The 141,193-nt window shown below is 50.9% G+C and overlaps 3 protein-coding genes, 1 long non-coding RNA gene and 1 other non-coding gene across 14 annotated transcripts; 3 read left to right on the top strand and 2 right to left on the bottom strand.

Moving 5' to 3' along the window:
- Positions 1-36,309: 36,309 nt before the first annotated feature.
- MLPH (melanophilin) lies at positions 36,310-104,850 on the top strand. Of its 4 annotated transcripts, none has more exons than XM_050751657.1 (16): positions 36,310-37,838; positions 43,802-43,935; positions 61,307-61,528; positions 61,722-61,834; positions 69,316-69,419; positions 70,632-70,751; positions 75,701-75,905; positions 77,824-77,963; positions 86,127-86,210; positions 91,930-92,115; positions 92,371-92,526; positions 94,133-94,225; positions 97,995-98,072; positions 100,104-100,161; positions 103,218-103,318; positions 104,422-104,850. In XM_050751657.1, exons 2-16 carry the CDS (start codon positions 43,826-43,828, stop codon positions 104,446-104,448), a joined length of 1,797 nt encoding a protein of 598 aa, XP_050607614.1. In that variant the 5' UTR covers positions 36,310-37,838; positions 43,802-43,825; the 3' UTR covers positions 104,449-104,850. The 4 variants fall into 4 exon arrangements, with proteins under 4 accessions (XP_050607614.1, XP_050607615.1, XP_050607616.1 ...); XM_050751658.1 differs by having other exon boundaries at positions 36,693-37,838; positions 70,638-70,751; XM_050751659.1 differs by lacking the exon at positions 86,127-86,210 and having other exon boundaries at positions 36,693-37,838.
- Positions 81,752-82,484, bottom strand: LOC126932632 (uncharacterized). 4 transcript variants are annotated; one of them, XR_007718255.1, is made up of 5 exons: positions 82,440-82,484; positions 82,181-82,309; positions 81,999-82,076; positions 81,870-81,946; positions 81,752-81,818 (listed from the first exon to the last, which is right to left on the bottom strand). It is a non-coding gene; the product is annotated as an uncharacterized LOC126932632 (long non-coding RNA). The 4 variants fall into 4 exon arrangements; XR_007718256.1 differs by lacking the exon at positions 82,440-82,484 and adding an exon at positions 82,362-82,429 and having other exon boundaries at positions 82,181-82,257; XR_007718253.1 differs by lacking the exon at positions 82,440-82,484 and adding an exon at positions 82,362-82,419 and having other exon boundaries at positions 81,999-82,283.
- Positions 104,851-110,264: 5,414 nt separating the features above from the next.
- On the top strand, positions 110,265-110,370 carry LOC126933243 (U6 spliceosomal RNA). Its single transcript, XR_007718485.1, has one exon. It is a non-coding gene; the product is annotated as a U6 spliceosomal RNA (small nuclear RNA).
- Positions 110,371-112,952: 2,582 nt separating this feature from the next.
- PRLH (prolactin releasing hormone) lies at positions 112,953-113,591 on the top strand. Its single transcript, XM_050751686.1, has 2 exons — positions 112,953-113,046; positions 113,387-113,591. Exons 1-2 carry the CDS (start codon positions 112,953-112,955, stop codon positions 113,548-113,550), a joined length of 258 nt encoding a protein of 85 aa, XP_050607643.1. The 3' UTR covers positions 113,551-113,591.
- A 7,023-nt stretch (positions 113,592-120,614) lies between these two features.
- Positions 120,615-137,803, bottom strand: RAB17 (RAB17, member RAS oncogene family). Of its 4 annotated transcripts, none has more exons than XM_050751678.1 (6): positions 137,139-137,456; positions 132,529-132,688; positions 124,313-124,464; positions 123,553-123,678; positions 121,669-121,762; positions 120,615-121,416 (listed from the first exon to the last, which is right to left on the bottom strand). In XM_050751678.1, exons 2-6 carry the CDS (start codon positions 132,683-132,685, stop codon positions 121,307-121,309), a joined length of 639 nt encoding a protein of 212 aa, XP_050607635.1. In that variant the 5' UTR covers positions 132,686-132,688; positions 137,139-137,456; the 3' UTR covers positions 120,615-121,306. The 4 variants fall into 4 exon arrangements, with proteins under 4 accessions (XP_050607635.1, XP_050607636.1, XP_050607633.1 ...); XM_050751679.1 differs by having other exon boundaries at positions 132,595-132,688; XM_050751676.1 differs by lacking the exons at positions 120,615-121,416; positions 121,669-121,762 and having other exon boundaries at positions 123,139-123,678; positions 137,139-137,803.
- Positions 137,804-141,193: the final 3,390 nt, after the last annotated feature.

Here is a 141,193-nt window from a genome sequence, read left to right as displayed (position 1 = left end):
CCATCCTGTGTCCAAGTGTTCTCATTGTTCAATTCCCACCTATGAGTGAGAACATGCAGTGTTTGGCTTTTTGTCCCTGCGATAGTCTGCTGAGAATGGTGGTTTCCAACTGCATCCATGTCCCTACAAAGGACATGAACTCACCCTTTTTTATGGTTGCATAGTATTCCATGGTATATACGTGCCACATTTTCTTAATCCAGTCTATCATTGATGGACATTTGGGTTGGTTCCAAGTCTTTGTTACTGTGAATAGTGCTGCAATAAACATACATGTGCATGTGTCTTTATAGCAGCATGATTTATAATCCTTTGGGTATATACCCAGTAATGGGATGGCTGGGTCCAATGGCATTTCTAGTTCTAGATCCTTGAGGAATTGCCACACTATCTTCCACAATGGTTGAACTAGTTTACAGTCCCACCAACAGTGTAAAAGTATTCCTATTTCTCCACATCCTCTCCAGCACCTGTTGTTTCCTGATTTTTTTAATGATCGCCATTCTAACTGGTGTGAGATGGTATCTCATTGCGATTTTGATTTGCATTTCTCTGATGGCCAGTGATGACGAGCATTTTTTCATGTGTCTCTTGGCTGCATATGTCTTCTTTTGAGAAATGTCTGTTCATATCCTTCGCCCACTCTTTAATGGGGTTGTTTTTTTCTTGTAAATTTGTTTGAGTTCTTTGTAGAGGGAGTTAGAATTTCAACACAAGAATTTGGGGTAACACAAACATTCTGACCATAGCAGCCCTCTTCGCTCTAGAGCAAAATACAAAGACAAATATTTGGAACAAATTAGGAAAAACCGAAACCATTGTCATCAGAAACAACCCCTGAGAAGGCTTACTATGAAGACAGCATTACATTATGGTTTTGATGAACAGCTAATGTTAGTTGATGAACAACTAAGAAAAAAATTCAAATGCACGTGCTAGTAACTATAACAAAGTTCAAAGACCTTTTCATGACACTTCAGTGTATTCATTATTCCAGAGGGGAGACAGCCCATTTCTGGAAATGAAATGAAAATGAAAGAACCAGGTTACCAATCAATGAGAACAAGAGGATGCTCCCATGCTGGTGGCCACCGACTCGCTCGTGTGGCTGGTTTAATTTTCAGCGTTTGGTAGAGCAGAGTGCGGCAGTGGCTGGGGTTCCCCTTGACCTTGTCTGCGATGCTCCAAGGCCTCTCTGGTCCTTCACGGCTCTTGCCTCTCTTGCTTCAGGTGGGTTTTGTGGACCTCCCAGATTTTTCCTAGAGACACTGCTTCCTGGGCTCTCCTGGCAGAGGTGTGTGTATACCATCTTTCTCACCAAGAAACAAGTGTCTTTCGAAGAAGGAGAAATGGCAGTGGCCTGGGAAATTTGAGCATGATGTGTGGGGAACCTGCTCTTGTAATAAATGCCTCAGCTGGGGCTTCCCCAGGGAAAAGCAACCCACCCAACTCATCAGGTTGCTTTCCATGCTCTCCCACAGCCACCCCTTCCATAGTGTTTGCTCCATCGCCTGTTCCCAGGTTTTCCAATAAAGCAGTTGAGGCTGGAAAAGTCAAGAGATTGGCCTGTAATCCAGCGACTCAGTAGAAAGTATTGCCCAAGTCCAAGCCACATCTGGAGATTCCAAAGGCGTTTTCTTTAATCCACACAGCTTTCTTTTAGTCGAGACTTTGGAACTAGAGGTGCTGGGACTTTCTTTCTTTGCCTGTTCATTCCTTGAGTCCTGAGCTGTTCTCAGCCCTGAGGACACAGCCTGAGACAAAATAGGGCAGATCCCTGCCCTTCAAAAGCGACAAGAATCAGACCCCAAGCCCTCGACCTCTCCTGTACTCTCACAGGCATGGCAGAGGTGGACGCCTCAGTCCTCCCCCGCACCACGGCTCCAGAAGACGTTCACTCTCCCTGCCCTCTAGGGGCCCACGCCTCCCCTGAGGACAGCCAGCCGTCCTGTTACCTGGAACTTCTGCCCGTCGCTGTCCCTAGTACATTTGCCTGGGCAGGGAATGAAGCTGAGTGAGGGGTTCAAGACTAGGCAGGACCAGAGGACAGTACACTGGGCTTGTGAGGCAACATCACCAAAGGCGGCAGCTCCCCAAGCTGCTCCTTGCCAGGCTGTGTCCCAGTTCCTCGGGGGGCCGGAGACGTAAGGCTGTGACCTTCAGGTGTCCTTCCTCAAGGAGGGCACTGAGACAAGGGGCTTAAGACCCACATCTAATCCAGACAGTATTTCCAAGACAGGGTGCAAACGTCTTCCCTGGGCAGGGCTTGAGAAAATGGGAAGGGGAGCTGAGCCCAGGTGCTCAGGGCCCCCATCACACCTTCGTCCGTCACCAGCAACCCCCGACTCTCCGACGCGTTAGAATTCAGGTGAAGAGGAAGGGCAGAAACCCAGCATCTGGGCCACAGTGACTCCAGCCCATCTCTCTACAAAGGCCCAGGCCCAGGTAGCCCTTCCCTCACATCTGGAAGGTTCTGAGCACAAGCAGACCCACCAGTTCCTAATATTTCCTGATCTGAGCAGGTTTTTTACCAAGCTGGAAGAGGTCACTCAGAAAAGAAGGAAAATAAAATTCCCCTTCAGAATGTGCAGATGGGAAGATTTCTCTTCATTCTTAAAAAAAAAAAAAAAAAAAAAAAAGTGGAAAAACATATGTCTGTGGCCCATTTTGAGTGGAAAGCTTTATTTATTCAACTGTTTCTTGTTATTTCCCTGCCCACCACAGCAGGGTGAGGGCAAGTCTGATCTGTGGCCTCGCCTTCTCCAAGTGCCTCCCCCGACCGTGCTCTTTTCCCCTCCCCACTCCCCGGAGGGCCGTGTTGGTTCCATCCTCCCTCAGACCCAGCCAGGGAGCATGCTGTGCCCTCTCCTTTCTCCAGCACCTGAGCCTGGAGAGATGCCCCGTGTGCTGGGGACCTCCGTGGAATTCTTGACAGCTCCCCCAACTGCCCAATGTCCACATCAAGATCTTCTAAGTTAGCACTTTGGTCAAAGATAAGAAAAGCATTTTCAGGAAGCCCAAGTGTTTCCTGTTTGGCAGAAGCCAGGCTGAAACGCCCCCACTGGGAGCAGGGAATTGGGCTTGACCCGTGTGTGTTTACAGAAGTCAGCTCAGAAGGAAGTGCGGTCCAAGGGTCTTCTTGTTCGTTTATTGAAAAGGCCGTTAACGGTTTTTGTCCATCTCCTGCTGCTGCTGATGCTGTTTGCATAAATGACACCAACTCCTGCAAACCCTGCCAGTCTGGTGTGTCACTCACTAGAGCACTGGCTACTCTCGAGCTCTCCAGCCAAGGGAACACACCGTCCTGCCTGCTTTCTGATACGGATCCAACTGGTTCTTCTTGTGCCAAAAATGACTACATGGTGTCATGTGCATGGCACTCCATTTGATCGTTTATCCACCAAGCATGTGTTGAGAAGCTTCCCCGTGTTGGATGCTGCTCTCTGATGCCCTGTGAGACAGGAGACAGGCTAAGGCTCCTGCCCTCAGGGAGGTTCCACTCTAAAGAGGGATTCAGATACATAAGAGAGAGCCTGTTGTGTTAAAGTGAGAAGAGCTAGGACAAAATCAAGTGGGAGGGGCAGAGGAAGTGTGAAGGGAGGGCTGGGATTTTAGAGGGAGAGGCTGAGTCCATGGAGGACTGACTAGAGAAATGACACAGAAAGTTCTAGAAGATGAGGCGGGAAAGTGGAACTAGCTTGCAGCTATCATTCCGAGTGTGAGAAGAGGCCTCAGGGCTCATGGGCAGTAAGGACAAGGTCCGACCCTGGTCCAGGGGGACAGCTCCAACTCCCATGTTGAGGCACCAGCAAGGGAAAGGCAGGCCCAGGGAGGCAGGAGCTCCCCAGCCAGGCCCACGGTGCATGATGGTTGTGTACCACGTGACAATGTGATGTGGTGGTGGCCATCTGAGTTCTGATCTCCAGCGGATAACAGGGTAACTTTCCAAATCCCCAAGTCCAACAAATTCAGGCAATTTTTCATACGGCCCATATACTCAATACATTTTTGCCAAAAACATTTTCTTAAAGCAGGCATCATGGTGTTAAGAAAAAGCATAAACGACCATTGAACAGGCCCTAGTGGGTATCCAGGGTCTGGCTCTAATCACAGGTCAGGGGTCGACTGACTGGCCAGCAAGCCCGTTCCTCATCCTACAGAGGGAGTGATGAAGCCCACATCTGATAGACAAGGAGCCAAACACCTTTTCAACACCCACACACGCCTCACCCTTTCCTCAGTTCAGCTTCGTCTACCCCAACTGCGCACAACAGCACAGCAGTGAGGCCAACGGTGTGAGGCACCGGGCTGCCCGGCCTGACACACAAGCTACACAGGAGGTGGTGATGCCCAGCCAGGTGGGCACTGACCTCCCCCACCCTGGGTCTCAGGCCAAGGCCACAGGGCAGCAAAAGGAGGTGCTGTGAGGGGCCAGTCTGCACCGCATGCCCACCCTTAGACGAATCCCAGTGACCAGGGAGGAGAGGCACGTGTGGCTGGTGGCCACCATAGTGAACAGGGCCAGCAAATATTTCCTTCACTGAAGAAAGTTCTAGAGGAAGGGGCAGTGCCTGGCATCCCAGCCCTCTGGGGAGGTCACTCCACTGACATTCTGCATGGAGAGTTCTTTCCATGTTCTGGATACCAGTCCTCTGTTGGATCTGCCGTCTGCAAATGTTTTCTCCTTCTCTGAAGCTGTTCATTATTTTTAAACAGCGTCTTTCCAGAGCAAAAGCTGTTGATTCTGATGACGCCCACTTTATCACTTTTTCACCTTATGGGTTGTGCTTTCGATTCCAAGTCCAAGAACTCTTCACCTCCTCCTGGTTCCCAAAGATTCTCTCCCGTGCTTTTCCTAAGCGCTTCATGGTTTTATGCCTGGCATTCGAGTTCATGATCCCGGTTGAGTTAATATGTAAGATTGCCCATTTATTCTTTTGCCGGCAGATGGTCGTGAGCTCCGTTGCCATTTGTTGACAAGATGACTTTTACACCTTTGTCAAAAATCAGTTGGGCAAATTTGCGTCCAAGTTGGTGTGCAGCACACAGAGCTGCGGAGAATGACACGAGGAACCTGCGGGGCACTGAGCTCCCCCCACTATGCGGGGATGCACGCAGTTCTATAGCACACATTGCAGAGGAAAACCTGAGCTCCCCTGGGCCCCGATGAACCCTTAGCAAGTCGACAGCTGTTTCTTCTGGCGTCATCCAGTCCCACTGTGGCCGCTGCAGCTCCTTGGAGGCACACACAAGCCCTCCATAACAAAAAAAGGAATCGGCCAAACCTCTGCCCAAACAAGCACGTCCTGCTATCACCACCCCCTCACCACGCAGGCCCTCTCTGCTGGTCCAGTCGGGGAGGCATGTGGGGAGGAAGAGGGAGCTGACTTTCCTTCACTCGCGCAGGAGGATAAGGCACCATGCTCCTCCCGGCACCCCTGGGGCTCCTGACCCCTCTCTCCAGAGCCCACATCATATGGCCCTAAAGATGCATGTCTGCATTTTGGGCCCCATCCAGGGTCTGTCTCTGGAGTGACAGCATCTCCCTCACTTTTTAAATGCAAGACCCTCCTGCTGCAGCTGAGACCCATTTCCTCTTCAGTCCCCTGCGAAAATGAAAACCAGCTGGGAACCATCACTGCAAACAGTGCACTCAAGGCTGTTGGACTGCACCACCCCCACCTCTTCCCGAGAGTTAATGGTGAGTTCATGTGGCTGGTTCCATCTCCCCCTGAGCACCCCAGTTCCTGCTGGCCATGCTCGGGGAGGTTCACTCCCCTACAGCCTTTTCAAACCACTTCCTCTCAGATCACACAGGAAAACCAGTCCCACACAGAGAAAGCGGAGAGGGAGGTGGCCTGCAGGGAGTGGCGCTCAGCCTCACTTAGTGAGCACCTACTATGTATTTGCCAGGCAGGCTGCTCTGTGCTGCAGGGACAGAGGTGCATTCAACACCTTGCATCCTTCCTTTCCCCAGGAACTTGGGCCCCAAAGATGGCCAGGCCACAGCTCAATGCCCATGACAGCAGCGGAGGGAACGTAGGTAAGGGCTCCTTAGGAAAACCAGGATATCCTGAGGGAGATGCTGGTGCCCGAGGCGGCCCCAGGGGGAGTGTGTCCTCCGAGAGGAGAGGGAAGGAAGGCACATCAGATGGCAGCGGGAGACGAGAAAGGAAAGGCACGGGCAGGGAGTGGGAGGCAGGACACACCGTCCAGGGCACGGGGACCCCACCCTAGCTTAGCCCTTTCACATGGGCCCTGCTTGTGGCACTAGGGTCCTCGTACTCCAGCAGAACTAGGAAGGGTGAGAGACCACAGGCTCAATCTTCACCCGTTGCTCTGGAATGTTGCTAAACTCCAAGCTGAGGGTGGCAGACTAAAGTCATTCAAAACATTATTTGATGGTAAGTAAAATGGTGATAGATTATGTCATAGAAAGCAAATTTCACTTGCTTGTTAAGGATGAATGTGAAGACAGTGGAGACATTTCACCCAGCCCACCAAGCCTGACCCCTGGTGTCTGGGCTGCTCATTCACTGTCCTCCCCAGCTGGAGTTACTTGGGGAGGAAAATGTGAGAATACCAGATTCTACGACAAAGCTGCGAATGCATCCCCAGAGACAGGCTGCCTCTTAAGTCATCAGCGGGCACTAGTTCTTCCCCAGAACTGGGAGTGAATCACAGACACCAGCAAGCCTGAGTAACCTTAATTCCCTGCAGGGAAAGTAGAAGGGCCTTAAGGAACCTGCCCACTGGTAGGTCAGGGGCCAAGGAGATATGGCCCCTCAGGGATGGGGTAGGAGGGCAGAATCCTGGTCAACAAGTTGCAAAGGCAACCCCACTGTGCCTGGGGCAAATGTGGTCAATGTGGGACCCCTTGCTATTCCACACCTGATGCAGGCCAGGCAGTACCTGCCTCGAGATCCCTCAGTAGCAGCAAATATAACCCAGCACCTGCGCAGCAGGCTCCCCATCACTTCCAAATGCCTCTATCCTCAGTTAACAGGGTTCTCGCCACCAATCCCAGAAACCCCAGCTCCAATGGATGAAAGCAAAAAGACTCACCCAGCAGGACAGTTCGAGAATGGTGCCAGATTTGGTGACAGCTGGGTCCAGGGACCCAGTGAAGGTTGTGCCAGGGTTCTCTCTCTTCCTCCCTCTCTCTCTGTCTTACTCTCTCTCTCTCTCTCCCTCTTTCTCTGTCTTTCTCTCTGCCAGTCATCCCTGCATGGCTCTCCTTGATTTATTCTCCAGGGAAGCCTCCCCAGTGTGACACAGTGACCACCAGCAACCCCACACTTACAGCCTCCTTTGGCAAGAACAGAGGTCTTCTGTCTCCCAGGACCCACATATCAATCCCAGGGGAGACCCTGGTTGGCCCTGCATGGGTCACGTGCTCCTGTTGAGCCAACCACTGCAGTCGGGAAGAGAGAACACTCCATTGGGCCAGGCTGGGCCATGTGCCACCTGTGTGGCAGGTGGGAAGTGAGAGATCACAATTAGCATTTCCCTGGAGTTAAACAGGCAGTCAAAATTTATCTTCACACGGACGTTTACAGAGATCTCTAAAATTAACAAAGCATTTTCATAGACATTACCTCATTTCATTCTTGAGACAGAGCAGGGACCCCTCTTAGGGGTCTGCCAGGTGTCTCCAAGCATGGAAATAAAAGAAAATCTTGAGTTCCTTCAAGGAAATTTGCAGGCACCTAGCTGGTCCTCAGAAGTAAATAAGCAACCTGATGAGCAAGAAGGTAACAACAACTTAAAACAATAACCAAGGAAGTTAGAGCCACAAGGTGTGTGATTCCTATCAAGACAGCACCTTAACATAGGTCTCTGAGTTGTTTTTCAGAAACCCAAATCCCCACGGAGTCCATCTGCTGGCATGCAGCCTCAGATAAGGGGGGAGCTGAGGACTGAACGCTGTCCACAGAGACTTGGAGAAAATCATGACCACGGGCCAGATCTTAATGTTCCCTTCTGCTGACCCCAAGGTTTTAGGCAAAGCTTCACTTCCTTAACCAATTGCAAATAAGGGAGTTTTTGAATGCACCTATAGGAACTGTAAGCCCGCAGGTTTCAAGATATTCATCATTTTCGGTTAAACCAATGTATAACCTCTGTATTAGTCCATTCTCACACTACTGTTAAACACATACCTGAGACTGAGTAATTTATAAAGGAGAGAGGTTTAATGAACTCACAGTTCCACATGGTTGGGAGGCCTCACAATCATGGTGGAAGGCAAGGAAGAGCAAAGCCACATCTTACATGGATGGTGGCAGGCAAAAAGAGAACTTGTGCGGGGAAACTCTCCTTTATAAAACCATCAGATATCATGAGACTTATTCACTATCATGAGAATAACACAGGAAAGACCTACCCCCATGATTAAATTACATCCCACCAGGTCCCTCCCACAACACGTGGGAATTGTGGGATCTACATTTCAAGATGAGATTTGGGTGGGGACACAGCCAAACCATATCAACCTCCATGTATTGATTTACAATTTTGCCTGTAACTTCTGCTTTCCTGAAATTTACCCCTGCCTTTAAAAGCCCTTGCTTGTAAGCCATTGAGGACCTAGGGTCTTAAGTGTAAGCATCTGATTCTCCTTGCTTGGTGTCCTGCAAATAAACGCCCTCTGTTCTCCCACTGCAAAACCTCAGTGTGGATATTTGTCCTTACTGCCCTGGGCAAGCAGACCCCAAGTTTGGTTTGGTAACATTTTCGCAGCAGCCCCTTGAGGTCACAGAGCAGGGATTACAGCTGCCAGAGAGGTTGAGTGGCTTGTCCACCATGGTACAGCGAGGCAGGGGTATGAACCAGTTCTTGCAGTCCAGAGTGGGTGCTCTCTCCACTTCATGACACTGTCATGAATGGCCTTCCATAGCAGACACTCTTGTATCCCACCCAGAACCCAGAACTCCTCTCCCTGCTTCCCACCAGCTCCCCTGCAGCTCAGTCTGAGAGCTCTCTTTGGACACAGAAGCAGGCATGGCCCCCAGGCAGACAGGACAAAAGCACCAGGGTGCTACTCAGCCATGATAGCCTCACTCAGTGACAGGCAGAGATGGGGACTCCCACTTCCTCAGCCCTAGGGAGGGACAACTCTCGGCCATGCTCTACTCAGTCCCCCCAAGGTCCACAATGAGACTGAGCCCTAGCAGGCCACAGCGGCCACCTGCCTGTTTGCACACCCTGTCTCACTGGCCCACTTTCAGGTCCTCCTGGGATCACCGCCCAAGTAAACTTGAGCTCAAATTCTTATCTTGGTCTGCTTCTAAGGAGCCCCAAATTAAGATATTCTGTCCACACTAACAAACTGCTGCCAAGAAGGTAGAGATAAGTAAATTCTATACAATAAGTAAGTCATGTCTCAACACCCATCAAACCAGGATGGCACATTAGCAGTGCATGGCCATGGGGATTTCCTCACCACCCCTAGAGACAGACATGTCTAATTGACCATGGCACTTTCCGAAGCTGTGTTCACGCACAGAGGAGAAAGAGCATCGTAACCAGTCAGTCACCTCTGTCCCTGTAGAAGAGTTGGGGTGGTGGCAAGTGCACAGCTACTTCTCATCCCTACTCCAGCCCCTGGCTTACTGAGCCCTGACAGCCATAAAACAAATGTCACTCTCATAATGTCACCAGTTCCCAACATGGCTAATTTTCCTTCTTTCCATTGCCAGCCCTGCTAAGAGTCACACGTACAGAAGGATTGGCCGGAAAATGCCACCAAATCCCTGACTGGTCTAGCCATCCGACTCTGGAAATAGAGACAGAATCTGGAGAGCAGTTGGGTGGCGCCGGGCCCACCTGGGTGAGTGGCATGCTAAAAATAGGCATGACTCACATCTGGCTGGGAGGGCCCCACCACTGCTCCAGCGAGAGCAAGCCCTCCCCCGCCTACAACACCATCTCAGGCCTCCACAGAGAAGAACCATGTGGACCATGTGGACAGCTCCGTCTACACTGGCCCTCGCTGCACATCATGTGGCTCAGGGAGGGCCTTCGGGCTCAACTCCTCGGGTTACACTGAGGACATCTGGAGCCATCTGGCCCCACCACCCGAGCCCACTTGGAGTCCCTGGATAAACACATCCCATCACTTAGGAAAACAGAATTACATTTTCCATCACGATGAAACGAACCTCTAGGGGGTATTTACAAAAATGTATACTCAGCTAGGGGACAATGTGGTTAGTGCCAATTAGCTAGAAGAGGAAGTCTGGGGATATTTGCACAGCATAATGAAAAGAAAAAAAGTAAGAGAAAGAACAAGAGTGAGGAAAGGAAAGCCCAGTTAGGTCCACTTTCAAAATAAACAATTTTTACAGTTACAGACAGACCCTGATTTATATGCAGGCTGAGTTCCAGGACTGTGTTTCCAAGTCAGTTGTTTGGAGTTTGAAACTCGTTTTCCCATAGAAACTATGTGCATTGGTCACAAAGTTAACCCATAGATGTCTCCTTCTTGAATAAAGTATCTGAAATGCACTACCATTTTCACCTTCCCAGTTCCCCTCAACATCATCTATAGCTTTGCTTCCATGAGAAGTTAAATTCTGAGGTCCAGATCTCCTGTCAGTGAATGGCAGTGAGGAGGGCCTGGTGATGGCATAAGGCACTCACAAGAACATGGGTCAGTGGCCATCAGCTTTGGAGACCCACAATATGAGTGTGACTCCCAAGGCCACCTCATGCTTTGATCAGATGCTCACCCTGTCTTGGCCTCAGTTGAGACCTCTCAACTCTCAATCACCTCACCTCCAAATAGTCTCCGTCTTATGTTGCTGTTGTTGGGGGGATTAAGTAGTACAACGTACATAACACACAAGGAATGGCAGTTGGCCCCAAACAAGCGCTCTACAAATGGTGGTTATTATCTTTACTGTTGCCTTTCATATGCAGGAGAGAACTTATCAGGAAATCTGGGCATCTTAGGGTTTGAGGGGAACCATTAAATGCTCTCAATAAAGGACAGAACCTCATCTGCTTTGCATCCTAATACGATACCCCTTCCTGGCCCATGGCAGGCTCTGACAAGGATTTGTTAGATGGATGGGTGGACAGATGGGCAGATGGGTTGATGGGTGGGTGGGTGTGTGGGTGGATGGGTGGGTGGATGGATGGATGGATGGATGGATGGATGGATGGATGGATGGATATATGAATGGATGGATGGGTAGATGGATGGATGAGTGGGTGAATGGGTGGATGGGTTGGATGGGTGGATGGATGGGTGGATGAGTGAATGGGTGAATGAGTGGGTGGGTGAATGGGTGGATGAGTGGCTGGGTAGATGAGTGAATGGGTGAATGAGTGGGTGGGTGAATGGGTGGATGGATGGGTGCATGGGTGAATGGGTAAATGGGTGAATCGGTGAATGAATGGACAAATGAAGGGATAGACAGATGGATAGATGAAGATCAAATACTTTTTGCTCACCATTGCCTCTGGCTTCAGTCTGGGGTTCTGCTGCCAGTGCCCGTCTTAGCACTACCACAGGCTTTGATACCACTGACTCCCGATCACTAAGTGAAATTCTCTGACCCCAGGCTCTGAGGAATTATCTCTTTGTCTCAGCTCTTCTTTGGTCTCCCTCCCTGATTGCTAGCTCCCCAGATGCCAATTCCATGAAGGCATTCTCCATGACTATACCTCTGCCTTCTCCCTTTCCCTCCACCCTCTCCACGGGTGTCATTCTCTCATGGATTCAGCTCTCACTTCCCCTCTTATGTCCAGCCTTGACCTCTCGTCTGAGCAGCAAAGTTAAATGCCCTCTACCTGATGGTTACTTTCCTATTGAGAGCCCATCAGCACCTTAGATCCAAAACTCAAATGCCCTCTTTTTCTAGTTTCTTACCTCAAGCAGACTCACTCCTGTTCCTGGGTCCCTTGCCCTCATTAAAACCATGAACCCTCTCATGGTCACAGGCTGGGATTCTCAAAGTCACTGTCACTTCTCTGCTCTCAGTCTCCTTTTCTACTCAATCAGGCAATGAGGAGAGCAACTGCTGTGTCTGCACATTCTTCCAGTCTTTACATCTTTGCCTGAGCTCAAGGCTATCTCTTGATCGGTATAATGCACTAGTCATCTGCTACCTCAAGGAAACAGACACTAACTGTTCCAACAAACCGCCAAGTCATAGTAGCCAAAATGTCACCAGCTACTCTCTTACTGCATTGGTTGTCTATTGCTATAGGCAAAACATTCTAAGATTTACTGGTACAAAACAACCACCATTCTATTATCTCTCATGATTCTGTGGGTTAGGCGGGTTCTGCTCTGTGGTTCTTCTGCTCCACAGAATGTTGGCTGGTGATGCAGTCCCTTAAGACCTCAACTGGGCTGGAAAATCCAAGATGGTTCACTCACACACTTGGTACCTTGACAGGGATGGCGAGAACACTAAGATAGCTGAGCATCTTCTGTCTCCGTGTCCTCTCAGGTCTTCTCTCTTCCAACTTGGTAAGGTCAGCCACACTTCATATAAGGCAGATTAAGGCTCCCAAAAGTGAAAAAGCTACCAGGACTTCTTAAGGCTTGGATCCATCTTGGATCCATAACTGGCACAGCATCTGTTTTGCCATATTCTATTGGTTCAAGGGTATCAGAGGGCCAGCTCAGATTCAACACAAAAGGGCATGACACAAGGGTGTGAATATCAGGAGACGTGGTTCAGCGAGGCCCTCTTTGAAGACCAGCTGCCATACTCATTCAAGTTAGTCCTGGGCAGGCCAGTGGCCTCCTCCATCTTACAGCTAGTATCATTTGGAGCCTGTGGTCTCCAAAGGCATCATGGCAGAGGAAAAGAGAGAGAGAGAGCTGGAGGAAGTACAATGCCTTTCAAATGCCTCTGCCCAGAAGTGACATATCACTTCCACTCACATTCCATTGACCAGAATAACCATGTGATCCCCACTTGACTATGAGGAAAGCTTGGAAGTTAGAGGAGTGTGTGACTATTTGGTTGGCCTTAACTGTCTCTGCTCCCTCATCTATTTCCTTTGCGGAACGAACCCAGCATATGCAGAGATTCCCATACTCTGTTGGTGGGAGTGTAAACTGGGACAGCCTCCCGTGGAGGACAGCATAACCAACCCACCTTCTTGCTTGCTCTAGGATGGGTTTGGAGAATACATCATGTACAGAGCCCTTCCGGTTGTAAAAGTCAGTGGGCGTTACTGAGCCAGAAAATGAGGGCTTAGTAACATCAGAACACCAACCTCTCATCTTCTTTCCAGAGTATTCTGTGGTATTGGCCGGAATGGAGAGGAATTCATTCCTCTGAAGGGTGGAGGCTGCTTGCGTAACTGCTGGTTCCCACCTAGTGAAGGAGAACACACAGCATCATTATGGGAGCCAAAATTGGCCACATTGGGCAAGTCAGTTTGTATGCTCTTTTCACAACACTGTGCCCAATTCAGGATGCTATATTAGAGCAAAGGTGGAGAACCCAGAGGGAAATCCAAGAATAACAAAGCCACTTGACCTATCAGTGAAGATGGAAGGGACTGGGATTAATTCACCAAAAGACAGGAAATGACTCAGCATCAAAAGCCTGCAAACAGCAAGTCATGAAGTGTGTGGACATGGGCGTCAAACGGACCTGGGACTGGGCACTGACTCCATCACTTGCAGCTGTGGGGCATTACTTGTGTAGCTCAACTTCTCTGAATATCATTTTTCTCACCCGTGAAATAGCAGAGTCAGTGTAGCTTCCTCAGGGTGTTCTTATGACCATTAAATGAGATGATATGCGTGCCGGACTCATGGTACATGCTTGCTAAATGTGGGTGTTGTTATTGTTGCTGCTGTTGTTCTGATTCCTATTTCCATCGTTGGCATAACACGATGATTCCTACAAGTTGTTGGTTTCTTGAGAGAGGAAATTATTAATATTAAGTGTGACACAGAAGACCCTCTCATCCCTAGCCTCTGTCTACCCCCCAGCCGTGTCCCTACCTCCCACCACACACCCTATCCATGATGAATGACTTATACCTTGAACTGGTTAAAGGTTTCTATGTACAAGCAACAGAAATGAACTTGAGCAAACTTAAGCAAACTGAGGATGTCCTGAATCCAAGGAGGCATGGAAGGACCAGGACTCAGAATGGGCAAGAACCAGGTAGCTCTTGGAGTGGTGGGGACTTCAGAGGCCACTCCACATGCTCTGAGGCTCAGAGATTTACAAGAAAGGCAGCCTAGCACAGCAGAAGCATAGATGGCCTAGGATCGGTGAAGTGTAACTCAGCAAGGCCATCTGGGGAGAGGATGGCCACACTAATAAGACAGGGTCAGTCTTCCTGGGCACACAAATCGTGTTGCCTGGGAGGAGGTGCAGGTGTCACCAGAGTGCAAGAGATGATCTCTGAGGGTTTAGCTGCAAGCAGGTTTTGTTTTGCGTTAGGGGAAAAAAACCTATTAAGCACACCAAACTCTTGGTCTTCTGGGAATTACTACTGAGGAAACCGGAAAAACAGGCTTTGACTCTAAGAGAATCTGTTTTTAAAGTTTTAACCAAGTAGTGTTGGCACATGGATATGGCAAGCCACAAAAGAGGGCTCATGGATGAACTCGTGAAGCATGGCCTTGAAGGGATAGTTAGGAATACTAAGATACTTAGGAAGCAGCGCCTTGAAGGGATAGTTGTAGTGCTCATTATAAATGGAAGTGGTCTCATGAATCCAGGGTTCTAAATTCAAATGTTTTCGGGGACCACGTAGGAAATCTAAATGAGGAAAGTGGGCCAGGTGTGATACAATAGATACAGGGAGCGGTGGAGGCGGTGGTGAACTGGAAAGGGTGTGCTCAGCTCGCTCAGCTGCACACAGCTGTCACGACGAAGACATGCAGGCCTGATGCTGTCCAATCTTTTGTTTTCAAAGAAAAGCTGGATATCTGTGTTCGTATGAGAAGTTTTCAGATTTTGACATGCGAGTATCTATCTCAAAAGTTGTGAAACAATAGGTGAGCCACACATAGCGCATCCTGGACTGAAGCCTGCCCGTGGGCACACAACCTCTGGTCCCACCAGGATGGAAGGCAGATCACCGATACTGCAGACCCTGGGAGTTCCACTGCCCCTCACTGTTTTCTTGGCAAGGAGAAAGAAAAGGCTGTGCAACTGTGCTCCCTTGAGAAGTGGCTGTGCCAGAGGCTTGCCTGCCTCTTTCCATGGAAAGATAAAAATTCTACTTAAAGACGTTTATTTTAAACAATAGTTTATTATGAAAATGCCCAACCATACAGCAAAATTGCAGGAATCTCACCATCAGGATTCTGCCATTAACATTTCACGACACATTTTCTTTATCACGTTTCAATCCATCTCTCCATCTATCCACCCAGCCACCTAGCTGGAATCCTAATGATGTTTTTAGTGAATTCGCAGAAAAGAAGTTTTGGAAAAAGCACCTGGGTCATTTCCCTGTTTTCTTTCAGATTCACATCCTGACCTGTCCTTCCTCTGCTCTGCATTGAAGGAAAATATGGTTCCCAGGCCTCACTGTCTCCTGGCTTCTCGGTAAGTTTAGACAGGGCAGGCACTGGTGGAAGACTGGAGGGCGACAGGCAAGGAGAAGGTTGGGGTGTTTCTCTCTCCTCTCTCTCTCTCTCTTTCTGTGTGTGTGTGTGGGGTGTGTGTGTGTGTGTGTGTGTGTGTGTGTGTGTGTGTGTGTGTCTGCCTCTCTGCTTAGGTAGCACCTGAGGCAGTGGCTGCATCTCCCCCATAGCTCCATCTCCCCTGATGCATCCCTCTGGGGTTCTACCTGCCCCCAGACATGCCTGCAATGACTCCAGCTTCCTCCAGACAGCCCCAGGTCCTGGATTCTACCGCATCTTCTCCAGCTTTATCCCTCCAGGCCTGAGAAGAGAGGAACTTCCTGTTCTTACTATTGTCTTCATTGCCTGTTCTGTCTGCATTTAGCTTCTTATCTCTTTCCACCACCTGTATAAATACTTCTCTGTATCATGTCCTCTATTTGAAATAAAGTAGACCTCTTTATCCAAGGGGGGTACATTCCAAGACCCCAGTGGATGTCTGAAATAGCAGATAGTACCAAACCTTATACATACTGTTTTTTTCCTATATATACATACCTATGATAAAGTGTAATTTATAAATTAGGAACAATACGAGATTAACAGCAATAACTAATAATAAAACAGAACAATTACAAAAACAGGCCACCATCACTACTCTTGCTTTGGAGCCATTATTAAGTAAAACGGGGTTTACAAGCACTGCGACACAGCAATAGTTGATCTGATAACGCAGATGGCTACTAACTGAGTGACGGGTCGGGGGTTGCATACACAGGGTGGATGTGCTGGACAAGGAGATGATTCACATCCACAGTGGGATGGAACTGGATGGCACAAGATTTAATCATGCTACTCACAATGGCAAGCAATTATTCAGGAGGTCATAGGATATGCAACTTCTGCAATTACTCCTGCAGATTGTATTGTAGATTGGCCTTTGGAGATACCTGTTCAGGGTTTGTTTGTTTGTTTCATGTCAGACACCCCTAGCTCCACCTGGACCCCCGAACCCCACTCCCGTGGCCCCACCCAGAAGCAATGCAGCACACAGGAGGACAGCTTCAACCCCTCTGATTTCATCTCCACTTCAACCTATCAGCAGCAACCCTGGTCGCCCCCACCGCTTCCCCCAAAACTGCCTTTGAACACCCCCAACCTAGGAGCTTTGGAGAAGAGTGATTTGAGTACTAACTCTGTCTCCCACATGGTGTGGCCAGCCTCACGTCTATTAAACTCCCTCTTTACTACAGTGCCATCGTCTTTCTTTGTGCAGGGAACAGGAGGAATCCCTCCGGCGGTTACACTGGCTAACATACTCCTCCAGCTTTCAGCAAGTTCTTTCTTGGAGGGAGATCCAAGTGGTGCACGCCATAGCCGCCACAGCAAGCTACTCTTTAGTAAAACATCATCTAAATTACATCTTGATTTCATCCTAAAGGAACTCCGCTTGAGTTGAGACATAAACAAGAATTGGGCCTAACCTCAAAAAACTGATGTATATAATTCCAGTGCCAAAAGTCTCTTCCCCGTGGACACTTTTAAATAGATCATTAACCATATGAGTCACAGTGGATGGGCTTGTTAAGGCCCAGCTGGGATGAGTTAACTTATCTACAAAATACAGAGAAATCTTTGAAGAGATAAATCTCATCCAGTCATCAATGGAACATGGGAAACTATGTTCTAACAGTGACATTTGTAACCAGGGCTAGCAACGCGGCCAAAAACTTCCTGCTTGAATTTTGGATAACCTATTCTTTTTAATCAGATATAATTTGTATCAAAAACTGCACTCATTTTAAGCGTACATTTCAATGAATTTTGACAAATATGTACACCTATGTACATGAAGTATACATTTTGATGAGTTTCAACAAATGCATACCTGGCTGAGCGCGGTGGCTCACGCCTGTAATCCCAGCACTTTGGGAGGCCGAGGTGGGTGGATCACGAGGTCAGGAGTTCGAGACCAGCCTGACCAACATGGTGAAACCCTGTCTCTACTAAAAATACAAAAATTAGCCGGGTGTGGTGGTGTGCACCTGTAATCCCAGCTACTCAGGAGGCTGAGGCAGGAGAATCGTTTGAACCTGGGAGGTAGAGGTTGAAGTGAGCCAAGATGGTGCCACTGCACTCCAGCCTGGTAAACAGAGCAAGAGTTTGTCTCAAAAAATATATATATATAGGTAAAATAAAAAAATAAAACAACAACCCAAAAAAAAAAAAAAATGTACCCACCACCTCCATGAAGATAGAGAACATTTCCATCACCCCAAAAGGGCCCCTCTTGCCCTTTCTTTGTCAACCTCCCACCTCCAGCTGCAGACAACTACCTATCTAAACTGTAAATTAGGCTGGTCTCCTCTAGAGTTTCATATAAATGGAACCAGATTCTATGTACTTTTCTGTGTCTGGTTTCTTTCACTCAGGATAGTCTCTGTGAGATCCACCCAAGGTGCTCTGCGAATCTTCAGTTTATGCTTTTTATTGCAGCGTAGTATCCCATTGTCTGAATATACCATACTTTGTTTACCTAGTCACCTATTCACAGATATTTGCATGGTTTCCATCTGTGGGACTACACACTACCACTACTACCCCCAACCACTACCATACTACCACCTACACCACCCACCCCACTACACGACAATTATGCTATGAACATTTGTGTACAAGGCTTCATTTCTCTTACAACCCATTTTTAAACTTTTTACTTTGAGATACTTGTAGACGCACATGCAGTTGTAAGAAATAATACAGAGAGACCTTATATACCCTTTACTTGGTTTCCTCAGTGGCAACATCTTGCATAACTATAGCACAATGTCACAATCAAAAAATTGATCTTGATATGGACCATGGACCTTGTTTGGATTTCACCAGTTTTACGTGTGCTCGTGGTATGTTTGTGTGTGTGTGTTTAGTTCTATGTAATTTTATCACATGTACATTCTTGTGACACCACCACAGTCAAGATACAGAATGGTCTGTCACAAGGATCCCTCACGCTACTCTCATAGCCACAGTTACTCCTTCTTTCCCTGTCCCTAACCCTTGGCAACTGCTAGCCTGTTATTCTGCATCTCTATAAATTTTTCACTACAAGAATGCTGCATAAATGGAATCATGCAACAGATGACCTTTTGAGACTGCCTTTTTTCACTCAGCGTAACTCCCCTGAGATCATCCAACCTGTTGAATGCATCCATGGCCTTTTCCTTTTCATTGCTGAGTAGTACTTTGAAATACAGATGTACCAAAGTTTGTTCAGCCTTTCACCTGCTAAAGGACATTTGAGTTGTTTCCACTGGGGGCTAGTATTAATACAAATAAAGCTTCTATGAACATTTATATACAAGTTTCTGTGTGAACACTTAGTTTTCGAATTTTTGGAATATATACCCAATAGTACGATTGCTGGGCCATATGGTGAGGGCTTGTAAGAAACTGCCGTACTCTTTTCCAGAGGAGCTGTACCATCCTACATTTCTATCAGCAATGTATAAGTGATCCAGGTTCTCTACATCCTCGCCAACATTTGGTGTTAACACTATTTTTTATTTTAGCCATTTTTATGGGTACATAGTGATAGCTCATTGTGGTTTTAGTTTGCTTCTGCCTAATAGCTAATGGTGTTGAATATTTTTTCATGAGCTTATTTGCAAGCTGTGTATTATCTTCGGTGAAATACCTGTTCATGTCCTTAGCCTGTTTTCTAATGAAACTGTTTGGATTTTTTACTGTTGAATTTTAAGAGTTCTTTATATATTCCAGATACTAATCCTTTGTTGCATATGTGGTTTGCAAATATATTCTCCCAAGGTGTGGTTTTGCTTTTCATCCTCATAACAGAGTCTTTCACAGAGCAAGACCTGTGAGTTTTGATGTCCAATTCATCCACTTTTAGATAGTGCCTTTTTAATTGTGCCTGTGGTATCAAGTCAGACAACTACCTCTTCACCTAGCCCTCGGTCCAAAATATTTTCTCCTATTTTTTTTTCCCTAAAAGTTTAGTGTTTTCACGGTTTAAATGCAAGTCTGTAATCCATTTGGGGTTAATTTTCTATAATGTGTAAGGTTGAAGTTGAGGTTTATATTTTTGCCCCTCACCAACACCATTTGTTTAAAAGGCAGCCTTTCCTCCATCAGATTGCCCTTGTACCTTTGTTAAGTATTAGTTGGGTATATTTGTGTAGGTCTGTTTCTGGGTCTTCTATTTTATTCCATGGAACTACATGTCTATCCCTCTACCAGTACCTCACAGTTTTGATTATTGTGCCCTTAATGTCATAAACCATTCATTTTTAAGAAAACAAAATAATCTGAACTAAAATTTTAACTTATCTCCCATCCTATTAGTCTGCTAGTAAAGACATACTGGAGACTGGGTACTCTATATAGGAAAGAGGTTTAATTGACTCACAGTTCAGCATGGCTGGGGAGGCCTCAGGAAACTTACAATCATGGCAGAAGGGGAAGCAAACATGTCCTTCTCCACATGGCAGCAGCAAGGAAAAGTGCCGAGCGAAGGAGGAAGCCCCTTATGAAACCATCAGCTCTCGTGAGAACTAACTTACTATCACGAGAACGGGATGGGGGAAACCGCCCACATGATTCAATTATCTCCACCTGGTTCCTCCCACAACATGTGAGGATTATGGGAACTACAATTCAAGATGAGGTTTGGATGGGGACACAGCCAAACCGTATTACCCATCTTTGAAGATCCTGTGAGAGCTCCAGTACAAGTCAGAGTCAAGAAATTTGCAACAGGTGGTCCTGAATCCAACCACTGCTAGAGAGAGGACAAAGGGTGGGGCTCGATCCTTGCGCAGCAGGGAAGGGAATAGAAAAAGCTCAGCAGGTTCTTGCCTTTCACAGGTCAGTGGTATCGGGGTAGGGCTCTCATCATAAGGAGCAGGGCATCTGGCACATAGGGCAAGACATTCCAGGAGAGGCCCTGGCCAGGGGGCTGGAGCAGCCCCAGGGACACGAGGCACACGGAGGAGCTGCAGCAAACAGATGTTGTTGGCACTGCATTTCTCCTACACGTCCTACAGGTGACCCAGGCTACTGAGTGGTAACACTCAGACTCTGTCTCAGGCATCTTTCCCAACTGCAGGAGCTCACCCAGCCTCAATCAATGACAGACAGGGTATAGGTGAATAAAATCCCAGTTTCTTCAACCCAGTTGGACCTCACCTCCCTGCTTCCTAGCAGGATAGAGAGAGTTCCAGCCCAGGAGAAACTGGCTTGATGACGCTGATACAACCTTGATTCAGATGGAAGAAGAATGGGCCACAAGCCACAGGCACAGGTGGCCCTTGACTTCCACCTGGGTGACCTTTGCCTGGTTCTGCACTGTTGTCCATACTGCCTTCACTGCAGGAGGCTGGACCCTTGCTACCAGCTGTTCCCCTGGCAATGCAGGCTCTTATGGGAAATGACCCCACTCAGCCAACAGCAGCTGCAGCTTTGGCTGTCCAGATAGTTGAGGAAGGGGCAATGACTTGAATACTGTTTGATTCTTGTCATAAAAATGGGTAGGGGAAAAGAGGGAAGGGAAGGGAAGGGAAGGGAAGGGAAGGGAAGGGAAGGGAAGGGAAGGGAAGGGATGGGAAGGGAAGGGAAGGGGAAAGGGAAGGGGAAGGGAGGGGAGGGGAGGGGATGGGAGGAGAGGGGAGGGGAGGAAAAGAGGAGAGGAAGAAAGGTCACACTAGCAATTAGTCTCCTTAGCAATACAACTGCGACAATGATGGAAATCCTTAGAAAGGCCAGAAGGCGAGAATTTTCCACTTTGATCAATATTCAGAGAACCAAAGGAAAAGAAACAAATTAAACAACACACTCATAACACTACAAATGCTTCACTCAGGATGGTACCTTAAAGAAGACATGTAGCTACGGGATTTTATCATCTTCTCTAGGTTTCCTAGAATGAACTCCTCTTAGCAGGTAAGCTACTGTTCAGTTTCTAAACAATCTCAGATCTTTGTTTCCAACTGTGTCTGAGAATGAGTGCAAGGTGAGTGCCTGCAGCTGAGCCTCCTCCCGGACAGAGCTCACGCACCAGGCTGCCCTATCAGGGCTCTGCACTGAGCATGGGGGCACCTGGTGGGCTAATGCCCCCAACTTGGGAAGCCCATGCAGGAGGAGGGCTCCCCAGACCAGCGAACTTCCATCCGGATTTTACACTCAGATGTTTTGGCAGAATCATTGCTGACTCCAGCATCCAGACGTCTGAAATCATTCTTCCTGAGAAATCAAGCGGAGACGTTGATTTCTTCCAAAGACCATTGGCTTGAAACCATATACCCAAAGACATGGCAAGCCGTTTAGCAAAACAATGTAAACATTAGAGCATTAAGTTATGCCACGTAAGTCTGTTCGGAAGAAATCTGTGATTATGTGCGTCTCAGACACTATGGGAAGTCAGATGGGGCCACCGGGCAGTCACTCAAGCTGAGCAAGGTAGAAACAGGGAGGGCTCAGAGCAGAGCTGGCTAGATGGACACATTCAAAACAGGGACAGTCCCCTGCTGCAAAGCCAGCGTGCAGGCCTGGCCCCGATGGCTCTTGTCTTGCGTGTGTGTATGACTCTGGGTCCCTCAGCTTGCACGGTCATCCCCAGTAACCTGCTCTGGCCAGTAGAGGGAATCAGAAAGCCGAGGGACCAAGCAGGTAGCACAAGCAGTCCCCACCCCAGCTGGCTTGGGGAGACCTGCCTTTAAAGGCCTCCTGGGTGAATGCCCCCAGGCTTAGAGGGAAGCAGCTAAGAGCCCAGTGAAGCAGCTGGAGCCACAGAGGCCTGCAGGGTCATCGGCTCCTGAAACATTGGCCCTTTGGGACGATGCTTTTTCTCTCCCTTCCCGAATGAGCCCCCTGAGAAAGCACTGAATGCGGGGTCAGACCTGTCACCATTGCCCTGAAGCCAGCTCCTGAGGATGGCCTGGTATACTGCAAGGCCAAAGGAGCCACCCGAGGAATGAGAGGGAGACCCGGCACTGAGGGCTCAGCGCAGCAGAGCTAGGGCTGGAGGGATGTCCGCAGGGTGAGGTGGACGTTTGGCCAGAGGGGAGAGAAGAGAAGCACACAACTATTTACGGGTGCATTACAGACATGGGACTGTTTATGGGTATATTACAGGCACAGCACTGTTCAGGAGTTGATTGCAGGCACAGGACTGCTCAGGCGTGTGTTCCAGGCACAGGACTGTTTATGGGTGCATTCCAGGGACAGCACCACTCAGGGGTTCATTGTAGGCACAGGACTGTTCAGGGGCCCATTCCAGACACCTGAACAGCAGACTGTTAGGACTGCTTAGAGGTGCATTTTAGGCAGGGGTGTGGGGGCCTGGGGCAGGTCTATGGTGGCAGTTAGAAGACGGTCTCGAAGGGAAGGGTATTCGAGAGGGACCTGTCCCGATGCATGAAGCAGCCAAGGTGGCTCTGCCCAAGGGCCTGGTGCATCATCAAACTGGGACTCAGCCATGTCTTCCCCAGGGCCACTGCAGGGACCTCAGTTGCCTGACCTTCTAGGAGAAGCAGAGAGGCACAGAGGCCAACGTCTGCTCTCAGAGGCCTGAGCAGGAGCCGCGGCTCCACCGGCATTGTCCAGTGACCTTTGTAAAGTCGCTTAACTCACATTCAGCCTCCCTTGCGGTCTTTTTTTCTATAAGATGGGATGTTAATAACAGCGCCTGTCCCCCAGGGTTGTCATGGGGTGCAGGGCTGCACACAGCGGAAGGGCTCAACATCAGGGAGCCGTATAGCATCACGTGGTTGTCTCTCAGTGTGCAGAGAGGGCAAGAGATTGTTGTCGGGGCCTGGGACAGAGGCTGATCTTCACCTGAGGCCAGGGCAGGGCCCCCCACTTGCAGGGCCTTGGGTGCTGCACCCCATCCCCTGAGGAGTCCCAGGCCTGCCCCGCTCTCCCACACCTGAAGATGGGCCTTTCTCTTAGCATTAGCAGGGAGGTCCAGGCCATCGCTTACACAACAGCGTTTGCTGAGGCAACCACATGCAGACGTGGTCCTGGGCACTGGGGCTACCACTGGAACACCACCGGGCTGGGCACCCAGGGTGTGGAAGGCAAAGGGGTCAAGCACTTCTTCCTCCTTGGAGGCTCCCCAGACTCCCTTTGCCTCCCAGATGGCCAGCCCAGAAGCTCACGTGGCCCGGGTGGTCAGATGGCCTGGGGTGCGGTAGAGTCTCACACCACTGGCTGCTACTCCTTAAGATGCACTTACGATGCCACAAAAGCCCAGCAGCCCAGGCTACAGAGGGTTCCTGCACACTCAGAAACCCACCCGGGCAGTGTGGTGGCAGCCCCCAGCAGGAAACTTGTCTGCCCCTCCCGATGCTCTACCCGCCTTCACCGCCCTGTTCTATCCTGAACACCAGCCACTAGGGCCTGCACCAACTGCCCTCTTGGCACCAGCTTCCAAGTGGGCTCAGCCAAGAGGGGCCCAGCAGGAGCCTGGGGAGCAGGAAGAGAGAAGCCTGGCATTGACCCCGTCTCCCTCCCTGCCTGCAGTGGCTGCTGCTGCCTGGACCCCACAGCTCTGGGGGAACCTCTCAAGGCTCCACACTCCACATTCCAGACACCAAGCCCTCATGTGCGTCCTTCAGGCCCGAGGCGGCAACAGCTCTTACTGCAGCCCCTCCCCAGGCATGTCACCTGCCTATTTCCTAAGTCTGCCCACACCTTTGTCAGAGGTCCCCGTGGCAGCAACTCTGCCACCTCTCTCCTGCCCAGATCCTGGCTGGCAAGAGAAGGACATGCAGGGGAACCACTGGAAACCAGGAGGAGAGAGCTTAGGCTTAGCCCTCGGGCCGGAGCCCTTCAGCTACCAAGTCTCGCAGCCCAGTGCCCTCGCTTCAGTGTCCCGTTGGGTGGAGCCAGGGCACCAGGCAGACCAGATGGGGCAAAACCCAGGCCATCAGGGCTGAGCGTCTAGACCTCAGACCTCAGACCCAGGTAAAGCAGCAGCACCAGGGAAGTCCTCGGATAGGAGGTGCTGGGTGAGAAGGGTTGGTGAGAAGAAGCACCTCCCAACCTCTCTGCAGCTTCCTCACTCAATGGCTTGGGACTCAGGATACATGTTCCCGCAGCCACAGCGGCCCCAAGTTGGTCAGGCTGATAGGCGGCTCCAGAAACCACACACCCCATGACATGAAGAAGCCGCAGAGACACCCACAGTTTCCCACTGTTTCCTTGGAAATGGCAGGCCCAGGTCCAGCTCATCTACGCCCCTACCCTCAGTTAGAAACAAAGCCTGGCAACTTTCCCTGGCACACCCAGCCCACCTGGCCCACCCACTGACTGCCCCCAGCCTCTGCCCTGCAACTGTGGCCAGAAATGATGCCCTTCAGCTTGGCCCCAGAGCGGGGCAGGGGCCAGGCCTCCAGGGGTAGCTCAGGCCAGAAAGGGACAAGCTGGGAGCTTGGCCTTCCCAAGCAGTAGTGCTTGCTGGGGTTGGGGTTGGGGTTGGGGTTGGGAAGGGGGCGCAGCCCTGGCTGGAGAGCCCCAGGCGGCTGTGGGTGGGTCCCTGGAGGCCTCTGCAGGCCTGAAGTTCCTGGGGCTTGGATGGGCAATGGTCCAGGGATCTTGACCTTGTGTTTGGGGATGTGGGAAATCCCAGCACTTCCAGCTCCCCGACCCCAGGGACTCCCCTAGCAGAACTTAGGGAGCAGAAAGCCCAACGGTGCAATGCGATGCAGGCCTTCCTGCAAAGCCATTCCCCAGGGGCTGACCACGAAGCAGCCTGGGCCACCAACACGCCAGGCAGGGCATTAAGAGTGGAGAATTTTTTTTAATTTGATACTAAACACGCAAAAAGGCATTCAAGTAATTTGTGGATAAAGTCTGTTGGATGCAGGGGCCCAGCGCTGGATTCCCACAACCACTTATTTATGGCTTAGTGCGGTTTGACTTTGAATCCCACAGAAGGGCGGGGCGGAGAGCTGCCCCACGGGTGCGCAGCGTTCAGGGTAAAGGTCCTAGTGGCCACTGATTCCCGGCAGCCGCTTGCTGTAACGAGGGGCTCCCGGCAACATGACGTGGGGCTGGGGGGCTCCAGTTCCAAGGAGACAGTGCCTGGGCGCGGGGCTCAGAGGCCCCGGGGTCCCCGGGAAGGGGTGGAGAGCCGGGGGCGCCCATCTCCGGTCTCGGGGTCCGGGGACCGCAGACGCGGGGGCGCGCGGAACTGCGGCCGGGGCTGTAACCACCCCAGGGCCGCCCAGGCCGCGCCCAGAAAAGCTCCGAGGCGGGGCCGGGCCGCGGGGGGCGGAGGGAAGGGCCGGGGCGGCGCGGGGAGGACGGGGCTCCGGGAAGGCGGCGCGGGGCCCTCCCGAAGCCCGGCCGGGGCCCTGAGCTCAGAAGCCTGGGAAACGGAGGCCACGCCGGGCAGAAGCCGCGCTCGGTGTCGCCGCCCCCTGCAGACGAACCGCCCCGGACCCCGGCCCGCCCTGCAGGCAGGAGTTTTGGCGGCGCGCGCGGCTGCAGCCGTCGGCCTCTGTCGCCCCCTCCCGGAGCGGAGGAGTCACGGCGGGAAACAGCCCGAAGCCGGCGGGGCCCCGAGTGGGGGTGGGCGCTGCCCGCCCGGGGACCCCCTTTCTTGGCAGAGAGGATCCTGACATTGGTCTGGAGGCCGTACGTCAGTCCTGGGGATGTCGGGATCAGCCTTGGAGGATGCCCTCGATCTTTATCTTTTCATATGGCCCCAGCCCCTGGCAAAAGGTAGTAGACCCAGGGGAAGGATGCAGGAAGCGAGGAAGGGAATTCCCTCGCCATAAGCACCATCTTAGAGGTGTTGACACACAAACACACGCGCGCACACACAAATCCTCTAAGGTAACCACAACAACAGAACCTGTGAGCCATTTGTGAATACGCCGGGCACTCGGAAGTGCTGTGGACACACTCCTACTCCACCGCTGACTCACTGTGCCTACCTCTCAGACAAGGACCCATGCCTCCCTTCAGTCCTCTCTGAAGTGGGGACCACACTGGCATCTGCCTCATTTGGTAGCTGTGAGGATGAAGTGTGGTCGAACCCGTAAACTCGCTAGAACAGCACCTGGCATTGAAAGGCTTGCAGCTGGCACCCTCCTCCTCATCTTCCTCATTCGATCAGTTAGGAATGCATTCAGCTGCAAGCTCAGGAAACGCAACTGGCAGTGGCCTAGATGTGCGGGTGTCTTTTTCTCCCACAACAAGGAGTTCAGAAGTCGCCTGTCAGCTTGGGAGCACAGCTCAACAATGTGTCAGGACACTGGGCTTTCTTTCCATCCCCGATCCTTACCATCCTATTGCTGGTCTCCTTCTGGTTGCCAGATACTTGCTGTAGCTGCAGACCTCAGACTCAAGATCCAGGCAGGAAGAAGGGGGAAAGGACAGGAGGTAAAGGGCCTCCTCCTACAAGGGTTTCCTGTTTATTCTGGAAGGGTCAGGAACCTCTTGCACTTCGTTTGTCCAGAAGTGTCCATGCAGGCTATCTTCACTGCAAGGGAGGCTGGAAAATGCCTATTTTTAGGGGAAGTCCTTGCTCCTCTACCTGGAGTCAGGGTTCTGTTAGCACACAAGGGACATGGTTATTGGGTGGACAACCAACGGGACCTGCCAGTATGCTGTTGCATAGTCTATGTAACCTCCACTCTGGAGAAAGAGAAATCAGTGCCCAGTAATGCTGGAAATCTTGCCCAAGGTCACACAGCTAGTGGGTGTGACATCCCAGTCTCCTGATTCTAAGTATTGATGTTCTGTATATCAGTGACTTGACATTGATGTTGAGGCATTTTTATGGCATTGGTTTTGAAGCACTGATGTTAATTTATGAAGCATATTTATAATAACTGCTTTAAAATTCTTACCAGATAATTCCACCATCTGATGCATCGAAGTATCAGCATCTATTTATTGTCTTTTCTCACTCGGGTGGTTTTTTTCTGGTTCTTGGTATGACAGGTGGGTCTGTATTGTATCCTGGTCATTTGGTTATTATGTTTAAACATAATAAAAGATTATTACAAAACATTAAAGAATATCTCCTGTTGGAGATACTGGTTGCAGACATCTCTGACACCCAGTCCAGGCTACATGGGAGATAAAAAGAAAAGCCTAAGGAACTCACCATATTATCTTTCCTCCAGTCCTGAGGTCTCTGGCCAGTCCACCTTCTTCTACCCAACTTTCAGAGTCCTTTTATTGTTGTCTGTTAAATAATTTCCATGGTACTTAGTTTTTAGAAGGGAGGAGTAGGGAAAAGTGAGTCTACCCATTTTGTTTCAGAACCAAAATCCTAAGTGCTTTTCAATAGCACATTCCAACCTACCTCTCACCGACTCCCACTAAATACCCCAAATCTACACCAGCTCCAAAGGATTCATTGGTCTTCTCAGGGGATGGTGCCATGTAAAGAGCTCAGCATCAGTCAAATATTCAGCAACAGAAGTAGCTAGGTCAGCCTTGGTGAGATAGAGCCCACATAGTCAGACCATATGGCCTCCCTCATGGACCCCTGGCATGAACATTGAGGTGACCAAGGACAGAGTCTGACTCCACAGGGTAAATCACCTAGTATGGGTGAAATCATTCATTCAGTGTCCTTTTTGTCCTGGGTGGCCTCTGGTGAGCACTGACATGAGATAGAAGATCCACACATGGTGCCTATTGCCAAGATCCCTGCACATACGTCTCTGTCTCCAGTCTTTCAACCTTATTCTCTTCCAGTTCCCTGAACAACAAGAGAAGCTTGCATTAATACCTGGACCTGCTACAGAATTTTCTCATGCTCTAATCGTCCTCAAACCTGCCAGCCTTCCAAATCACTTCCCAAATGGATTGGAGTAGTATTCCCAAGTGAGCCGTGTGCTGCCTCCAAAATCCAAAGTTCCACCTAGTGCTATGTCTGTCTTTGTCACAGCGCCTACAAAGAGAATAATTTGCCCTATACTTTCGAAGGTATGTCCCAGTACACTCTACAACTTTAGTCCCCTAAAAACCTAACCAAAGTTTTATATCCCTGGAACATCATAAGACTGGCCTCCCAATACACATATGTCTTACCAGGGTATTCAGCAACCTTCTACTCTCCTTTTTACCGGGTCTAATCTGGAAAATATCATCATATGTTGCACCAATGTGCTCAAGGTTCCTGAGGATTATATTGTGACAGCAATCAGAGATTTGATATAGCCCTGGGACAGACAATAGAGAGAAGGTGTACTGTTGTCCTTCCCACATAAAAGCTGTTTCAGATCTTTTCTGATGATGCTGTAATGGTTTCCCTGACTAATGTCAGCTCAGAATCTGTGTCCAATCACCCTCCAAGGTTTGAGTGTTTTCCTTTCCCCTGTGTACATTTATCCTGGTAAATAACTGTGGGCCCTTTGGGGAAAACAACGTATAATATTTATGGTATATATTGTACTGACATTGTAAAGTCCTTTCTCAAAAGGACCATGCTTCTCCTTTAGTCGATGGGGTCTAGGTCTATAAAAACTGGTTTAGATATGGAAACTGAGTGAGGGATTGTGATTTTTCACTGCAGCATCTGATATCAGCCTTCCGTTCACCAGTCCTTGAATTATCTGTGTGCACAATCAACCAGTACCTTAGTCGTCTGCTAATTTTTTGAGCCCCAAGGAATACCACAGTCTACTAGCCATCCCGTAGATACTGGGTTGGTTGCTTTTCTGGATTTTCTGCCATTACAGAAATTCTGTCCACCTTGCCTCTGATAGTTGAGGATCTCTCTCTGAACTCTTCTATTTCAGAATCCCAGCATCCTCCGTGACACGACAGAGTGTAGTTCCACGGAGTAACTTCCTACTGTCAATACCAGCTTCAGAGAACAGCCAGTACTGAGTTGCCAAAAGATGGAGACACTCCCCACACTGGTACATTTCTTATTGCTTTGGTGAAGAAAGTGTCCTCTGGGTCCTCCCAGGAAACACAGTCAAATGGTAGAGTCTTTGATCTTACATAATAAATCCATTCTCACATTCCTACCTCCCTAAGCCTTCTAAGCTCTTACTCAATACTCTGCCAAGGCGAGCACAGCATCTACACCTCATTTACAACACGCCCAAGCTTCGCAGAGCCATCTCAGCAATGTATTTGAATGATTTCCAAGTATCCTCGCCAGGAAGCCAAATTCTAAGACATAGACAAGTTCCCCCAAATCAACAAACTGAATTCAGTATCTTCATGGCTTATTCAGACACATTTCTGTCTGTTGCTTGGTGACCTATGTTAGCCAAGACTTGCAGTTATGTTCACTAGATGCTGTTTATTCCCAGAAAAGAAACTTTATTTTCCCACTTGGGCTATCCTGGGACCTGGCCCTAGTTATTGATGTAGAGGAAATAAGAAGAGATGGAGACAGATCTTGAGAAGGACAAGCATCACATTGGAAGGCAACCATCTCAGGTGAAGACGCTGCACAGTGTCCAGGTATCAGCATCCTTGGGAAAAGGGAAAGGGCTATTCCCAAGAGGATTGTTGGGAATCTAGGTGTTCAAGCTTATACTCATCTATCCAAATGTCCTCCTCCCAGGTCACAGGATTCTACCACCCTATCAATGCCCTGACTTAAGCACAGAAAATGTATTCAGGGTGTTCCCTTTGTATTTCTGGTATAGATTTGAACGATGTCAATAAAAAATGCTTAGTTAAATTTGAATTTGAGATAAGCAAAAAATAATATTTTAGGATAAGCAAGTATGCTCCATGCAATATTTAGAACATACTTATACTAAAAATTATTCAGTGTTTATCTGAAATTCAAATTTAACTGGAAAGCCTACATTTCATCTGGAAACCGTACTCTTGGCACCCTTACAATCAAATCCTGGGTCTGATTTTCAGCACAGTCTGCACTAAGTTGGCAGGAGATGCAGATTTCTTTAAACACTGCCACAGAGGCCTTCTGGCTCTCACAGTATGCCCTGAGGAGATAGACCTGAGCCTGTCATTCCATTTCCAAAGTATGTGTGAAGTTGTTATGATAGTTTTTAAATAATTTTAAGTACCTGAAAATTCTAACCAAGTATTTTCAGAACCTGAAATATGTTTACAAAGCCAACTTCAAAACCAGTGACCTAGCCCAGCCACCTGAGCAGGTAGGATTTAAGCCTGTCTTGAGGGTTAACCTTGGATGACTGTAGGAGAAAACGGGAAGGCACAAAACACAGCCTGATGTTGCATTTCCACCCAGAACTGAAGGCACATGTGCTCCTGGGAATAGGTGGATTCATTTGGATTTGTGCGGCCAGAAAGCCACTGGAAATTAATTGGGTTTGGAGTTCAGGTGGTGGCAAGCTTGGAAAACTGTGTAGTTCGCAGAACGGCAAGACTGGGGTGAGTATGGGGAATGGGAAGGTGAAAGTGGGGAATTCATGGGTTAGGAATTGGCTCTAGGTACATTATTAGTTGGTAATGGGCTTTGAATCTGGCCATGAGTGAGGGGGAGTCCTAGAGGCAGGGATACTGCTGGATTCCTGCTGCTGGCTCTGGGGTGGTTTCAGCCAAGCCCTGTGCTGACATCAGACCAACCTGAGAGGTGCAGGCAGTAGCAGCTCAAGCAAGAGATCTTGTAACAGCTTTCACCATGGGGAGGGCATTAGCAACACTGCAAATATTCTGGAACATTCACACAAGAGTTTAACGTGAGATATGAAGTGCGGCTTATGTGTTGAAACTGAAATTAGGCCATGAATTATGGAAGTGGAGAAGCAGCAAAAAGAATTGTTCCTGTAACGCCTGATTCAACCATTGTGATTTGGGAATGGGGTGATGCCCACCACCTGATGTGGGGCACGATGCACTCAGGGCCTAATGGGGCTGCTCGCCACTGTTTTCTCCAGCAGGGGCCCACGAGAGGTGCTCTGGTTTTGAATTTCTAGATCTGCTCTTCCTGCTTCTGGCTGTGCTTCCTGCTTCTGGCTGTGCCAGGCCCCATGAACCAGTCATCCCTGCTGTGGCTGTTGGAAGTCCAGGCTCAGAGGCCCTTAGACCTGGGTTTGCCTCTGGTATATCCCCTCTCTGACTGTGTGACCTTGCGCTAGTGCCTCAGCTTCCTTATCTGCACAACACAGTTGACACTGGGGAACTCAGATGCCCAACCCAATTGCTAATGTGCAGGCCAGGCACATTAGCAATTTTCTGAATGACCCCGCCACCCAACCTCCCTTCATCTGACCACACTTGCTCGGCACACAGTAGCCTTCATTGAGGACCGGTGCCCCTCCTGCTATCTTTCTTCATAACCACATGACCAAGATTTACAGAAGTAGGTCTGGAAATTTTATTGCCTGAACTCATTCCCTTCAATGTAGACCATTTCTGCCTAATTCCTGAATCCTTCATGGTTAAAGCTCCTAATTAAGGTAATTTAGGTAAAGAGAACTGCTCATTGGCCCATGCCCCAACATGAGCTGAAGCTTCCAGAACCCCCAGAAGCCTGAGATTTCTGATGGTTTTAGATTCAAGAACTTCATTGTTCAGATTTTTCACTCCTCTTGGCTGGCCTCTCTGGTTAATTAGAGCTCCCTTCAAGCACTCATCAAAATGTAGTTCTCTATGTGTACAGATGAGGGAAAGCACATTGCCAACATAAATGTGAGAGTCCTACATTTCTGAGCACTCACACATGTGGGGTAGGAATTTAGGAATCCTAAATGGAATTCTGCTAAGCTTTGAGCAGAAGGGGACTATTTCTTACTCTGTAGCACACGCATCCTAGGAGAGAAAACAAAGGGTGATCTCAGACCAACACAAGAAAGAGAAGGAGGCTGAGCTGAGCTGGGGGTCACCGTCTCAAAACATAGTAAGGGCCAATGAATCGTAACAGCAAGAGGAGAATGATGGGCCCCAAGCCAGCAGAGATCCCTGGGAGGACAATTCAACCCTCCCTCTCCCAGCTCTGCATTCCGTTGTCCCATCAAGTCATTTCCCAAGGGACCCTGCTCTTCCAGGGAAGTGCTATGAGGCCACCTGGATGGTGGAGGGCAGAGCTAGCTCTGTTTGCAAAATGCCCTCCAGTCAAAGTTAAGATGAAGGGCAACATCAAAATATGATATTATGGTTATTGAACAATATTTAATCAACATGTATTTGTTGAGAGCCTACTATGCACCAAACACCATGGAAGGCAGCAGGACATCAGAGTGACCATCACAGTCCCTGTCATCCCAGAGCCCAGAGCAGGGGAGCAACAGACGCTAACCAGATAATCACACGAGCACGGGAGATAAACTATGGGCCTGGTCTGCAAGAACACGCAGGAACCACAGGGAAGCTGACAGTGGGCAGGGCTGTGGGGCCAGGACCCGATTTCTGAGGGACGGACAGTTGAGTGGTGATCCAAACAGGGAGCAGGACTTGGACAGATGAAGGGAGGTTGGATGGCGGGGTCATTCAGAAAAGAGCTGGAGCCCAGAAAACAAGCAGAGGCAGCCAGGGTGGGCCTGTGCAAGTAGACCAATGAGAGCCCAGGGAGCTGTGTGTGTGCTCAGCTGCTTGGAGGGCAGTCACATGAGCCTGTGTGCTGACGAACTGGCAGGAGCAGAGTCAGGTGACAGCTCTTTAAAGGCCTAGGGCACTGTTGCATAACCCATGATCCCCCACCCAGCTGAACAACGGCAAAGCCAGAATGCTTCCAAAAATGGGTTCCCCCCTCAATTTTCCAGGTTTATTGGAAGAAAAAAAAAGGATTCAGTGTCTGATGAAAACATATTTTCTTGTAATTTACAAGTAGTTGACTGGACATGGCTAAGATTTGGGGCAATATTTTGCATGTGTTCTGTTTCCTGGATGGTTATCTCAAAAATCCAGACACCCTTGTTAGCCCAATGCCATACTGGCCTAGATGGTTTAGACAGAGAGACTGACGGGGATGGGTTTTAACTACTGCCTGCCAGAGAGCTGGAGCAACCAGGAGAGTTAGTGGATGGGAACTGCGGGCCTTTTCAGCACTAATCCTGGACTCTGCCATTGCAAAGGAAGCTGGCACGTCCAGACTCTGTGAGGCTCCTTGGTGAGCCAGAAACCTTCTCTCCCCTAAGGTCCCCTATCCATGTGCAAAGCGGAGACTAAGCCCAAGGCCACCCCTCAGTGGGACTTGCCTGACCAGTTGTCCTTGGAACTGGGGGACGCCCAGGCAGTGAAATTAAAGGGTGTTTCTCTGAAGCCCATCTTCCGTGGTGAGCTTCCTGCTGGCATGGCCAAGCGAACCATCCTTTCCTCCCTCTCATGCCAGCCACTAAGTCCCAGCAAAGGCTGAGTCTCCAGACGGCTACTATTAAGACAAGGAAGTAGGAAGGGGGCTCTCTGCTGCCCTCTGGTGTCCACCCACCAACCCAGACTTTAGCAGCGTGGCTTGTGAGGCTCAGGGCTGAAGAGTTCGGCTGCCCCTGACTCATTGTGTGATCTTGGGTAAACACCATCTGACTCTCTGGGCATCAGTTTCCTCCTTTAGAAGGTAAACAAGGAAGGGTAGGTCTCAGGGCAGGGTAAAACGTCACGGAGGTAGAGAGTACCAACAACAGGCACCCTGGGGAGCCCTGAGAAGAAGCTGGGGAGGCAGGAATACAAAGACATAAAATCTATTCTCTGCTACCATTTGACATTGTTTATGAAATTTTGTTCTTTATTTATTTAATTTTTTTTGAGACAGAGTCTCGCTCTGTCACCCAGCCTGGAGTGCAGTGGCACCATCTCGGTTCACTGCAACCTCTGGCTCCAGGGCTCAAGCGATTCTCCTGCCTCAGGAGTAGCTGGGACTACAGGCACGCACCACCACACCCGGCTAATTTTTGTAATTTTAGTAAAGACGGGGTTTCACCATGTTGGCCAGGCTGGTCTCGAACTCCTGACCTCAAGTGATCTGCCCGCCTCTGGCCCAAAGTGCCAGGATTACAGGCATGGCCACATCACCCAGCCTTATGAAATTCTAAATGTGTACACCCCTCCTCCAAAAATAGACATTAATTACAGAGGGGAAGGGAGTAACCTGCCCGTGGAGAAGGCTGGAAGACAGCACCTTAGTCCAGAGATCACAGCAGCAGTAAGGAGACATACTGTATCCATGCACCAGCTGACAGGACACAGGGAGAGGACCCGGCCTCACTTCTGCAAGATTCTCCCAACCATGCAAAACCTGCGTATAATCATGGGAAAGAGCAGACCAACCCAAATTTAGAGACAGTCTAAAAAATAAGTGGCTTAATATTTAGATAGCAAAGCCATGAAAGTCAAAGACAGAGGAACTGATCCGATTTGAAGGAGACTTAGAAATGACAACTAAACACAACATGAGATTCTGAACTGGATCCTTTGGCAACAAAAAATTACAGAGACAACTGGCAACATTTGAAAGGACTCCAATGATTAGATGATAGCAACGTATCATTTACAGATGTTGATGGTTGGATTGCAGTTTAATAGAAGGTTGTCCTTGTTTGTATAAAATACACTAAACCTTCATGTCAGAAATTCATCACAAATGGCTAGGGGAAGGGAGGGTTCTTCGTGTTATACTTGAAACTTTCTGTAATTTGAGGATTGTTTAACCATTTTAAATATTTATAATTCTAGGGCCAGGTGCGGTAGCTCACGCCTGTAATCCCAGCACTTTGGAAGGCCGAGGAGGGTGGATCATGAGGTCAAGAGAGCGAGACCATCCCGGCCAACGTGGTGAAACCCTGTCTCTACTAAAAATACAAAAATTAGCTGGGCGTGGTGGCATGCGTCTGTATTTCCAGCTACTGGGGAGGCTGAGGCAGGAGAATTGCTCAAACCCAGGAGGCGGAGGTTGCAGTGAGCCGAGATCAAGCCACTACACTCCAGCCTGGCAACAGAGCAAGCTTCTGTCTCAAGCAAAAAAAAAAAAAAAAAAAAAAAAAAAAAAAAAAAAAAAAAACTTATAATTCTAGAATTTTCTCTTAAAATTGTGTACATCCTTTGACTCAGAAAATCCAAATCTGTAGGCTTTTAGTCTACAGATATATCAGTATGTATGTACAATGATATTTATGTGTCATCCTATGTATGATAGGTGTCAATAAGAATTATGTAGAATGATATATTTATGGCAGAATCATTTAAATAGCAAAAAATCAAAAATTAACTGTCCATCAATAGAAGACTGATAAGTAATTATGGTAACTCACACAATGGATATTCTACAACCGAAAAAGGATGAAGTGGCTGGACAGAAATAGTAATTAGTATTTACCAAGCACTCACCACGTGGTGTCTCACCCAAGCTGCGGGGATATTGATCCACAACACCCTTATGTGTAACTCCCATTACTATTCCCGTCATGGAGAAGAGAGAAAAAAAGTCGGCCAAAGATTCAGTAACAGGTCCAAGATGACACAGCTTGTGGGCCACACTCCTAGCTAGAATTCCGACTCTTGCAGTTGGTTTGAGCCCACATGCTTCACCACAGACACACACACACACACACACAATTCAGAAAGAATACACAAGACACCATTAATAATGATTGCTTTCAGGTCGTAGAGATTGGTAGTGGAATAAGAGAGAAATTGGCTTTTCATTTTATATTCCTTATATTCTTTACTATATACCTTATATATCAGCATGTGTCAGTTGTATATTTTTTAAAACCACTAGTTCAAATACATAAGCACTAAAGTATTAAAAACTTAAAAAAAAAATTCTGCCCTTAAGGAACTTAAGTCCCCACATCAACTCTTAAGGGATTTATTAATCTTACAGGCAACAGTAAGGCATATGGCAAGGAGGTAAGGAAATGAAAAACACAAACACCAGATCATATGGGATGTGGAAACGCTGGCGTCAGTGTAAGCTTCACCCCATTCCAGGGTTCACACTCAACAATTGATGGTGTTTGGTGACAGCACCTGTCCCAAGGCAGCCCAGGGACCTGAAATACCCTGATTCACCTACAGTGTTCCCCAGGGCTCAGCAGGCAACAACATTCTTTTTTATTCTTTTGAAGCCTTTTGAAAGCTGTTTACAAATAATCTAATGTGATATCACAACAATCCTGTAAGGTTTCGTTTCCTCTTCTGTTAAATGGAGATAGTAGTATCTGTTCACCTGATGGCTTTATTACTATCATTTTGCAGATACGGAAACTGAATTGCAAAAGCAGTTCCTGAAGAAGGGAATGTAAGTTTTTAATGACAAGGGAGAGGGAGGAGGAGGGAGAGAAAGTTCTGAAGCGCACAGTCCTGGAGGATGAGGGAGGAGGGCAATTCCCTAATGTCCACTGGAACTCGGAAGGACAGGCAGGCGTGGCGGGCTGGAGATGGCGGCTCGCCTTGGGACCCTCTGAGTTCGCGGGCCCCACTGAGCACCCAGAGGCCGGCCCTAGAGTCCAGGAGGAGAGCGCAGCCGCACGGAGCTCCCAGGCATCCCCCGCAGCGCGTCCTCGGTCCTGGCACCGCCGTGCCGCGCGTCCTGGCTTCCACATCTGCCCCATTTGCCCACGGATCTTGACTTTTTCTTGGCGGGCAAGGCCTCGGTCTCCACCCCGCAGCGGGGTTGCCCGCGGCTGCGGGACCCTCCTGGTCTTGATGCCTGGCAGAATCGAAGGGGTAAGGGCACGCGCTCTGCAGCAGAAAGCCCTGGGCTTAAAGTCCCACTTATTATTTGGCGTTGCCACTTACTGGTCGGTGGCTTTGGTAGGGCGCGTTTCTGAGCCTCAGTTTCCCCATCTGTAAAGCCGAAGTAAATAGCGCTCTCCTGGCAGAGTTAGAAATTTCGACGATGTGCCGCGCGTTCTAGAGCGTGCTCAGCAAGCGGGTCCACCGTGCCCAAGGCAGGACCGCGGCGCAATGTCACCCACGCAAAGTCGCCGCAACTCACGGGAATCGCAGCTGTGTGCTGAACCTTCCCCACTCCGCCGCCCTCTTTCTCCCCAAACTGACCTGGGGGCGAGTATCCGGGGCTCTCCCCCGCACTGGCGCTTCCCGCGCGGGCGCCCCAGGTGAACGTCCCGCCCTCGGCCTGGCAGGGCATCCAGAAGTGTCCGCGCTCCCGGAGCTGGGCGGAGCGGGGCGCAGCCCACGTGGTTCGGGCAGGAGGCGCCGGGACCTGGCCAGCTGCCCGCCTGCCCCGAGATCCAGGCGCGAGCCAGCCGCTCTGCGCCCCGCGCCCTGCTTGCCCCCATTATCCAGCCTTGCCCCGGCGCCCTGACCTGACGCCCTGCTTCGTCACCCTCCTTTCTCTCCCAGGTGCTGGACCAGGGACTGAGCGTCCCCCGGAGAGGGTCCGGTGAGTGCCCCGAGAAGAGGGAACAGCGGGGCTATGGTGGCACCCAGGACTGAGGGCTTAGGCTTTGGGGAGTGCGCGGTGTCGCGTGCAGACCCACTGGTATGAAACCGCCCCCAGCCGCCAGCCTCCCTGCCTTGGTCCAGGCTGGTGAGGACAGCGTGTTCCCAGCCACCCAGCCTTAGTCCCCAGGCTTCACCTGGATTCTTTGAGCAGACTGGTCTGGGTGCGGGCACGGGTGGGAGTGGGGTGGTGGGGTATCTCCATTTTGGGCAAAACGGTTGGTTTTAATCGGAAGCTCCATTGCCTCCATTGCGAGTCTGCCATGCAGACTGGGCCAAGGCTGCTGATGCCACGCAGGCTGGCCCCAGGGGAAAGGCTTCCTCCCTGCCCAGGAGCTGGTCTTGGGGTGAGGAAGAGGCCGGATGATCTTGGCATGGGAGGAGGCACCCGGCTTCCTTTGGTATCTAAAAGGCTGTTTTATTGGAATCACCTTTTGTTTGCAGACAGACTCCCTGGGCCCGCCAGGGAGTTGTGGGAAGTAGAGATATGGGAAGGGTCTGTGAGCTGTGAGCACCTGTGGGCTTCGTCCCGGCCCTGGCCCCAGGTCCCTATAGGAACTGAATCTCACTTGTAAATCCCCGAAGATTCCACAGGCTTTAACACCGCGTCCCACTGACATTAACTGGCACTGAGAACTCCACCTCACTTCCACGCAGAGCTTGGGTTGGGGCCTTTACAGGCCCTGTTTTTAGGTGGTGTGACTGGTATCTTGTTCACATATTTCTTTCTGAGGGAGTGAAATGACAGTCGGGGGAGAGCAAGGCTCCCCACAGGTGCAAAGGCCAGCATTGCTGGGGGCTGTGAAGTCTCAGGAAAAGGCTCCTGGACTAGCCGACCACGCTGCTGACATTGACGCCTCGGGTTCAGCTGGCCTGCATCTGTCCTTAGAAACCCATTCCTCCACCTGCTCACCAGTGGGACTCAGCTGACCTCAGCAAGGTCTCAGCCTTCCTGGGCCCAACCCCCGCCCCGCCCAGGGCCGTGCTCCTCAGTATCTAAGTACCAGGCATGGGTCACTGTGCTCCTGGCCCTCACTCAGGCTCAGAGAACAGCAGCAGGTGCCTCAGAGGATTGACTGAGGACACATTTCGAGAACATGGGACGGTGCCAGGCACACACATGGGGAGTCAGTGGGTCTTGCTGAATATGGCATGAGTGACTTGGAGAAAATTAAAACCAGCTGAACGTGTACCCAGTGAGGGGCTGGAGGTGGCGGAAGTGTCCCAGAGCCCTGTGGGCTAATGGGAAAAGTGAATTTGGTGCCTTTCAACAGCAGTGTAACAACGGCTCAAGTGAGCCCCAGTCTCAGCGGTTGGGGCAGCCTTCTAGGGCCAACCATCTTGTTCTTTTCCAAAGCAACCTCTAGAGGAATAGCCCTTGCCCCTACTCCTCCCCACTATCCTGACGCCATCACTCCCCCTCCCAATTTCAACATCCTGGCATCATCCAGGGCTGGAGAGGGCCAGAGAGGTCCTGGAGCTCAGCCATTGTCCATGGTACAGATGGAGAAACTAAGACCCTGAGAGAAGTGGCATCTGTCCCAGGCGGCCGGGCTGGCTGTGCCTGAACTGGGATGGGAACCCAGCTCCCACCTCTCAGCCCCATCCTCCCTCTGCAGCCTCACCTGGGACCCATCCTCCTTCTGCAGCCTCACCTGGGACCCATCCTCCTTCTGCAGCCTCACCTGGGACCCATCCTTGCTGTAGAGACTAGCACTGAGGCTTTAGGAGCAAATGCAGAACTCATGTCCATTTATCAGTGAGGTTTACCACCAACTCCCCAGAGAACCGGGAGAGCAGAGGAGATGGCAGCTTGGTAGGCAGGTGGCTGAGGGGCAGAACAGCCTCCCAGTGCTGTTGCTGCTGGAGCCATTCCAGACCCTTGTGGCTACAGCACAGATGTGCCTGGTTCACCTGTAGGGAAGGGAGTGGCCCTTCTGGGTGGAAATGTGCTCATTTAGCCACTGATGAGAGCTGGGGGTCAGTGCCTACTGATGGGCCCTGCCTACAGAAATAACCACACAGGCCAACCTGGACAGCAGCATTCGGGAAATGGCCACAAAGGATTAAGGCAGAAGGCACCACAGTTGTCATCTCTGCTACCTCCCCTTTATCAGCAAGAATAACACCCACGACACGCCTTGGCTGAGTCAGAGAGAGCATTCCTGCTGTCGTTAGCTTGCCAGTTTGTTTGCTCAGGCAAGTGATCACCCACAATCACCATTGTTCCAAGGCTCTCTGAGCAGGCAGCTGAAGAGCTACTTAAGCCAATTCTTCATCCAGGAGGAGCCCCCACCCTGATTTCCCTTCAATTTGGCCAAAAAATGAATTCAACTCTTTAATGGATAAAGGTGACACACCACTGGAATTCAGCGGTCTGGGCCTGGGATATCCATCTTATAAAACCAGCTCCACTCTCTCCTCCCTGCCTGTTAATCCCTGTGTCCCCTCCCTCTGCCCCACTATGGCTATTAAACCACTGGGGAAGGCTGGCTGTCTCCAGTGGTTAAAATATGATTGAATCTGAGCAGTGGAACAGGCACTAAAGGGAAGTGTTTTGTTCAGGAACCTCGTGAGCAGGCGTTATCTACACAGAAATGGAACAAGGAACAGATAGAGCAGGGTGGCATCTGCCCTTGCCCAACACACGCACTCTGGGAGCCCCCACCCCCACCTCACCCAGCTAGGGCAGGCACAGAGCAACCCTGCACTCCTCATGGGTCTAGCATGTTCTCTACCCTCACCTCCCTGAGCCCATGGAGGTCGAGGCTACAGTGAGCCATGATTGCACTACCACACTCCAGCCTGGGCAACAGACTGGGACCTCATCTCAAAAAACAAGAAACAAAACCAAGATTTGAAAGGGGATAGAAAGAGGGAGGGACAGGTATCCCGGCAGCCTCTAGGACATTAGTTGTGATGCACTGTGATCTTTTTATCCATTCACTTACTGGTCACTGACTGCTCTAAGAAGGTTGCAAGATAAGAAAAGCAGGTTTTTCCTTTTGTTTTGCTTTTCTTCCTCACATATCACGATTTAAGTTTCTCAAACTGAGGCCTGGAATTTTGGCTTCTGCGTTAGGAGAAGAGAGGGAATGATAATGCCTCAGCTGATGGTCACACTGTCCATCCATTCTGAAAATAGAACGTCGGTGAATGCTCTTCTTATGATCCCTTTTTTTCAGAACTCATGAAAAATAAAAGTGAATGAACTCTAGTCATGCATCAAATAATAACTTTTTGTTCCAATTCTTTAGAAACCAGAAAGTGTGTGCTCTGCGGGAGCATCAAAAATGAGTTCCATGGTAAGGATTTCTTGACCAGAATCTAAATCTGACTGTAAAGGAACAGAGTTTGAATGTTCCCAGGACATTGGGGCAATCTCTTCCTATATTGCAAACACTCCTCTTTACATTTGAGAATGGAAATGTTGAGGTGTGGGTGTAAAAAAAAAAAAAATTATCCTTCCCCATTTTTATGGCATAAGCCAGGGACTATTTTCGCTGACTTCCATGAGAGCTCTGTAGACATTTTTATTTTAAATGGTATTTGCCCAGAAAATGTAACTTTTCATAATTAACCTCTTGCGCAATGAAATTGAAGTACGTCTCCAGCACAGGGGAAGTTTTGTTAGTATTTTTGTGATAAACACTTCCAAATGGTCAGCAGCACTGATGGGAGATGCTTCCCAGAATTCAGAAGCAAAATTGAGTCTTTTTGGTGGTTTTGAGACTTCCTCCTGAAAGCACACAAATTGGACCGTTTCTCTGATGTTCCTGAGAAAATAGGTTCAAGTCCTCAAGGAAAACTTGTTGAAATCACGAGGTGGTTTTTAAACTTTCAGTTACTCACAACAGAACTCCCAGTCATCCAAACAAAATATTCCCCAAAGCCTCAGTGCCCAGAGCAGAGCTGGTCTGTCTATAGCTGCAGCATCTAAGGGCTGAGGGCTTCCCTGGCACAGCCTGCTGCACACCAGGGAGCTTCAGGCACAGAAAAGCAACTGCCATGTGCTGGGAACAGATAGAGTTGCTATTCTCGTGGAACTTAACAATAACTAATGGGACATCACCAACTGTTAAGGGGTATAAAGAAATGTTAAAGGGATGGGGACAGGTGAAGGAGTAAAAACCACAGGATGGTCAGGGAAGTCCTCTGTGGGGAGCATGCACAGTTTTGCAGTGTCCCAGTGTGCATGCATTGGTGGTGAGGTTCTCCCTGGTACAATTGTGCCTCCAATTTTATACCCAGCAGTAATGTCCACATCAACATGAGCTGTGAGGCCTGTATGATATTGCCATATGAAAAGCCAACAAGCAGATCTGTCATTCTCTCCTCAGCCACCATCACTGCATCACTCCCCTGCCTCACACCCATCACCCACCCGATAGGATGTACAGGTTAAAGTCCTCTGTGACTCGCCCACCACCCAAGTGAATGAGTCTCCCTTAGAGCTTTGCTACTCAGAGGGGTCTGAGGACAGCAGCGTGAGCCAATTCATGTACTCGAGCTGCCTGGGGATCTTGTTCAAAGGCAGATCCTGAATGAGTAGGTCTGGGGTGGGGCCTGAGTCTACACTTCTAACAACTTCCCAGGGGATGCTGCCAGTCCACGAACAACATTTTGAGTAGCAAGCCAGATTCTAAGGTTCCACTTATCTTGGCTTTTGGCATTTGGATTTTCCCTCTTCTGTCCTTTAGACATTGATTGGGATCAGGTCTGATGAACTTCAAAAAGGGCGTAAGATCATCTGAGGTTTGACTTCTTGGTCATCAGGTTACCTATAAACACCGCATTGCACAGTGCATTGAGTGAGGCTGCTGCTCTGCTGAGCCGCTGAGTCACACCAGATTCTCAGACAGGCACCATGACTCCTACCTGGAATCCCAGTTCTTTGGGAGGCCAAGGCAGAAGGATTGCTTGAGCCCAGGAGTTCAAGACCAGTCTGGGCTGCATAGTGAGGACCTGTCTCTAAAAGAAAAAAAAAAAAAATTAAGTAAAATTTTTTAAAAATTTAATTAGATTTGCTGAGGGTGAGGCCTGGCCACTAGTCGTGTTAGGTAATCCTAATACACACCAGGCTTGAGAATCCCTGCTGGGCAGCCCCATAGCCAACCTCTCGAGTAAATAAAGCTCAGCATCCACTGCTCATCCTGCCCAGATGTTTTGTTCTCCCAAGTTGCATCGCTTTTGCCTCTCCCTGGAAATGATGTGGCTATTCCCAGCACAAGCACATCGCCCTCACAGGCATCAGGCTCATATGACCTCCCGCTGGAGCCACCCCCCACCACACACATGGCAAACCTGAACAGTCCCCCACGCCCAGAGGATAGTGAAACCTTCCAAGTGCTGTGGAGTCTCCCAACTTTTCCACCCAGTGGATCAGTCATCCAGGCATTCCTGCCCACATGGAGCCTGCAACATCACTCTAGGAGGTCTGGGAGATGCACAGGAAACTCTGAGCTGACTGAATTTGCTGTGAAGTTTCCTCTTTTCTGTGCTGTTCCCGCTCCCAAGAAACTTAAGGCGAGAAGCCTCAGGAACCCTTCCAGGGTTTTCTGTTGCAAAGCTCAACCCTAGGCCAGGGAGAGGAGCCATGCCCCTGGATGGGGAGATCACTGACATTTATCCCACAGTGGAAAGAGAATGAGGGACCTGTAGCTGAGTGTGTTTGGGAGAGTAGGAAGAAGATCCCTTTTAAAATTCGAATGTGGGAATTTTGCATAGATTCGCTTAAATTCATTAATCTACACAAGTTTCCAGACAAGCATTAGAAAGCCATTTAACCCAAGTACAGACATGTCCCGAGAAGTCAGCAGCGTTCTGTGTCTTCTCTTACTTTGTGACTTGGTTGGCATCGGTAGGCTTCTGGGACTGATGACTTGTGATCCTCTGAAATTCCAGGTGTGACCCCAACAAGAAGCAGAAATGGGGAAGAAACTGGATCTTTCCAAGCTCACTGATGAAGAGGCCCAGCACATCTTGGAAGTTGTTCAACGAGATTTTGACCTCCGAAGGAAAGAAGAGGAACGACTAGAGTGAGTGTGCCGTGCTGAGCCCACAGAGCCTGGGGTCCCTGATCTCCCCCCAGGGCCATAATCTGGGTGCTGTCTGGGTGGGTAGATGGCCACGTGCAGGGTGAAGAGTGATGGATAGGAAGCCGGGTCTGGGACACAGCTCTTCTTTCTGGCCTTGTTTTTCTCAGTGAGGGGATCTGACTTGCCAAACTACATTCACTTGTTCTCTGAATAGTTTTATTTCAACTTGACCCAGCTTCCAGGGTGATATCTCCTAAGCCAGGTGATACTTAGGCCACATCTTTGAAGAATAGAGCAAAAAGTGATACATGGGGGGAGTCTCCATGCCATTCTGAAACACCCTGATGTTGGAATCAAGTCTTTAGGATGGAAGCTGCCCTTCTCCCTTTCTTTTCAGCAGTGCCAGGCAGCATCCCGACCTCACCATGGGAGATCCCAGCACGGTTTTGTACCACTCTGCCCAGTGACTGTGCTAAAACCCACCCATCCTTGTTCACTCCTCCTCCACTGTGCATCTTTCTCCCCTCTCTATCATCTGGGCTCCCTTATCCTTTCTTGATGTCTTTAGTGGATTGGGTCACCCTATGAGAAGGAAGCAATATGAGGGAAGTAGTTAAGCAAAAGCTGAGAGGATGCTCCCAGTGGAGGGCGGAGGGCAGAGAGCAGAGGGCAGTGGGCAGAGGGTGGAGGGCAGAGGGCAGATTGTGGAGGGCAGAGGCCAGAGAGTGGAGGGCAGAGGGCCCCACTGAAGATGGCAGGAGGGAGCCTGGTGTGCCCCAGGGAGAGCATAGGCTGGCGAGGCTGGAGTGGAGTGAATGAGGGGGCCAGGAAGAGAGGTGGTTGGGGGGCATGGGATCTGGTGCCAGTCACAGGAATCCTGTAGAGCTTCACAGGGCCTCAGCCTTCCCCTGAGTCACCACAGACCTTCGAGCAGAGCAACAGCAAGTCCTGGTTTCCGTTTCACAGCAGTGGGCTGTGAAGTGACCAGATGCACTTTGCAGGCAGAGCCAGCAAGCTTGTCCAGAGATCAGATAGGGGGTCTCCAAGGTGAGGGGGTCAAAGGCAACTTCAAGGTTGTGGCCAGAGCAACTTCGAGGACAGGGTTGAGGTCAGCTCTGCTGGGGAGGCCACAGATGGAGAGGTTTGGGGAAAATGTTTCAGGCATGTTGAAGTGACATCATGCAGGTATGTTGAGCGGGCGTTGGACACATTCACTAGTCCAGAGCTCAGAGGAGATGCTGTTATGAGAGCTTCCGAAAGGTGAAGCTTCATGTGGTGAAACAGATGAATGGTGTTTGTATTCATTTCTGGGACTGCTGCATATGTGACTTGTACAGTACAGATGTAGTGGTTTAAAACACACAGTTCTCCTGCAGTTCTGCAGGTCAGAAGTCCTAAAATCAAGGTGTCCTCAGAGCTACATTCCAGCTGGAGGCTTGAGGGAGGACCCACCTCTGGGCCTTTTCCAGATTCTAGACGCTTCCTGGATTCCTTGGCTGCTGGCCCCTCCTCCACCTCCAAGGCCATCAGCACAACATCTAACAATGTCTCGCTCTCCCACTGCCTCTCTCTCACCCTCACCCTGTCTCACCGGTGCCTCCATGCTCACATCTCTCTCTGTCTGACTTTCTTGCCTTCCTCTTTCCCCTGTGAGGAGAGATATGGTTACATTTAGGGACTGCCCGCATCATCCAGGACCCTCTTCCCATCTCAGGATCTTTAATATCATTCCATCAATAAAGTCTCTTTTGCTATGTGAGGTGACATTTTCACAGGTTCTTGGGACTAGAACATGAATGCCTTGGGGCGGGGCGGGGCGGGGCAGCATTGTTCAGCTGACCGCAGCATTTAAAGCTGGAAGGGAATTCGGATAGGGACCAGCCCCGGGGACTTCAGCTCCAGCATGTTGAGGAGATAAAGTGCCAAGAAAGGAGACAGAAGGAGCAGCAGAAGCGGGACTTTGGGTCCCCAGGCTGAATAGGGTCCACAACAAACCGTTAGGTGAAGCAGAACAGTTCACAAGAGCAGCACATGGAGAAGGGGGCATCCATTTGGTGGGGAGGGGCCGGGGTCAGAGCCGTGCGATCCCCCACTCTCCCTCACCCTGGACCACTGATCACCCCTGGATTTCATCACAGCGCAGGTTTCACTGCTGGCCTTTGGGGAGGGCCCATCCTGCTGGCCCTGGTACAGCCAGTATCAGCCTAGTGGCCATGGCCAGCACCAACCAACTTCTCAAAGCCTGAGCAGAGGCTGCCCACCAGCATGCAGCTGACCCCAGGGCTGCCGCCCTGTCCCCTCTACGTAGCTGACCCCAGGGCTGCCACCCTGTCCCCTCTGCGCTGGCAGGAAAATGCGGTCTCACGGGCCCTGTCTCACCCCTCCTCTCTTGAGTCTCAGATCCCCCATCTCCACATTCTGAAGTCCCTCACCCTCTCCTTCCCATTCTCTCTAAGTAAACTCAGATGTTTTCTCACTGTTTTAAGTAGGGCAAGTCTCGCTGCCTCAGCCTTGGCGTTCAGGTTGTGCCAAGGGCAGAACATCATTCTCATTAGTAGAGCCCCCTTCCTGGTGGATCCTTCCCAGGTGCATCCTGCCCTGTCTCCAGGGCAGCCCTGGCTATTGTCAGCCCTTAGTTCAAATGGCAACTTGTAACTTCTCATTGCCTGCGTGTAGGCAAATGCAGAGAAATGAAAAGGGGAGGGAGAACCATGTTTTCCAAGGAGCAGAGGGAGGGAGCCAGGGGGGCCTGGGGTCCCAGGCAGGCACTGTCTTCCAGGGAACTGTTGAGTGGTCTGCCCTGCTCCAGTCCAGGCTTATCTGAAGTGGGTTTAGCAGAAACTCCCATATGTTTCCTGTCTGTGGCTCACCCACTTCTGACACCCATCTTTCCTTATTTCATGTTCTTTTCATCATTTCACATTGCAAAGAAGGGACGCACCCAGGTCACCTTGCATAACTCTTGGAACGGACGCACCCGGGTCACCTCTCAGTGCTCTTAGAAACGGACGCACCTGGGTCACCTCTCAGTGCTCTTAGGAAGGGACTTTTGTAAGCACATGGGTTCTGCTGACCCTGCCTGGGGGGCCGCTGGTGGCCAGTTGGCTGCAGCTGGGGTCACATTGTTCATTCTGTACCTGAGGCCGTTTGCCCAGAATGAGCCAGTGGGGGGCCGTGTCATGGGCCCACTCTGCTGTGTCTTCTCAGCCTGTTATGTGATTAGGGGGTGGGCTTGTTACATCCCCAAATGCCTTCCGATGGGAAGGGGCCACATGAGCGTAGAGTACCGTGTTGAAAATGTCCATGTGCAGAGAGGCAGTGCTATGGAAAGCCTGTGTCAAGGTCGTGTTAGGTCGAGAATACTGAAGCCCCAAGTGGCCTTGCTATGATGGTTCTTACTATGAGAATACATTTCAGTGGGTGACACATTTGGGAGGCAAAGAATCGTATAAACCAGAGGTCCCCAGCCTTTTTGCCACCAGAGACCGGTTTCATAGAAGACAATTTTTCCGCAGATGTGGGGATAGGCGGGGGAGGAGTCTGGGGCAGGGTTGGGGATGGTTTCGGGATGAAGCTGTTCTGCCTCGTTCTCATTCTCATAAGGAGCACACAGACTAGATCCCTCGCAGGCACAGTTCACAATAGAGAACTACAGGAGCTCCATGAGAATCTAAGCTGCCACTGACCTGGCAGGAGGCGGAGCTCAGGCGGGAAATGCTCTGTTACCCGCCACTCACCTCCTGCCATGCAATCTGGCTCCTCACAGGCCAGGGACCCCTACTGGGCCACGGCCGGGGCTTGGGGACCCCTGATGTAAACAGCGTGGAGGTAAAGGTAGTTAAGAGGTTTTTGAGTTTCTTATTGTTTCATTTGTGCTTGTCTTTTGTTGACTGCCCTATTGGTTAAATATGTCACTAAAAGGAGATCTGCCTCAACCTATGAGAGGCCTTTTCACAGGTGCCTCATGAGCCCGAAGGAGTGGCAGGGCCCTGGCGTGTGGGCATGCGTCATGTGCTGGTGCCGTGAGCACCGCAAGGTCAAAACACACCTTGCAGTGTGCTCTGCTCAGACCAAGCAGTGTGGAGCCTCAGCGAGGCTACAGAGCAAACAAGCATAGAATAAAGGCTCTAGTTCTTAGCACCAAAATTGGTTCTGCAGAGGAGCTGCCAAAAATACCAGAAATCCACAATGAAACGGAAGATAACTTTTCCAATAATGAACCTCCTTCTTCCCCGTCTTTCATCATTGTTAATCTGTGCGTTTAATCAATTTCACCATGAACAGTCATCTGTGTGCTCCCACCACGGAATCCCGTTCTCTGTAGCGTCTCTCTGGGTGACATCCTCAGGGTCCTCATGTCTGTTCCCGGTCACCGAGTCTTAAATATCTGAATCAGCAAGAGGCTGGATGAAGAAACTGGTGCCCAAGGGACCACTCAGTGGGTGGCGGTAACACATGTAGCAATTTGGGAACCTTCCAGCAGTTTCCAGTGTGTCTCATATACTCTGAGGGGGATGACCGTGGGCGAGGCCCAGCCCGAGGAAACCCAAGGCCACTGATAGGATAGAGAAGAGAACAGGGGTGGGGGAATTGTGAAACCAAGAAACACACCCAGTCATTGCTTGGAAAGAGCTTCACTGCCCCAAATATGCATCAGGGGAACACCATGTGCAGACTCAAGGCCAGCACCGCAGACACAAGTTTGCCAGGGGGGTTGATTTGCTTAAGAGCCAATTCACTTAATGCACCAGTTATCAAACCAAAGAAAATGCATTTCTTTTAACATTCTTACAATTAGCAGATGTGTGTCAGATGGATTCCTGCTCAGTATTTCTCCCCAGATGTGAGCATCAATTGCATTGAAGGATGCTGGGCAGGGTCTGGAGGTGATGCCTGCACCTTTTCCCACAGTGTCAGAACAACACAACTTTGATTTCTCCTCTGTCAAAGCAGGGACAAACAAGCTGGTCCAGATCCCTGATATGCTGGAGGAAGGAGGGCACATGACCTTGAGACCCCCATGACCAGAGTACTGTCCTCAAGCCACGGAAGCTCCTGCTCCCTTGGCCAGGCCTGCCCCTCCCTCCATGCTGTGCTGTGGACCTTCAGAGATGCACACCCCTGACAAGGCTCTCCTTGCTGGCCCTTAAGAGGGATCGGTGAGAAGCAAGGGGAAGCCACACGTCTTGATCTAGCCCAGGCAGTTATACTCTCTCCCTGAAGTCGCCTGTGCCACTAGGGATTTGGGAATGGGCTGTTTGCTATGTAGAGTGGGAGGGTGGTTCCTGCCTCCCACAAGGACACAGTGCTGTGCACCATGGAATCAAAAACTGGAAGATGCACAAAATTAGGATGTTAGCACCATTGGCATCAGACAAGCATTATAGGATAGATTTGACTTAACATCTACATCCTGTCCCAGGAGCTGCCCAATCAGCAGCCCCTTCTCAGCCTTTGTCCCTCCCAACTCTGCCCTCTCGACCCTCTGTTTGTCCTGGGTGTTCCTTTCCCCACACTCTCTTGACCTTTCTCTGTGGTTAGTTTGAAGCTTCCTCTTTTTCCTGCTGGCCCATTATTGGAATAAATTGCCAATGACAGATCTTCTTAGAGGGTTTGGATCCATATGTTTTCATGGACGGATCTTTCAAATGGTCAAAGAACAAATAAATCCTGTGTGATTTAAACTGCTTCATACCAGAGTGTTCACTAGCCTCGCCCTGATACCTCATATTGATGAAGATAAAGAAAAAAAAAAATACAGCCCAGTTAAATCATCATATAAATAGACCTAAGGCTGCACTGTCCAGGACAGAAGCTGCTAGCCACTCGTGGCTATTAAAATTAATTATAATTAAATAAAATAAAATTATAATTAAATAAAATTTAGCTCTTCAGTCTTATCAGTCACATTGCAGGTTTTTGATGGCCACACGTGGGTAGTGGCCACCATATCCGATCTTTGCAGAGGCCAATTTGGAATAAGGTAGCAAAAGTCTTAAAAGTATGCTCACCCATTGAGCCAACAGGTCCTCTGCTGAAAGTCATCATAAGGAGAGAATCAGACAAGGGTTACAGGAGAGAAGAATTAGAAAGACCCTAATGTCCAAATGTTCAGGCTTTGGTTAAATACCAAATTTAACAACGGATTTAAGAATGGGTTGCTCAGCACCCAATAAAAATAATGCTATAGAAATAAATTGACATTAATAGTTCACAAGACATTGTCCAGTAGAAAAAGCAAGTTGTGAACATGTAATTTTATCCCATTTTACTTTTGTTTTGTTTTGTTTTTTGAGACAAGGTCTTGCTCTGTTACCCAGGTTGGAGTACAATGGCATGATCATGGCTCACTGCAGCCGCGACGTCCCGGGCTCAAGCAATTCTCCCACCTCAGTCTCCCGAGTGGCTGAGACTACAGGCGTGCACCACTACACCTAGCTAATTTTTTAAATTTTTTGTAGAGATAGGGTCTCTCTATGTTGTCCAGGCTTGTCTTGAACTCCTGGGCTCAAGTGATCCTCCCACTCTGACCTCCCAAAGTGCTGGGATTACAGATGTGAGCCCCTACACTTAGCCACATTTTATTTTTTAAAAAATACATAGAAAAATCCAATAATAGCAGCAGAAGCTCAGCACTCATTGAGCCCTTTCTGGACGTGGCTCTACGTCGTGTGTTGGAGTCTAGCCCCTTCTCTGTCTCCTTTGCTGGAACCTCTTGGACTCCTTCAATACTCCCTTTTGCAGGGTCAAGGGCCCTGGCCCAACGCTCTTCTCTGCTCTGTGTCACTCATTTCTCCAGTGACCTTGTCCAACCCCAAGGTTTTAAATGAGTTCCAGACCAGCACTGCCTGATGGAACTTTCTGCAGTGATGGAAATGTTCGTATCTGCAAGCCCCATGTGGCAGCCACCAGCCATCCAAGGCTATGGAACACTAGAAGTGTGGCTAATGCAACCAGAGAACCAAAGTTTTAATTGTGTTCAATTTTAATTAATTTAAACGTAAATGGCTGCATGTGCCCTAGCAGCTAGGGGCTACTATAGCGGCTAGACAACACATCTAAACAATGAGTCCCAAGTTTACACCCACATCAGAGATGTGTCCTCTGAACTCTGACTTTTGTAGACAAAGGCCTGCAAGACACTGCAGCCAGAGTGTCCCACTGGCATCTCTGTCCCAGCATATCTAGAACAGAAGTTGTGATTTCTCCTCCACCTCCAAGCACCCCATCCCCATCTTGGACGCAGGCTGGTTGCCAAAGTGAAGTTCCCAGGACTCGTGGCTGTCTCTGCTCCTTCCCTCTCACCCCACACCCCACACTTAGCCAGCCCCATGGCTCAACCAATACAGCCACTGCTCACCACTCTTAATGCCGGCCTCAGGTCACGCCACACTGTCTTCCTTGTGGACATCACAGGAATCCACCCCCCACACACACACTCACTCTTCTCTTCCTCCACCCTCACTGTCTTGTTGTCCATTCTCCCCACGTCCCCCAGACTCATGCCTTAAAAATGTAGATCAAGTCATCACAACCCCCACAGAGCTTCCGTCACATTTATGATGAAATTCACCCTCCTCACTCCTGCTCACCGTGGGACCTCACTCCCTCCTCCATTTCCTCCTTAGCCCTTCTCCAGTACCCAGTGAGTCATTTCCTTGTTAGTGTCTTATCCCTGCGGGCATCTAAGTCCCATGAGGGCTCTATTGCATTGGCTGCTGTGTCACCAGCCCCCAGCACCATACTGACCATGACCGACTCCACAGCTCTCTGGGTTCATGTTGGATCATGACCTCTTTCAGCTTCATCTCTGTTGTCTCCTTTAACCCTGAGACACCCCTGTGGTGTGGTTACTTTTACTGTCACCATGCACAGGTGAGAAACTGAGGCTGAGGCAGGTTACCCAGCTGTGATGAATATCTGGTAAATGTTTACTTTTAGCATTTACAGGTTTGCCTGCAGTGAGTGATAGCTTGCTGTGTTTTGGTGTATTGTATTATTGTTCCTCTCATCTCCTTTTTCCCTCATAAATATATATTACATCTAAAATAATTCACTCTAGGCCAGGCAGTGGCTCACATCTGTAATCCCAGCACTTTGAGAGGCCGAGGAGGGTGGATTACCTGAGGTCAGGAGTTCGAAGCCAGCCTGGCCAACATAGTGAAACCATGTCTCTACCAAAAAAAAAATACAAAAAATTAGCCAGGCATGGTGGCAGGCACCTGTAATTCCAGCTACTCAGGAGGCCAAGGCACAAGAATCTCTTAAACCCGGGAGGCGGAGGAGGTTGCAGTGAGCTGAGATTGTGCCACTGCACTCCAGCCTGGGCAACAGAGCAAGACTCCGTTTCAAAAAAATAAATAAATAAAAAATAAAAATAGGCCAGGCGCAGTGGCTGATGCCTGTAATCCCAGCACTTTGGGAGACAAAGGTGAGTGGATCACCTGAGGTCAGGAGTTTGAGACCAGCCTGGCCAACATGGTGAAACCCCATCTCTACTAAAAATACAAAAATTAGCCAGGCGTGGTGGCACTTGCCTGTAATCCCAGCTACTCAGGAGGCTGAGGCAGGAAAATTGCTTGAACCTGGGAGGCGGAAGTTGCAGTAAGCTGAGATCGTACCACTGCACTCCTCAAAAAAAAAAAAAAAAAAGTAATAATAATATTAATAAATATATAAAATAATTAGCTCTAATTCCTTAAATATCTGATGTGTGTTCAAACTTTTCCGCTCATCTCCCAATAAGGTCCAGACCTTACATTGCTTGCTGTATATTTTAAGTCTTTTTGAATCTATAAGATCTCTTTTCAGCTCTCTCTTTTTTTTCTTTGAAGCTTATGTGTAGAAGAAAGCTAGCTGTTTACTTTTGTGGAATTTTTCACAGTCCAGAGTTAGCTGAGGATATCCTCGTGATGTTTGCACAAAAGTTCCATCATCCCTGTTTTCCTGTAAGCTGGTGGTGAGCTCCACAGAAGTGGTCCTCTGAGTGCTCTCGTCTTGAGTGTTTTAGATTCATTCGTGTCACTTGGGTATTAAGAAGGTTTTAAGAGTACAGAAAAGATTATCACATGTTATTATTTTTTATTGTTCTACAAATACAAAGTAGGGCCAAAGTAAACTTTCTTGAAGGGAACATTGGATAAGAGTTATACCTTTTTAACTCCCTCTGTCCCCAGAAGAGCCCAGAACTTCTTGGGCACCCATCCCTGTCCTGGACCCAAGGGGCCTGGGGCTGTGCACAAAAGGAACAGGCCTCCACCTAGGCACCCTGGAGCTTGCATTGGTGCTGATTTGTGTCTTGCTTTGTATCATGCTTGTATCAAATTCTTCCAGTAACTGCTTTCTGCATTTGTTAGGGTAGCCCCTCAGCTGTGGTTATGGTAGAAATTAATGGATATTCCCCAAACCCAGGAAGAACTAGGAGACCATGCATAGCCAGACTTGGGTGACTCATGCCCTGGGGGAAAGGCTGAAGCCCAAACGGAACACCCTGTTTTAAAGGACACAGCCTACAAATCAAATATTAGGCCTGCCAACCTGCCCTGGAAAGGCAAATAGGTGGTGACGTGGATCTGTGATCTCTGCAAACAGAGGAGGTTCCTGAGAGAATCTGTGAAGGGTCTCCCAGTATGAGACATGGGCAAACCATGGCTTGCTTTAAAAAAAAATTTTTTTTTGGCCAGGCTCTGTGGCTCACACCTGTAACCCTAGCACTTTGGGAGGCTGAGCCAGATGGATCACCTGAGGTCAGGAGTTCAAGACCAGCCTGGTCAGCATGGCGAAACCCCATCTCTACTAAAAATACAAAAATTAGCCAGCCATGATGGCAGGCGCCTGTCATCTCAGCTACTCAGGAGGTTGAGGCAGGAGAATCGCTTGAACCTGGGGGGCAAAGGTTGCAGTCAGCCGAGGTCACACCACTTCAGTCCAGCCTGGGCGGCAGAGCAAATTTCCATCTCAAAAATTAATTAATTAATTAATAATAAAAATAAATTTTTTTGATAATAAGGAATTTGAAATCACCCTTAACCGAACTAGTTGGAATCACTGACACAGGCAGCTCTAGAGACGAAAAAAAGAGGGGCTAAAACAGGGAATCTGCTTCCAAGGCAGGGCCTGGAGGGGAACGTTGGTCTGAGATGTTTTATGAGATTCTCTGAGGCTCTGTCTCTCAGTGCCTGCCGTTCTCACATCAACACTCACTTCCTCTTCATCGTTTTTATCGTCATCTTGGCCTTCTCCTTTAGTGAGTTTCCAGGTCCCTCGTGGTAATTCCTGACATGCGTTCCCAGGATCGGGAGCCTGGCTCCCTGGCACTGCTTCTCAGCAATGCCTGCCATCTTTCCATCCTCTGCCAGCTGTTAGCCCTGACGTGAGGTTTACTTTGGTTGCTGCACTTTCAGTCATTTGGCCCCTCAATCCCGTGACTCACTGGGTCTTTTGTGCTCCAGCCCCCAACTCAGGGTCACCCTCGGGAATCATTTTTCCATCACCTGGTGTCTGTCTTCAGGCTATTTTCTCAGGCATGGCATGCAGTGTGGATTTTGTCTTTGAGGATCTCTGTTCCACTCGGCTGGGAGTGCAATCTGAGCTCACACACTTTCCCCTGCAGGCTGTGGGGATGCTGCTACCGGTGGTAAGCAGAATCATCCCCCACAAAAAAGATGTCCACGTCCCAATCCCCAGAACCTGTGAATTCCTCAGGCTATACAACATTTTAGGCTGCCCACCTGCTGGCCTGGACCTGGGAGATGATCCCAGGTTCCCTGGGTGGGCCCAATGTCATCACAGGGGCCTTGAAAACAGAAGGGATGGCTGATTTTGAAGATGGAGAAAGGGGCCAGGAGCCCACACACCTGAAGCCCTCAAGAAGCTGACCTGCCAGAAAGCAGATTCTCCCCTGGGGGCTCCAGGAGGGGCCACAGTCCTGCCAACACCTTGATGCTAGCTCAGTGAATCCTGAGTCAAAATTCTGCCCTCCAGAGCTGTCAGGTAATGCATTTGCATTTTTTATTGTGTTTCTTTTATTTTATTTTGTTTTTTGAAGTGGAGTTTTGCTTTTATTGCCCAGGCTGGAGGGCAGTGGCACGATCTCAGCTCACTGCAACCTCCACTTCCTGGGTTTAAGCGATTCTTCTGTCTCAGCCTCCCAAGTAGCTGGGATTACAGGTGCCCGCCACCACACCGGCCTAATTTTTTGTATTTTTAGTAGAGATGGGGATTCACCATGTTGGCCAGGTTGGTCTTGAACTCCTGACCTCAGGTGATCTACCCACCTTGGCCTCCCAAAGTGCTGGGATTACAGGTGTGTGCCACCGCACCTGGCCAGCATTTGCATTGTTTTAAGCCATGGAGTTGGTGGAGCTCTGAAACGGCAGCAGTAGGACAGGAGCCACTGCCCCACGGCCAGCCCTCAGCCTTGCAGAAGGGCCCCCTGCATGGCCTCCACCCCGTTAGAGGTCGCCGGTTTTTTCCACCATGCTGGTGGGGGTTTTGCCCACCCTGGAACCGAGTGGTCTTGTCAGTCTGCGTAGGCATCTCCTACCATCCAGTGACCCCTCTAATCTGAAGACCCAGCTCTTTCTTTGTTTCTTCTCTCTGGTTGGGAGAGTTTTCCTGTGTTGTTAAGGTGATGGCTGCCTCGTTGGCATGGTCAAAAACTCACTCATGCCCAACCAAGCTGTGCGAAGGAAATGCAGGTCTTTTGCTTCCCATCTGCTCCTGCTCGTGAGGCCCCAGCCCTTGAGCAGCAAGACAGTGCAGGCTTCAGGGCTTCCGATCTCCCACGCTGTACTCACTTACCGGGTCTCTGTTCCTGGCTCAGCTTCTCTTCCAGAGCTCCCCGCAATGCCACTTCTACTCCCTAACCCCTGCTTTTGGCCAGGCCAGAAGCTGGGCCTTGGGAGAAGGGCTCATGACCCTCCCGGTGGCCGGGTTGTTGGGGTCTGCACTCCACACACCGTCCCCACCTCCTTGCTGGTCCTGATGCAGAGTGGAGGGCAGGTCAGCTTGCAGGATGGGGCCGCTGGCTGGTATGTGAAGGGTACTGGCTGGGCACCAAGATGCGGATGGCACCCACCACTGAGACCCGGATCCCAGCCACATATCCACGTGCTGTGGCCTCTTCCACCAACCCCAAGCTTCTGCCAGTCCCCTGGCTGCTCCTCATCTCATGCAGTCCTGCTGGAGCGTGGTCTGAGGACCACGGGGATGTGGATTCCCCAACACCCCAGCACCCAATGCAGGTGGAGGCCTGCAGGACCCTTCGTGCAGTCTCCTCCCCGGCCTGTGTGCTGGACCTTGGGGACAGCCATAGTGGGAGCCTCCCCTTGCTGTGCCTGCGGGGGTGGCCACCAGCCCCGCCATCCTGGGCTCTCTCCAGTATTCCTGCATGTTGCCACTACACCCCTGTCTGGATTCCACCCCAAGAGGGGCAGAGCAGGGCACGGGTCTGACCCCTTCATGCTGCTTGGCTCGCCTCGCCTGTCCAGACCCCGTCATAGAAGCGGCCTTTCCTTCCTCTTCTCATCCTGGAAGCGTTTTTCTTCCCTTGTATGCGCCCTTTCCTCAGAGGCTGCTGGGCCTCCCTTGAGGACAGGAGTCTCCCCTCGGCTCTGTTCTGCCCCACCAGTCACAGCTCTGGCTGCATGTCCCAGGGCCCCCCGGAGGTGGGACTGCAGAGGACAGTAGTGTGGGTCCCCTGCCCTGAGGACAAGGACAGTACTTCCCTTCCACCCCACGCATCCCCGTCTCCGGGGCTCTGTCTCAGCCAGAGGCTCACTTTCTCTGCCTTTGCCATCACCTCCCCACTCTCTCCCATCGCTTAGTCCCTTTTCTCCGCATTCTGGGAGGGGGAGCAAACTTGACTTCGAAATCAGCGGTTCTCAAACCTTTGGGCCTCAGGACCCCTTCACATTTCCTAAATTAGTGAGAACCCCAAAGAGTTTTATTCACATGAATCATATCTATTAATATTTACCACATCAGAAATTAAAACTGGGAGTTAAAAATATTTATTTATTCACTCATTTAAAATAACTGTAAACCCCCTATATGTTAACATAAATACAGTTTTTACAAAAAATGAGATTTTCCCAAAATAAGAGTGTGAATCAGGTCAGTGGTGTTGTTCTGTTTTTGCAAATCTCTTTAATGTCCGTGTAGCAGGACAAGCTGCAGACAAGAACCCCTTAGACACCAAATTGTAGAAGGAAAGGGCTTTATTCAGCTGGGAGCATTGGCAGACTCACGTCTCCAAAAACCGAGCTCCCCGAATAAGCAATTCCCGTCCCTTTTAAGGACTCACAACTCTAAGGGGGTCCATGTGAGAGGGTTGTGATCAATTGAGCAAGCAGGGGGTACATGACTGGGGACTGCATGCACCTGCACCTGTAATTAGAATGGAACAGAACAGGACAGGGATTTTCACAGTGCTTTTCCATACAATGTCTGGAATCTATAGATAACATAACCGGTTAGGTCAGGAGTCAATCTGTAACTACCAGGCCCAGGGCGTGGCTCCGGGCTGTCTGCCTGTGGATTCATTTCTGCCTTTTAGTTTTTACTTCTTCTTTCTTCAGAGGCAGAAATTGGGCATAAGACAATGTGAGGGGTGGGCTCCTCCCTTATCTGGAACAATAGAAGACAGCTGAATTCTCTACTTGCTTCTGCATTCAGTGGGTGATAACACATTTTCTGGGCTGTAGTATTTGAAGAAAATCTAGGCTCACACAGATATATAATTGAAAAAATGAGTGTTAGCCTTTGCAGATGATAATTAACATTACATGTTGTTACAGCATGAAAACCCGGCAGTTGGAGTTGGTAGTTTTTTGTTGTTGTTGGATTTTTTTTTTTTTTTTTTTTGAGGCAAAGTCTTGCTCTGCCACCCAGGATGGAGTGCAGTGGTGCAATCTCAGCTCACTGCAACCTCAGCCTCCCACGTTCAAGTGATTCTCCTGCCTCAGCCTCCTGAGTAGCTGTCACTACAGGTGTGTGCCACCACGCCTCGCTAATTTTTGCATTTTTAGTAGAGACAGGGTTTCACCATGTTGGCCAGGCTAGTCTTGAGCTCCTGACCTCAGGTCATCCACCTGCCTCGGCCTCTCAAACTGCTGGAATTACAGGCGTGAGCCACCGCGCCCAGACAGTTGGTAGTTTCTTAAAGGTTAGTTGTGATGTGGAATCTGAAGCCACATTAATGAACTTTTCCTTTCTTGTTTGTTAAAATCCATTGGTCTTTCTTGCACTTGAGGTGGATTTTCTACCCCTGTGTGATTTTTGCAACACTGTGCATTAATCATTTGGAAGACTCTGGCTCACTGAGTTATGCAGACTTCTCAAATGTTGACACATTTCATATGCATCCCAAAAGAGAACCACTTCTGTTACTCTCACCAGCGATCTCATCAAAAGTCTCCTGGTGTTGGAAACTGTCAAGCTCACAGCAGGCGATAGAAAGCTTCCGTTTCATTACTGGCAATAAATACTGTCACTTCTTTTCCTTGAAGTGCGAGTCGCACTTTGTTCATTTTTGAGAAAATATCTGCCACGCACCCAAGTCGAAACAGTTCATCTCCCCGTTGTTCTCTCAAGTGAAAATGGTATTTCATAAGAAAAGTTTCTAGCTTAGGTTGCAATCTGAACAATTGCCCAATCCTGTTGACAGAAATACCTGTCACCTTCAATATGCAGCTGTAGAGCTTCCCGTCCTCCTCCAATCCCGTCCTCCTCCAATCCCGTCCTCCTCCAATCCCATCCTCCTCCAATCCCGTCCTCCTCCAAGCTCATCAGGCGGAATACTCAGAAGACATGGACGGGGGCCACAGTTCAAAAAGACTCATAACTTTTAGTGTTTCATCAAGGTGATTCTTAAATGCAACTGTTTTTTCCTTCTCATTTCTATTTCTTTTTCTTTTTTTTTTTTTTTTTTTGAGACAGAGTCTTGCTCTGTCACCCAGCCTGGAGTGCAATAGTACAATCTCGGCTCACTGCAACCTCTGATTCCCTGGTTCCAGCAACTCTCCTGCCTCAGCCTCCCGAGTAGCAGGGATTACAGGGGTGCACCACTGTGCCTGGCTAATTTTTGTGTTTTTAATAGAGATGGGGTTTCACCATGTTGGCCAGCTGGTCTTGAACTCCTGACCTCAGGTGATCCGCCTGCCTCAACCTCCCAAAGTGATGGGATTACAGGCGTGAGCCACTGCGCCCAGCTCCTTTCTTTTTTGATGAAGGATACAGTGACTGCCGGTGCTGTTGGGCCCACTGCCCTGACTCGTGCTAAAGCCCCAGCAGTTTATCCACCATTGTTTTTACACCTTCAGTGCAGGCGTCGAAGAGCAAAGAAAAGGCAAATGATGTCTTAGCATTATTACAAAAATAGCCTTGCCCTTGTGACCCGCCCCCTAAAGGATCTTAGGAACCTCCAGAGGAGAGGCCCCTGGACCACACTTTGAAGACCACTATTGGAAATCATGGAATCTAATATTCCACGGTAGAAGTTGTGCCCATTGCCCCCTCCATTGTGGGTTGTGATTCCTCACCACCTCCATCTTAACCGGTTCTTCTCCATCTCCACCAGCATAGCCGGTGGTGCTCCCGTCTCAGCCTGATTTCCTCCCGTGTCTCCTCTGTCCCTCTCGTTGAGACTATACGTACTTGCTTATGCCCCATTCAGCACGCCAAGCTGACTTGTTTCAAGTCTGTTTCTGATGGTAAGTCACATTCAGGAGGGTCTTTTATTCCTGAAGCTAACTTTAACTTGGAGCCACGTGCCTGGCTTTTGCCTGTTGAGGAGTGACTTCTGGTCAACCCAATGAACAGAGTGCATGGAGTGCTCCGGCCCCATTCACCCCTGAGGATCTGAAGCTCCAGGTCTGGTTGATACGTCCTGGAGTGGCTGGCAGGTGTCATCTGGCCTCCCCAAATGGAGTCTTCTCTGCCCTCCCTTCCTGGTCTCTGGCTATGAAGAAGGGAAGTTATGTTTTAAAGAATCTAAAGCACAGTACCGTTATCCTTTTCCCCAATTTCGGCCCTGGAAATATATCAACCTCCAGCTGCTGCCCCAGGACACTTCTCAGCTCTTATTTAAGAGGACTCCTTCGGCCTGGAATGCAGGGCAGTGCACATGTCCTTGTCTTTCTTCCTGTTGTGCTGGGCCTCGGGGTATCGTTCTGCCTGGATACAGAAGAAGAGGTACTCCCTGGGACACAGGCTGGACAAGCCCTGTCTGGCGAAGGGGTGGCCTCCAGGTTTTCTGGTTGGTGCAGAGCTGGCAAAAGTGGAAATGGAGGGAGTGAGGCCCTTCCCATCTGGTTACAGGGACTTGTGTTCCTCTGTTTGGGGCAAAGACTTTACCTTGTCAGTGCAGCTTTATCTAAACTGTAGTCTGTGGATGGCGGTATCCCCCTAGATTCCTACAACTGCTTGACGCTTTTTCTCTTGGTTTTTGAAGCTATGACGAGAGCCTGATTTTGTGTCCATCTCAGTGAATAGTTTTGTAAATAGTTGAGAGAGGAAAATCAGTGAAGTTCAGCCAATTGCACTTGAAACCGGAGGTGGCCTCCCACTGCCTTGTGGGACTCTCCAGTCTCTTCACCTTTGCCACACTCTGGGTGTCCCCATCCAAATCAGTGCACTTCAGAATTCTCAGAAGACAATGGCATCTAGTGTCCTTCTTGTTTGTGTCACTAAGAATGGATTAATTTTATCTCATCTGAAACTGAAAATATTACGTTTGGCAGACATTCTCTGAACTCTAGAGCAAAAGAAATGTGTTCATTATCATCTAAGGGTACATTTTCCAATCAGTTCAACTTGGCAGGTTCACCAGGAAGCTGTGTCAGTTAAACTCGGATGGTCTAGGAGAACTGTAGTTTTCCTGAGACTTCTGGGCGCTGGATGATTCCTGCTCTGGAAACACCGAGCCGTTTCAGTCGCGCTCTGGGGGAGCTCAACTCTTGCCCCCTGGTGGGAGAGACCCAAAAATGCTTGATCAGGAAACACCATCTGGCTTTGCCCTCAGGACTCTGTGACCGCCCTGGGGAGGGTGCAGTGACCTGCCAACCAAAATTGGTACAATTGTAAACAGCCACAGAAATGCTTGAATGCAATGTCATTTCTATGAAATTAACGTGTTTTCATTCCATTCCATTCCAGCCTACCAAAATTGCCCGTTTAAGCTCAGCCCTCAACACAAAGATGCCTGTGTGCCTTTGCCCAACTTTGGGTCACTATTTTCTGCATAGGAGACGGCTACTGTGTGTGTGTATGTGTCTGTGTCTGTGTGTGTGTGTATGTACATGTACACACTTAAAGCCTGTGGCAAAAACAAGATGCCCAATATATTTCTTGTTTCTGATATTTTTCCAAGGGGGTTGAAGGGCAAGATTAAGAAGGAAAGCTCCAAGAGGGAGCTGCTTTCCGACACTGCCCATCTGAACGAGACCCACTGCACCCACTGCCTGCAGCCCTACCGGCTGCTTGTGAATAGCAAAAGACAGTGCCTGGAATGTGGCCTCTTCACCTGCAAAAGCTGTGGCCGCGTCCACCCGGAGGAGCAGGGCTGGATCTGTGACCCCTGCCATCTGGCCAGGTGAGCCCAGGCCTTGAGGTAAAATGATCTTGATAGTTTCTGGATCTGGCGTGTCCCTTCGGTGAGGCTCGCTGAAGAAGGGTGGATGCACACACGTGCACGCTTGTGTGTGTGTGTGCATGTGTGTGTGTTATTTATGTAGACCTGTGTTCAGCACTTAGGCAGTGCCACGCGCCTGTGCTTGTCACTGCAGAGTCGTGAAGATCGGCTCACTGGAGTGGTACTACGAGCACGTGAAAGCCCGCTTCAAGAGGTTCGGAAGTGCCAAAGTGATCCGGTCCCTCCATGGGCGGCTGCAGGGTGGAGGTAAGCAGTGGATAGTGGGAAGGGCTTTTAGTTCCCAGGCATTTTAGGAATATTAAAGCAGGTTCCTTTGGAGTGTGCGTGTGTGTGTATGTATGTGTGTGTATGTATGTGTGTGTGTATGTGTGTGCACGTGTGTGTGCGTGCACATGCCTCTCTGTCTCTTCTGCTGCTGTTTTTTTTAATTGAATTTTTGTAGAGACAGGCATCTCACCATGTTGCCCAGGCTGGCCTCAAACCCCTGGGCTCAAGCAATCCACCCACCTCGGCCTCCCGAAGTGCTGGGGTTATAGGCGTGAGTCACTGCGCCCTGTGAAATTGGCTCCTTTTTATGTGAGGTGCAAACCTCTGCATCCCACTGGCCTGGTCTGAGTGCCTCAGAAGTCCTGGGTGCTGTTGAAGTTGCCAATATTTGAAATTATATTGTTTTCAAATCTTCAAAGTAAGTTGAGAACTCAAAGCCAAGTTTCTGAAACCCAGCTGCTGATTGAATCACCAGGGTGCTTGTTAATACTACATGTTTTCCAAGCCCTTCTTCCCTGGGACATCTGGTTTGGGGCCTAGACTCTCTCTTTTCAACAAACATTTCACATGAATGGTGATTATCAGGATTTAGATACATCTGTTACAATCCAGTTGTTTTCGTCTTTTGAATCCAAGTATTTATTTCACGATGACTTTGAAATCCAGGCAATAGTCTTAAACTAAACAATCTGTTTGCCTGTAATATCCCCCATAAGGCATTTGGAAGAGATCTTTTCACGGGGAGGGTGGGAGGATGCCAGAGGCTCTTCTGCGTTTGAGTTTGAAGGGAGCTAAACCAACAGTGTTTTTGAGAAAGTTCACCTTGTCCCTGTTACCTGAGTCCAAGGCTCTTGTCACTAAGCCTGGTCAAGCATTTGGGGGGACAGCCCCCACCAAGCCAGGTGTCTGGGGTCTCAGTGTCCTGGATGACTCCATCTGCAAGGCGAGTTTCTCCAGGGCCACGAGGCAGCTGCCTGGCTCCAGCAGCTGGGCACATCCAGGACAGAGGCTGTGCTTCTGGATTGGGGCGTCCTTACCATGCCCCAGCCCAGGCGTCTCCCCTAGGCCTTCTTTCTGGAGAGACACCTTATTCGTGCCTGTCCCTTAAAGCCCCAAGTTTGATTGGAGAGGCAGAAGTTGGCATATATGCCCTTTGAGCATTCAAGCTCTCACTGGGCCTGCTGCAGGCATTTCAAGGCATCTTAGCACATCGTTTAATTTAGGACAGAGGCCACGGAGAGGCACCCCTGGAGCAGCACGCTGAGCAGCACAGGGTGGCTGCACTTCTTGAGTGGTGGGGGTGAGGGTGGGGGCAGGTGTGATAAATCACCCAAACCAGGGCATTTTTAAGAGTAAAAGGAGGCTCTACTAATAACATGCTGCAACAACAGATGTGACTAGGAATGGCCGATAACATGGGGACAGGCCATCACCCTATTCCTGGGCTGCTTCTTCACAGTGATCATGAAACCCAGCAGCAAATCCTACCTCCCACATGCACACGGCCAGCCTGGAGCCCACCATAGCGTCCTCCTGCAGCCGATGGAGCTTGGTCCAGCCTCCAGTCCACCCCTACCAGGCGTAAGGATAGAAATGACACGTAACACCGGAAAAGCCATGCTGTCAAGCATCTGAGAATGTCAACCCCAGAGGCAGTCTTTAGGGACTGGGGTGGGCTCAGGAAGCTGTATTATTTCAAAGAATGCAGTGTTTCAACAGCTCAGCGCAGAGGTGCTGGACTTCACACGGCCGGTCAGAACCTGCCGACTTCAAAATCATCACCACCAAGGGCCAGGAGGTGGCGCTGTGGGGCAACAGAAAACAGAAAACAGCTGTTCCTTGAACTTGGATTCCTAGCAGCTCCCCCAAGCGCCCACAGGGGCTGCGTTCCTCCCTGCTGGGCGCCTGTAACTACAACATTAAAACAGGGCGCAAGCAAGGAACACAAAAACTGGGAAAGCTGTGCCTTTAAAAAAAAAAAAAGTAGGGTAAAAAAGCTTGAGGTTAATGTTTTGAAACCTGGCCCAGCTAGGGCCTAATGCAGACCTTGTCCAGCTAGTAAGTGGGCCGCTGGGGGTCTTCACTGAGTGAACCTTCAGAGTGCTGGGTGTTTCACCAAGGCCTTCCATAGGGGACCTGGCAGGCTCTGCAGGAGGCAGCCTCGACGGCCGATGGCTAGGAGAGGAAGGGGAAAAGCCCTAGACTGGTCACTGAGCACACAGTTCCCCCACCCTGCTGCCTTCCCTCCCAGTGCCTTTCCGTTTCCCTCGGTGGTGGCTTTGCCTGACAGTGCAGACCTCGCCTGACGTCAACACTAAGTTCTTTATACTCATTTGGTTTTATTTTTATTTTCTCCTCCCTATCAAGAGTGGTCAGAAAATCTCTGTTCTGTGTCAGGAACATGGAAGATCTTTTGGATTTTTTTTTTTTTTTTTTTTTTTTTTTTTTTTTTTTTGCATGACTTGATCAGATAGGTAGGATAACGTCACCCAAACCCCTGGCCCAAGTGCAGAGTGACAAAAGGGATCAACACTAAAAGGACCCCTGAGATGCCGGGATACTTCCTCTTCACGTTCATCGTGGGGACTGGGGACATCACCCTGACAGGTGGGTCCCCAGGCCCCGGAAAGCCCATTTCCACATCCCTGAGTGAAGGGGGAGTTCACGTCTTGGGGCCTCTGCCTGTTGCTTTGGGATGCATCTCCTCAAGGCACTCACTTGTCCAGAGAGAACAAAACTAAAACCAGGTCTGCTCTCTGGCACTGTCATCTGGGCACTTTTGGAGCCAAAAACCTTGACCTTCTGAAAGTTCACTGAAAAATCATCTCATAAAAGGCAGATTCGTTGGACAAAAAAACATAGAAATGTGTTCACCGTGTATACGTGGGAGCCTTCAGAATGCAGACCCACAGATTCAGGGAAATTGTCCATTTTTATGCTTGGGTTCAAGAAAGGATGGACAGCGTGTGGAAAGGGATTATACAAGGCCAGACCTACTGCTGATAGGCTGAGTAGGGAACCCAGCAAGGCCTGTTTGTCTACGTTCTTCTTGGCCTTTCTTCCTCCAGGAATGGGCGGGACCCTCTCTGGAGTGGGGGGCTTATGACCTAAAGTCAAACCAGGAAGGTCAGATCATTTCTTTTTTATTTATTTATTTATTTTTTTTTAGAGATGAGGTCTCACTATATTGCCCAGGCTGGTTTTGAACTTCTGGGTTCAAGCAGTCCTCCCACTTCAACCTCCCAAAGTGCTGGGATTACAAGCATGAGCCACACATGCCCAGCCAGATAATTTCTTTATGGCTAGATTTTACATAGAAAGTAGAGAGAAAGTCAGAGTGGTATTTGCATCTTTTTTGGCTGACTTTGGGAGAAAGGGATACTGGTTTCTATGTCCTGCCTTGTGGAAGAGGGATTCTAGTTTCTATGCTGGCCTTGGGGGAGAATGGGCCTGGGAGACAAGAGGGCAGGAGAAGGTCAGAGAGAAACTTTGCTTCTGAGGCTGCTGCGAAGGCCCTCATTTGGGGACACTGTTTTCTGAGCCCCAAAAGCATTGCCAGCCAGCCAGTCATCCACTGAGTGTATAAAAATAGACCTGCCAGAGCTCAGACACGGGCACCTGTGGGCCCCTTTAAAACCCTTGATAGCTTTTATCTTTAAGAGAAAGATTCAAGTTAAAGAATACACCAGGCTGCCTCTCCCATCTCTCCTTCCACTGGGGAAATTGAGGCCGTCTGAGCCCAGGCAAGCTGCTGGTCCCCTTGACTCACCCCAGCATCTTCCCAGACATTCCTAAATAGGCAGCAAAGCAGTGAATGGCAGTGGCAGCTTCAGGCAGGACAGGCAGTGACAGCGTGTGCTTGACACCTGATCTCAGCTGTTTGTTATAAAGTCCTTCGTTCAGATTTCAGTTTTGCCAGTTGGTTGACTGTTTCTATCTCTGTATTATAAATGGAAAACTGGACAATGAGACTGAATTTTCCAACCCATATAAAAGATCCCTGCTGGCTCAGGACAGAGCCTGAGAACCTAGAGCCACCCAAGGCCCAGTTGATGGTAGAACTGTAAGCTGGTGTGGACATCACGGAGGAGGGTGTGCAGCATTCGGGGGTGGATGAAGGGAGGTGCACAGTGAGTCTCCATCTCGCAGGGGGCTTTGGAAGATGCGTCGGTGATTGATTCAGTACATCCACTGAATGCTCGCCAGGTGCCAGGTCCTGGGCTGTCCTGAGGGTAGGGCGGTGGAAGAGCCAGGCCCTCTTCCACACTTGGGGACAGTCCCCACTTGGGGGGGACTGTCAGCATAGCCAGTCCAGCAAATAGGGACACTTGTGCCTCTGAAACTGAAAGCCACAAGGGAGGAACTTCCTGCAAAGGGGCCCTAGGCCCAAGAGATGAAGATAGGAGCTGCGGGGATCACAGGTGGGCCAGTTGGGGAAATGTCTAAAAGAGAAACCACACAGTCATTTCATATAAGGAACTGGTTCAAATGCTGTTAACGGAGAATGGGAAAAGGAGATACTGAGGTATCAGAGGTCATAACTGCAGGAGTGCCTGCATCCCCCACAACCACCAGAGGTGTAAGCAAAGGGCAGAGGCTGGGATTAATAGAAACAGGCAGCTCCAAGGAGGCCACCCAGGGCTGGAACACAGCCCTCTAAGGTGGGGGTGCCACCAGCCAGTGCCATTGTCTCAGGGGCCATGATGAAGCTGGACCAGCTGTCAGGGTCAAGGGCATAGGGCTGGAAACCACAGGAAGGGGAACATTCCTTCTCCTTCCTTTTCCCACTCCCACTCACTGCAGGCCGAGCCCTCACGGAGCAGCAGACAAGGCAGAGGTGCAGTGTGCAGGGCCAGCTCCCACGTCACAGAGCAAAGCGAAGGTGGCTCTGAGGCCACCCCAGGCCCTGCACCCACAGTCCTGCTCCCCTTTGCAGTTGACAGTACATACTCCAATGCACCAATGCCTGCTTGTTCACACCTGTGACCCCTGAGGCGCAGAGAGCAAAGTGCAGGCCCCAGGGCAAGGGTGTGCAAGGGCAGCAAGGCCTGGCTGGGCCCAGAGGATCTGACCTCCACAGTGCCAGCTGTGCCCTCAGCAGCCCCTGGAATAGAAAGGTGGATGGTCCACGGGGCCTGCTAGCTCTAATCCCTGGGGTCCCTTTCCTGAATCACTTGCCACAGTCACAGCACAGGCCAAGCCAAGGTGTGTAGGAGAAAGCAGGGAGAGAGAGATGGTGGGTCTAGGGAGACCAGGCCCAGGAGCTCAGTGTGGGGAAGGAGCCCTGGGGGGCAGAGAAAGGAGTGGGGGCATGAGGGCTGAGCCTCACCTCCCTCCCTGCAGTGATGAGGTCGGGCCTGCTGACCAGCAAATGCTATGAGCCTGCAGGTAAAGCCATGTGTTTGGGAGAACATGACTTAGCTCTAGGCCTCATTCACACTCCACAGCTCCAGGGTCTTCCTGCTGCCCAATAAGCACAATCCTGCAGACATGGTCAGACCTGTTGGTAATGTTGATTGGTAACACTGGTAATTGATTGGTAACATTGATGCAGAGTACTGATTTTTACACTGTAATTCAGACCAGCTCCAAGTGATGTTTCAATAGGTCTATGAAAGGCCAGCAGAGAGCCTTCCCTGGATGTTTCTCAGTGAGTGGATGGATTGTGGGGAGAGGGAGAGATGAATGGATGGATGGATGGATGGATGGATGGATGGATGGATGGATAGAAGGACAGATGGATGGTAGGATGGAAGGAAGGAAAGAAGGAAAGAAGGAAAGAAGGAAGGAAGGAAGGAAGGAAGGAAGGAAGGAAGGAAGGAAGGAAGGGAGGGCAGCTAAAGTGGTAGGTGAGTGGATGGATGGATGGATGGATGGATGGATGGATGGATGGATGGGCAGATGGATGGATGGATGGATGGATGGATGGATGGATAAGTAAGTGGATGGGTGGATAGATAGGTAGATGGATGGGCAGATAAGGTGGTAGGTGGGTCAATGGATGGATGGGTGGGTGAGTGGATAGGTGGATGACTGGATGGATGGATGGATGGATAGATAGATAGATAGATAGATAGATAGATAGATAGATAGATAGATAGACAGATAGATAGATAAGTGGATGGGTGGATAGATGGATAGATGTCTGAGTGGATGGATAAATAGATGTCTGAGTGAATGAATGCATTGGTGGGTGGATGGGTAGGCAGCTGGGTGAATAGGTAGATGGATAAAGGAGGGAGGGATGAGTGGTGGGTGGATGGATAGATGAATGGATGGATAGGCAGGTGGAGGGGTGGATGGGTAGGTGAATGAGTGGGTAGATGGGTGGATGCATGGATGGATGGATGGATGGATGGATGGATGGATAAGTAAGTGAATGGATGGATGGATGGAGGATGGATGGATGGGTGGATGGATAGATAAGTAACTGGATGGGTGAATTGATAGATAGATGATGAATGGATGGATAGATAGATGTCTGGGTGGATGGGTGAACAACTGGATGGATGGGTAGATGGATAAGTAAGTGAATGGATGGATGGATGGAGGATGGATGGATGGGTGGATGGATAGATAAGTAACTGGATGGGTGAATTGATAGAAAGATGATGAATGGATGGATAGATAGATGTCGGGTGGATGGGTGTGCAACTGGATGGATGGGTAGATGAATGAAAGAGAGAAGGATGGGTGGTACATAGATGGATGGATGAATAAATGGATAGGTAGGTGGATGGGCAGATGGGCAGGTGGATAAGTGGGTAGATGGGTAGGTAGATAATTGGGTAGATGGATAGGTGGATGAGTAGGTAGATGGATAGATAGGCTACTGATTGATTGAGTGGATAGATGGATAAATCAATTGATGGGTGGGTATGTGGATGAAGGAGGGAGGGATGGATGGGTCGGTGAGTGGATGAGCCACTGATTGATTGGGTAGATGGATGTATAGATGGATTGATGATGAGTGGGTAGATGAAGGAGGGAGGGAGGGAGGGAGGCATGGACGGATGGATGGATGGATGGATGGATGAATGGATGGATGGAAGGATGGATTAATACATGGATGGATGGGCCACTGATTGAGTGGGTGGATGGGTAGATGAATAGATGGGTGGAGGATAGATAGGTAGGTGTGTGGATGGGTAGATGGATTGATGCATGGATGGACGCATGGATGGATGGGCTGCCTATTGAGTGGGTGGATGAGTGGATAAATGGGTGGGTGGGTAGGTGAATAGATGAATAGACTGATGAATAGACAGGGGGGTGGATGAATTGGTAGATGGGTAGATGGAGGTATACATTGCTGGGTGGATAGGTGGGTGAATGGATGAAGGATGGAGGTATGGGTAGATGGATGGATGGTTTAGTGGATGAGTGAGTGGATGGACTGACAAATGGCATGCTCCCAGACTGTTTGTCCTTGGGTGGAGTCATGCAGGTATCTATTGCAGCTGGGCCTGAGTCAATCTCTGAAGAGAGAAGTGGAGACAGCGAGCAGACAGATGAGGAAGGAGAACTGGACTCAGAGGCCCAGGCCCAGCCCTTTGGCAACAAAGTAAGTCATCTCCAGTCACCCCCTCCTCAGCCAACTCAATTCCACCCCGCAGCTGGAACGTCAGGTTCTGATTTCCTGAAAAGCTCGATGGCCTCTCCACAACTCCACTAGTTCCTACTGCGTGAGCACCAAGAATCTGCTGCCCTTTCCCAGCCCTCAGTAGTCTCTGAGATCATTGGGCACCAGGCAGGAGCAGTGCTTCCACCATCAGAAACCTCAAAAGCAATGTGTGGGATAGGCAAAGCCTGCTGAGTGTGTGGCTGTCGGGCAGGCAGAGGTCCTGAAGCGCTCTCAGGGGTCCTGAAAGCAGCTGCCTTTGCAGCTTTCAGAAAAGTGGACCCCTCAGGCTCTCCTCTGAGAGCTTTTCTCCTTCTGTTTTTTGTTTGTTTGTTTGTTTTGGTCAACCATGAGCCTTGTGTTTCTGTTTTCAAGTATTATTTAACTTATTTTGGGTGGGCGAGACAAGCAAGGTAACCCCTGGGCTTTGGGGTGGGATGCAGGAAGCGGGAGCAGCTGGAAGAAGGGACTGGGTAGGTGAGCAGAGGTTCAGACTTAGACGCTTGGAGAGAAATGGGCCAGTAACATGCAACATGAACAAGGTTTTTGTGGCTGCTGTGAGGGGAATGTCATCCTCTTTCGTTTGAGAACATTTGATTCATGCTATTTATGAAGCTCCCAGAATGCTCTCCAGTGCCTGGAGTATTCCCTACATGATAGAGCAGTTTAAAGAATCAAAAGAATTATAACGAAATAGGGGTTTAGAGCTAAATGCAGGCTCTTGCATCTAAAGAACAAGGAACTCTCAGGAGCTTGCCCACCTCTGCCTCTCTCAGCCATCGCGCCCCCCTTTCCCGAAGCCCCAGGGACCCTCCCCTCTCCCAACCCTGGAACAGCTTGCATGCCCCCCAGGTGGGGCCCCTGGGGCAAGGGCAGGGGTTCAACTCAGTGCTCCTTCTGCTCAGCCAAGGTTCTGGAGATGCAGATCCCATGTCCTGGGTGGGATGGGCACCGTGAGCACCAACCAGTCCTCCCACCATCTCCTCCTCTAGGCTCGGTCAGGTTCGTTCCTAGTGGAGGAGGTGGATGTGCTGGAAGAGGAGCCTGCCCCACCACCCTGGGGGCTGAGTATGGGTTTGGGGAGGTGCGGGGTGTTTGGTCCTCTCCCTCAAGCTAGCCCTGACTTGAGTCTTGTCCTGTCTTGTGCCTGCTGAGAAAAAGCGCCTCCTCTCCATCCAAGACTTCGACTTCGAGGGAGACTCAGATGACTCCGCTCAGCCTCAAGGTCACTTCCTGCACCTGTCCTCAGTCCTTGAGGCCAGGGACAGCCTGCAGGTCAGTGAGTCCTCGTGTCTTTCCCCTGCTCTTCCCAGGAACCTGGGTGGCAGGTGCTCAGGCCCCAGGTGAGGGACAACACTCTGGAAACAGTGTCTGATGGCAGCACAGTCCCACTGGCTCCCAAGGCATGACAGGGCAGGGGGCCCTTGTGGGAAGACAGGATCCAGAGACCTCACACTCCCTCAGGATTAGCATGTCTGGAGATACTGAGCAGGCAGCTTGGAGAAGCAGGGGGTGATGCAGGGCCCTGAGGCTGGACAGATGAGCTGGGGCCCAGGGATCGGTGCTTGGCACAGAAATAAGGCAGAACCCCCAAGACTCGGGAGGGTAGGACAGAGAAGGGCATCTGAGGTAGAGTCAGGCAGGGCCTGCCATGATGCCTGCATCTCCGTCTTACTGGGAGGGGTACATACACTTTATCGCTCAAACTAGGACAGTCCTGTGATATCGGCAGCTATTAATGACCACACCTAGACACAGGGCATATGCAGGGGCCATCCAGGTGAACAGGACATGTGGCCGCCTTACTTATTAGGTGTGTGGCCTTTGTCCCTGGAACTTCTTCAAGGTGCTCATTAGTGGTCATTGCTGGTTGATCATTATTCATTAGTATTTATGTTGCGATTGAAATTACTCAAAATAATAGATTAGATACTTAGGAGTAGGGTTAGAAGGGATGGGATAAAACAAGAGAGAAAGTAGAGTGATTAGGCCTTTCTGAGTAGATACGGTAACGGAGGCTGAAATTTGGGTTTGTGTAAAGGTCTTTGGTATAGTTAAATTAGGTCAAGAAGTGAAGCCAGATTTTGGCTTGTGAATAGGCTTGAGACGGGGGTTGTACAGTGAATTGTGGCTGAATAAAATCCTAGTATGTTGGAGAAGTTAAATATCCGTAATGGGTGTTTTAGTTTAAGGTTATTAGTTATGAGATTAAGCTCCATTGCTAGCAAGAAGCCTAAGGTGTTTACACCTAGGGCTGTGAGCTTCAGGTAGAGTGGTATGGTTTTTTGAGGGAATGGAGCAGGAATGATAGTGTTGGTGATGAGGAATCTGGCAAAGATGCTGCCAATTGTTAGGCGCTTAATTGAGTTAATTAAGAAGGGGTTATTTTCATTAATAGTAACCAGAGTTGTGAAGCAAGGTTGTCCTATTAGAGCGAAGAAAATAATAAATGTACTATAGACAGCTGTTAAGGAGGTGGCAATAAGATAATAGAAAGGGCTCAGGCGTTGGTGTATGACGTGCTTGTGGTTTCAATGATGAGGTCTTTGGAGTAAAAGCCTGTGAGGAAAGGCATACCTGTTAGTGCAAGGCTGCCAATAACAAGGGAGGAGGAGGTGAGGGGTAGAGTCTTGAATAGCCCTTATTTTTCGGATGTCTTATTCATCCATCATTGAGGTTGTGGATGATGGACCCTGAACCTAAAATAATATAGCTTTAAAAAAAGCGTGGGTGCAGATGTGAAGGAATGCTAGGTGTGGCTGATTAATGCCAGTTGTGAAGATTACAGGGCCTGGCTGACTTGAGGTGGAGAATGCCGTGATTTTTTTAATGTCATTTTGTGTTAGAGCACAGATTGCTGTGAATATGGTAGTAACAGCCCCCAGACATAATGTAAAGGTTTGGATTGATAGGTTATTTTCTATTAAAGCTTAGAAGCGGATGAGCAGGGAAACTCCTGCTACAAGCACAGTGCTGGAGTAGAGTAGGGCTGAGAGTGGGCTTGGGCCTTCTATGGCGGATGGGAGTCAGGGATGGAGGCCCAACTGGGCTAACTTTGCCACTGCTGCAAGGAGAATGCTATTTCATGGAAGGGGTTGGGGGTGGGGTCTAGAATAAATATGTGTTGAAATTCTCCTGTATTGGAGGACAGGAGGAACCATGCTATAGCTAAAATAAAGCCGGCCGGGCGCGGTGGCTCAAGCCTGTAATCCCAGCAATTTGGGAGGCCGAGATGGGCGGATCACGAGGTCAGGAGATCGAGACCAGCCTGGCTAACACAGTGAAACCCCGTCTCTACTAAAAAAATACAAAAAAAACTAGCCGGGCAAGGTGGCGGGTGCCTGTAGTCCCAGCTACTCGGGAGGCTGAGGCAGGAGAAGGGCGTAGACCTGGGAGGCGGAGCTTGCAGTGAGCTGAGATCACACCGCTGCACTCCAGCCTGGGCGACAGAGCGAGACTCCATCTCAAAAAAATAATAATAATAATAAAGCCAATATCACCGATGCAGTTGTACTGCACTGCTTGAGGGGTGCGGTATTAGCATCTGCTCGGCCGTACCACCAGCCGATTAGTAATAAGGGCATCATTCCTACACCTTCTTATCTGATAAAGAGCTGAAAGAGGTTGTTGGTGGTAACCAGAATTAATATTGTGATGAGGAAAATAAGTATTTGGAAAATTGATTAATGTTGAGGTCTGAGTTTAAATATCATATTGAGAATTCCACAATAGATCGGGTAATGAAGAGTGCTGCTGGGATAAATATTGTGGAGAAGTGGTCTAGTCTGAAGCTTAGCGAGGGTTTGAGAGTCTGGATTGTCAGTGTGAGATAACAGCTTCTTGGTCTGTGTATATAAACGTCGTTGTAGGGATGACTCTAACGATGAAGGCACGTGCAATAGATGGTTTTACGTAATTTGGGTATGAATCTTTTTTGCAGGGATTGGCTAAGGTAACAGTAATTGGTAAGATTAAGGGGATTAGGGCTGTTATAGCAGGGGAAGAATTCATGTTTGTTATTTTTATTTGGAGTTGCACCAATGTTTTTGGTTCCTAAGACCAACGGATGACCTAATCCTTTAAAAGCTGACAAAGCCATGTTGTTAGACATAGGGGCATGAGTTAGCAGTTCTTGCATACTTTCTCGGTAGGTAAGAAGTTGCAGGCTTCTATTGTTAGATCCACAATCTAATGTTTTGGTTAAACTATAGCTACAGCATGCAAACCCCATAATAATTTTAGGGTTTAAGGATAATAGGAAGATAGGCACAAGGTGTATAAGTATTCATGTATTTTCTCGTGTAAAGGAAGGTTTAATACTGTTAATAGACAAGTGTCCCTCGTTGTGTCATGATTAGCATATACAGGGAGTAAAGGGCTGTAATTAGTATATTAAGTCCTATAAGCATAATGGTGATATTTGATCAGGAGAATGAGGCCATAGTCACAAAGTGTTCTCCTACTAGCTTACTGGTAGGGGGTAAGGCAAGATTAGTAAGATTTGCTAGATGTCATCAAGAGACTACTACTGGGAGCAGTGTTTGAAGGCCTTGGGTAAGTAATATGGTTTGGCCTAGTATAAGGGCTGTGCTGGTTATTAGTGTCAGGTGGCTTGTTTGAAGGGCTCATGGCAGTGGTAGTAGTAAAGCAATCTCTAAGTCGAACAGGAGGAATGTGATGGCTACTAGGAAGAATTTTATGGAAAAGGGGAGGTGGGCAGAGGCTATTGGGTCAAATCCTCATTCATAGGGGCTAGATTTTTCTATATAAATATTAAGTTGTGGGAGCCAAAATGCGATTATTATTAGTAATAGGGCTAGTAAGGTGTCAGTTACTAGGGCTAGTGTCAAGCTGATTATTTCTGCCCTACAGGATCATTTCAAGGATGCTGTATTAGGGTTTTCTTAGAGGGACAGATCTAATAGAATATATATATACACACATAGGGGAGTTTATTAAGTATTAACTTACATGATCACGAGGTCCCACAATAGGCTGTCTGAAAGCTGAGGAGCAAGGAGAGCTGGTCCGAGTCCCAAAACTGAAGAGCTTGGAGTCCGATGTTTGAGAGCAGGAAACATCCAGCACAGGAGAAAGATGTAGGCTGGGAGGCTAGGCCCATTTTGTTGCCTCACATTTTTCTGCCTGCTTTATATTCACTGGCGGCTGATTCGATGGTGTCCACTCGATTAAGGGTGGGTCTGTCTTCCCCAGCCCACTGACTCAAATGTGAATCTCCTTTGGCAACACCCTCACAGACACACCCAGGATCAATATTGCATCCCTCAATCCAATCAAGTTGACACTCATTACTAATCACCATAGATGCTGTACCTGGAAGGCATGAGACTCACAGGTAGGCAGTAAAGGTAACTATGGGCACTGAGCCAGGCCCAGGCCCAGGCCCAAGGCCAGCTTCATAGTGAACTCCTAAACTCCATTCCCAGCATCCCCTGGGCACATGCAGTGCTGAGCCAGAGTTGGGGCGGGGCTGGGTCCACCCCGGCCAGTCTGAAGACCCCTCCAGGAGGAGGGAGAAGCAGGGTGGGTCCTGGAAGCCAGCAGCCAATTGGTTTCTGGGCCACAGGTCCTGCTCTAACTGGAGGCTGGCCTAAGTGTGCATTGCCTCTGGCCTCCACCCCCCACTCACAGTCAAACTGGAAGGGTGCTGTGGCATATTACTTCTTGAAGCCCTCAGCACCTCCTCTCTTTGGGGACAATGATATAACACAGAGACCCCTCTGCTGGAGGGATGTCCGGATTACAGCCAAGGAGCTGCCAGGAAGCCCCAACCCACCTTTCTGATCTTCAAAGATTAAGGTGTACATAGTTAGTAACAGTGTACCCTTCTCCCAAAAATATGAACTTCCCTGCCCACGTCCTCGGGGCTTTGGTCTCTAGGTGATTCTGAGCCCCCTGAGGCTGTGTCAGGAGAATTTTGGTCCCCTTGTGTCATGCCTGGCCCAGGGTGTCATTGGGAACCCCAACATTGCACAGACACATGCAATAGGCAGTCAGTAGGCAACAAATAGGCAATATATGCTTTCGCACAGTCTTCGAAATTAAAGAGAACTGAGTAGCAGGGGCCAGCATGGATGGGCGTCTGGTGCTGGGTCAGTCAAGTGCCTGGAAAGCCTCAGGGCCTGGATTGAAAGACCCACATTCCAGGCAGCGGCCCCTCCTAGTAAACCCCGCAGAGGAGGCTGACAGCCCCATGTGCTTAGTCCCTCACAGATGAGTCCTGCTCGGAGAAGGCAGCCCCCCAGAAGGCTGAGGGCCTGGACGGGGCTGACGCTGGGGCCTCTGGGTGCCAGCGCCATACAGAAGAGGAGCCGATGAGCGTCTCGCCTTCTGGACACGGCGCCCTCGCTGAGCTCTGCCCGCCTGGAGGCTCCCACAGTATGGCCCTGGGGGCCGCTGCTGCACTCAGTAGGTGCCCTTGGCCAGGGTCTTCCTGATGGGCTGGGCATGGGGGAGCGGGTCACTGAGAAACAACCCCAACACCCTGACCTATGCCTTCACATGGGCTGATTTGAAAGGCCTCTTCCTTTGGCGTGATTGTCCAGGACGTGCAGTCCCAGCAAACGCCGTGGACACCTGCCCTCCCTGGGATGTGTGCTTCCCTGTAACTCTCAGAACTTCCAGCACAGGAGGTGGCCAGCCCACAGCTCCCTGCTGCTGACCTGGGGTGGGACATGCAGGCCTCCCTGAAATGACTAGAACCACTGGTCAACCAGCCAACTATCCTGGTCTGGGCAGGATGGGCATCTGGGCATCGCCACCACTGGCCCACAGTTGGCTCAAGGCTGTTGATCAGGAGATCTTCAAGCGCTGAGAACCTAAATCTGCTCGGCTTAACTTTGTGTCAGTTTTGATTTGAAATGAAATCCCCAAATCTCTGTCTTTTCTGGTAGCCCGAGGTTGTATGTACCGTGGGTCCAGGAGTTCAGATGTCCCATCAGAGCAGGAACAAGTAAGATGACGGCAGCAGCCAGCTTCCCCCGGCCACAGTGAGTGGCTGCGTGCGGGAAGGCTGTCTACTCTCCAGCTTCCCTCTTCATTGTATTGAAGGGACCATAATCTCATGGCCCTCACGCTGACGGGAACCTTGGAAGCTTTGGGAGGAAGGCAGGGTTCTACTTTCCCCCAAAATAATGAATCAATGAATCTACTTTGGCCAAGCCACAGGATGCAGACCTGGACAGCAGTTTTGTTTCCCCTGTGATCTCAAGTCCTCCGAGCACGTGGACAGGAGGCAGTGTGGGGAGAGGCCAGGAGAGACCGCATCGTGCTGGGAGAGCTGCCTCGGAGTTAGGCAGTTCTGAGTTCGGAGCCACACACTGCCAGTCTGTTTCGCTGGTTCTCACACACATTCTTTTTACACATCAGCCTCTCAAATGGGGAGTGTCTTACAGTGAATGCAGGAAGAAAGTCTTAGTGAGTGTGGTAAGAAAGGGGTGTGCTTGAGTCTCACTGGCAGCACTGTCTCTCAATAGTACAACATCCAATCTGCAAAGTCTGAGATTCAATGAGATATGCTGTGCTGTTAGAACAAATTGCTTAAGCTCTGTGCACCTCAGTTTCCTCATTGTACAAAAGGGGTTAATTGGCCGGGCGCGGTGGCTCAAGCCTGTAATCCCAGCACTTTGGGAGGCCGAGACGGGCGAATCACGAGTTCAGGAGATCGAGACCATCCTGGCTAACACGGCGAAACCCCGTCTCTACTAAAATACAAAAAAAAAAAAACTAGCCGGGCGAGGTGGCGGGTGCCTGTACTCCCAGCTACTCGGGAGGCTGAGGCAGGAGAATGGCGTGAACCCGGGAGGCGGGGCTTGCAGTGAGCTGAGATCCGGCCACTGCACTCCAGCCTGGGCAACAGAGCCAGACTCCGTCTCAAAAAAAAATAATAATAAAAAAATAATGTCTAACTCATCCCATTGTCATAGGGATTAAATGAGATGGCTGAACCTGTTTGACTACATAGCAAATTATCACAAACCTAAAACGTGACGTGAAGCAACACAGTTATGATCTCATCGTGGATTCTTGTGTTATTTGCAATTTGAAATTGAGAATCATGTTACATTTGCTTTTCAAACATGCAAAGTATGTCCACTCTTATCCCCACCCGCACTGCCAGGCAAGGGCCTCTTTTTTCCTGAAGATCTTTGTGTGTGGCCGTGGAATCTGCCCCATTCTTACTGTGACTTTAGAACCTCAGCCCCGTAACATGAACATCATTAGTCTTCATTTTCTTTGAGCTCTCATTTTTCTTCATTGGACTAAACACGTCCATCGGCTTTCAACTTTTCACTCTCAGTAATTCAAACTCACTCTTGCTCCGAAGGGTCAAATGTCATCAGGAATGAGCAGCTGCCCCTGCAGTACTTGGCCGATGTGGACACCTCGGATGAGGAAAGCATCCGGGCTCACGTGATGGCCTCCCATCATTCCAAGCGGAGAGGCCGGGCATCCTCTGAGAGTCAGGTAACAGTGGCTGGAAAGACTTCTGTCTTGTCATTTCTTCAGGTGGAGTCTTTTTACTTCCACACCAAGTCACTTTAGAGAAATTGCAGCTCTTAATACTTTCAGACTATGAAATTGCACAAGCCTACTTAATGGAGATATGTCATCACAGTATTTTTTATGGAAGTGAATTCACATAACAGAAAATTAACCATCTTAGTATGGCCATTCCCCCAAAATTAAAAATACAGTTTCCCTATGATCCAGCAATTCCGCTTCTTGGTATACACCCCAAAAAATTGGAAATAGGGACTGAAAAAGATATTTGCATCCCTGTATCCATATTATTATTTGTAATAACCAAAAGATGGAATCAACCCGAGCGTCCATTGACAGATGAATGGATAAAAAAATGCAGCATGTACGCAGCACGGGGTATCATTCACCCCTAAAAAGGGAGGGAATGCTGACACATGCTAGACCATGGATGAACCTTGAGAACACTGTGCTAAGTGAAATAAACCAGTCATTCTGGACAGATACCATATGGTTCCACTTAATCTGAGGTTCTTAGTCAAATTCATAGAGACAGAAACCAGAATAGTAGTCAACAGGGGCTGGGGTCAGGGGGATGCGGAATTAGTGTTGAATGGGCAGAGTCTCCGCTTTGCATGATGAAAGGAGTTCTGGAGATGGACAGTGGTGACGGTCATACAACAAGGTGAATGTACTTAATACCTTGAAAATAGATAAAAGGGTAAAATTTTCTATCTATTTTATAATTTAAAAATTTGAGAAAAGGAATATCTTATGGAATTTAGGGGAAAATAAATAATCTTATGTCTTTCAAAAAATGTATTATTTATTTATTTATTTATTTTTAAGACGGAGTCTCCCTCTGTGGCCCAGGTTGGAGTGCAATAGTGCGATCTCGGTTCACTGCAACCTCCGCCTCCCGAGTTCAAGTGATTCTCCCTCCTCAGCCTCCTGAGTAGCTAGGAATACAGGCGCGCACCACCACACCTGGCTAATTTTTGCATTTTTAGTAGAGATAGGGTTTCACCTTGTTGGCCAGGCTAGTCTCAAACTCCAGACCTCAGGTGATCCCCCCACCTCAGCCTCCCAAAGTGCTGACATTACAGGCGTGAGCCACCGTGCCTGGCCAAAAAATTAACTTTTAAGGTGTACAATTCAGTGACAGTACATTTACAGTGTTGTGTAACCACCACCTCTCTCTAATTCCAAAACAACTTCACCCCCCGAAAAAAATCCCATACCCATGAAGCAGTTATTCCCCAGTCTCCCTTGTCCCCGGCCTCTGACAACCACCAGTCTTCCTTCTGTCTCAGTGGATTTGTCTATTCTGGACATTTCCTGTAAATGGACTCACAGAAGGACATCTGGTCTTTTGTCATGAGCTCCTTTCACCGAACATAATGCTTCTGAGGTCCATCCATGCTGTAGCACATATGGGTGCTTCATTCCTTTTCATGAAAATATATATTTTATACTCGATCAAGTATTATATATTTTACAAGAGGAGGAAATAACCTGTCACCTATGTGAAACCCTTAGCGGGCTGTATTATTTTTTTTTTTTTCAGATAGATTCTTGCTCTGTTGCCCAGGCTGGAGTGCAGTGGAGCAATCTCGGCTCACTGCAACCTCCACTTCCTGGGTTCAAGCGATTCTCCCACCTCAGCTTCCTGAGTAGCTGGGATCACAGGCACCCGCCACCATGCCCGAATAATTTTGTATTTTTAGTAGAGATGGGGTTTCACCAGGCTGACCAGTCTGGTCTCAAACTCTTGACCTCAAGTTATCTGCCCGCCTCGGCCTCCCAAAGCATTGGGATTACAGGTGTGAGCCACCATGCCCAGCCCCTTAGCAGGTTTTATATAGGCATCAAGAAACTCCACTCATAATACTTAACACCTGTTAAATTAGTAGAATCACTCACATTGTAGACATTAACTTATGAAATAATTCATCACAAGATTTAAGTGCTCTGAGTTCCGCTCGCTGCGTTTAAATGATGATTCTGTTGAGTTAGCTGATTTCAATTTGAGCAAGTTCATGTTGCTGGGGGAAAGGCAATATTGTTTCTTCTGAGAACATTATGGCCACTAGATTCTTTAAGGCAATGAAAGACACAGGCTATTAATGTCTCTGATAGAGCTTTGACTCCAGCAATGTAATCACAGGATGGGGGCTGTTCGGTAACTGATGACTCTTGAGGCACGAAACCCAGAGAAGGGGAAGTGGGGCTGCTCTGAATGGAGATGGAACCGCAGTTTCACCAAGGCTGGTCTCAGGTACATCTTCTGGTGCCTGGATGAGTGTAGGTCCAGCTCCTTGGGCATAGTGATGCCTGGTACAGAGCCCCTACTCCCTCCTTCTGGGAGAGCTGGGGAAGGGAAGGGCTTTGTAGAACTTCCCTTTGGGCCTGTGGGCTGTCAGGAGGGAGGCTGAGCGAAAGCTGAGCCTTGTCAGGAAAGGCCTGGAAGCAGCAGGGAGGCAGATGGTGCACAGCTGGGGTTCTCAAGGGGCAGGCGAGGTGGGCGGGGCACACAGAAGCTGCTCTGCAGGGTCCAGGGCTTCTCCAGCGCCCGGGCCCTTCAGTGCACAGGAGGACCTGAGATGGAGCATCACCCAACTCTTCAGCCACAGGGCTTGGCCTACACTGTGGCAGTCACTAGACCAGCACTGGCTCAGGAGTGGGCAGCAAGGAGAAGTGTGCGGTGGGCCCCGGGCTTTTCTGAGCTCTCATTCAGCAGGAAATCTGTCCTGTGGCTGTTCGCACAGGGCCAAACCTTCGCGTGCATGATAAGTGGGGGGCTCCTCCAACCTCCTGTCACTTTGCTTCTGCACCCAGAGAAATGATCTGCCACAAACGGGCACCAGAATTTCAAAAAGAGCCTTTCCTAGCATGGCAATATGGGGAATCGCAGGGGTTTGGGTTCTAAAATTGGGCTAGCGTCCACAGGGCAGAAGTGCGCAGTTTCTGAATTCAGCATCTCTCCGGAGTCAGTGCCCTCGGCTGACTTTTTACTGTAGTGTCATCTGGAAGCTTCCTCAACCCTGGGTGGAAATTTCTCCTGCACCAACTTCCTTGAGGGCCCACTTAGTCTCTGAAAGAAGCACCCTTGCCCCTGAGCATAGCCGGGCATGAAAGGCCCTGAGAGGGCCTGCATGGAGACTACTTATGGCCGCTTCACCCACTGGCCCCACAGTTCCTGAGGCATAGAACTCCTTTGATGTAACAGCAAGCAAGGCCCTGATGCAAGGAAGTGTCCTTTCACTCAGATCAGGGAGTGACTGGCTTGGGCCCTGCAGTTTCTGTGTCCCAAGAGGACCTGGAAGCTGCAGGTGTGCTGAGCCCTGGCAGGGACTCAGAGCAGACCTGGTGCTGCAACATTCACGCCTCCACCACCTGCATTCGCAGATCTAGTTCTGAAACATGGAATACGCACAAGTCGGGCAGAGCAACTTCATTACTCACAGACAGGCAGCAAGGTCCCCCAGGCTCAGGGAAGCTGCAGGGAGGGTAGAGTCTCGGCTGCAAGTGTCCTGTGTCATGCGGCAGCTGGGGGACCCCAGAAAGCATTCCTCTCTGAGTCTTATACCCTGGGAAACTGGGATCACTGGGCCAAAGGATATCCAGTTCTAGAGCTCTAGACAGTCCAGACAGTGTATCAGAAAGTGGCTTTCTTGGCACATTCTACAGTTATTCTGAAAAAAGGGGAAGAGCCGACTCAGCCAAGTCCATCCAGGGACCTGTGGCTGCAGGGGACAGTGGAGGACCAGGGTGGCCAGGATAGAGACCTCTTGGGTGTGGCCAGGATAGAGACCTCCCCGGTGTGGCCAGGATAGAGACCTCTTGGTGAGGCCAGGATAGAGACCTCTTGGGTGTGGCCAGGATAGAGACCTCCCCAGGGTGGCCAGGATAGAGACCTCTTGGTGAGGCCAGGATAGAGACCTCTTGGGTGTGGCCAGGATAGAGACCTCCCCATTGTGGCCAGGATAGAGACTTCTTGGGTGTGGCCAGGATAGAGACCTCTTGGGTGTGGCCAGGATAGAGACCTCCCCAGTGTGGCCAGGATAGAGACCTCCCCAGTGTGGCCAGGATAGAGACCTCCCCATTGTGGCCAGGATAGAGACCACTTGGGTGTGGCCAGGATAGAGACCTCTTGGGTGTGGCCAGGATAGAGACCTCTTGGGTGTGGCCAGGATAGAGACCTCTTGGTGAGGCCAGGATAGAGACTTCTTGGGTGTGGCCAGGATAGAGACCTCTTGGGTGTGGCCAGGATAGAGACCTCCCCAGTGTGGCCAGGATAGAGACCTCCCCAGTGTGGCCAGGATAGAGACCTCCCCATTGTGGCCAGGATAGAGACCACTTGGGTGTGGCCAGGATAGAGACCTCTTGGGTGTGGCCAGGATAGAGACCTCCCCGGTGTGGCCAGGATAGAGACCTCCCCAGTGTGGCCAGGATAGAGACCTCCCAGCCTGGCCAGGTAGAGGCCCATGGCAGATCCTTGGCTGGCTGAGCATCTCCTAGCTTCCTAGTCTGAAGACAATGGGATGAAGAAGAGAATCAAGTTGTCTATTTTCAGTAAACCTTTAGTTTAGCAACTTTAGTAGCGTTTAGTAAAATACGTATCATGGTATCCAGCCCCGCTGAAATCAATTATCTTTTATACCTGCTTGGAATTATTCTCTAGTTCATGTTTGTATATCCTGCCTCTGGAATTGTTTCTCTTTATTTATTCCTATGAACTTGTATTTACTTTTTCAACCCTAAATAATGAGATTCAGAAAATATAAATAAGTATTAGTAAATCGAGTTTATCAGAACAAAAGCTTGAGAGTGGCCACCCGGAAACACAGACTCCAAACAAATAGGGCCCCAAGTGGACTAGTGAAGGTTCCACTTCTGTAGAAATGTTAGCAGGATCACATCCTTGCGGAGGAACAGTGACCTGGGGGGCCCTTATCTCCAATCCTGTTTGGTCTTAATTATTTATAGGGGGGAAAAAAAAGGTAGAAGTTTCAGCTATGAAACATGTCCTCTCAAGACTTAGAATTTAAAGTTCCAACAGCTTTATTTGAATTATTTAATGTCACAACCTCAACTAATATTTCACTTAGATTGTTTCCCATGCATCTTTATGTGGAGGAAATTAAGCAACAGAAGGAAGCTCCAAACGCAGCAGCGATTCTGTACTTCAGAGAAAAAACCCAGACAGACTCTTAGAGGGCCTTTGTGAAGTGACTGCCATGGGACCCCAGGAGGAAGCCCTCTCAATCTGCCCATCAACCCCAAGACTCCCAGTCATGCCCTCAGAGCCTGAGCGTTCTCAGGAATCGTATTTTATCACGGCTCCTCTGAGGAGGCAATGCGTTGCCTGCCTTTGCATTTGTATTTACAGCCACAGCTTTCCAGATGAGGGGTAATCAGAAAAGACTCCCTGTAGATATTGCTCAAGCCCAGACAAGGCCCAAGATGGCATAAACGTGTGGTAGGAAGGAAGCTTCCAGGGGGCTGAGATGGGAGATGGGAGAGGACACCACCCTGGCACGTACCCTCCGCCCCCTCACTCCTGAGGGCTGGCCGCGGGGCCATTCATGCGTGCTCAGGCTACAGACACGAACAGTTTCCCATAAAAGTGTCACCAGTGACACATTTTGTTGGTTTGTTTTAATCCCTAGCCAGTGTCTGTATTGCATTTGTAAACTTTAAACTTTGATATTGTTGCGAATTGAAAGCACAAGGGGTTCATACCTAGTATTCCATCCGTATGTATCTAAGTAAAGTGATAATCCTGACAACTGGTGCCCATGCAGGGTCAGACACCCAGGTCTGAGTGATGCTACTCCCCCCAGAGCAGTTGCTACTCTTGGAGAAATTTAATTTTTTTAAAAACCCGAAATCTTTTCATTACCCAGAAAATCTCTCCATAAGGGTAACAGAGAAAGAAGACAGTTTTATTCTTGAACAAGCATCAAACCAGCGTATGGCACATGCCCCAGGCAATCCGCTGACAGATTGCAAAGACAGGAAGGGCTCTCAGGCCTTATGCAGCCCGGCAGGCCCAGCCCATTCTACACAGTTCTCAGCACAAACCATTACCAGTCCTCACCAGTGGGAGGACCTGATGGCACCTTTGATCGCAGTGCACATCCTCGCTCTAGCATCATAACCGGAGACCACTGTGTTGGCTTTAACCAGAAGAAAAGCAACCTTCTCACACATCTTTAAGATGGGAGCTAGTTTTGCCAACTGAAGCAAGGTGCCCACCCACGTTAGCCTCTTCACCCTCTCTTGGGGAGTGGGAGCTAGGGTTATCTCCAGGGATGTTTCCATTTCAAAAACACAGTTCCCAGGTGGCGTTTTGAGACTGCAGAGAGGCTTTTTAGCCATTTTAAAGATTTAAATTTATTTGGAAAAAGCAGAGAAAGAAGCTCTGAAAGACAAGGGGGCAGTGGGAAGTCTCTTCTCTATTTTCTTTCTTTTTTTTTTTTTGTCAGAGTCTTGCTCTTGACACCCAGGCTGGAGTGCAAAAGCATGATTTCAGCTCACTGCAACTTCCACCTCCCAGGTTCAAGCGATTCTCCTGCCTCAGCCTCCCAAGTAGCTGGGATTACAGGCACCCGCCACCACGCCTGGCTAATTTTTGTGTTTTAGTAGAGACAGGGTTTCGCCCTGTTGGCCAGGCTGATCTCAAACTCCTGACCTCGTGATCTGCCCCCGCCCCCCTCAGCCTCCCAAAGTGCTGGGATTACAGGCATGAGCCACCACAGCCGGCCTCTTCTCTATTTTCAGCAGGCAGAGTGAGCGCCTGATTTTTCCAGTGTGTTTGCATTTGCCCCCACACCACTTGGGCACTCAGCAGTCACCGAGGAGCTGCTGCACCTGCATGTGGGCTTGTCTGAAAGGGGCCCGGCGCTCCCGAAGCCAGGGTTGCATCATACTCATTGTGTCCATGCTGGTCACCTCCTCAGTGTGGGAGCCTGGACACAGCCAGGGCCTTGTCAGAAAGCAGCGTGCACTCACCCTGAGCTCACTTCCCACTCTTCCCTGCTGGCCTCTCCCTGGTTCCCTGCCGCCGCCACCCACCTGTAGCTCCTGCCCACTTCCCGCAACCCCGACCTCCTCCATCCTGCTTCCAGTTTCTCCCCGTGTGCATTTTCCCCTCTCTTCCACTCTGGATGTGACATTTCCCAGTGATGGTGTCAGGCACTGGCTGGGGAGCTGTTACCCTCTCCTGAGTCCGCATGTGTGCCAAGCCCACTGCTTCCGGGAGACAGAGGCTGTATGCCCAGGGCTGTCTCCCCAGGGTATTGATCTCTGCTTCTGCAGATGCTCAACAGGACCAGAGGGTGACTCAGTTACTAGTGGCCACTCAAGGCGTGGGCTGAGGTCTAACCGAAATCCTGGTGTTGACATTTCTCAGCCAATCATGTCCTTCGGGGAGATTTGCCCACTCAAAGCCCTTGGTGCTGTGATGATTCAACTAATTACCAACCAAACAATACAAAAGCATCTTAACACTCCACAGCACCACTTCCCCCTTTTAAAGCCAGGTGAGCTGTAAATGAGATAATGGCAGGAAAGATGCATCTGCTGAGCGAGGAAAACAACTAGAAAATTGATTTCTCATGTCTCAGTCTGGGAGCTAATAGACTTTGGGTGACTCAAGAGTCTGGTGACTCAAGGGATGAGGAAGTCGTACCTCTGGTCCCTTTATGTTGTCACCTGAAGTGCCTTGCCTCCTAGCCTACTAGTGACCCAAGGCTCTTGCTAGTTTGATCACTGTAGCGTGATTAACTGATATCTTCCTGTGCTGCTCAGTACCGGCAGTGACAGTGGCTGTCCACACTAATGACAACATCACAACCTTCCAGATTCAGCTCCTTGTCCTGCTGGACTCGGCTCCTCTCCTGCCACTTTCACTGTCCTACTCTCTGCTCTTGGTTCTGCTCTAACATTTTGCTTGGTGTTCCAGGACTCGTGGTGTCAGAAATGGGTTTCACAGTTAACCTTCCCAGGCCATGTCATGGGTGGTGGCCTTAGCTCTCCTTCTACTTCTTGGGAATTTGGTGCTTCTGAGGTGGTGGGTGCCAGTGTCTTGCTGGTAGGAGTGCGCTGGGTCCTCTGCCCACTGTTTCTCTCCTTCTGCTACAGATCTTTGAGCTGAATAAGCGTATTTCAGCTGTGGAACACCTGCTGACCTACCTGGAGAACACAGTTTTGCCTCCCTTGGCCAAGGTAACACCAGGGGCTGGGCAAGGAGAAAGGGCCCCCACAGCTCCTTAAAGGAGGCTGAGGTGTGACATGGGCTTTTGGGAGAAGAGTTTTTTGAGATTTTGCTGTTTGTAATCTTAAGTTCTGTGTTCAGTTCTCAGAGAGTCAGGAGGTTCCCACCACGTAGCCTGAGTGAAGTCGTCTGTCCCATCCAGGCCTGCCACCACCCCTCATCCCCAGAGCTTGAATGAGAGAGAACTTGGAGGGCACACAGGTGTAACAGCCTTCCCGGGGGACATAACTGGAGATGAGAGGAAACTTTCTTGGCCCTACAGCCTCTGAGATCTAGGCACCAAAGCAGGGTGGAGTCTCCTTCCACACCATGTTTGTGAATGTATCATCAGCATAGCTTAGTCTGCTATATGCTGCTATAACAAAATACCACAGACTGGGTAATTTATAATTAGCAGAAATGTATTTGGCTCATGGTTCTGGAGACTGGGAAGTCTAGGATCGGGGGTGGCATCTGGTGAGGGCCTTGTTGCTGTGTCACCACATGGCACATGGTGACAGAGGGCAAGAGAGACAGAAAGCAAGACGGAACTGAACTTGCTTTTACAACAACCACCCTGGAATGAATAACAAATTCATTCTTTCAATAATGATATTAATCCATTCATGAAGGCAGAGTCCTCATGACCTAATCACCTCTCGAAGGTCCCACCTCTCAACACTATTGCACTGGGGATTGAGTTCCCAACATGTGAACTTTAGGGGACACATTCAAACCAGAGCAGCACACCAAGACAACCTGATGGGGAGTAAGTAAAACAAACCATGGCCTGCTGCAGGAGTGTGCATGCATGTGTGTGTGTGTGTGTGTGTGCTTTTGTGGCTGAGAGACAGGCAGACAGACAGCCGGGGGTGCAGAGGGAGTGGGAGACCCAGTCCTCCATTCTAGCTGAGTCACAGCCACACATCTAGCACCTGGGCACCGAGATAAGGAGATTTAGAAAATATGATTAAGTATTGAGTTTCTTTGACCACAAAGTTTGAGGATAGCCTTCTGGGCCACGCAGACTCCAAAAGAAAGGGGTCAGCACTCCAAAGTGGAGAATTTAAAGTTTCACTTATAGAGGCAGAAACAGAGAAGTTTCTCAGTGTTGCAGCATTTTCCATACAAGGCCCGTAATTGCATTGTAGCAATTCAATAGGTTACAGCTTACTAATTCGGGGAAGATTGCTTTAACACTCCATGAGTAGGGGTAATGATCTTTAGAGAGGTCTCATCTCTGGCGCCACTCGGTCTTTCCTAATCGTCTACAGGGAAAAGCAGAAACTGAAGCTGCATGCTACTTGACTCAGGCCACATAGCCACATCGCTCTCAAGGTTCCCAATCATTTGAAGCTCCCGCAGCTTTAAGTTTGAATGATTTACCACAGGACACTCCTGTAGCACCCTAGGTTTGCAGCTGCTCATTTTTGTTGGGGCCAGGGCTCCGGAGAAACAGATTTGGGTGAAGCTCAGGCTGAGGACATGAGACCAAGTGGGAAGCAGAGCACACAGGCCCCAAGTTAGACCCCAAGGGCTATGCCTGCACAGGCTCTGACCCCAGCCAGTGCGGAGGGAGATTCAGGCCCAGCCCACATGCCATGTGTCCAGCAGGGACCATAGCTGCCTTTATCTGTAAGGGGATGGGTTACTGTGCTCTAGGCTTTAGAGGTGGCTAGGGCTAGACTGACCATGTGCCATCATTTCATTTAATCCTGCAGTACCCCTGCAAGGTAGACATTTCTTTCCCTCATTTATAGATGAAGAAACTGAGGCCCAGGCTCTCATGAGTGAGACTCAGCCCATCACTGGCTGGAGAGCACCAGCTGAAAGCACAGGGAGGTTGGGGAGAGCGTTGCTTCCCGCGGGATGCCTCTAGAAGGGCCCTCGCCTGCACTGGAGTCAGAGTGGCCCCAACACAAGCTCCAGAGCCCCATCGGACCCCATGGCCCATATCGAACCATTCAGCCCCCAGGCCGCCCCCAGCCCCCTGCTATACACTGACCCAGGTTCCACTCGGGCCTCAGCTCTGCCTCTCATGTAGACACTGGAGATCTGTCACTCACCTCCTTTACCCCTTCCCTGCCCAACTCCTTCCCCACCCTGCTGACCCCTCGGCAGCACTTGGGACCCGCTGTCTGATAGCCTGCCCGGCCCTAACTCCAGCCCACCCAGAAACGAGTTACCCTTGCAGAGGGAAAGGGCGGCCACCATTGCCGTGGCTCTTGCTGGTAGCTCCCGGCTTTGGCCTTTTGCTCATACAAATCTCAGCCCAGGGACTAGTAAGTCAGAAGTAACAGACTCCACATGGGACCTGCACTGCCCACACACTCCCCGTGAGGGGACGCTGCTTGCAGGAATGGCCCTCTGGGCCGTCAAGGAGCTGGACCTGAGAGGCAGCCAAGCCCTCCACCTTGAGGGGGCTGGATCTAGGGTGGCCAGTGTCCTGTTAGGGGCTCTCAGGGCTTGCACCTGGAAATTCCTGGCAAACAAGGACGAGTTAGTCGCCCTGGCTGTGTCCCATCATGCTGGTTCAGGTCCCTGTCACACACGTATGTTGTCATGTGTTTTCCATACATACATGTGTATACGTGTGCATGTGTTGTGTATGTAGGTTTGTGTGTGTGTGTGTGTGTGTGAGTTTATTTACTGGCTTACAAAGTGAGGACAATCCCTGCCTCTCCCGGGCATCCACCAGCTTCCAACCCCCACACCCCATCGCTCTGCTGCGTCCTGCCTGATGGGTGCTGGGCTTCCGTTTCTCACGGGGATTCTGCAGTTGCTCAGCCCCGTGCACTCTGGGACAAAGTCCAGCTCATATCAGACCCAGTGGCGTTTACAGGCTGAATGTCACTCCCGATCTTTCCACCGAGGGCCTCTGTGATGTGGGGGCTTTGTCAGGAAAGTGGAGCCTCACGGAAAAGCATCCCGGCTCAAACATACGGCTTATTCATTGACTGAATCTAATTATCCCCTTGGTGTTCGTCTGTGAGACCCCAGGCAGCCAGCCCTGTCGATCTGTCTCAATAGGCTTCGTCCAAATAGAAAATTAGATGATCGTGCCTAATATCCTCAGCTTGATGGGTGAGGGAGGGATCAATGCCACCCAGGGGCACCGTGGGCTGTGAGCAACTTCCTGGTGGAGGCGCCTGCCCTCCCTTCCTCCCAGTCCTCCAGTGTCAGTGGAGGTGACGGCTCCCAAAGGAAGGGACGAAGGGCGGCACTAAAATTCCCCAGGTGGCATCTCTGGGCGGCCGTCACCTCACATTTCAAAGTCGACTTCATGGGGCCAGGGGAAAGCCCTCGGAACGTGGGATGGCTGAGTGAACGGACAGGTGCACTGGCAGACAAGTGAATGGGCGCCGTCTTCCTGGCCATGTTGCTAACTTGTGTGACTTCATCACTGGGAAGAGTCAGGAGACACAGGGAGCCACTCTGCTCCCAGTGCCGGCCCCTGACGGTGGGAAGGTGGCCATGAACAAAGTCAACAAAAACGCGGGCCTCGTGGGGTTTGCATTCCATTCAGGGGAGGCAGGAAACACGCAACTGCAGGAACATCAAGTTTCCCCCAGAAGGGCAGGGCCTGCATCTGCTGAAGGGAACTCAGCACAGACAGGTCACAGGGAAAAGGCCAACGACGTGTTACCGTGCACATGAACACGGGGGTCCCGTGAACGTGGGACTGGAAGCAGGGACAGATGACTGAGGTTTACACCCAAGGCGACAGGACGGATGGGGCTTGGGGCTTCCTGAGGGGTTGCAGTGGTGACAAGGTCATGGGAGGGGGAGGGGAGGAAGGGCTTCTGGTTATGGAGGTAAAAATCTCTCAGGTAACCAGGAGCTGCCCTCGAAGAATCGGCAGCAGCCCGTGCTGGCGGCGTCTCCATCTGACGTGTCAGTGTCAGGCATCAGTGTCATCTTAAGATCGCTGGAGGGGGTCTCAGAGAAAGCCCGTCTGTCTGGTGTTCAGCTCACCCCTACAGCTTTCCTCCACAGACAAAATCCACCTCCCACCCCCCACACACACACACAAAGACAGGTTTTCTGAGCGATCCCATCTGCAACTTCTCTGAATAAACAGCTGGAAATACGTCCCAGAAGTCTATTCTGGGGTGGTGTATTTTGGTTTCCTTCACCAACCAACAAGTGGAACACAGGTCAGGAGGTGGAGGAAGGTAGAGAAAAATAAGTCAAGGCAGAAAGTCTTTGGGGTGAGGGTGGCATTTCAACCAGGACAGTCAGGGCGCCCCACTGAGCGTGAGATTTGCCCAAAGAGCTGGCAGAGGTGCCGCTGTGTGGCTATCTAAGATCAAGTGTTGCCCCTCCTAAGGTCCCAAGGAGGGAGCCACTGCAGGAGAGAGCCTGGCCGAGACGGGCAAGGCAGGGGCAGGCGGGGGAGCAGAGGCTGGAGCTGGACGTAGTGGCAGAGTCAGACAGAATGGAGCCTCCCAGGCCATGGTCCAGGCTCTGCTTTTTACTGTGGAAGGGATGGGGAGGCTTGAGCAGAAGACAGCTGGCTGAGGGCACAGGGGTTGCTCTGGCCGTCCTCCTGAGAACAGGTTGTGGAGGTGGGAGTGAGACAGCAGGGCCGGCTGGGAGAAGGCGGTGGTCGAACCAGATCGCAGCAAAGGTGGTGCGAGGCAGACCGATCCTGGGGGCCTCGTGAAGGCAAAGCCAACAGGAATGGATATTTGGGACGAGAGAAAAAGAGGAGTCAGGATGTCTGCAAGGTTCTTGGCCTAAGCAAGGTTCTTGGCCTAAGCAAGCTTTAAAGAGTGGAGCTGCCTCAGCCAAAATGAGCGACGCTTTAAATCTCATCACCTACCTTAGCACAGTGTTAGCTGTAAGAGGCAATTGGGATAATTTTGTGTTTTTATCACATAACTCTGTTACCTTCTGAGAGCTGGCGCCTAAAACTCCAGGAAAGGCCAGCGTCCACAACAGACAAAGCCTGCCCTTAACCTCCCTGCCTCCTGCCCACAGACAAGGTGGCCAGTGGAACTAGACCCTCTAAGGACTTTATATAGATTATTGAACTGAGTTGGTATGAGAACTTGCAGGTTAGATACTGCTGTCACTACCATTTTAACGCTGAGGGAACTGTGATGCAGAGGGGTTGAGTGACCTGCCGAAGGGCACACGGTCTGACGGGAAGCCACAAGGGAACTCGCAGTCCAGTGGCTGGTTTTATGTGATCAGGAGCCGTGTGCCACAGAGGAGTGTCCCACAGCAGTTGCTAAATGAATCCTTGGCCAGAGCGTGGGAAGAGTCCAGCCCCTGGAGATGGACCCGACCAAGGCTGTCTGTGTATTTCCCTGAGAGAGAGTGGGCAGAGATCTGTGAGTCCACACCCCTCTCTCCCCATCCCTAGAGTGAGGACATCAGCCTGGAATAAACAAGAGGCACCCTTAAACGGAAGGGATGAGAAGGGAAAAAAACAGTGGGTCTTAGATAGCCAGGAGTGGTGGCCAGCTTTCCCTGGGAGCCCCCAGCCCTGCAGAGCCTGCTTCTGGGGTCTGGGACTGGGCCCCAGTGGGGCACGTTAGACAAGCCGGCATGGAGAAGGGAGGCAGCTGAGCTCAGCAGAAACCCTAGGTGTGCTGGGCCCAGGCCCATCTCCCAGAGCCAGCCCTGGAGCTCCACGGCTCCAGATGACTAGCCGAATCCAAGCCCACTGGCCTGTTCTGTCAGGGTCTAGGTGCTGGAGTGCACACGGAGGCTGATGTAGAGGAGGAGACCCTGAGGAAGAAGCTGGAGGAGCTGACCAGCAACGTCAGTGACCAGGGGACCTCGTCCGAGGAGGAGGAGGCCAAGGATGAAAAGGCAGAGCCTGACAGGGGCAAATCAGTTGGGGCTGTCCCCCAGGCGGACCCAGAGGTGAGACTACCCCCCAGGGGTCTCAGCAGGACCCTGCAGAGGTAGGGGCAGGGATGGACAGTCCCAGCTGGCCACTGCCCTCCCCAGGGAGGTAGCCACCCACAGGGGCACACCAAGGGCCCTTGATGGGTTCTGCAGCTGTGAAACCAGCTCCCAGGATTCAGAGAGGAGAGCAACGTCATGGCGAATCCCCATCTGGGTGAGACCCCGCACTCCCTCCTGCTGCCGGTCAGCCTCCGTCCTTCTCTTTCATAGGTGAGCATGGCTGCCCATCAAACCAACAGACAGGAAAAGAGCTCCCAGGGCCCTGGGGACCCCGTCCAGCACAGCAGGACCACAGATGAGGAGCTGTCGGAGCTGGAGGACAGAGTGGCAGTGACGGCCTCAGAAGTCCAGCAGGCAGAGAGCGAGGTAGTCTGGAAGGCACAGGGGAGCACTGGGTTCCGCAAACACAGATGGTGACCACACCCGAGCATTGAACATCTGACAGCTCTAACCATCTGACAGCTCACACCGAGCCCTCCCCATTGGCCCAGCATGCACAGCTCTGAAGGCCAAGCATGAACCTGGGGGTTTCTGTGGGACTCACCTGGCTCACCACCCATTCACTGAGCCCTCCACCCCTTCCCTTTTTCCTGTTCAACTTGGTGAGGTACAGGCAGGGTTTCCACCAAGAAAAAGGTGATGAACACACAATCCCTGACCCAGGATGGGGGCCTAGAAGCAGGCCTGGAATTTAGGACAGCCCCAGACCTCAGCACTGGACTCTATCCCGAGGGCCATCTGTGAGTCTGAGTTGTGGCTGCAGAGCTTGAATCTGGGTCTGGAACCTATCAATAGTGCACAAAAGTCAAAGGGCAGAGCCAAAGCATTCAGGCCTCCCAGGGACAGCCAAGGAGACTTGGGCACTGCTCTGTCCTCCCTGGAGACCTACAGAGAGGAGAAGTTCTGCCCCTCAGACTGTGGGGACAGCCAGCCCCCACGACCCGCCTCCACTTCCCTTCTCATCAGCAGGTGTCTGTCACTCCCTGAGGACAAAGAGCATGTCCCCTAGAGCTGTTCAAGGGGAGCAAGTCAGGCTCTGGACTTTCCCTTCATGTTTTCCTTCTTGCTTTGCAAATAAATGTAGCCCACATTGTGTAGGTCACGGAAGATCCAGCTGCGAATGTCTTAGACCAAGCCCCTGCCTTCCTGGAGCTTGTGTTTTTAGTGGAAGGAGATAAACAGCAAACAAACAAACAAGATCCTTTGGGTTCATGAAAGGTGTGATTAAGACAGTCAGTGAAGATGAGCCCCTAGAGTGCTCGGGGCGGGGCGATTTAGATAAGGTGGTCAGGAGGGATACTAGGAAAATAAGCCAACCTGGCAAATCCAGGGGACAGGAGTCCGGGTGGAGGCAGCAGCATGTGCCAAAGCCCTGGGGTGGTGGTGAGCTTGGTGCGTGCAGGGATTACCCGTGAAACCCTGAGACCGGGTCAGAGTGATGAAGGGAGAGTGTGAGGAGGGTGGACGGCAAAGGCCCCTGGGGGCCACTGGAAGGATCTGAATAGGGGGTGATGGGACCTGGTTCTAATTTCCAGAAGCTGCCCCTGGCTGCTGTGGGAGGAGGGGCCTAGGGAGGGAGGAGTGGAAGGGGGACTGGGCAAGGATGATGCCAGTGGGGGTGGCCGACTGCTAGGTGAAGAGTGGCCACTACTGTCCTTGCCAGTCACGGCCCCTCCTCCAGTCCCTCATGGGAGCCAGACTCCCTGAGACTCCAGAATACGCCCCCCATCCTGCCTTCCTCCTGCCTGGGTGACTCACAAGGAACACCCCCTTCTCACCAACCACGAAAGACAAACGCCAAGGGGACCACCAAGACGGGCATGCGGCTGGGACGCCAATCTTAAGGGAAAACACAAGTAAAATTGGCTCCAGGAGTGAGCTGGGGGCAGCTGCTCTTCCTGTCCATGACTTTGAGGCAGGACCTCGAGCGTCTGTCTGAGGGGCCGTCTGTCTGTCTGCTGTCGTCTCGCAGGTTTCAGACATCGAATCCAGGATTGCAGCCCTGAGGGCCGCGGGGCTCACGGTGAAGCCTTCGGGAAAGCCTCGAAGGAAGTCAAACCTCCCGGTGAGTGGGGCACAGTGGTGAGTGGGGGGACGGTGGTAAGTGGGGGGACAGTGGTGAATGCAGGGACAGTGGTGAGTGGGGCACAGTGGTGAGTGGGGGGATGGTGGTAAGTGGGGGGAACAGTGGTGAGTGGGGAGGGACAGTGGTGAGTGGGGAGGGACAGTGGTGAGTGGGGAGGGACAGTGGTGAGTAGGGGCACAGTGGTGAGTGGGGGGACGGTGGTAAGTGGGGGGGGACAGTGGTGAGTGGGGAGGGACAGTGGTGAGTGGGGAAGGACAGTGGTGAGTAGGGGCACAGTGGTGAGTGGGGGGACGGTGGTAAGTGGGGGGGGACAGTGGTGAGTGGGGAGGGACAGTGGTGAGTGGGGAAGGACAGTGGTGAGTAGGGGCACAGTGGTGAGTGGGGGGACGGTGGTAAGTGGGGAGGGACAGTGGTGAGTGGGGGGGACAGTGGTGAGTGGGGAGGGACAGTGGTGAGTGGGGCACAGTGGTGAGTGGGGAGGGACAGTGGTGAGTGGGGGGACAGTGGTGAGTGGGGGGACAGTGGTGAGTGGGGCGGCAGTGGTGAGTGGGGGGGCAGTGGTGAGTGGGGGCAGCAGTGGTGAGTGAGTGGGGGGGGCAGTGGTGAGTGGGGGAACAATGGTGAGTAGGGGAACAGTGGTGAGTGGGGGAACAGTGGTGAGTGGGGAGGGACAGTGGTGAGTGGGGAGGGACAGTGGTGAGTAGGGGCACAGTGGTGAGTGGGGGGACGGTGGTAAGTGGGGGGGGACAGTGGTGAGTGGGGAGGGACAGTGCTGAGTGGGGAGGGACAGTGGTGAGTAGGGGCACAGTGGTGAGTGGGGGGACGGTGGTAAGTGGGGGGGGGGACAGTGGTGAGTGGGGAGGGACAGTGGTGAGTGGGGAAGGACAGTGGTGAGTAGGGGCACAGTGGTGAGTGGGGGGACGGTGGTAAGTGGGGGGGGACAGTGGTGAGTGGGGAGGGACAGTGGTGAGTGGGGCACAGTGGTGAGTGGGGAGGGACAGTGGTGAGTGGGGCACAGTGGTGAGTGGGGAGGGACAGTGGTGAGTGGGGGGACAGTGGTGAGTGGGGGGGACAGTGGTGAGTGGGGGGGACAGCGGTGAGTGGGGAGGGACAGTGGTGAGTGGGGGAACAGTGGTGAGTGGGGCGGCAGTGGTGAATGGGGGGGCAGTGGTGAGTGGGGGCAGCAGTGGTGAGTGGGGGGGCAGTGGTGAGTGGGGGGGCAGTGGTGAGTGGGGGAACAATGGTGAGTAGGGGAACAGTGGTGAGTGGGGGAACAGTGGTGAGTGGGGGGGAGCAGTGGTGAGTAGGGGGGCAGTGATGAGTGGGGGAACAGTGGTGAGTGGGGGGGCAGTGGTGAGTGGGGCACAGTGGTTAGTGGGGGCAGCAGTGGTGAGTGGGGGGGCAGTGGTGAGTGGGGAAACAGTGGTGAGTGGGGGGGACAGTGGTGAGTGGGGGGAGAGTGGTGAGTGGGGGGAGAGTGGTGAGTGGGGCACAGTGGTGAGTGGGGGGAGAGTGGTGAGTGGGGGGGGAGAGTGGTGAGAGTGGGGGAGAGTGGTGAGTGGGGGGGACAATGGTGAGTGGGGGGCACAGTGGTGAGTGGGGGGCACAGTGGTGAGTGGGGGGACAGTGGTGAATGGGGCACAGTTGTGAGTGGGGAGAGAGTGGTGAGTGGGGACAGTGGTGAGTGGGGGGACAATAGTGAGTGGGGCACAGTGGTATGTGGGGGGGGACAGTGGTAAGTGGGGACAGTGGTAACTGGGGGTATAGCAGGACAAGCCACAGACAAAACCCCTCAGACACCGAGTTAAAGAAGGAAAGGCTTTATTCGGCTTGGAGCTTTGGCAGGACTCACGAATCCAACAACTGAGCTCCCCGAGTGAGCAATTCTTGTCCCTTTTAAGGGCTTACAACTCTAAGAGGTTCCGTATGAAAGGGTCATGATCGATCGAGCAAGCAGGGGGTACATGACTGGGGGCTGCATGCACCGGTAATCAGATCAGAACAGAACAGGACAGGGATTTTCACAACGCTTTTCCATACAATGTCTGGAATCTATAGATAACATAACCGGTTAGGTCAGGTGTCTATCTTTAACCAGGCTCAGGGCACAGCACTGGGCTGTGGATTTCATTTCTGCCTTTTAGTTTTTACTTCTTTCTTTGGAGGCAGAAATTGGGCATAAGACAATATGAGGGGTGGTCTCCTCCCTTAGGGGGACAGTGGTGAGTGGGGGGACAGTGGTGAGTGGGGGGACAGTGGTGAGTGGGGACAGTGGTGAGTGGGGGGACAGTGGTGAGTGGGGACAGTGGTGAGTGGGGACAGTGGTGAGTGGGGGCACAGTGGTGAGTGGGGGCACAGTGGTGAGTGGGGGCAGTGGTGAGTCGGGGCATAGTGGTGAGTGAGGGGGACACAGCAACCTCAGTTGAGTTGGTGCCCCCCGAGGCCTCCCCACAGCACACATGCCACCGGGGTCTGACAGCAGGATCCTGGCCCCCTCACCTCCCTTCCCGTGAACATCCGGCCCGAGTTTCCTCATAGCCAGTTACTCAACTATACCTTTGTTGGGGTTCATTTTTGTTTATTATTTGTTGTTTCTACCAAAAGCTCTTTATGAGGGGACTCTGAGCCCTGCTCTGAGGATCTGAAAGGCACACACACTCACAGTGTGAAATCCAAAAGGAGCCACCTGAATCACATTGCCTCTTATTGAAAGCCTTAGTCCGCTGCAACGTGAAGATGGATGTGACTAGAAGGGATGGCGCAGGAGACTCACATCAGAGGAGCTGCTCATGTCAGACCAACATCCTCCTCTCCTGATCCCATCAGGAATCTTCAGACAAAACCATCCTGATGAGGACATTTGGCAAAAGAATGGAAGATGTCCTTAGGAGAGTCCCAGACAGGGTCACGACGGAAAATACAGGATGCCCAGTTAGCTTTAAATTTCAGATCAACAATAATCTAGTAAAAGTATGCCCCCATGCAACATTTGAGACTTACACTAAAAAAATTAGCTGTTGATCTTGTGAACGCAAAATATCTGAGACAGGTCTCAGTCAATTGAGAAAGTTTATTTTGCCAAAGTTAAGGACACACCCATGACACAGCCTCAGAAAGTCCTAAGACTTGTGCCAAGGTGGTTGGGGGAACAGTTTGCTTTTATACATCTTAGGGGGACATGAGACATCATCAGTATGTGTAAGATGTACCTCGGTTCGATCCAGTAAGGTGGGACAACTTGTAAGTGGGGGCTTCCCGGTTATAAGTAGATAAGAGGCAAAAGGTTACATTATTTTGAGTTCTTGATCAGCCTTCCACTGAATACACAATTTAGTCTGGCTCAATGAGTCTGTGTTTTTACTTAAGCAACAGGGGAGAGGAAGCAATCCGATCTGCAGGTGAGCTTCAGAGGGATGACTTGGAATAGAATGGGAGGCAGGTTTGCCCTAAGCAGTTCCCAGCTTGACTTTTCCCTTTAGCTTAGTGTTTTTGGAGTCCCAAGATTTATTTTCTTTTCACAATCTGAAATTCAAAGCTCCCTGGGTATGCTGCTTTTTAATTTGCACAGTCTGGCAGCCCTAGTCCCAGAGCCCTGGAATGGCATACTGGAGGTGGCCGTGCAGTCCCAGAGTCCCCGACCAAGCGTGCATAGAGAGCATCCATCCTTACATCCGGCTGACACATGCCCATGCTCCTCCCTGTGGACAGAGGTTAAACAATAACATAAAGTTTCTTCTTTGTCCTCTAGATATTTCTCCCTCGAGTGGCTGGGAAACTTGGCAAGAGACCAGAGGACCCAAATGCAGACCCTTCAAGTGAGGCCAAGGTACGTGTTACTCCATCCAAGCCCAGACACCGCACGAAGGCGGAAGACTGCACCCCTTTCCAGCAGTGTGGCAAGTCCACAGGGTGGTGGAGCTCCTGTGTCTGCAAAGCCGCCCACACAGCTGCAGTGCCCACACAGCTGCCACAACACCGTGGCAACTCCCATGGGTTGGCTTCCTCGGTGGCACACACTGAGCTGGGTTTGTGTAGATGCATTTGTTGAAAATCCAAGAAAGCCCAGAAGGGGAGTGGGAAAGTGAGATGGGAAAGGAAGGAAGCAAGCATCCGACATGAAGTAAACCCACACAGGCTGACTGTGGCTCAGTCCTCCTGGGGGCTCTGGAGACCATGCAGTTCACACCCCAGAGTTAATTCCGTGTAGGAGCAAGGCCACCAGCACTTATCCTTCCACACCCGTCAGTCCTGAGTAAGGGCCAGGCCCTGGGCCACACACATTCCCAAGCACTTCTGCCCTTCCCTGAACAGGCACAGCGGGCCAGTGGCCTGGGGACTGCCTCCATCTGGGAGACCGAGGCGCTGGCTGCCGAAGGTGGAAACACCCAGGAGCCAGTGCGCTCAAAATGGCACAAGGACTTGCGGCGGTGTGAGCGGGACCCACAGATGGCAATGCACAGAGGGCGGAGCCAGCCTGGGAGGGAGGAGCTCCCTGCGTTCAGGTGGAGTGGTTAGGAGTAGGATGAGGGGTGCCATGGCCAGCACCCCAGGAGGAATGGGCTTCAGCTTCAGGCCCTCCCTGCAGCCCAGCGCCGCAGGGAGCCTCGAGGAACACCTAGCCACTCCTCATCACAACCCTGGCAGTTCCTCACAGTGACATGCAGTGTTTTCAAAAGTCCATCTTTCCACATGATGTTTAGAGCACCCAGCGGCTAGGCAGTGCTATTAACCCTGTTGTACTGATGAACCAACCAGCCAGCTCAGGGCAGTGGGTGAGCCTGATCCAGATCACAGACAGGAAGTGACAGCAGGGTCTCAGCCCAGGCCATGCCTGACACCCACACTCTTCTCTGGGGGGGGCCACTTCCACCTTTGTCCCCAGAAGCGCAGCCTGCCAGCTTCTGCAGCACCTCTGGGAGCCACCCACAAACTCAGCCAGGCAAAATCCCAGGGTGCCAGACACCAGGAGAAATTTCTAGGGGAATTAGGCCATTTGGCTGTCTCTTCACTTCCCTGAAAAGCCAAACAGAGAATGGATTTCTTATCGCATCGTAGCAAGGTAATCAACTGGAAAAGAGACAGGAGGAGAGGAGAGGTGTGAGGACCAACAGTCACAGGGACCCGGGAATCGTATTAGACACAATTGATCTTCCAGTGTCCTTGTAAAGAGAGCTACAGGCCCACTTTACAGAGGAGGAGACCAAGGTTCAGAGAGGATAAGAAGTGAATTAGCCGGGTGCAGTGGCTCACACCTGTAATCCCAGCACTTTGGAAGGCCGAGGCGGGCGGATCACGAGGTCAGGAGATGGAGACCAGCCTGGCTAACATGGTGAAACCCCATTTCTACTAAAAATACAAAAACAAAATTAACCGGGTGTGGTGGCAGGCTCCTGTAGTCCCAGCTACTCAGGAGGCTGAGACAAGAGAATGGCATGAACCGAGGAGGCGGAGCTTGCAGTGAGCCAAGATCGCACCACTGCACTCCAGCCTGGGTGACAGAGCGAGACTCCGTCTCAAAAAAAAAAGAAGTGAATGAATTGCCCATGTCACACAGTGGTAAGGGGGTAGTGCTGGGATCTGAACCAGACCTGCAGGACAGAAACTTATACACCTTCTGCCATACCACCCGAATGTGGCAGCTCCCCCAAAGCTGAGCATCTCTTATTTCAGGCATTTAGTGCTTAATTTATTGAAAATGTCCATTCTAATGTTGCTAAAAGTTCAAATATTGCTAGAAAGCAGAAAACAGTGAGCCTGGTTAATTAGAAGCTGGAAGAGCAATAAGAAATCAAAACTTAGTTCACAATTCCTAAACATCACAATTGGATGAAGCCTGGAGACACTCTGTTTCTTCTAGGCAATGGCTGCGCCCTATCTTCTGAGAAGAAAGTTCAGTAATTCCCTGAAAAATCAAGGTAAGAGCCCTCTGCTCCCCGCACCCCCATGAGCCTGGGAAATGAGCTCCAGGGAGGAAAATGACAGTCGCAGCTCTGTGTGTTTCTTCATAATCTGTGGGACATATCTCGTGTCCTGACTCCCAAAAATCGTTCCCAGTGCCACTCGGGTCACCCTCAGGACCCAGCACGTTGGTGTTCCAGACAGCTGGAACTTGCTGCTTTAAGCGTGCAAAGGTGGCCCTGGTGGCAGTGGTGATGGTGGTGGTGTTTCCATGTTTTTCTACATAAATTGTCCTAACATGGTACACAGTTTCTGGCCTTCTTACAGAAAGTACAGGTCATCATTTAGCCTTCCTTGAAGGCTTGGTGGTGAGAGGGACATTAGCTTTGTCCTGGACTAATGGGATGTGAGGCCTCCCCAGCATGTGGTCGGGCTCTTGGGGTATCTGTGTGCTCATTTCATTCACTCAACCTGTGACCCAACCACTGCTTGCCGGAGGCTGGCAGCTCCTCTCCCCATTCAGAGCCCCGTCCTTCTGCTGTCGAGCTGTTTCAGGCCCCGCCCCTCTGCTATCCAGCTGTTTCAGGCCCCCAAGCATTGTTGCATTGATCTGTTGTCCCTGTTTTCTGAGCTTTGTCCTCACACACACCATCATTCAAACTCTGCCACAGCTGCAGTCCTAGCAGACAGTGTGTGTCCCTCCTCTGCTCACAAGCAATCCTTGGCTCTCAACTGCCTGCAGAATGAAGTGGGATTTCTTAGCATAGCCCTGCAGACTTTGGCCATTTGTCACACACTGGAGTCAGCCGGCCCCCTACTACACCCACCTAAGGATGCACCTCCTTCCCATGCATGGAACAACACAAGCAGACGCTGGTTTCAGAGTGCGCCACACAAGCACATGCCTCCACGCCTGGGTGTGCCCCCTCCCTGCCCATCTCTGTCCTATGAAGTCCTCCGGGGCCAAGTATGAAGCCTCTCCCCTGGGGCTCTCCACCACCTCCCTGCAACACCCAGCACATTGATCCCTCTTTCCAGTCAGCTCGCTCCTTGGTCAGTCAGCCACCCACCTCCATGCCAGATCGCTCTTTGCACCCCCTGAGCTCCCAGCACACATTCTGGTCAATCCTGGGACAGAGCTGGTGCCCAAGGCCCTTTGGGGCTAATCCCAGATTCAGGATCACCAGCCAGGAGAGCGACTTTGCCAGAGATGACCTGCTAAGGAGCTGCCAGCAGGGGCTCCTGGAGATCCACGTGCTGGCTCTGAGGGGAGTTTCCAGCACGTCTCGTGGGCTGAAATCCAGGTGGAGATTCTTGTTTTGTTTTGTTTTGTTGAGACAGAGTCTCACTCTGTGGCCTAGGCTGGAGTGCAATGGTGTGATCTCAGCTCACTGCAACCTCCGCCTCCCGGGTTCAAATGATTCTTCTGCCTCCGCCTCCTGAGTAGCTGGGATTACAAGTGCCCACCACCATGCCTGGCTAATTTTGTATTTTTAGTACAGACAGGGTTTCACCATGTTGGCCAGGCTGGTCTCGAACTCCTGACGTCAGGTGATCCACCCACCTTGGCCTCCCAAAGTGCTGGGATTACAGGCGGGAGCCACCATGCCCAGCCGAGAGGTTCATGTTTGTAGCAGGAGGACAAAGGGCGATTCCTTGCATCCTCTGTATGAATGGTTTCGTGAAGGGTAGACTCTGTCCTATCCAGAGACCTTACTCATGTCCAGTCCAAGGCCAGAATAGCTCACCCCCGGCCCCCTGATAGCCCACAGGCATTTTGGGGTCTGAACGGCAAAGTTGAGGCCTGACCTTCACGTTTCTCCCAGCCATCATCACCACCCTCCGCCAAGAGTGGCCAAGGGGGCTTTTCACTGTCTACAGAGGCCAGCCTCACACACTGGCAGGTCCTCGGGCCTCCATCCCAGGGTCTGTGGGGCCTCGTGTGACTTCACTCCTCAGGAGTCATGATCCCTCAAGTTAGGTGATTCCCTCCACAGAGGTTAGTCCTGGAGCAGGGACAGAGGGTCGGCAGGCCAGGCCAGATGACCCTGCAGAGAGAACAGCACAACAGGAGCATGCTGCTGAGCCAACTCCCAAAAGAGGAAAGGGACAAAGGCCTGGCTTGTAGCATGTGCCAGTTTCTGTGGCATAAATTCTCCCGCGCTGGCTGATCACAAGTTCCCAGCTGATGTCACCGAGTGTGGGGTCAGGAAGAGGCGCACACAGTCAGCTCTCAGGAGCCCTGGCAACTGGCTCCAGTCAGGCAGGCCACAGAAGACATGCAAAAGTGAAGAAGGGCCTGCACCAGCCACCTGAACACAAACACTCAACCAGGATGTGAGGCCAGATGCCCCCAGTTACACAGCCACGGCCCCAGGAGGGGCCCCGGTGATGAGGGTCAGAGTCTGAGACCCCTTGGGCTGTTGCCATGTCACAAAGGAAAGGCAAGGAATCTGGGTATGGTGGCTCACACCTATAATCCCAGCATCTCAGGAGGCCAAGGCGAGCGGATCACTTGAGGTCAGGAGTTCGAGACCAGCCTGGCCAACATGGTGAAACCGTGTCTCTACCAAAAAATACAAAAATTAGCCAGGCATGGTGGTGCACACCTGTAGTCCCAGCTACTTGGGAGGCTGAGGCAGGAGAATCACTTGAACCCCAGAGGCGGAGGTTGCAGTGAGCTAAGATTGCGCCACTTCACTCCAGCCTGGGTGACAGAGCAAGACGTTGTCTCAAAGAAAAAGAAAAGGAAAAAGAAAAGACAGAGACCGCATACCAGTGCAGTGCAACGGGCCTTTCTGCTGTTTCATTAGTGTGAGGATTCCTGGGGCCACAGTGAGGTGGAACGTTAATGCCTGCTCCAAAACAAAGGAGAAAGAAGTTGGCAAAACTGTTTATTTGCATGAAACCTGAAATGTAAATGTCTTGTTAAAAATATGTGATGTGGAAACTTCTTAAAAGGGGATATGTCCATTTTTATTCTACCTTTTAAATGTCTGAGGAGGCCTAGGCACTTGTTTGGGCTAGGTATGTGATTGATAAAGCACCATCCCTCTCCCTGTTTTCCCCAAAGGCAAAGATGATGATTCTTTTGATCGTAAATCAGTGTACCGAGGCTCGCTGACACAGAGAAACCCCAACGGGAGGAAAGGAATGGCCAGCCACACCTTCGCGGTAAAGTTTTCTCTCATTCTCTGAGGAGTTTTTAAAATTCAGTGACCCATCAGATTTATGTGTTAATATTAAGTCTTCAGAGCAAAGAAAATGGAGATAAACAAAACAAGGATTCAGACCAGAGAATCAAAGCAAAAAGTAAAGTCTTTGCCAACGAGGGCTTGAACATCTAAATACTCTGAAATTAGAATAATATCTTCTTGTGTTTTAGAGCTTTAAATTTTCAAATACTTGTCCACACACCCCATTGGATGAGGACCTGTGTCATTGACCCAAATTTATAGCTGAGAAAACAGAGGCAGAGAGAGGCTAAGTAAAACACCCCAAGGGAGTTCACCTAATATTGTGAAGAACACAAACCCAGCTTTTGACCAACTTGTCCATGCATGTATGTGTGTGGCTGCATTCACTCCTGTGTGCATTTGTGTGTACTGTGTGCATGCCTGTGTGTTTGTGCACACCCATGGGTAGGTACCTGCTTACACACCCAAGTGTGTGTGTTACCACAACGAAAGCACAGATTTATTGAAAAGGAAGTTCACTCCACAGAGTGGGAACAGGCTAGAGCCAGTGGCTCAGGAGCCTGGTTACAGAATGTTCTGGACTTTAAGTGCCCTCCAGAGGTTTCCCATTGGTTACTTGGTTATACCCTATGCAAATGAAGGAGTGGACCCAATCAATGTGATCGGTCGCAGGAGGCAACCAATCGGAGGCTGAAGGGAAGTTACAAATTTACACATGAAGACTTGGCCAATGGCTTGTCTGATTGGTTGGGGGAGGGGACCAATCCGAGGTACTTTCCATTTTCATCTGAGATGCAGAGGAAAGGGGGCATAGCAAAGGGAGTAGCCGCTGGACTTTTTGCTCCTCGGGCACGGAGAGGTGGGGTTTTCATTTTGATTCAGTTCTAGGAAGTTAGCACGAATTGGCCGTAGGTTCCCTACCTCCAGACCCTATTCTCTTGCCCCACGTGCGTGTGTGCACAAACATATAATCTAAGTTTATGTCTACTGATGTGCACATCCATGTACACACCTGTGTATTTGTATGTGCACGCCCATGTGTGTCTGTGTTATATGCCTGTGTGTGTTTGTACTTTACAGAAACCTGTGGTGGCCCATCAGCCCTAACAGGGGACAGGACAGAGCAACAGAGCAGCCCTGCACTCTTTTCCCTCCACCACGGCCATCCTGTCCCTCATTGGCTCTGCGCTTACCACTGTACACAGTCACCATCCCAGTGAGAAACAAGGAGCACCCTCTACGTGGACTCCCCCTGCAAGAGGACAGCGACATTCAGTCCTGCACTGCTCATTTGGGTTTACTGATGACTCCTGGCCACCCCACCAGCCCCTCTGATCTGTGAGAAACAGCTAAGCCGCTGTGACTTCCCTTTAGGACAATGTTGTGTTAACCTTTGAAGGACACACAGAAGACCTTTATACTGTGATCTTTTACCCCTTTCACTCTTGGCTTTCTTATGTTGCTTTCATGAATGAAATGGAAAAAAAGATGACTCAGTTAAGGCACCAACCATATGTGTATTCTTGATGGTCTATATCGGGGTGTGAGCAGATGTATGCTTATTTCTTGTGGGTGTGATTGGAAATTAGGCATCCAGACAAGTGACTGAACTAATGACCTGCTGAATAATGAGGGAGGAATAGACACCCCAGTCCCCACCCTACGGGCACCCACTCTGCAAGTTCCCATGTGATCTGTAGACCAGGGGAAATTACACTGTGGTCAAGGGCAGAGCCTGCACATGGCAGCAAGTGAGCATCTGATACATGCTCAGATGCTAGTGCAGAAAGCCTGCTGGGAGAGGGAGAGACAGCAGGCAGAGATCCAGATGGGCAGGGAAGAGGTCTGGTTCTAGCCTGGCTCTGCCACTCACTGCAACAGATCCAGTGGGGCGGAGGACAGAGGGTCACAACCAATGAGGAATGCCTGCCAAGGATGGGGGTGCAGAGGACAGAGGGTCACAACCAATGAGGAATGCCTGCCAAGGATGGGGGTGCAGAGGACAGAGGGTCACAACCAATGAGGAATGCCTGCCAAGGATGGGGGTGCAGAGGCCACAGGTCAGCTTGCCACTTGCCTCTTGGTTACATAGATGATCTCCCCTCAGACAGCCTGGGACTCAGAGTTATTTCCTAATATCTGTGTGCCCCATCCAGTTTTAAGCAGAGCCCTCCAAGACTCTCCAAAGCTGCCTTTGAACATCCTAACAGTAATCACATCTCACCCTCCCTGAGGTTCACCCTAGACAGGACCCAATGGCCACACTGTTTTTGTCAGAGGGGATGCTGAGAGGAGTGGCTTCCTACGGAATCAAACAGTAGAGACAACAGGCAAGCCTTTTGTCTTCAAGGGTTAACCAAGTTAAGTGTTTCCTACCCTCTCTGAATAGGACACTTCCAGGAGCTCTCCAATCTCTCACTTAAAACTAAGGTTTGAATCTCAAAGTGTTTTGCCGGGAGGCAGATACTCCTGCATCTTCAGGAGACCTGTGAGCACACATTAGCAGCTATTTCTCTGACTCCTTGTGGCATCAGATAAAAACATGGGAGTTTTTCCATATAATTCCCAACATTACTTATAAATTCTATTTTTTGAAAAAATTATTCAGGCTAGGCAAGGTGGCTCATACCTATTATCCCAGTCCTTGGAGGGGCCAAGGTGGGAGAATTGCTTGAGGCCAGGAGTTTAAGGCCTCCTGGGCAACATAGTGAGATCCCATCTCTACAAAAAACAAAACAAAAAATTACCCATGCATGATGGTACATGACAGTAGTCCTACCTACTTAGGAGGCCGAGGCAGGAGGATCACTTGAGCCCTGGAGGTTGAGGCTGCAGTGAGCCATGATCGCATAACTATACTCCAGTCTGGGCAATAGAGTGAGACTCTCCTCTCTCTCTCTCTCTCCACACACACACACACCCTATTGGCTCTGCTTCTCTGAAGAGCCTTGACCGATGCACAGTCCCTATGTAAGAGCCTTGTCTGATGTTCAGTGTGTCTGTGTTTGAAACTTGTAAACTGGTTAGATGGGAGCCATGTGTGAGGGTCGGGGAACACCGTTTATTTTTATCACAAATGCAATGCCAAGGTCCCAGAGTCATGGCCACTTGGGGTAGGAAAGCCTGTCTTCCTAAGTGAGGTTTCATGGGAGCCCAGCCATACCCATTCATCTGCCTTTTCCCCATGGCTGCTTTTCTGCTACAACAGCAGATTTGGCCAGCTGCCACCAAGATCCTATGGCCCACAAAGCTGGGCACGTTTACTATCTGGCCCATTACAGAAGAAGTTTGCCAGTCCTGTGTTCAAGATTGGATTTGGAGCATCACCTACAGACCACAAGCAAAGGAGCTGGCAGGTGGGCGCCGTGATACAGTCCCTGACTTGGACGATCCCTTCTTTGCTGTGGGGCCACTCTGCCTCCTTCGCTTCTCCCCGCTTCTCCCCACAAGACCCTCCTCCCTGGTACTTTCTCGGGGTCATTCACTGAGTCCTTTTTCTCTGTCCACCCCCGGACACCTGTCCTCTTCTTGCCTTCTCTCAGGTGTCCCCACTTTTCCCAGGCTGTTCACAGCCACCTGTCCTCTGGCCACACCCATGTTCAGGTTTATGGCTGAGACTTCATTGGGGTCTCAAATGCAAGCAAATAAAGAAATAAAGGGTCCCAGGCCCAGCGAGCAGCCACCTGGCCACCCTCTAGGGCTTCTCAAACACCTGCCCAAGACTGACCTCAGCATTTCCCTATCCCCAAAGTTCCCATCTTAGTCCCCCAGCCCTCAGTCTGGAAACCCCCAGCCCATGACCTCCCAGCTCATTCCTTTTCTGTCCTTCACCTCAGCCCAAGCCCTACCCCATATGTCTCCCAGATAGCTCTGGAATTCTTGTCTTTATCAGATCTCTTCCAGAGGACAGGAAAAAGGGGAAGCATGACTCCTCTTTCATAAGGCTGATAAGACCTTCCTACTAAATGCAATGTGAGGAAGGAGAAGTAAAGGCAACATATTTTAACATATTTATTCCATACATTAAGTTTTCTTTTTTGTAGAGATAGGGTGTAGCTATGTTGCTCAGGCTGGTCTCAGTCTCCTGGCTTCAAGCAATTTTCCCACCTCAGCCTCCCAGAAATGTGCTTGTATTACAGGTGTGAACCACTGAGCACAACCTAAAAGATCTATTCTAAATAAAGTATTAATGAAACAAATCCCGGAATCTATTAGAAAACCTACTGTATCTTAACAAGGTAAGGTTCATCCCAAGAGAGCTAGGAATTCTTTAATGGTAGAAAAAGAAAATCTATTCTTGTGGTCCACTGTGTTAACAGAGTAAATGAGAAAACCACTGTAACCACTTCATTCAATGAAGAAAGGCACACGAGAATTAATCAATAGCTGGCCAGGCGCAGTGGCTTATGCCTGTCATCCCAGCACCTTGGGAGGCCCAGGTGGGTAGATCATTTGAGGTCAGGAGTTGGAGACCAGCCTGGCCAACATGGTGAAACCCCGTCTCGACTAAAAATACAAAAATTAGCTAGACGTGGTGGTAGATGCCTGTAGTCCCAGCTACTTAGGAGGCTGAGACAGGAGAATTGCTTGAACCTGGGAATTGGAGGTTGCAGTGAGCCAAGATCGCGCCACTGCACTCCAGCCTGGGCGACAGAGCTAGACTCCGTCTCAAAAAAATAAAACAAAATAAAATAAATAAATAAATAAACAAGTAGCTTAGAAAACTAGGACTGGAAGGAGTGGCAGTCAGTGTCTTTGTTCTCATTATCCTCGTGGCCTCCAGGAGGGTAGCATCGCAGGCAGTTGTATTTTCCCCAGGGAGGGGACTTTCCGGCACAGGTCCTAGTTCATATGTGCCACAACTCAAGTGGCCACATCACGTTCTGGATGAAATACTGACCAACAGAAGCTGGACCAAGAGTGCTTGGCTCTGCCTGTCCTGAGGCCCATGACCCAGTTAAACAGGGAACGGGGAGAAGCTCCCTGCTTGCTTGTCTATGGTCAAACCCCATCTGTGGGATTCATTTCTCAAAGGACACTGAAGCCATGTGCAGCCTGAGAGCCCCAGGCCAGGCCTGCAGTCCTGTGACATTATTGCAAGGGCAGCCCACACCTCACTCGCCGTCACAGCATCTCCAGCCAGCCACAGTTCTCAGAACAGCCTCTCAGCAGTTCTGAGGCCTCTGATGGACGCCATCGGTTTCCACGTGGAGGTGGCGTAAGCAGGATTGATGCCTGTGCTACCGCCCAGCCCGCCTGCTGCCTCCCACTGGTGGACTCCCAAAGTGGCAAGATGCCAGTGCCACACTGTGACAGAGCTGCTTTACACACACACACACACACACACACACTCCAGTGGTGGATGCCCAGGAAGCTGCCCCCAGGTCCTGGAGTCTCAGTTTCTGTTGCTCCAGGCAGGCCTAGCCCTGGACAGAAAACCCACCTCCAAGACGGTGATTCTTAACCATCACCATCACCACTACAGGTCGAGTTCCCTTATCTGAAGTACTTTGGACCAGAACAGTTTGGGATTTTGAGGGTTTTGGGAGGAGGATTTTGAAATATTTGCACTATACTCACGAGTTGAGCATCCCAAATTTAAAATCCAAAATGCTTCAGTGAACGTTTCCTTTGAGCATCAGCTCAGCACTCAAAAAGTTTCAGATTGGGGGTTTTTGGATTTGGGATACTCAACCTACATTTGTAAAAACTATGGGTAAACACTATGGTTGGGGAGCTTTTCATCATCACTGATGCCTGAGCTACCCCCGGGAATTCTGAAGGAATTTCATTCCAGGTAGAGCCCAGGCATTGGGAAGTTTTTAAGGCTTCCAAGTAACTCAAATCAGCAGCCCAAGCTGGGAGCTGCGTGCCCCACCCCGTCACCCTTCTCGTGCTCCTTACCCTACTTCCCGCCACCAGCCACCCCTGGACTCCAGAGCTCCCAGGGAGCCCACCAGCCACAAACCTGTGTCACTGGGATAAAGCAACCATGTAGCAAGGAAGAAGTTGACTGTGTCCTGTTCCCTGAAGGGGAAAGTATTGCCCAGAAGCTTTTCCTAAAGGACGGAAGTGGCACATTGACCATCTGCACCAATCCATGGGAAGCTCGTGCCAAGTTTCCTCTCCAGAAATTTTCCTTAAAAAGATTGTACTCAACTGCATGTAAGTGGTCATGAGTACAACCTATAATTATTCAGAACATGAATGATTTAGGTCCACGTTAAGTGGTAGAACATTGCACAGTTACTGAAAACGGCACAAACTTACAGATTTTTAGCATCTTGAGGATGTGATTGTTATAGTGTTAAGTGAAAAGAATGAAATTCAACATGTATAAATGTGATCAATCTACCCAGAAAATATGTGGGAAGCTCACTAGAAGAAAATGCATCAAATGCATCAAATGTAGAAGCGAGAGGCTTTTTTTTTTTTTTTTTTTTTTTTTTTTTGAGTCTTTCTCTGTCCCCCAGGCTAGAGTGCAGTGGTGCAATCTCAGCTCACTCCAACTTCTGCCTCCTGGGGGTTCAAGTGATTCTCCTGCCTCAGCCTCCTGAGTAGCTGGGATTACAGGTGCACGCCACCATGCCCGGCTAATTTTTGTATTTTTAGTAGAAACAGGGTTTCACCATGTTGGTTAGGGTGCTCTCAAAGTCCTGACCTCGTGATCCACCCGCCTCGGCCTCCCAATGTGCTGGGATTACAGGCATGAGCCACCACTCCCAGCCGCGAGAGGCTTCTTTAACATGATCAGTGGTGTGAACTAATTTTTTTTCCAAATGTGTATGAGCTGCTTTAATAATAAAAATACATTCATTTCTTTTATAATAAAAATAAACTTGTCTTATGAGAATAATAAACTTGTTTATGTTAAACATTATGAAGACGTAAAAGTCTAGAAACCACCTATTGTAAGTTATAGAGCGCCCACTTCCAAAGCACATATACTAAAATTGGAACGATGCAGAGAAGATTAGCATGGCCCCTGCGTGTAAGTTACAGAATGAGGAAGATATGGTGTGCATACGACAAATGCAGTTAGGACAGTCAGGCAGGTGAATGAACAAGGACCAAGAAGATCACGGAGATACAAAGCTGCAGTGTTGGGCTCTGGTGACTGTCCCTTCTCACCTTTCCCTTGAACGTGGTGATTTAAAGGCAGGGAGAGAGGACTGGAAGGAGCCCAGGAGCCTCATCTGTGAGGCCCAGCGGACACTTGACTCTGTTGTCTGCCCGAAGGCGAGCGCAAAGAAGGGAAGCTAATGTGTTTTAAAACCACTTGGTCCAAATGAAATTACATAACCGAGGAAGGAACAAATCGCGTCGCTGATGAGAGTTTTTTTAAAAAATAAAGGAACAAGAAAAGACACAGGCTTGCTCCTGATGCCGCCTTTTGAGGGAGACAAGCTGGCTTGGGGGAGGGCACCTGGAGGTGCTGGCTTCGTTCTCTCATCCTCTTCAGCGGCTATAAAAGGGGGACAGAGGCTCCCGCCTCCTCGGCCCCACTGCGCCGGTAGCCAGGACAGCGCCTCTACCACACTCGAGAGCGGTGAGTAGCACATCCAGGCGCGGGAGCTTGGGTCCTCTGCTCTGCTACTTTGTAAAATCGTCCCTTTCTGTCTGAGTGTGGGTTGGGTTGAGACCCTGCCTGCTCTCCTGGCAGCTGAGGCCAGCCCTGAGCAGGAGAGGCAGAGAAGGCGGCCCCTGGGTTCTTGCATCCAAAGCCACCCTGCCCTCCCAGGGCCCCAAGGCTCTGGCGCTGTCCTTGGTGGAGACACCAGGCAAAGATGTCCCATTCAGCTCCACTGACACAGAAATCCCACGGGACAGACAGCCGAAGTCTCCACCTCTCAGGGAGGCAGGTCCTTGGGGATCAGGAGCCAAGTGAGCATCACTAGCATTCTAGGACATCCCTCACGTGGCATCGGTCCTGTGCTAGAGAAAATGCAAACAGCCAGCGTGCTGGGATGCATCTCTTTATCACTCTTCAAGGTGGCACCTCCATTTCCTCTAAACTGGGGAACGCCCCACCCCACCTGGCATGGGAAGCCCTGCCAGATCTCTAAAAAGGAGAGGGGTTGGCATTTTAAATTGTTCTGATGGAGAGCACTTTCTGTGGGGCTCCGGGAGGGACTGGAAAGTCAAGGTCAGCAGGAGGGGGTCTTCCCCAGAGCAAGATGGAGCTCTTGGGCATCTTCCCACGGCTCCCAAAGCGCCACAGGTGGAGGAAGGAGGAGGGGCATCTGCAGCAGGTGTTTCCAGGTCTGCCACGATGGATGCTGTTTAGGCATTTCAGCACCTCCACTCCAGTGGGGTGGAAGGGGCTTTCTATGCACCTGGTCCCACCCACGGCAGCCCCCACAGCAGCCCCCTCCTCCCATCACCGATAGCAAGTGGCCCTGCCTGGTGAGAAGAGGTCCCAGATGCTGCAGGTTTACCTTGGAGCCTCAGAAGACTGGATCTAGCGACATGGCAAGGGTGAGTGGGCTTGGTTAGGGCAGAGGATGCACTCATTCTATAACATGCAGCTGTCAGCTGACATCCCCCAGCAGGGCAGGAATGGCAAGCTGGAACCAAGCATTAGGAGGCCATGAGACAAATGTGGGAAAGGACCATGCGCCGGATTCCAGCCCCTGAGCCTGGTCCAGGCTTGGCACTCCCCAGCTCCCCAACCATGTCTGAGGTTGAGCAAGTGGCTGCCTCCACCTGTGCAGCTCCCTGGGCTCCTCCCCACAAACCTGCTGTCCTGGGTGTGCAACATGAACAGCCGTGCAGAGGCCTGCTGCACCTTCTGGTTCCCTAACACAGGCCGATAGACAAACCCAAGGCTGTTCCGTGATAGCCCCTCTTTGTAACGCGTAGCTCACACACCTCCTGAGGGCTTTCTGATCATCACCATCAATGTACATGTGACCGATCCCGTCAGAGGCTGACGCACACAGAAGCACCTCACTTAACACCTCATTGCACAGAAGAGAGAATGGGGTCACAGGTGGGTGGGGGACCATGCAGAGAGCCAGGTTCAACTGCTATTTCTGTGCTTCTTCCCACCCCAACACAGATCAGAGGAACACATGGAGATCTATGTGGCTATGTGCACTGCACATCTACACATATACACACACTCACACGCACACATACACATCTACACACACACATCTACACTCAAACACACATCTACACACATACACACACATACACTCACACACACATTTACACACACACACCTACACACACACACACCTACACACACACATCTACACACATCTATACACTCACACACATACACACACACATCCACATGCATACACACACGGATCTACACACATACACACACATCTACACACACACATCTACACACATACACACACATGCACCGTGTGCACATAAGTCACACCCTCTTGTACACATATACACACACAACTGTGCGCTGACATGCACACACACTCATGCACATACTTCTCTCTCACACACACAGCGCTCACAGGTCCCAGCTCTGTGCACACGCACCCTGATGCCCGTGTAACGCTGCTCCTGCCCCTTCTCCCCCAGGCCGTGTCCTCCTCATTTGGATCTCCCCTCCAGCGGGGTCTCCTTGGAGGAGCCAAGGGATGAAGGTGCTGAGGGCCTGGCTCCTGTGCCTGCTGATGCTGGGCCTGGCCCTGCGGGGAGCTCGTACTCACCAGCTCTCCATGGAGATCCGCAGTGAGTGCCTGGACCCCTGTCATCCTCCCTTACCCCACCCTGCCTCACCCCAGAACCTGGTGCAGCCTGGTCACTCGAGAACCTGGCAGGAACGGGGTGCGGGGGAGGAAAGGGAAGTCAGTCCTGGTGCTTTTTTGAACTCCTGCTTCCCAAAGCCAGCCCATGCCCAGAAATGGCCTCACCAGGACCTCTGGGTGCCTGTTCTTCGGGTGGGTCCCAGCATGGCCTGGCAACTGGGCTGAGACCCCCTGCCTGTGCGCTCTGCCCTGCTGCCTCTGGGAGCACACAGCACACCCTGGGGACACGTGCCCATGGTCTGCTCCAGCTCTTTCCTTTCCAGCCCCTGACATCAATCCTGCCTGGTACACCAGTCGTGGGATCAGGCCTGTGGGCCGCTTCGGTCGGAGGAGGGCAGCCCTGTGGGACGTCCCCAAGCCTGGCCTGCGACCCCGGCTGACTTGCTTCCCCCTGGAAGGCGGTGCTATGTCCTCCCAGGATGGGTGATAGCCAGCTTGTCAAGAAAATCACTCTGGAGCCTCCCCCACCCCGCCCTCTCCTCTCCTTCGGGCTCCTTTCCCTTCAATCCTAATAAAAGCTCTGGTCTTGCTTAGTTGCACATTCACGACTGTGTGGTGGTGACTCTGAAGTTCTTCCCTCCTGGGACGTTAGACTAGAAAGAACCTCAGAGCCCAGCAACTTCTTTGGAAGAAAAGGCTCTGTGACTTGGCAGAGGGCACCTGGCACTGAGGTGTGGAGCTGGGACCACCCTTGGTCACCAGCAGCCCACAGTCACCCCTACACCCAAGCTGCCCTGAGTGACTGCCCAGGCTGCCAACTGCATGAGGCCAGGAGGTGCCACACATCATACTCTGCAGGACACTGCCCCCATAGGAGGGTAGCACAGCCCCCAGCCTGAGCCCTGGGCAGCCCCTCAATGCCAGTCCTTTTTTTCTAGACTTTGTTTTTCAGAGCAGCTTTAGGTTCACAGCAAAATTGGGTAGAAGGTAGAGAGAGTTCCCATCCGCCCACTTCCCCCACATCCGCACAGCCTCCCCCATGGTAAACACCCCCACCGAGGGTGCCTTTGTCCCAGTCGAGGAACCCATGCCGACACATCCACATCCCATCCCCATCCAGCGTATGTCAGAGCCCACTCTTCACGCTGCATGTGCTGCGGGTTCGCACAAATATACAACAACATGATGTAGCATCATGCAGAGTCGTTTAACTGTCCTAGAAGTCCTCTGGGCTCCACCTATTCATCCCTCCCGACAACCCCTACAACTGCTAGTCCTCTTATTGCAGTCTGTCTTGCCTGCCTCTTACTCAGGGAAGATGCACCATGGATTGTTTCTGACCCATGGCAGGGAGACTTGAACCTAGATTGCTCCCACGCCACGCGCGTCCCTTTCAAATCACACGGGGATGTCTCCACGTCCTGCCTCAGGTGTAGCTTATGTTGACATTGGGGGCACACTTGCACCACCTGGGAGATTGAGTTCATCCTTTGAATCCCTGAGCCTCAGTTTCCACATCTGCATGCCACAGAACAGCAACGCTTACCTCATTCCTGAGCTCGGTGGGCATGGCACCTGCACGCCAGCCAGCACAGGGTGGGTGCTCTGTGAGTGCAAACCCCTTCCCCAAGGCCCACCCCCCAACCCAGCCACATAACAGGCTTAACCAGCAACCTCCAACCCAAAGCTTGGCTTGGACTCTGCTGGACACTGCCTGCAGAGGCTGATCTCAGGAGCCCACCCTGACCACAGCCCTCTTGGCCATGCATGCTCAGAGGGGCCAGTGGCAAGGCCCAGACCACCCACACGGGGCTAAGTTGGGGTGACTGCACCTCCCCAGCTACAGGGGAGCCCCTCCAGCCCTGGGCACCTCACCAGGGTAGAGTGAGCCTGCGGGAACAGGAAGGGGGCAAGGCCTGGTCCTAGGGCAGCAGGGGCTAGGTCAGGCCTTAAAGAGGCCACAGCCCTCAAAAAGTTAAACAGGCAGTTATCAAATGACCCAACAATTCACCCCAGGTGTAGACCCTGGAGAACTGAGGGCAGGTGCTCAGCACATCCCCACACAGCAGCGTTTACAGCGGCACGCTTCCTAGTAGCCAAAGGGTGGTCACGACCTGAATGCCCATTGCCTTAGTCAGTTCGGGCTGCTCTAACAAGATAGCATACGCACAGAGGCTCAGCCAGTAAACACTCATTACTCACAGTTCTGGGGGCAGGAAGTTCTAGATCAAGGTGCCAGCTGATCGGACACCTTGATCAGACACCATCTTCTTCCTGGTTGACAGACTCTGTCTTCTCGTTGTATCCTTGCACGACAGACAGCAGAAAGAGGAAGCAAGCTCTCTAGCCTCTTCTTATGAGGGCACTAATTTCATCCATGAGGGCTCCACCTTCATGACCTAATATCCCAAAGACCCGATCTTCTAATACCACCACAATGGGGGGAGGATTTCAACATGTAAATTTGTGGTGGAGGGGGAAGACACAAACATTTCATAACATCCATCAACAGAAGAATAGAAAAACACAGCGTGGTCTATCCATGCAATGGAATATTACTCAGCCATGAAAAGGAATGGAGCACTGATACATGCCACAACATGGAGGAACCTTGGAAGCACCATGCTAAGCAAAAGAAGCCAGGCACAAGAATTCAAATGTGTATGATTCTGTTTATATGAAAAGATTGTATGAAATTGCATATTCTATGGAAGTAGATTTGTGGCCGTCAGGGGATAGGGAAGAGGGGTTGGGGGGAATGACTGCTTAATGGATATGGGGGTTCCCTTTTGGAGGCGATGAAATGTCTTAGAAGTGGACCATGGCGGTGGCTGAAGAACAGACTGAATGTATTAAAAGCATATTTTCAGCATCCTTCTCCCAAGAATAAGGCCAGTCTCCTACATAGCCATAAAATTATCATACCTGAGCAAACCGTTGTAGTAACTTCACAATATCATCTAGTTTTTAGTCCGTACTCAAAAATCCCCATGTGTAGCAAGACAGTCTTCTTTTCCCCCACTGGGCTCCAATCTAAATTCACAGTCAGCTGTTTCTCTTTGATTCCTGACCAGTTAATTTTTTATGTTGTCCCGGTGTTGACTTTTTCAAGCACCCAGATGAGTCGTCTTCGAAAATGCTCCGCCTATATGGTTTGTAAGTTGTTCTCCCACGGCCATGTACCTGTTCTTCCATTCCCTGTACTTCCTGTCATCAGAGAGGTGCATCCAGGGTCTTGCCTGGATTCAGGTCACGCACGGTGGACCCAAACACTCTATGTCTTTCCTATTGCATCATATCTGACCATGGGACCCCGGGCTCCCTCTCTGACAGGTGCTATTTGACCCTGTGGTAGAGACAGATCTCTTCATTGTAAGAGGTTTTTTCCTGTGTGATCAATGTGAAATCTGTGGTGGGGACAGGACCCCATGGCCAGATCCTGTTTCCCAGCCAGCTTGCAGCCTGAGATGTCAGTGTCCCCTGACTACTCATGCCAGGCTGAGCTCCTGCACCACAAGTCACCCCCACACCACGATGATTCTCTAATTCCTTCCACAGTCATTAGCTGGATTCTTCCAGAGAATTTTTTTTTCCTTTTTTTCTCAGAACTTTATAATTTTTGACACTCAAATTGGTCTAAATTTGGCCAGTGGGAGTCCTAAAGAGGGAATAAATTCAAAAAAAAAAAAAAAAAAAAACTTTTTTTAAAGAATAGTTCTGTGAGTCAGCCCATCTGGGAAACACAGATCCATCCAGAGGAATGGGATAGGAACCTATTCAAGAGGAAACAAGACAGGCCGGGCACGGTGGCTCACGCCTGTAATCCCAGCACTTTGGGATGCTGAAATGGGCAGATCACCTGAGGTCAGGAGTTTGAGACCAGTCTGGTGAAACCCCATCTCTGCTAAAAATGCAAAAATTAGCCGGGTGTGGTGGCAGGCACCTGTCGTCCCAGCTACTCGGGACTGAGGCAAAAGAATCACTTGAACCCTGGAGGCAGAGGCTGCAGTGAGCTGAGATTGCACCACTGCACTCCAGCCTGGGTGACAAGAGCAAAACTCCATCTCAAAACAAAAAAAAAAAAAAAAGAAAAGAAAGAAAGAAAAGAAAAGATTAGCCTCACAGGCTGGGACGGCAGGGGCTCCCAGGGCCACTCATCAACATTGCCATGCCTCTGGCCTCCACCACCACCCACCACAGGCAAACAACAGCTTATGAGAAGACCCAGGTCCAAACTCAGGCTAAGCAGGGCTGGAGCTGCTTCCCCAGCAGCAACCTGGACAGTGGGCACACGGACCAGCTTCCCCCAGGGTCTGGGGCTGGTGGGGTCCTGGAGTCATTTATCCTGAATCATCTGTGACACAAATGTCTGCGGCCCTGCTGGGGCCTCTCCCTGTGTGCTCTCAGAAATGGGGCCTTCCTGCCTGCTGCCCCACCCCAGCCCCGTTTCGGGACAGGGAGATACGGTGGTGGAGCATGGACACAGCTGAGCCTTCTACACGCAGGTGTCGGGCTGCGGGGGCTGTTTTTAGGAAAGCCCGCCTGTTCTTTAGGTCTCCGGGAAAAAAACACGCTTTCCTCCCTTGGTTGGATACACATGTGTTGAGTGACTGGTGTGTGCCAGGCAGTGTAGGGGACCCTGGGAATCCCACAGAAATCAGGGCAGACAGAGGCCCTGCTCTCACTGAGGGTCTCAGCCTCACCTATGCTCACCTGGAAGGATTTAGAAATCCCTGTGCAGTCTGATGGGATCAGAACCTCCGGGTGAGATGCAGCTGTGGAGCTTGATTTTTTTTTTTTTTTTGGAGATGGGGTCTCATTCTGTTGCCCAGGCTGGAATGCAGTGGCTTGATCGTGGCTCACTGCAGCCTCGACCCCCAAGGCTCAAGCAATCCTCCCACCTCAGCCTCCAGGGTAGCCAGGACTACAGGTGTGCACCACCACACCCAGCTAATTTTTTGTTTTGCTTTTTGTAGAAACAGGGTCTCTCTTTGTTGCCCAGGCTGGTCACAAACTGCTGGCCTCGAGTAGTCCTCCCGCTTCGGCCTCCCAAAGTGCCAGTATTACAGGCATGAGCCACCGCACCCTGCTTAGGTGCAGGGCTTTCCGAAGCTCCCCAGGTGACTCCAGCACAGGGTTGAGCCCCGCCTGCCTAGTGGTGAGGGAGGAGGGGAAAGGGGTAGTCACAGTACCGGGAGACGGGGAACCCAGGGCTCCAGGACCACCACAGATCTGTCCACGCTTGGGGAGGCCATGAAATGACTCCTTGAGGAATCTCATATTCCTTCCCTTCTACGTCATCAAGCCGCTCCTCTGCAGCTCCTCTGAGCGCCTCCTGGTTTACTCTTCAGCAGAGCAAGCCCTCAGGACGCCAGGACCCTGGGACTTGCCTTACACAATGCTGGAGCGCCGCCTGGTGGCCACGGGCAACCTCAGCCTGCGGCCACCTGCAAGGTGGGTCCCACTTGGCTCAGGGCCCGCTGCAGGGGCACAGGGCACGAGGACACAGCCTAGGACACTGGGGACTCACACTTCATGTTCTTCATCGGCAAGGGAATCATCGCATGAAAAATGGTCCAACTTTATTAGCAGCCGGAAACTGCAACGTGCATAGCAATAATAGTGTCAGATTTCACCTGTGAAATTGTCTAAGAAACGAGGACAGTACTCGTGAAAAGCAAGGGAACAGGCCCTCTGGGGAGCTATTGTTTTCTTTATTTATCCTCTAGCTCTTCTTGGAGATCATGACAGAGGCGTGTGAAATCTGGTCTGCAATTGTCTAGTAAAGATCACGTGAGAAGTTCATTTCAGGTCACACTAGCACCCGGAAAGCCAGACTCCAAGGGAGACCCAGGATGTCTCCTTGTCTCCAGGATTGAAAGCTGGATCTGCCAGGGGCCCAGTGGACCCAGGTAGCTCCTACAGTTAGGAAAACGAAGCCAGGGATTGTGAGGGAGGTACTGTTATGAAGCTGTGGTTGGAACGCTGAGAAACCCAGGCTGGCAAGGAGGGACTGTGCCCACCCTGGGCCCAATGGATGAGGGGAGGGAGCAGCCCCCGGAGCCTGCAGGAGGAAGAGGCCTCTGTGGCAGGGGCAGGGGCTTCTGGCCGGGACACAGCCAGCCTCACCAGGTGGGCCCTAGGCGGTGGCTGGCCTCCGTGTCCCCTCCTCCATCCCCTGTCAGGGCTCCCCATGGTCTGGGCACCACTGAAGGCCAAGGCCTGGCATCTCTGTGCAAAGTGAATGAGAGCAGAGAGAAGCCCGGAGGAGCCGGGGAAGTTCCAGGCACAGAGCCCTTTCCCCTTTCGCGTGATGAGAAGCTCAGCGTCAAACGAGAGGTACTTTGCTTTCTCCTTACTTGATCCTTATAGCAGCCAATACAGTGATGCCACTTTTTCCAGGTGGATAAAAATGTCTTATTGTTTAAAACTTACCCCTGCTTATCACAGTCCCAGGGACAAGGATGAAAACCAATATAACCTTCCAAAAAGTGGCCACCTTTGAAATAACCTTGCCACATCAGGTGTCCAGAAAGAGACCCAACAGGGAAACATCATGTGGGGTTTACCTCCCAAAACAGGGTCTGGGTTGCTGCTGTTTGGATATTTGTCCCTTCCAAACCTCATGTTGAAATCTGACCCCCAGGGCTGGACGCGGTGGCTCATGCCTGTCATCCCAGCATTGTGGGAGGCGGAGGCGGGTGGGTCACCTGAGGCCAGGAGTTGGAGACAAGCCTGACCAACATGATGAACCCCCATCTCTACTAAAAAATACAAAAATTAGGTGGGTGTGGTGGCGCACACCTGTAGTCCCAGCTACTCAGGAGGCTGAGGCAGGAGAATCGTTGGAACCTGGGAGGCAGAAATTGCAGTGAACTAAGATCATGCCAGTGCACTCCAGGCTGGATGACAGAGCGAGACTCCATCTCCAAAAAGAAAAGAATAAAAAAAGAAGAAATCTGACCCCCAGTGTGAGAGGTGGGGCCTAATGGGAGGTGCTGGGTCATGGGGGTGGGTCATAAATGGCCTGGTGCCATCCTAGCAGTAATGAGGGAGCTCTTACTCCAAAGCTCCTGTAAGAATTCCCCCAGAGCTGGTTGTTAAAAAGAGTGGGACCTCCCCCCTACCCCTCTCCCCGTGTGACCTCTGCACACCAGCTCTCACTGCCTTCTGCCGTGAGTGGCAGCAGCCTGGGGCCTCACCAGAAACAGATACTGGCCCCATGCATCCTGTGCAGCCTGGAGAGCCATGAGCCCAACAAACCTCTTTCTTCATAAATCACCCAGCCTCAGGTATCCCTTTATAGCAACACAAAAACAGACTAAGGCATGGGTTTCTCTGTAAAGGGAGGCAGGCAGGATGAAGTGTCGCCATCTGGGAATGCATCCCATCCAGAGAGCTGGGCCAGGCCCACATTCGTCACAGCCTGCCACATGGGCCTGCTTCCTTATTTACTTAGCAGGAACCCTCCCAGAATCTATACAGAAATACCTACAACCATCCATCAGGCGCAGTGCCCCGCCTTGTCCTCAAAAACTTCCAAAAGCCAGATTGTCAAAAGCCATTTAATTTTTGGAGAAAACAATGCATACACAGTACACGTTACATCTCAGGCGAAATGTCTCAGAACCTTCCTACGCATTGGACAGAAACTCAGCTTCACCACACTGCCAGCCGGGAGACCATGGGAGGGAACTGGCGCCACTTCCCCCAGCTGCCCTTCCCACGGGCAACTTCACCAATATGCGGAAATCCCGCGCCCACCCCACAGTCAGTCATTGCTCTGTTTCTTCCCGGCACCACCACCTCCATCTGGGCCTGCTCTCCAACTCCCCGAAGCAGGTGGGCCCAAGCTCCAGGCCAGTGCCCCACTCAGATCAGGCGTTAGGCTTCTTCCCACCATCGCTGTGCTCCAGGGACTTTTCCAATCCTTCCTTCCTCTCTGCCCAGAGGCTGCCTGGCTGAGGGGGCCACCGTCCAGGTAGGGCAGGCACAGGCATCGGGGGACCAGAGGGTGTCGGTGGGGATGGGGCACAGCACTTTCCTGGGAGCCATGTGACATCAGATCTTCCCCTGGCGGTTTCCACTGGCTGTGGGAAGTGGTTTTTATAAAGGGGGCCAACTTCCAGGAACCTCTAGGGCTCGGGAGCAACCCAGCATCGAGAGCGAATCAGAATCCTCGCAGAGCTGGCCATGGCCCAGGCAGGGGGCGTCTTCTCCACAGCCCCCAGGAGCGGCTGCACCTAGTGGGCACAACATTTGGCCTGCCTCGCGGGCCCCTCGTTCAGAGCCACAGCTGCATCCGCCTGCAGAGCCTGGCCCTCCCTGTCGTCTCTCTGCAGTAGCTCTTGGGCTGTGAACGGCAAGAAGAGGGGAAGGGAAGTCGCCCAGCCAAGCACAGCCTTGCAAACCAGCCACCCCGGGCGGGACCCGCCCCTCTATGTTTATCCGGAACCATAGACCAAGGGCCTCCTGCCCCTCCTGGTCACTGTCCAGTCCCTAGAGACATCCTATGGGATCCCACGTCACCAGCAACAGGGACCCAGGGAAGTCGGTCAAGGACAAGCACCTCCCACCTTGTCTGGCCCGTGGGGACGTCACTCACCCACGGCACTGAACACCTCTGACACCTGGTAGTTCAGTTTGGCCGAAGTTTCCATGAACAGCAACTTCTGGCTCTCAGCAAACTCCTTCCCTTCCTGAAAGAAACAGTCACAAAATCCAGCGTTGTTTATAAGAGTTTCCTAAGGACACCTGGTTCACTTCCAACGGTAAGACCTGAGAAAGCTGCAGCTGTGGAGCCCGCACTCCTCCACGTTTCACGTCCAAGTTGTGTTTCTCACACTCCTGGACAGCCAGGGCCGGGGAGGGGCAGGGTGTGCTCCCTGGTAGAGGCTCTCCTTCTAGCTGGCTGGGGACGGCCTTCCTCCTCCTGCAGCGCCTGGAAAGCCAAGTTCCCACCCCCAGACTCCCCTCCCACCATGCCTGTTGGCACCTGTGGGCTTTGATGCTGGGCAAAGAACCAACTGAACACCCAGGAAACAGAAAAGGCAGAGGGAGGCCCCTGGACAGCGCCCACCTGGGCCCTTCTTCTGGGAAGCCCTCATTTTCCAGCACAGCTCTCCTTTGGGGAGAAACGGATGTCCCAGAGCAAAGGCAAACTGGAAAATAGCAGGCTTGCAACGGGTGACCAGGAGAGAAGCAATCATGGGAAGGCCACAGCCTCGCCCAGGAGTCAGGGGTGGCCAAGGAATGGGGGCCTTCCTGTGCAGGCCCCTCCCCTAGCCTCCAGGACTCTCCCAGGAAGAGGAGCCTGTGATGGATCCCAGAGGGCACAGCTCAGGTTCCTGACTGTCCAGCCAGACACGGAGCTGGCAGCAGGTGTGGCCAGTCACACCCACAGCTCTCGCACCATCATGAATGCACTACTCCTGTCCCGGCCCAGAGATCCCTCGGCCGGCCCTGTGCGCCTCAGCCAGCTCCCCAGACAGACGCTCCAAACCCACCGTGGCCGCCCACTGCCCCTCCAGGCCTTGAGTAACCTCGCACCTGTGTTTCTGTGCCTGCCTGAGCACGCAGCACATCTAGTCACTCTCAGGGGACACAGCTCTGTTGCCAGGACCCTCTCCTCCCCCACCCCACTTTGCAACGAAGGCCCAGACCAATGCTGTCTCCCTTTGCTCCCCTTGCTCTCCCCTGAGATTCTCCAAAATCTTCACCCCACTTCTCCATCTCTCCACAGCCTCCATTGAAGCTGGGGCCTTTTCTCTTTGGGAGGCGCGCCTGTCGGTCTAATCCCTGAGTTGGGTCTTCCCCTGGGCCAGCCTCTAGTATGTGTGGGGTCTCCCATCTGCCACTTGTCTGCAGCTGTTTATATGGTCTTCATCCTAAATGTAGCGGGGAGGTGGGATGCCAATGGAAGAGAGACAACAGAACACCTGGGTGACCGCTGCCTCTGCCTGTAAGGAGGCCTGACAAAACCCGGGTGAGGGAGGCCATATTTGCACAGAGGCCCCTTCTGGGAACCGAGTGGGGAAGGGAGCCCTACTGAGGAAATAGATTGCTTTTCTCGTTCAAGCCGAGCCCACCTTGCAGTGCCGCCCTGCCCTTCCCTCTGCCGGCCATGCCGTGCCTGCTCCTCCACCACTGGGCTGGAACTGCCATGGTGCTGGCCCTGAGTTTTTCAGGAAATCTTTGACTAACAGAGAAACTCAGGTGGAAAGTTGTGTGTGTGTGCATGTGTGCATGTGTGTGCGTGTGCGTGCGAGTGTGCATGCTTGTACGTGTGTGGGAGCAAGTGAGAGTGAATGTAGGGGGGTGTGCATGTGTGTGCAGATGCATGTGGGCTTGTAGAGGTGTGTGTGCACATGTGTAAGTGTGTGCAAGTGTGGGTGTGCGTGTGTGAAAGTGTGAGTGCCAAGGTCTTGACACAGGCGGGCAGGGCTCTCTCCTCCTGTGGAAGAGGAGAGCAGGGTCTCCTAGGCGGTACCTGGAAGGTCACCTCCCGCTCCTCGCTGAGGTCTGTCTTGTTGCCCACCAGCATCACCAGGACTTCTTCCGGGTGCAGCTCCTTCTCCAGGTCCTTCAGCCACTGCTGAGCCTTGAGGAAGGAATCCTAGAAAAGAAAAAAAAAAAGTAATGTCAAACAAAACTTACAGGTGGTCATTAGCTATTCCGGCGGGGAAAGCCAGTGTTGCTGTTCATGTTGTGTTAAACGTCACAGAATCCAACTGGCCATGGACACACCTGCAGGCTGCTCTGTTCCTCTGAGGAGGGCACGTTCCTGTCCTGGGTGACCTGTGCGGCCAGGCAGAAAACTGCTGGGACACACATCAGATCCTTCACCCCGAGCAGGCCCAGGAGACTGCCGACCACGGGGTATGTCAGGTCAGGCCTTGAGCTCCTGAATCTTCCACCCCTAGATGTCCTCAAAGGACCACTCTGTGCAAGAGTCTGGGGAACTGGCCACCACCCCAAACCCTGACCCTAATGCAGCACCAGGAACTACTGAGTGGCAGATGGCAGCGGCGCGTTCTTTGTGGACCACAGAGGAGCAGAACCCCGACTGTGCAGGAGGATGGGGAGTTGTCAGGAGGCCATCCTGGAGGAGGTGTTACTGCTAGGATGGCACCAAGCCATTTATGACCCACCCCCATGACCCAACACCTCCCATGGCATCATTGCATTGGAGAAACTAGAAGGCAGGTGCTTGGGAAGGAGGATGGGACATGCCTCAAGGTGGGCCCTACCTTCCTGGTGATGTCGTACACCAGAAGCGCAGCATTGGCGCCCCTGAAGTAGAGGTGGCAGACACTGTGGTACTTCTCCTGGCCAGCTGTGTCCCAGATCTCAAGCTTCAGAGAGGCGGTGCCTACATCCACCACTTTTGTGAAGAACGCACCTGAAACAGGAAGACCCACAGGGCTTACTCAGAGGATGAGGTTGCCACGTGTGGCTCAGGTGGGACCACGGCGAGCCACAGGCACAGCAATGGGCTCAGAGGGACAGCTGGTCACGTGCCTCCTATGCCCGCATGGCCGGGCGGTTGAGCAAACAGTTATTCTGGGAGATGGAGGCTTCCACATCAAGCAAAGTGTCAGGAGTGATTGCTATGGGGCCTTCAGAGAGGCTTTGGTTGGGAAGATAAATCTCCAGGACCTAACACAAAAGCTCTGGGTTACATATGCCATGGAAGGGATCTCCAGTTACTGGGAGTCCAACACATCCCTGCCAGCTTCCACAGATGCAGCTGGGCTCTGGGGACCCCTAGAACCCTGAGCACCCCCAGCCCACTGGCCCCTTGTCTGCCAGACCCATCTTGCACAGAGGCAGTCACAATTGCACAAGCTTCTCCAAGACCTTCCTCGCCTCCTAACCTCCCCACTTTCCTGATGCTGCTCCCCACCAACCCCCTTCTCTACTGTCCCCTCTGCATGGCGTCCTTCCTCTTCTTACCTAGAAAACTCTTAGGTGTCCTTTGAGCTCTTCGAGTGGCAACCCCTGCCTCCATGGAAGCCTCCCTGCACCCCATACACACCCAGAGGCAAGGCTTCCTGCATTCTCTGCCTGTCTCCCCCAGCAACGCAGGGGCTTTGTCTTCACACACACACACACACATGCACAAAAACTACCCTCACGCACTTTAACATATTGGGCAACGCACTGTTCATTTAAAGATTTTCTACCCTTTGCTTTCCAAAGAGATATGATTTTAAAAATGATTATTTTCTAGATCTCCAAAATGTTTTGCCCATCGTGTGTGGCTTGTCAGGGACGTGTTATACACAGAATCGGAGAGGAAGGGGTGGGGGAAGGCAAGGTGTCTGGGGCATGGAGGAGCCACCAGCACTGGCAGGCTCCTGTCAAAGCGGCTACCCTGCCTAGACCCTGGGTTGGGTTTGGAGTCTGTTGGGGAGATTCCGGCAAATGGAGCCACAGGTTTAAAATGAAAAGTTTCACTCCAAGGACAGTGCATGCGAGTCCTGCAGCTGCCAAAACAAAGTCCCACGAGCCGAGTGGCTCAAATTAGCAGATTTCTTCCTGCAGTTCTGGAGGCCAGAGGTCCAAAACCAACGCGCTGGCTGGGTTGGTGCCTTCCAGAGACTGAAGGAGAATCCGTCCCAGGCCTCCTCCAGCTTCAGGGGCTGCCGGCAACCCTGGTGTTCCTGGTGGCTGCATCACCCCCATCTCTGGCTGTCTTCATGTGGCTGCATCTCTGTAGCCGCGTCCTCTCCCCTTCTTATAAAGACATCAGTCACTGGACTTAGGGGCCATCTGCAAAGACCCTCTCTCCAAATAAGGTCGCACTCACAGGTTCCAGGGGATAGGACTTAATTGCATCTTTACAGGTGGGAAAAACACAGTTGCACCCAGTAAACATAGAACAGGAGGTTGGACAGAGCTTTCCAGCATGATGCAGCAAGACCATGCTTCTCTCTCATGACACGGCCTCTTCCTAAACGGAAGCCACCACCTGGGCTCTTCTGCCCGTGTGTCCTACAGTTTCCTGCAGGTCCAGGAACTTGAAGTTAGACAAACTCTCCAGGTCAAACAAAGCTGCAGTCTCCATCCAGACAGTAGGACCAGTGATTTCCAGCTCAGACGGGGCAATTGTTGGGACTGAACCGGCTATACACCTCTGAACTCATCAGGTGTTCCACTGGATTGACGACGGTGCCAGAATGAAGACTGTGCCCAGGCCATGAGTGTAGACCCCTCAGCTGATCTGACGGCAGCTTGCTTAAACTTTCTAAGTCTCAGCTTCCTCGTCCATAGCAGGAGCTAATGGTGCCCTCCACCCAGGGTGGCAGTTAAATCGTCTGAGCAAGGAGAGAAAGAGAACATGAGTTTTGCTTCCTCTTCCTGTCCTCTTTGCTCTTCGTGGACTTGTTGTCTTAAAACGTGGGCCTTTCATCCTTATCTTTCTGTTTCCCATCACTTCAAATCACATTTCTCAGTTTGAATTTGGTTTTATCTTAAAAGCTGGTGCAGGTGACATGTGAGCATAAAACTCAGGTTTGCTTCCTCCATTGACCAACCTTAGCCTCTCATATTTTCCTTTTCCATGTTGAAAATGATGGCTGGAGGCCGGGCACAGTGGCTCATGCCTGTAATGCCAGCACTTTGGGAGGCCCAGGTGGGTGGATCACTTGAGGTCGAGTTCGAGACCAGCCTGACCAACATGGTGAAACTCTGTCTCTACTGAAAATACAAAAATTAGAAAGGTGTGCTGGCACGCCCCTGTAGTCCCAGCTACTCAGGAGGCTGAAGCAGGAGAATCACTTGAACCCAGGAGGTGGAGGTTGCAGCGAGCTGAGATCGTGCCACTGCACTCCAGCCTGGGCAGCAGGAGACAGTGTAAGACTCTGCCTCAAAAAAAGAAGAGGAGAGGAGAGGAGAGGAGAGGGGAGGGGAAGGAAAAGAAAAGAAAATGATGGCTGGTGGTTGAATTTACACTAATGTAAAATCCCAGCAAAATTCCAAGGAGGGCATGGGTCTTAGTCCAAGCAATGATAATGCATGATAATAGTCAATGTTTAGCTATTTACAGAACATAGACCCTTCTCTTCCCTGCAGAGGGATGTAAGGCCCTCAGGTGGGCCCCTGGACAGGTATCTGAGGCAACCTAGTCTTGTGCACTCCTTGGCTCTGACCTGGAAGACAACATGCATTTATTATCATATCCTTTTTCAGAAACCCACTAACCACATGTTCTGTATCTCCACAGCTAAAGCCAAAATGTAATTAAAAAATAAATTTTTGGCTGGGTACAGTGGCTTATGCCTGTAATCCCAGCATCTGGGGAATCCAAGGAGGAAGGATCACTCTAGCCCAAGAGTTCAAGACCAGTCTGGGCAATGTAGTGAAACCTTGTCTCTATAAAAAATACAAAAATTAGCTGGGTACGGTGGAGCACACCTGTGGTCCCAGCTACTGAAGAGGCGGAGGCAGAGGACTGCTTGAGCCCAGGAGGTTCAGACTACAGTGAACTGTGATCGTACCACTGCACTCCAGCCTGGGCAACAGAATGAGACCCCATCTTTAAAAAAATAAAAATAAAAATAATTCCTCTACTAAATTTTATTTTCTTAATTTTAATTTTTTTTTTTTTTTTTTCTGAGATGGAGTCTCACTCTGTTGCCCAGCCTGGAGTGCAGTGGCGCAACCTCGGCTCACTGTAAGCTCCACCTCCCGGGTTCACACCATTCTCCTGCCTCAGCCTCCCAACTAGCTGGGATGACAGGTGCCCACCACCACGCCCGGCTATTTTTTTTGTTTTTTAGTAGAGACAGGGTTTCACCGTGTTAGCCAGGATGGTCTCGATCTCCTGACCTCGTGATCCCCCCGCCTTGGCCTCCCAAAGTGCTGGGATTACAGGCATTAGCCACAGTGCCCAACCTAATTTTAATTTTTCTTTAGTAGAGGCACGGTTTTACTATGTTGCCCAGGCTGGTCTCAAACTCCTGAGCTCGGGCAATCTGCCCGCCTCGGCCTCCCAAAGTGCTGAGATTACAGGCGTGAGCCGCTGCGCCCAGCCTCTTTACTAAATGTTAGCATCATATAAGTGGTTTTGCTTTTTTACCTTTTAATTTAAGTAAACAGCTGATTCTGCTCATTGAAGCCTTCTCTGTAGCACTTGGCTGTTTTTGTAAAAGTAGTGAGCTGATGACAAATTGAAAGGAACATGAAATGGAAACTTATTTTCTGGGGGCTCTAGGACATCAGCCACGTTCTCGGTTTAGAAGGGAAGTGAACTGGTGCTGGGTTGAATGTGCCTTGTACCTGTTTGTCACCCTCCCCTTCCTGCAAAAAGCCCAGCAAGTCTGGGGTGAGTCGTGGCTTCAGCTGGCAAATGTTCACACAAGCACTAGATGTCACCATCCTTCCAAAAGATGTCATGCAAAAGTCGGAATCTCCCCTGCTGTGGCCCGTTAGGACGCTGGGGGCAGTCCATGGGTAGCGCCAGCCCCCATCCCTGACACAGCAGTGGCTCCTGCAGCTGCCACCTCCTCAATAGGCCCTGGCGGGGGTGGGCGGGAGGCTGGGCTCACTTGGACTCCTGTCTGCTCTGCCTCTGCCCTGCCTGCTCTCATGGCACTGGCCAGCACGTTGGGTTTCCAGCTTCAGGGCTCGAGTCCGTGTCACTTTCTGGCTCTGCTTCCTGCTTCCTCTGGATGGACGGTGTCTTGCCAGGAGCTGAGCCCACCGCCTGTGTCACGTCCTGCTGTGGGCCCCACCCCACACACCTGTCCACAGAACCAGACCCCCTCGGGAGGGCCCCAGAGACGCAAGTCAATCCTCCTGAAGGCTGACCCCTCAGACAGGGCTGGCCTTGGTGACCTTAAGCCACCCAAAGTAACAGCAACCTTTCATGGAGAGCCCACTCCAGGAAGGTGTTTACACTCCCATTTCACAGGGAAAAAATCCAGATGGAGGGAAGGAGCGGCATTCCTGTGGCCGTCCATCCCATCCCTCCCTCGGGGTTCCTGCAACCAAGCACTGGGCGCGTTGCCTCCTGCATTTCCAGGCTGCCTGTGAGGACAGCACTCCCGTTCTCCTCTGAGGCTCTGCTCCTGGCCCACCCTCTCCCCTGGGCAGGAGCCAGTGTTCTTGATAAAAGCTGGAGTCACACGTGACAAAAGCAGCAGGAGTGTCTGCTCTCAAAGGGTTTTCATGCAACACAGATCACTCTTCCCCCAAAGCACATAAGTTAAAGGAATGAGCACATCCCATCTCCTCATCCTAGAAGCGGCAATACCCACATTTATAATAATATATGATCATGTAATGATTATAATGATGATTAATAATTAACATACACTTTGGGAGGCCAAGGCTGGTGGATTGCTTGAGGTCAGGAGTTCGAAACCATCCTGGCCAGCATGTTGAAACCCCATCTCTACTAAAAATACAAAAATCAGCATGGTGGTGCACACCTGTAATCCCAGCCACTCAGGAGGCTGAGGCAGGAGAATTGGTTGAACCCAGGAGGCGGAGGTTGCAGTGAGCCAAGGTCGCACCACCTCACTCCAGCCTGGGCAACAGAGCGAGACTCCGTCTCAAAAAATAATAATAATAAAATAACTAACATAGGCCAGGTGTGGTGGTGCACACCATGGCAAAACCCTATCTCTACAAAAAATATAAAAATTAGCTATGGTGGTGTGCACCTGTGGTCACAGCTACTCTGGAGGCTAAGGTGGGAGGATGGCTTGAGCCCAGGAGGCAGAGGTTCCAGTGAGCCACTGCACTCTAGCCTGGGTGACAGAGCAAGACTCTGTCTCAAAAAAATTAACATAATGATAATAATAAATTGCATGACATCTATCCATAGCTATAGTAATATCTACCTCCCAAAGCTGTAATATTATCCCAAGGTGTAACGCAGACACTCAGATGGAAGCAGAGAAGACCAGCGTTCCCACAGGGGACTCAGGCAACAGCAAAGGAAGGAGCTTCCACAGTTCTGCTCCTGCAACCCAGCACAGCTGCCCCCACACCCAGGTGCTCAATACAAAAGTACGGACCCCAGGGTTGGAGGCTGATGGGATGAAGGCGGCTTGTGAGCCACAGGCTAACCTATTCTGGCCATTCTCCTCCTCTCCCTGTTGTGCCACGGGCCATAGCCCACAGCCTCCCAACCCTGCCCCATCACGGAGACCCAGAGTGGGAGCAAAGACTCCACACAGCAGGCCTGGGTGAAAGGCAGAGTCCAGCCTGTAGAACGGTCCTGCCCCTCGGAGAGAGGAGACAAACCCGGGCCCCGGGGAGAGGGGTTTGGAGGAAGCGAGGCCCTGGCTTTCATCTGAAAGCTGCTGGCAGTGGGGTGGCCCCTGAGGGCCCAGGCAGAGGACCAGGAGTAGAGTGAGACATACAGGCCTTCCCCGCAAGCAAAGACCCCCAACCTGGCCTGGGACTCCCCAGCAAGCCCAGCTTTGTTCACCCCTCTGAGCCTAGTAGGCCCCCTGAAGAGAGGGCGGGCAATTGGGACAGCCAGGGCAGGCGTGAGGGGGACGCTCGGACCCTGGCTTGATGGAACGAAAGGAACTAGGGCCTCGCCCTTCAATGTCGGGGCCTCCATCCCCCTCGCCTGTAAAATACAGAATGCCCAGCACCACCCTGAGGCTCCACGGACCCCACACATTGCCCCCCACCCCCACCCAAGGAAGGTGGGGGCTCTGTGGGTACAGCTCTCTGTGGGCTGAGCACATCCAAGCATGTCTCAATGAATCCAAAGCACCCTCCCACCCTCCAACCACACATCTCGGAGTCTCTCAGCCCTGCTTGCACTCACCCAGTGAGTGCCTTTGGGCGCTGGCTCCTGCAGGCTCTGCTAGGGTGGCAGCACAGAGTCCTTCTGTACAAGGCCCTGTAGCAAATACTTCAGATTTTACTGGCCATGGGGTCACTGCTGCAACCACTCAACACTGCTGCCGTTTTAGAGTGAAAAGAGGAGGAACAGCAAGAATATCATTTACAGAGGGTAAGTACCTGAACAGGTAGAGCTTTGTCTCCACAGAACCTTATGCACAAAACAAGCAGAACAGCCAGAGAGCCACAGTGTGCAGACCTCCGTCTCAGAGCGAGATCCGTCCCCAGTCCAACTCACCTGGCCTGACACCTGCTGCCTCTCTCTGCATCTTGAATACCAGTCACCCAGGTACAAAGCTCTCAACATCCAGGCCCAGTGAGGCCCTCATCAGTGTTCTCTATTCTCAGCTGAGGCCACCCTCCGGCCAGCCTTGGCACTTTGATGTATTTTTAAAGGAAGCCAAGTCCAATATCAGGACTTGCGGGGTGAGGGGTGCAGATCTCCCTGCTAATGGAGAAGAGGATTGCACTGCCCACCCCAAGGCAACCTTGACTCTCTCCCCAGGGTCGCCCTCTGCAGACAGCCTCTCACCATCACTCTGGCCGTTCTCACCACTAGCTCTGGGAGTTGGACCAGGCAGACCCCTGCCGATCCCCCTGTATCTCCTGGGGATCCTTCAGGAACTACTCCCCACCCCCGAGAAAATGGAAGGGCTCCCTAATAGCTAACACCATGTGCCACATTTTGCAATTGTGTTTCTGTGTTTGGTGCATCTGTTTAGCTGGTTATAGAATCCTCCCCACCTAACGCAGGCCTGGAAAAGGGTTTGTGCTCAACAGATGCCTGTTAGATGAGTAAATGAATGAGTCCATTTGGAGATGGGCAGCTTATCCATGTCAGAGTCCGAATTTGAAACCAAAGCTCTGATTCTGCACGTGTTCCCCCAGGGGACATTGGCATAAAGAACACGCTGGCTTTCCCCATTTCAGGTGAAAACTGGGTTTCACTGCCTAGGCAGGCTGTGCCCACAGCAGGACGGGAAGGAGGCCAGCAGCCTGCAGATGCCCCATGCAGTCACTCCTGAGCTTCACGACAGGTTAGCCTTTTTAAGAAACACAGTGAGAAGGTCTCCCTCCCCACCCACGCCCAACAAGGATCCTCCCACCCCCAATCCAGGCCAAGCTGGTAAACCAAGTCCAGGTGGGAAGGAAGATGCTGGTGGGGTAAATAAAGCAAGGGAGCAGTGTTAGCAGGAGGGCGGCCTGGGTGGTGGGAGAGGACAGCTGGTTTAGGCCACTGAGTGGCCAGAGCCCAGGAGGCTTTATCCGGGCTCTCCCTTCCACCAGCATAATCCCTCACACCCAACCCAACCCTTTGGGGCCAGAGGTCCTACTCCAGAATCTCCACCCCCTGCAGACTCCAGCTGAGCTGAAATCTGACCCAGAGCCAAGGGTGCCTCCTGTCTTTGTAGATTCTGTGGCTGCGTTCATGGACCTCACTCCCTCCCCTCACACACTGGACACAGGCAGCTCAAGGCCCCAGGACAGCATGGGGATTCCTAGGCAGGCATCATCCCCCTCTGCCCCAGGTGTGAGTCAGCAGCCCAGACTTCTGCACTGGAGACCAGCAAAGGGGTGCTCTGCTCTCACTTACAGCCCACCGTAGGCAGGATATTCTTGAAGTCATTCTTCACGTACCGAAGAGCCAAGCTGGACTTACCCACGGAGCCACTTCCCAGGAGAACCAGCTTGAATGCACGGGGCTGGCTGGGGGCAGCCCTGGGCTGGGGGGTCCTGTGTGCCTGTGCCATGCCCTGCAAAGAATCACAACCGCCTGAAGCAGGTGGAACATCTGAGCCACATCAACTCAGCAAGCTCAACCCCGGGGCTGCTTCCTGCTCAGGAGCAGATGGTCCAAAACAGAGCTCCCAACTCAGAGGCCACCTGGGTCCACACTCCTGCTCCCCTCTGCCCCCCATGCCCCATCTCCCCATCTGCAGTTTTTAGGTCCATTTTTACGTCTGTAGTAAGGAACAAAAGGAGTTTTGCTTAGAAAGCTCCGGGCACAGGTCACTGCAGACCCTGAAAAGCAATGATTACATGTGGAGGTCTTAGGGCTTATTGTTCACCTTCCATTACTTTGAATTTTTACAAATCTATTACTTGTCCCCAAAGTATCTAATGCATGGAGAGGTAAAAAGCATCTGAGCATTTCTTGGATGGTTGTTCATGGATTAAAGTTGGTGTTTCAGAAAAAAATCTACCTAAAAAAAGTTGGTGTCTCAATGATCTCAAAACATCATAGACACATTCCTATTGTGTCTAAAGCCTCAGAATCCACAGTGGTATGCCCCAGAGAAAACCAATTTTGTGGTCAAAATAAATGTGGGTGACCCCTGCATATTTTTGCATTATAAAAACTCTCATGTACACACCACAATAGAGAGAACGGTCTGATGGGCCCATGGACCCCCCTCCTTCTTCCCTAGTAATCAGCTCAGCCATTCATGTCACTCACACTCCCAAACCTCCCCCTAGCAGGTTAATGTAAAGCAGATCCCAGGCATCCAATCCTCTGCAAATCTCAGTACAGATACAGGCATCTTTTTCTTTGCAGTTCACGTGTTGAAGAAATCAGGTTGTCTTATAGATTTCCAGTACGGATGTTGCTGATTGCACCCCTGTGTTATTGAATGGAGTCCTCTGAACTTTGTATTTTTGATACGTGGTGGTTCAGGATATAAACCTGATTAGATACAGGCTATTTTTTGGCAAGATTGCTATGAGAGTGTGTGTGCACTTCCCGCAGAAGGCAAATAATGTCCAGTTGTCTCTCTGTGATGTTGGCAGTCACTGAAGACCATTACTTCGACCCGCTCTTTCACTAGAGGGTTGCAAAATGGTGACATTCTGATAATGTTCTAATGTTATCACTTGGTGCTTGTTTATTATCTAGGAAGAGAAGCTCTCCACAATCAATATGAAACCCATCGGGGGCAGCTGGTCCTGTGATCAGAGTCTCATCTCCCTCCCTCACCATGGTGGGCAAGAGGAAGGCTCCCTAAAGAGGGAAGGGGAGGAACTTTGAAAAGGAAAGAAGAAAAAGCAGGAGTGGTTGGAAGCAATCCACATGCCCTCACTGCCCCCAGTAAGGAGCCACGGCCACAGACTGGTCTGGTCTGCCCTGCAGGGATAAGAGGAGAAGTAATCAAGTTTGAAATCAGTCTTGAAACAAATAGGATGGGATCCTAGATACCAAGAAGATCGTTCTAGGCAGAAAGCGACTGGAGAGTCACAGAGTCCTTAACAGGAGGGTTTAGGGCTCTCTACCCATCAGAGAAGAAGGGCGCCACATAGTAGACTCGAGTGGTTATCCCAAACATGCCTGGAAACCCATCTTAGATGGAAATACTCAAGTTTCACCATCAAGTATGATGCTGGCTTCAGAGATGGATAAAAAACATAACATTAAGTTTTCCATCTGTGTTTCTTAAAAAAGAAGAAAGAAAGAAAGAAAGAAAGAAAGAAAGAAAGAAAGAAAGAAAGAAAGAAAGAAAGAAAGAAAGAAAGAAAAGAAAAGAAAAGAAAAGAAAAGAAAAGAAAAGAAAAGAAAAGAAAAGAAAAGAAAAGAAAAGAAAAGAAAAGAAAAAGAAAAAGAAAAAGAAAATCTCTCCAGGTGATCTCAATATGCAGCCAAGACTAGGAATCACTGCTAGAATTCTGTTTTCCTTGGAGCTGGGAATGGTGTCTAGCACATAGTAAGCACTCAATAAATACCTAAGAAATGAATGAATGAGGCCAAGCACAAAGAGCACATAACACAGCACCTGTGCTTTGAAATATCCTCCTGGATTGAGGATGATTTCTTGGGGGCTGGCTATGATTTGCATGGATCCTCCAAAAAGCAGATTTGAAAACTTAGTCCCCAGTGCAACCATGCTGGGAGGTGGGGCCTAACAAAAGGTGGTTGGGTCATGAGGACTCTGTTCTCATTAATCCATGCCCGGCACAGATTAACACTGCTGCACTCTTGCACGTCCACGAGCCTGTGTGTTCTCTTGTCCTTTCACCTTCCACTGTGGGATGACACAACAAGAAGGCCCCAACAGATGTAGACCCCTTGGCCTTGGACTTCCCAGCCTCCAGAACCATAAGAGACAAATCTTTGTTCTGTATACATTTCTGTCTCGGGAATTCTGTCAAAGCAGCACAGACTAAGACAGCACCTGAGGCAAAGTGAGAGTGCCTGGGGTGGGAACTGAGTCCATCAGATGATCCACTCAAGTCAGCTGGGGACAGGCTCTCAGAGGTCAAGGCACATCCCAGACTCTCCACCCTTTGGTGGAATGGGAAAGGGTAGTGGGGGTGGGGTGAGGGAACAAACACTACTCAATGGCTACAGTGTATACTGCTCAGGTATTGGGCGCAACAAAATCTCAGAAATCACTGAAGAACATATCCATGTAACCAAATACCACCTGTTCCCCCAAAATCTATTGAAATAAAAAATAATTAAAAATAAACAAAACTATCCCGTCAAGTTCTCTTTGCTATTTATTTGTACAGGTTAATAAAACCTTTCCTAAGTCAAAAAAAATCTGTGGCCCAAAACTTGTCTGAATTAACTGAAATAGGTGGACTCTGAAGGAATGCACTGTGACTACTGGGATGCCAGCGTCTCATTCCTTTGACAATGATATGTCTCTTTAATAAGGTTATTTTATTTTGGGGCTGGGCGCAGTAGCTCATGCCTGTAATGGCACTTTGAGAAGCCAAGGTGGGTGGATCACTTGTGGTCAGGAGTTGGAGACCAGCCTGTCCAACACAGTGAAACCCCAACTCTACTAAAAATACAAAAATTAGCTGGGTGTGGTGGCGCATGCCTGTAATCCCAGCTACTTGGGAGGCTGAGGCAGGAAAATCGCTTGAACCCAGGAGGCAGAGGTTGCAGTGAGCCAAGATCCCACCACTGCACTCCAGCCTGGGCAACAGAGCGAGACTCCGTCTCAAAAAAAAAAAAAAAAAAAAAAGTTATTTTACTATAAACATACAAGTGTCAATATAAATAAACTACCCATAACTCCACCCCCTTAATACAACCACAAAAGGTATTTTTGCCTACTTCTAGCTTTTTTCTATGACTCCTAAAAACAAACCAAAACCCATGGTTTTAACATAAAAGTATTATCTCATATATGTAAAAAATACTTAAATGTAATACCAAAGGCAGTCTCACATTGCTTCAAAATCATGTTTAGTGGACACATAACATTTCTACAACTATCTCAACTTGCTGAACCATTTTCCTAATACTGGATTTTTACTTAGTTTTAATTTTTTCTCTGTAATAAGACTGCAGTAAACATTTTCTTATATAACTTTTTGTGTGATTGAGTGTTGTAAGCTTTCAATAATGAAAGGTTGGAGCCTTCTGTCCAAAGAGAAAATTGAAAGTGTGGCGCCTGACTGCCCCCTCCAGAATTTAATCAAGATGGGGTTATTAGTAGTCAAAGACGTTACTAGGTTATTGAAGACAAAGATGCTTTCAGGGACACCATATTCAAGATTGGAGCTTCTCTAGTAATCTTAACTTGGGGCTTTTTCATTTCTTACACCTCCCTTCCACTAAAGGGAAAAAAGGAGAGCAAATCCCAAATCAGTCTTTTTTGTGGGGAAGGGGCCATTCCAGGGAAGGGTCTGGTTGATTAGTCTATTGCCAGCTGCACTCCTGTGTCACCCTTGCCTGGGCCTGTGAAGAATATTGAGATTACAAGAGGTACACCAGTACATTGCATTCAGAATGCAGCCATTTGATACAGAAAGAAAACAAAATGTAGATTGTAAAAAGGAGTTTACAAGAAAACCTGACAAGCTTCCTAGATATCACTGGGTATTAAATTGGGGATTCTGATGTCATTTGAAATGGATTCCCTGAAGAGTTCTTCTTATTACCAGAAGTTTGTTTTTTTTTTGTTTGTTTGTTTGTTTTGTGTTTTCAAGACCTTAAAACTGGAACTTTCCAGAAGAAAAAATCAAATAAGAATCTCTTTCTGGGAATCCAACCTAGTGAGCCGTCAGAAATCTGAACCAGGAAGTCTCCGCCCCAGCTTTGTCCTTTGATTATACACATACGGGCACATGCACAGACACAAACAAATACAGACATGGGTACAAACACGTGAGCACACATACAGACACACAGAGACACACACACAGAGAAGCAGACACTCTGCAAAGTGCACAGAGGTTCAAACAATGACTCACCTGTTCCCCAGGCCCAGTCACTTGCAGGGAGCTGAAGAGCCTACATCACCAGTCCACGGCGTTGCTACCTGTCTCCCCTTTCTCCTCTCTCTGGCCCAGGGAAAGGTTTGCTTCCCTCCACAGGCAGGACAGAAGGAGCCTCTGCTCCGGTGGAAAACAGCCTCAGAGCAGAGGTCAAGAGCAGCAGCCTTGGACCAGGGCAGTGCCCGCTGGCCCTCAGCCCCAAGGTCAGGCCTCTTCTCCTCCCAAAAGATTTCAGGGCAAAGTCCACGGTGGTCATGTGGTCACCTGGGGCAGAGCAGGAAGCTGGATCACAAAGCAGGTGACTCAGCAGGAGGCTGGACCGCAAAGCAGGTGACCTGGGAGCACCTGTGTGCTGCCGGAAGTCACATTCCTGTCCTACGTTTGCTGGCACCCAACTGGAGCCCATTGTTCAGCTTTGTTCTGGGGTTTCACTTCTGGGGTCTCACTTTGGCGCGGAATGTTTTTCTTGGCTCCTTCCTTGGAGCTGTGTTGAATCTTTGTTGCACTTGAAGAACCAACAGCCCAGAAGAGAAAAGAATATTTCGGTCAAATGAATTACTTCCTCCTACTGTCAGCTGGAAGCCAACCCTGGCTAAGCCCCACACTAGACCCACAGGCAACTCAGTGTGAGCCAGTCCGGGGCAGACCCTGGGCTGATGCCACCTGAGGGCAGGGGGGACGTGGCCTCCGTGGACACGGGAGACTCCAGGTGCAGGAGACAGGGAGGTGGACTTCCTCCTGGTCTTCCCAAATTCTTCAGGAGACTCTAGTCAGGAAATTTCTGGCTTGGTGGGAACGTAAGAGTCTCCTCCAGGTAAGATTTCCGGAGCCGCTGAGTGCAGCTGGGGTACCAGGGTTGGGCCTGAGGCTGAGGAGACGGAAATCTGTTGCCGTGAACATTACTCCACACAGCCAGTATATGGGAAACCAGCTCACTTTATGTCCTCCAAAATCACCCTAACTTCTAGTTTGGGTCCCATCCCACGGGGCTGCTGGGAAGTAAGTTCCACCATCACAGTGGTTCCTCCGCCCTGTGGGAGTCGGGGGCTCTTATGCTGGAGGGGGGACACCGGCCTGGGCTTCTGCTGAGGCTCTGCCCCTCATCCCTGCAGGATGGACTAGCCAGTCCTAACACAGGACCAGTGTTGCTCTGCCACGTCCAAGCCTCCTCTGGGATGCTTCCTCCATGCAACCCCTTCCCCTGGGGCGTGGCCACCTCCCTGGAAGCTGCCAGCATGCTCGGCTGGGCCCGGGCACTCTGGAGACTTGAGAATCTCTCTTTTTGAATGAGTCCTTATCCTCTGCCCCCAGGCTGGTAACAAAAGGTCTGGGGGTGGTGACGTGCTGGGAAAGGTATAACTCGTGAGATGGAGGCTGAATGTGGAGACACGTGAATGTGCTTCTCTTCTCCCCAATTCCCTTGAAGAATCCACCTTCCTGCAAGGTTGGGGGAGCATAGAATGGGAGGAAGATACAAATACCAATTTTATAGCAAGAATGCAAAAAGAGGCCAGTGCGGTGGCTCAGGCCTGTAATCCCAGCACTTTGAAAGGTTGAGCTGGGTGGATTGCTGAGGTCAGGAGTTCAAGACCAGCCTGACCAACATGGAGAAACCCCATCTCTACTAAAAATACAAAAAAATTAGCCAGGCGTGGTGACGTGCGCCTATGATCCTAGCTGAGGCAGGAGACTTGCTTGAACCTGGGAGGCAGAGGTTGCAGTGAGCTGAGATTGTGCCACTGCACACCGGCCTGGGCAAAAGAGTGAAACTCTGTCTCAAAAAGTAAAAATTAAAAAAAAAAAAATAAAAAGACAAAATGCTTAAGAACCAGCTTTTTACTCCCAAAATGGGAGGTTTGTGACTACAGTCAGACAGCAGGTTTGAAAGCCAGGCCTTGTCTAGAGAAAGGAGTTTTGGAATCTGCTAAGCTCATCTGTGACTATGTAACAGCCCATGGATCATGTTGGGGGGGTCCCAACTCCCTAGAAGGAGGAAACCCCTAGAAGACCTCAGGCCAGTCCCCAAACAGCACAGAGCTGGGCCAGGCGGCATCCCCAGCCACCCCTTGAGCAATGCACATGTGTAAGATCACAGAAGTGACTGGTGAGGGTGCAGAGAGCCCCTGAGGGCCAGGACGGGACAGTGGAAGGAGACGCCAAGATAGGCAGGCTCAGGAGCTGGTGCAGGCAGGGCCAAGGTGCCCCAGAGGCCGGCGGTCCAGGCAGGCGTTTCCAGCAGAGACCACGGGGAAGCAAGGACCTCTCACATGTCCAAGGACAACACATCCCCTCCCCACACTGCCACGAAGTCCCCGGCCACACTCCCAACCCAGGTACCAGTGTCCACGTGAGAGAGGGGCAAGGCGGCGGCATCCGGGAGAAGCAGCGTTTTACCTGGTGATCCTTTACGTTACTGTAGGACGGCAAATCTACAGGGTTGGATGGACTGAAATTTAAAACCCCCCTCTCCTCTGTTTCCCGCTAGATCAAGCCCCTGGAGAAGATCTCCTTTATTAACACGAGGTAAAACACACGAAGAAAGTCCGTGACTTGTGGCAGGGGACAGGGCACGGAGCTTCTGCAGCGCGGAGAAGAGAGCCCTGCGTTCGCGGTGGCTCTCACCATGGCCTGGGGTAAAACCAGCAGAGCCCCTCTAACATCCCTGGGTGGACAGGGTCAAAGCCTGTGTAGTTATCTTTGGACGTGTAACACATACCCACTGACTCGGCGGCTTAGAATAACACGCATTTATGGCCTCACGGCTCCTGTGGCCAGGAGTCGGGGCACGGCCTGGCTGCGTCTTCTGCTCAGGTTCCCACAGGCTGCAGTCAAGGCACTGGCCAGGCTGGGGTCTTTCTAGAGTTCAGGGTCCTCTTCTGAGCCCACAGGTTTGTTGGCAGAATTCAGTTCCCTCAGTAGGCTGAGGTCCCCATTCCTGCTGGGGTCAGTGGGCAGCTGCTCTCAGCCCTTCAAGGCCCCTCACACAGCGCAGCTTGCTTTCTCAAGGCCAGCAAGAGATGCTTTCTGACTTCTAGATCCTCTTTTAAAGGGCTCACCTGATTGGGGTGGGCTCCCACGGCACCATCTCCCTTTTGCTCAACTCACAGTCAACTGATGAATGACCCTAATTACATCTGCACAATTCCTTCACCTTCACCATATAATATAACCTGATCTCAGGAGTGACACCATCATAGTCACAGCCCTGTGCACACTCCAGGGGACAGACATGTTCACCAGGGGCTTGGAATCCTGGGGCCCATCCCAGAGTCCGTCGCCCACAGTGCCTGAGTCAAAGTTCACACAAAGGAGGCCCTCCCAGCCCAGGTGACTTTGCAGCCCACTGGCACACTGCTGGCGGGTGGCAGGGGACCCACTGCCGGAGCCCACTTCCTGCTTGGTCAGTGTGGCAGGGCCCGGTGCTCATGCTGATCTCAAGCAACCTGACAGCCTCCTCGTGAAGGCCCAAGGGTACAGTGAAAGGCCAGAACCCAGATATTCAAGAGGGCCTGGGGGCTCACAGCTTCGCCTCCTGCACAGAGGTCATCTGGGAGCAACCTGCCAGATCCTCCCTCAGGAAACAGTCTCCTCCTCCCAACACCAGTTTACTCACCTCCAAAGTAAGGGGGCTGGGCCAGATGGTTCTAAACCTCCCTCCGCTTCCAGCCTCTGTGACCGATCACTCTATGCACCGAGGGCCATCCGGCATGAGCAGGAAGCCTGCGGTGCACGCATGTAAATCAGAAGGTGCATTCCCGTGGGGATGTGGGAATCCAGTGTGAGTAGGAAGCCTGCAGTACGCTTGTGTAAATCAGAAGGTGCATTTCTGTGGGGACGTGGGATGTCAAGCTCAGACATAAACCCCAAGGAAGGCGGGTCAGGACTCACCATCCAGACAGTATCCATAATGCCATGCAGATGTGGTATCGTGCACAATCATCATTGCTTGTAGTAGAAATTAGGCAAAATGGAACATAAGCAATTTACTTACAGGACCAGAATTAATATGATTTTAACACATACAATTTTTA

The sequence above is a fragment of the Macaca thibetana genome, chromosome 12 (assembly GCF_024542745.1).
Source record: "Macaca thibetana thibetana isolate TM-01 chromosome 12, ASM2454274v1, whole genome shotgun sequence".
In the NCBI taxonomy this organism is placed as follows: domain Eukaryota; kingdom Metazoa; phylum Chordata; class Mammalia; order Primates; family Cercopithecidae; genus Macaca; species Macaca thibetana.
Note: the sequence above shows the minus strand (reverse complement) of the source record. Positions and strands in the feature narration are given on the sequence as shown.

Coding starts and splice junctions, on each gene's coding strand:
- MLPH (XM_050751657.1), top strand. CDS start 43,826: ATGGGGAAGAAACTGGATCTTTCCAAGCTCACTGATGAAGAGGCCCAG. Junction 61,835..69,315: donor TGGGCGGCTGCAGGGTGGAG/GTAAGCAGTGGA, acceptor TATCTATTGCAG/CTGGGCCTGAGTCAATCTCT. Junction 77,964..86,126: donor GGGCATCCTCTGAGAGTCAG/GTAACAGTGGCT, acceptor CTTCTGCTACAG/ATCTTTGAGCTGAATAAGCG.
- RAB17 (XM_050751676.1), bottom strand. CDS start 132,685: ATGGCACAGGCACACAGGACCCCCCAGCCCAGGGCTGCCCCCAGCCAG. Junction 124,465..132,528: donor TATCCTGCCTACGGTGGGCT/GTAAGTGAGAGC, acceptor TTCCTGTTTCAG/GTGCGTTCTTCACAAAAGTG. Junction 123,679..124,312: donor TGTACGACATCACCAGGAAG/GTAGGGCCCACC, acceptor TTTCTTTTCTAG/GATTCCTTCCTCAAGGCTCA.
- PRLH (XM_050751686.1), top strand. CDS start 112,953: ATGAAGGTGCTGAGGGCCTGGCTCCTGTGCCTGCTGATGCTGGGCCTG. Junction 113,047..113,386: donor GCTCTCCATGGAGATCCGCA/GTGAGTGCCTGG, acceptor TTTCCTTTCCAG/CCCCTGACATCAATCCTGCC.